Raw genomic sequence first — 144,179 nt, forward strand, 5'->3', positions numbered from 1 at the left:
ACAACTGACAGTGAGTGTGCGAGAATCAATTATCACTCTACATTCACCGTATGCTAGTTTTTATTTATTTATTTATTTTCGCTAAACCATGAAAGATCATGGGCTGCTACATGGGAAAAAAAAAAGCATGTTGTGTCATAATTGTCACAACTCACAATCGTATAATTGGGACAAATCTCTGCAGCTGCTTTGGACATCTGCTCTATTGAGACTTGTTAAAGCGCGTGGTTAATTTCTGGGTTTGGTATGATACAATGCGTGAAAAGACCATTAGGTGTCCGTGTGCACTTCGATATTCCATCTGCACTTTCCATCTCCCTCACCTGATTGCTGTGACACATCCAGCCTCCATCACGGCGTCAGCCACCAAATGTTTACTAGATTGTTTTGCTAAGTGGAAAACTCCATATGTGCCCCACCATGGGCTCCTACACGACATTATTTAGCTTACACGAAACATGCCCAACTACAGTATTTTGAAGGCCTAAGATGAAGATTTTAACGGGGCTCATAACTACAATGGTGGATTAAGGTACTGAACCTAAACTATATTGAAAATTAGTTTTCAGATATAAGTCTGACAGTGTTTTGGTTTCAAAACCTCCAGCCTGTCCATAACACTGGTATTTGATATGAAAGAAAATGCTACTTGCTTAAAGAGGGGGTATTATGCTTTTTTCAGTCACATAGCACCAGTCTATATCACACTACAATGATGACCAAACCTTCTGTTGGTTTGTAAATGCAGTAAATTAGAATAACTGCCTTGTATAAAACTGCTCTCTCAAAATGGCTGTAGTGAATGTCTTGAAATAGGCCTCTGTCTCTTTAAGAACCTCTGAGCCTTTCAGACACGCCCCCTCCACACGCTGTCTGTGGCATCAGTGGTTGGTTACTCGGCTGGTGAAGAAAGCTCGGAGGCGTCTCCAGGAGGTGGGGGCGTTCCTAGGAGGACTCAGGCAAACCTATCCCTAAAATGGCCGCCATCAGAGTTTTTACAGATTACGCAAAAATACATGAATGTGTCAAGGCAACACTTCAGGCATGTTTTTAATGAGGGAATGACAGAATAACATGATGTAAAGCTTGAAAAAGTCGATTTTGCATAATACCCCCCCCCCTCTTTAAAGAGACTAGATTTACACATCCATTTTATGCTCTCTACTGCCACCTCAGGTCTTACATGTAACTGCAATCTCTATATTAAGCTTGTGCCGAAGTGACACCTTCTACACATTAGGACATGGCTGGAACATGTAGGTGGAGTAAACTCAGTTTTAACATTTTTAAACTGTGTTTAGTCCTTTTAAGAAAGCTTTACTTTTATAGCTTTATGGTTTAAGTTTTCGATCAAACTTGTAATAAAAAAAACGTGTGTTTGTATGGTCAGGAGTTAGCCAAGCACATAGCTAGCTAGCCTGCTAATATAATAATAATAATAATGCATTTATATAGCGCTTTTCTGGACACTCAAAGACACTTTACATTGCATTATTCATTCACTCCATACCCGGTGGTGGTAAGCTCTATTGTAGCCACAGCTGCCCTGGGGTAGACTGACGAAAGCGAGGCGACCAGTCTGTATACATTTTCATCCCAATATCAAAAATGAATGCATGATTGGGGAAGAGGGCGAAACAATACACTGAACGAAACATAAATAAAATCTACATCTTCATTTTTTTCTTGTAAAACTGTACTACCCACTAATCTAATCTAATGTAGGGCTAGTTTAAACAAAAAACATGAAAACCTGCTGCCTGCTCCACCCCCATGTTTTATAGTGAATATACACTGATTCAATAGTGGTTCATTTACTTGAAATACATGGAGAAATGTGCTGTGAGTCGCACAAACAGATCTGTTGATCTGTAGGTAAGTCCGTGTATGTGAAACGGATTTTCAAAAAATGAAAACTGGCCAAAAGCTTGGGGTGTGGAGTGCAGCTTTATAGGCTCTACACAGTTCCTACACTCAATATTTTGTCGGTATGTGCAGTCTTAACTCCAGGGAGAGACGAGGGGTCTGACAGGTAACAGTGCTGTGAGGAGAGGGCGGAGCTCAGCTGCAGTATGTGCCATCATGGGCCGAGCCACACAATACAAAACACATTATTGCAGCAAACAATACACCAAATACAATACAGTCTAGATTTTATTTTGTATTTTTGTTGGCCTGACATTTTTAGGGTGCTTGAATATTTTTGTTGGGGGTGCACGAGTACCCATAAATATGGTCTAGCCTCGCCCCTGGTTAGCATGTAGCCTCTAGTCAGGTGCTAGCAGAAGTACAGTAACTTTTATATGAATATGCAAGAATGTATGATTTCTGTGTATCCAATACACCCTATCTCAAAGTTACCCTATTCTCCTGGAAGTGCCATAAACTATTTTAACCTAATCATTTAATGACACTCACATGACACCACCGTATTGCACAAATTATTACAAATGATTAAACAAAAGTCACAAATGTACAGTATGTCTTATATAATCCCCTTGCAATAAAAAAAAACACCTCTCTAAATCATTTGTAGGATTCCGAAGCGTTTTTGTCTGTTTTCCCGAAGACCTCGCCACGGGCCATTGTCTTAACAAGTCGTCGACATGATGTTTTGTTGAGCACAGTAAACAGAAGCAGCTTTGGCTTCTAAATATTTCATTTGCGAAGGGCTACAGAACGTGCGCTCGTGGAGTTGCCGCGTTCAATATTGTACGGTACATATTCCCCGGTTTGTGTGTGCGCCCGGATGACGGAGGGGGCGTTGATGGATAGCATCATGGGTGTTGCTCCTAGCACCCTCCGTACCGGCTGTTTTGTACAGACTCGTTTAAACCCAAAGGTACAAGCTGTTCCCATGTCTGACCCGGCTTTGATGCTCGACTTACCCCATGTGCTCCGTCCGTCCTTCTTATGTATTTGTGCTTATCTGAAATATGTGCCTTGGACAAAGCACGGTGTGGCTGCAACAGTGCCCGAATTCTCACTGTATTATGTGGTTTGTTATTTATTGCAATGCTACACCATTATTTTTGGAAATGCTGCTTATTCTTTGAAGATTACAACCCCAAGTCTAAAACGTAAAATGTGCAGGAGGATCATGGGGTACGCATGTTTGCAGTGATACGTTTATTTCTTTTAATAATGAAAAATGGGGAGCTGGGCATCACTGCGGTGACATAGAAATCAAAAGAAGAAATGGCATCAAACTACACAGTTACAATTCTGTAGCCTGTTCCAATGTACTTTTCCTATAGCCGCTAGCATTAGCCATCAGCTTTAGCTATTGTCAACCCATCCACCATGAACAGACCTTTTGACATTTAACTTTGGATACTAGAGTTGCCTCTGGGCCAGTTCAGTTCAGTTTTCTGCTTTTTGTGTGGTCGGATACATGTCTCTAAAGATGAAGAAACCGTATACATTTTGTAAAGGTCTCGATACGGCAATACCATGCCGTGCCATACTTTTAATTTCATACCATGTATTTGTATGAGGATAGAATCAGCAAAGAATGTTCAATGAAGCAGATAACAGACAGATCAGAGAAGACAAAAGCATTGCAGGCTTTGTGTAAGGTTATCAACGGTTTCCTGTCTTAGTTTTATTCCCATGGGGACTTAGCCGTGCCTCGCTGAAATAAATATATATCTGCTTTGTTTACTGCTATTACTTACATCTAAAAAAGTTTAGTCAGGATGTAAATACTTCAGGGGAGGACACTTCTATGTTCATAACTGAATGTTAGCCTTAAAGCTGCACTATGTAATGTTTTAGATGAAAAAAAAAAGACTTGATATTTGCGTGTATTTGACCTTTTAGTGACTCGGTGGGGTTATGGGTGCAGCATGGCTTTATGACGCTCCAGAATCTATTGTTTTGGGGTTCCTGGCCCGTTCCTGGTACAAACCCCTAAAAACAATTGATCCTGGAGCGTCATAGTGGCCACTGTGAGGGAAAGCAAAGGGGCCGTGCTGCACCCATGGCGGGACCGAGTCATTAAAAGGTCAAATGCGCGCAAATATAACGTTTTTTTTTTTTTTTCACCTGAAAAGTTGCGTAGTGCAGCTTTAAAGCTAAAGGCTAACACACTAACACAGGGGTCGGCAAGTTTGCTCGGTCGAGGGCCGATTTTCTTCATTGTAAAAAGACCAAGGGCCGAACCTGACAATTTTTTTGCCAAAAGTAAACCTTACAAATGCCAGTGCTGTGCTTAATATATGACCTCATTTGATGTTCTGTTTGGAAATGTTGAAGTAATTGACAGTATTTCTCACATTTTTTGCTGTACTTAACCCCTTAAGCGAACATATTTTCTCCAGTTCGACCTTTCCCAAACCTCAAAAGCTTCTTGGGGGAAAAAAAGCATTAAAGGATCGACAAAAAAGTGATGAAAAAGCAACAGCATGAAACAAACATGCATAAAAAAAAGTGACAAACGCAACAAAAAGTGAAGACAACGCGGTGACAACTTGAGGAAAAATCGTAGATCAGTTTTGACGGTCTTAGCTTTCAAATGAGGCTTTACTCCTATAGGCTGTAAACCCCAATCGAGAGGCTTTTTAGATTTGGGTAAAGCCAAACTGGAGAAAATGTGCTTGGTTAAGGCAGGGGTTAAACTCTACTGGTTAAAAAGTACCTGTGATTTGTGTACAGTTGTTTCTCAAAATCCTCTTATTTCATTTTTTATTTGCATTAAATTGTGAACAGGAAGTTGTCGCTGCCGTACACTGGCCAACAGGAAGTTAGAGGCAAAAAACATTCTCTGTGTAACTGATGCCATTTCTATGATCTCTATGTGACCCAAACACAAGCTTAGTACAAACAAACACTGTTGCACGCAGACTAAACTGGGGGGTATTGTTAAAATTGTAAATAATGTTAATACGTTGCATTTTCTGTAATTGAAATCATTTAACAGGTGTTTGAAATCATTGTGAAATCATCCAGGCATATATGAGAAAACAAATGCCTTCCCATGGTCTACCGTAGTCACTAAAACATGATTCATTTTCCAACATTGTTACGTCCCTCATGTGCAGCGCAGATATATTTTTGTGAGCGGTTTCTCCCCGGAGCTGAAACAACCAAAGGCATTGCACAAACTGCTCATGTGTATGTGCGCTACGACTGCGGCAGATGTTTCTTTTTCTTTCTTTTTTTTCAGCGAGACTATTGTTGTGTTAAATATAACTGATTGTACCAGACTTGTCCTTGTGTCCAATTAAACATGCATTTTCTGGCTTCACGTACGAGCGTTTATCTGTGTGTGACTGGAAATGTGTTACAGATTGTTTTTACAGAATGAGATACCGGGGGTAAAAAAAAAAGGGCTGTTGTGAATGGAAGAATTATGTTTCGTGGAATTTTGAAATTAGGAGCCGTGATGATGGATTTGTGAGTGTTCCAAGAAAACATTCCTTGGATTAACGCCGGGGTTTTATAACAGGCTGTAAATCTGAGTGGACACAACACTGCTCGATCAAAAGCGGAAAGTAACCGACGGGTCAAAAGGTCAAATGATTGAAACTGTCGGTGGAAGGGGTGAATATTTCTTGAGTGGTGTTATGAAAAAAATGACTTTTAAAGCTTTGAACCATGTTATACTGTTATTCCTATCATCAAAAACATACCTACAGTTGTGTTACCGATGCCCCCTGTATAAATACCAAATGAGTATCGAGTAAAGAGTAATAATTAAGTAGTAATCAAGCATATGCAATATAACATTTTAATTTCACATACACATACAACTAGTCACAATATTTGAACTCAAGGGGGGCAAAATGTGTCCTCTCGTTAAAAATGTACCTGGGATTGACCTTTTGCAAAACCACGCCCCAAAACGGTAATTGTCCAATCAGACATCCTAGCAACCGTTACTATGAAGCCAGGTCCGTCATGCCACAGGCCTCCAATGCAAAACAATGGGACACACCAGCAATGAGCACCAAAAACCCAACCACACAAAGAGGAAGAAGCAAAATGGTGAAGCATCTGCCTGTGGAGGATGTAAATCGGACACTAGGAACCACAAGAGCGAGTCTGGGGGAGTGGAGTTATTTTCCTTCTCAAAGCCGAAAACACAACCTGAACACTGCCTATAATGGATCAAACAATGTGGACGGCCGACGCCCAGATAAATGTCTCCAAATAAACGAGCATACGTCTGCTCTCAGGTAAGACTGGGGCCTCGCCACTGGGCTAACACCTTAGCATGCTAACATCTAGCTACTGGCGGTCACATAACGTTACACAAACTGGCACGGGAGTTGTAACTTTAACTGCGGCGGTGAACTTTTACCTTTAGCCTACAAATCTCACGTTTTTTGTCTCCCTTTATGATAAAAGTACTGTGCAATTGTCACGGTCCTGATAACTGGCTGATTGTCATCGTGGCACCTGTAGGTTTCGCTAGCGTTAGCTAACTTTAGCGCACCGGACAAATGTTCCTATTTTTAAAAATAGTATTTAAAAAAAGGTCTCTTTGATTTCGCTGGAGACCTGTCTGTTTGCTGTACTGTCCGCAGTCCTTTATCCTTCATGGGATGGTTTAATATCTTGAACATCTCCCTCCGCTGCAGACTGAAACAACCACAAAGTCACTGACACTCAGAGCCGTGGGAAGATATTTTAGTTAGAGGGTGCTGAGGGACAAAATTTACCCCCAAAATATTTTTTTCTGTGCATAAATCCTATTTATTAACCTCTTAACTCCCGCCTGAACCGAGAGCATTTTCTCCAGTTCAGCTTTACCCAAATCCTGTAGGCCAGTGTAACGCCTCATTTGAAAGACCTACAAAACTAAATGGATCTTTTTCCTCACATCAGATTTTTTTTCATCACTTTTTTTGTTGGGCAGTCGTCTCATTTTTGTCAAATTTTTCGTGACTTTTTTGTCACTTTTTCGTCCATTTTTTCTCAATTTTTCGTCAAATTTTTCTCACTTTTTTGTCCATTTTTTGTCAATTTTTGTACATTTTTTGTCACTTTTTCGTCAATGTTTTCTCACTTTTTTCACATTTCCATCATTGTTTTCGTCTCAGTTTTTTCCAGAAGCTTTTGGACTGGGGTAAAGCTGGAGAAAATGTGCTCGGTTCAGGAAGAAGTTATGGGGTTAATATTGCCTGCAGTTCACAAACTATCCACCAGGGGGTACTGCAGCGCCCTCAGCACCCTGGGTTCCCACAGCCTAGCTGACACTCATGGCAATCTGTGGCGCTGATCGTGTTTCACCATTTGTTCGTCGGGCGTACTAACAGTAACTAAAGAGGGGGGGCGGGGCTCGGCGAAAGGTCAATTGTGTTTCGAACCACTCACGCATCTTTGAGTAATCTTTGAGTAATCTTTGCCAGGAAAAAAGTTAGAGTCGGCATCAACTACATTTCCAGAGTGGAACATACGCGAGCAAACAAGAAGTGGAATAAACCGATCAGAGAGTTTTTTCCGCTGCGAGGGCTCGTTTGAGTTTGGCAGCAGCAGCAAAATGGAGCGCCCTGTCCAGACTGATATCCTTGTGTATACTATAAGGCAGGGGTAGGCAAGTTTGCTTGGTGAAGCCGATTTTCTTTATTGTAAAAGGACCAAGGGCCGAACCAGACAATTTTAGCCAAAAGTAAAGCACCATTTTTCTACAATTGCCAGTGCTGTGCATAATTTATGACCTAATTTGGTGTTTCCTGTTTGGAAAGTTTTAAGTCATTGACAGAGTTTCTCACATTTCTACAGAACTGAACCCCCTGCCTTAAACAAGCACATCTTCTCCAGTTCAGCTTTACCTAAATCTAAAAGCTTCTCAACTGGAGCTTACAGCCTATAGGTGTAACGCTTCATTTAACCTCTTAACTCCCACCTGAACGGATCCCATTTTCTCCAGTTTGGCTTTACCCTAATCAAAAAGCTTCTTGGGGAAAAAAGAAAACAAGGATGTAAACGCGACAAACGTGACAAAAATTCAACAAAAATGTGACAAAAAACTCAACCAAAAAGTGACAAAAATTCAACAAAAATGTGAAAAATTCAACAAAAAGTGACAAAAAACTCAAAAAAAGAAAGAAAAAAAAAACATACGAAAAGGTGACACAACACAGCAACAACGCGAGGAAAAAGATCCGTTTTGTGGGTCTTAGCTTTCAAATGAGGTGTTACACAGGCCTATATAATAGCCAAAGAGGACAGAATGCATTTGGTTTAGGCGGGTGGTAAGAGGTTAAGATTAAACTCTAAAACGATTAAAGTACTTCTGATTTGTATAATAATATTTCTCAAAATCATCTTGAGGGCCAAAGGTTCTATGCTGGAGGGCCGGATTTGGACCCCGGGGCCTGACGTTGCCTACCCCTGCTATAAGGTATACAGAGGGGCATCATACTGGTGCCAGGCTACTACTCAGCAGCAGCTCCCAAAAAGCTCCTCCCGAGGTCCTAGCTACTAAATGCTAATGCAAATGCTCGCTCTAAAATGACTAATTTTCTTTCCACAGTATGTAATGCAATGCTAATGTAATGCACTGGTCCGTTCATTTACTGAAGCTTACTGAAGCTTAAACAGGTACTCATTAAAGTGCCGGCGTACTCTCCACACACCTGCGCGCTTTGATCACCCTCCGAGGCTATTGTTTGGAATCGGAGAGAATTATACACGCGTAAACGGTTTGCAAGGGCACTCCCGACATTCAAAATTAGAACCTGTCTCCAAAACCGCAACAAACATGTGCTTTGATAAATCGCAAATCAAGAACGCCCTCATTCACATCACCTTCAGACTCATTAAAACTGACTGCGTACGGCAAATCAAATGCGCTTTGTTTTGCTTTTTAACAGCGGACGACAAATGACGAAGCAGGAGTGAAAAGTGACTAACCTTCCTGCTGCCGCGGGGGAACGGAGCACATTTGTGGAAAGGACCTTGGCTTAATTTAAACCCAAAGTCCCTCGGCCGCCGGACGACTGGCTGGCTCTGGGGCACAAGTGAATGACCGGGCGCAAATTCAAGTGCACCTTGATGCACAATCCAACGCGGTCAGCTGTTTTTTTCTTGTCCGTCTAGTCCCTTTAATGACTTCAAGGCCATTTTAAAGTGCTGAGAGACAGAGTGAAATTTCAAGAGGGGGTATTATGCAAAATCGACTTTTTCAAGCTTTACATCATGTTATTATGTCAATCCCTCCTTAAAAACATGCCAGTTATTTTAATTTACTGCATCTACAGACCAACAGAAGGTTTGGTCATCATTGTAGTGTGCTATAGACTGGTGCTATGTGATTGAAAAAAGCATAATACCCCCTCTTTAAAGGCAAACAATCAGATCCCTCCCCGCTTTAGCCAGAAAGCCCTTCTCAGTGCAAAATGAGTAGAGCAAGAACAGGATTTCCAAAGTAAACGATCAAGCTCCTCCCCCTCCCCACAGGCTGGTTCACAGGAAAAGCTCGTCTCATTGGTCGACACGGGAGGATACAAGACTCTGATTAGTTGCTGAGATCCGGTAAGGAGGGACTTTACAAAGAATAATGTATAAATGTATTATATTACTGCCTTATAATTCACGGTTTTGGCTCAATATACTTCAGTGTTCACTACTTGAGCTCCCTCACACATTTCAGTGGCATTGTGGTTTGTTTAGTAGCCGAAATTAGGAGCCCACGCATGCGCACCATGGGGAGATGAAAGCCCCCCCAATCATCACATTAACACTTGTATTAGAGGGAAAAGGATTTATTAAAGGGATATTTCAGGATTTTTGACATATTTCTTATCCAGAGTGTTGTTGATTTCTGGATATATACTATATATATATATATTTTTTTTTTTTATTCATGCAGTCCTTTTATTTTAAGAGATTAGTGGTGCTAAGCTAGTGCTAGGCTGGCGCATGTCTATGGTAACGAGTAGCCTGCATTAAACACAGTCTGACCCAAGCACAGTGCACCTGAGGCAAATCACTAATAACACCAGACTACCCATATAAATGTCTGTGTTGATATATAAATATAACCATTTTGTATTCAAAAGAACTCATATTTGAGCAGCATCAGCTTCCTGGTTGTAGCTACGCAGCGGCGGAGTGATCTGCAGGTTACCGGACCTACAGCAGTTTGTTTACCTGCGGCCGGCGTTACCAATAGTGGAATTCACAAAGGAGGTTTCTACAAATCAGACATGGCAACGTTTGGAGGACGAACCCATAATTTAGAAGAGGTTTTTAACGCAGGCTACTCGTTACCATAGACATGCACTAGCCTAGCACTAGCCTAGCACCACTAAACTCTTCACATATTATAAGGTCTGCATGAATTTAAAAAAAAAAAAGGGAATCTCCAGAAATCAGCAACACTCTGGATAACTAGGAAATGAGGCCCTATGTCAAAAATCCTGAAATATCCCTTTAAGGTAAACAAGATACTTAGTTCTTCTTTAATGCTTTTTATTGTCCCGCGGACATATATAAATCAAAATGTATTCTAAATCATGGTCTCATCAAAGTAACCATCTGGTATCTGGTAGATAACAGCACAAGACAACCCGTGGCAATCTTTCGTCAATGGAAATCAAATATTCTTCAGAAAGTTCTCCCCAATCCTGTAGCAGAAGTTCCTACAAATGTTCAGCTTCAACAGTGACAACACACTATTTGTAAGTGGACCTGGTGATCCAAGATGGCACTTTATTGATTTCAACGTGCTGTGCTCATTGGCCCATGTCACCAGCTCAAATCTGTGCTTCCGCATCAAAGACCGGATCACTCTTTTGTTGATTTTTTTTGTTTTTTAAGGAGGAAAGAAGTTGAAATAATGAGATATGTAATAAGAAAAGGGAAAAAAGCCAGCAATGATTCCCTACAGTCCTTAGATCCTTGTTTCAAGCTACGAACATTAAAACCCAGGAACAAAGACGTTTTGTTTCCAAGATGGAGTACTACTTAAAAAAACTGCCTTTATTCCAAGTGTATTTTCAGTACAATGTCAGTGTTAGACATAAACATGAAGGATTGTCCAGCATTTTAAAGAGATGCTGTATTACAACTCTCACTGTGACAGACACATGCTGTTTAAGTCCTATCGGTGTATAAAGGCCTTCCCGGTTTGATTGTTTAAAGGCCAGACTGGCGCCCGGAGCACATGGCTACTTAATATGCATAAAACTAAAGGATGTACTTTAGCTCCTGATTGCAGCTTTTGGGCTTAATTCAATCTGAGTTTTGACTCTGTTCTAGAGGCTACGTGGGAACCCTGCAAAGGTAAGTCTTTCCTTGCATTAATGATGTTTTAGCAGGAGCGGAGCATCAGTGAGAGCATTTATAAGCTGCTGTGGGCATTAGCAAACGTGTAGCGATTAGCCTATTTCCTTAAACAAGCACTTTTTCTCCACTTCGGCTTTACTTTACAGCACTGCAACGCCTCATTTGAAAGCAAAGACCTACTAAAGTGATCTGGTTTTTTTTTTTATCGCGTTGCTGCCTTGTTGTCTTTACTTTTTCTGTGTATTTTTGGTTCTATTTGTCACATTTTGGTTGCATTTTTGTAGCTTTTTTTGTCACCCGTTTTGTTGCTTTTTCATCACTTTTTTGTTGCTCTTTTTTATGTTTTTTTTTTTTTTTTGCCGCGCCTTCATCCTCAGTTCTGTTAGTTGTGTTACAAAATAAAGCAAATTAAAACTTTTTACTGCAATTTTTTATTAATAAGAAGCTTTCTTTTCAAATAAATACTCAAATACTGTTCAGTGTCACCTTTGTAGATCAGAACCGTTTCCAAGTACCCCCATGCTAGGTGCTCGCGTGCCCCTGGTTGGGAAACACTGCCTTACAGCATGACCCAATTTGATCAATTGTGGCTTAAAGGCATTTAAACTGAACAATAACTGTGGCACGAGCAATGCTCACGACTGTGTAATTTTGTAATTGAATTTCTGTCATTATAATTTCCACAGATTTTCTCCTTTACCTTTTGTTTTGTTTTTATGTTGTGTGCTCACAGATCTTTCAGGAAGTAAATTAACTGAAATTTTTCTCAATGAAAATAAAAACTACATTTGCAACATAGCTGTCAGAAAACTAGCATAGCATGATAGTACATGTCACTCACCGCTCAAACAAAACTGGGAACATATTTCTTCTCCAGTACCTCTGGCAATTTGCTTGGCTCTAAAAAACAAAATACACGGCTCATAAACACCATTTAATCATGATTTGATCACATTTTTCAGTGCCTTACGTGAGCTGGAGGTGTGTTTACAGCAAAACATACAACAGCACCCTCTACTGGGCACATGGGCATTACTCATGCACGCTCAGAATGGACTGTAATCACTCAATCGAGTTTGCTTTGTTGCATTTGTGCAAAATTGCATTGAAAAAAGACAGATAAAGATCATTTCAAAAAACAAGATCCTGCTCGAACTGTTCACTTCATAGAGCAGAGTTGGTCATCACTACCCTGCGCCACGGGATCCAATCTGACCAAGCAGCGCAGCAGAAAGTGACCGCACGGCTAAGCTAGGCCAAAAAAAGATCAGAGAAAAAGTCCATTATGTTTAAATAGATATATCATAATAATAATAATCACCACAAAACCTGACTGATTTGAAGTAATCACATGAAATCGACAATAGAGACCCTATCTGTGTTGTCAGGTTGGACGCTTTTCAGCCCAATAGGGTTAATTCTGGTTATATGTGAGCAAAAAACAAACAAACATGTGTCTTTACATATTTGGGCTACTTTCAGCGTTATTTTGTGAGATTTAACAATGAAAATTAAATGTGTTTGTAGCAGAAGTATTATTATTGTAAGGCACAGGTACGCGTGGGCGGTGACCCTTGAGCTGCCATCGTATAAATGTGCAGGTTTCTGCTTTCTCTCTCCAGACCTGTCCTGCAAACAGACCTCCACGTCATATCAGTCGGCTACATTATTAACATTTTTTTATGTATTTTCTTTGTTCCACGTTTTGTTTGTATATTGTCTCTCCACTCTCGCTGCCTCCGACAAGACAGCGCACAGAAAGGCTGGTCCAGGGGAATGTTGCGTTAACTTCAACCAACTCGTGGACTTGAAAACCAAAAGACCGGAGTATTTGGAGGACACGAAATGGAAGGGAGGACATCTGTGAAAAGGACAGACAATTGGAGAAAGTCTGACAGTCAGTGCATGCCCTCGCATCACTTCACATGCTGCCCGCGCTTCAGCAGCTGCCGCCGTGTGACTCATGAGCGGCAATCTGCCCGGTGCACTCTCCGCGGCGTGAGTAAACAACCAGTGTCTCCTCGGATAAATGTTGCGGAGACGGCAGGTGAGGGGAGGCGTGAGAGATGCTTTAACAAATGCACCAAACTGAAACTGCTCGCCAGTCTATAGATAATAGCCCTCATTTTAAACGCATAATCGTTCATCTGACCCATTCAGAGCCTCCTTTTGTTTATCTCTTGCAATAATGTGTCCTTTCACAATATAGATGACCTGGAAATCTCCCTCCCGGTTACACCAAACTCCCCAGACAGACTTACAGTCCATCTGCAGGTGTCATTCTCTTTGACACTCACTCAAAACTGCTCCGGGTCTTCACTCCGCGCTCCCCCACCAGAACAAAGTAATCAGAAACCTGGGTGTGAAAATGCAAATGTGAACTTTCTCAAACAAATGGATTCTGTGGTGAGGGCGAGCTTTTTTCAGCTTTCCTCAGAAAAAGCCAATCATGCGTTCATCGGCTCATGATTTGACTATTGTAATGCTCTGTACATTGGACTCAGTTAGGCCTCCATACACAGATTACTAATTGAACAGAACGCTGCAGCCCGGCTCCCCACCGACTCTCGCAAATATGACACCCATCCGCACCAGTCCAGCAGAGCTTTGCGTTCTGCTCAGCAACCCTGGGTGGAGGTGCCCAGGTCAAATCGAAAACAGTGCGGGGATCATGCTTTTGCTGAGGCAGGTCTAACGCTACGGAACACGTTACATATTCCAATCTAATCCACTTCATTTGTATAGGACATTTAAACAACAAAACGTTTCCAAAGTGAGTTAAGTACTGTCACAGACCTGCCTAAGACTCATCTGTTTAGAAAGGTCTTTGGCACATTGTTGTAAATGTGTAAATTGTTTTTTAAATCTTTCTTTCTTTCTTTTTTTTGTATTGTGTATGCACTTTCTTTCTTTCTTTGTTGGTTGGCTGGTTGGTTTTGTTAGCTGTTTGGTTGGTTTGTCAGTCGGTTGGTTGGTTGGATTTGTTGGTTGGCTGGTTGGTTTTGTTGGTTGGTTGGTTGGTTGGTTGGTTGGTTTTGTTAGCTGTTTGGTTGGTTTGTCAGTCGGTTGGTTGGTTGGATTTGTTGGTTGGCTGGTTGGTTGGATTTGTTGGTTGTTAGATTGGTGGTTGGTTGGCTGGTTGGTTGGTTGGTTGGTTGGTTGGTTGGTTGGTTGGTTGGTTGGTTGGTTGGTTGGTTGGTTGGTTGGTTGGATTGGTTGGTTGGTTGGATTTGTTGGTTGGCTGGTTGGTTGGATTTGTTGGTTGTTAGATTGGTGGTTGGTTGGCTGGTTGGTTGGTTGGTTGGTTGGTTGGTTGGTTGGTTGGTTGGTTGGATTGGTTGGTTGGTTGGATTTGTTGGTTGGTAGATTGGTGGTTAGTTGGTTGGCTGGTTGGCTGGTTGGTTGGTTGGTTGGTTGGTTGGTTGGTTGGATTGGTTGGTTGGTTGGATTTGTTGGTTGGCTGGTTGGTTGGATTTGTTGGTTGGCTGGTTGGTTGGTTGGTTGGTTGGTTGGTTGGATTTGTTGGTTGGTTGGTTGGTTTGTTGGTCGGTCAGTTGGTTGGTCGGTCAGTTGGTTGGTCGGTCAGTTGGTTGGTCAGTGCTAAATGGCTTTGCTAAAACCACATGCTTGGCAGCAAATGAACTGAAGCTGAAGCACAGGAAACGGCAGCCTCTTCATCGTCATTCTTTTGTTTTCCATTGGTGGAAATCTTCTGAGTCTGTTCATTTCAAAGAGCCATGTGAATGTCTAATAGTTTTCATTATCATGATTACTTTTTTTAATAAGTCGAAAAGTTCTGTGATCACAATGCTTTTTAGTGTTTAAAGAGCAAAAGCTTTCAAAAGATAAGAGAAACTGATGCAGTCTTTCTGTATCCAAATTCACTTTCAGTTTGACCATTATTCTGGTGTAAGATTAGATATTACCTGAATATTAATCACTCAGAAGAATTCAGCTTTTACTCGTTGCACAGTGAGTGGGCAAAGTGTGTAGGTTGAGTTCTAAACAATTACGACATACTTTTTCTCCTTCCTATCTTACTGAGAAGTTTTACATTTCTGCTTTTCTATTCCAAGAATCGTGTCGCACTCGTTCCACGGCCGCTCGCACACACTCTTTCTAAAGCAGTATTAATCATTCATCACTGTGGGCGAGCACTCAGAAAAGCAAACTCACACTTTTTCTTACAACTTGTTGGAACGGAGAAATGACGACGTAACCTCGAAGGGGACGTAGTTTTTAACCAGGCTGTATGGCTTTCTTTAATGCAATCATGAGTGGCAGAAGGTGCTCTGATCTCCTGGATTTTCTGCTTAAGCCGTAGAAGAACTCGAAAATATTCTCTGCATTTTCAAAGCCCATAAATCAGGGGTTGGTAAGTTGGCGGCGAGCCCCTCCACGGTGGCTCAAACTCAAACTAACGTCGTCTTCCATCGCCGTTCATTTCATCGTCTAAAATGAGGCTGTTTTGATCCTGGTCAATCATTGGGAAAGTGTTCTCCCTTCGCAGCTCGTCAAAGTTTCCAAGAGAGCTGTGTCCTACAGGCAAGTTCGCTTTCATATAAGTGGGCAAAGAACTTTAGAGTTTTAAAATGAAATTAGTTTATTATTTTAACCGCACGAGTCCAGTAAAAGCGCAACCTGAGGCAGCTCCTCCTGGGACTGTCCCTGAGGTAGAGCCTCTCTGTGGGGGTGAGCTGTTAGAATGTGGTCAAACTGAATGCGCCACAGGCTGCTCTGTGGTGAATAATTATTGGCCGTGTACTTAGCCTGCACTTCGCTATTTTAGCGGCGAGACATTGTGGAGGGCCTCCACCGCGCTGCATACATCGCAGAGTTTGGCAGAGAGAGATAGAGTTATTGTGCAGATAGAACTTGGATAGCCGTTCTTCACAAAGCCAAGGAGGATAGCTCTGCCATAAGTAGTGAGTGGTGACGGATTACCTTGTTGCACTTGTCTTTGTTGATTATTTTGCACAAAAGTGTTTTGTTAAACGTGCACAAAATCCTCTCATTTCAGATTCAGCCCTTAGTATTTAGTTATAAGATAAGATGAGATAGCCTTTATTAATCTCACAATGGAGAAATTAACTTGATACATTCAGCTCTTAGAAAAAAAAACGATTCAATAGTAAATAGAGGTATCTTATATACAATGACCACCAAGGACTTTGTGGGGACAAAAAGTATAAACAGTAAATAATAAGTAAACAGATTCTAACAAAAAATGTTATAGTCAGTGTTAGCAGTGCAGGTTTACGTCATAGTGCAAGTGGTTGATAAGTGACGCAGATAAGTGATGTAAATACAGGGATTATTGCATGTATTCTGCAAAGGGGTTGTTGCACATGTCACTTTACAGTCTTGTTGTACAGTCTGACAGCAGTGGGGACGCCCGGGGCCCAGCACACGGCAGCCTAGTGGAGCAGGGGCTACCACAGAGTCATAAAAAGTCCTCAGCAGACGCCTACTCACTCAGAAGGACCTCAGTCTCCTCAGAAGGTGGAGGCGACTTTAGCCCTTCTTGTACAGCTGGACAGACACCACCCTAACTAATAAATTTGAAACAACATATTTTACTTTACACTTGGCCATTCTCCTTGGTACGATTAGCTCACTGCTCCCCTTCACAACAAACCCGTTGGTAAGAAAAGTGTGGCCTAGGGTTGGAGCTCAGCATATAAGAACAGTCGTTGGGGAAGATTCAAAAACAAATTCAAAACACAACAGCAAATACAGTATGTTTTGGACGAGCCGAATATCATTCATCATGGCGCCATTGATTTGTCGGCACTCTGTTGGCTGAAAATAGGGTCTCGTTTCTCGTTTTGTCCTTGGTTAATTCCTTCTGCGGCTTGCCTAAAAGCCACGATCCTGCGTAGGGCTGGTTATCTTTGCCCGAACTCGACGGACCCGACGGGACCCTCACAGGGCTGCACCAAACATTAAAACAATGAAACAAAACAATAAACAAGACAAAGTAAAGTTCAGGCAAATGAAGTATCCAGACACACATAAAGTCCAAATAAGCGTCAGCAGCAGGTGCTGACGAGCCACATGGGCGTCCCCGTCCTTAGACTCTCCAACACGGCAAGGAAAAACTCAAAAACCGAGTAGGAGAAAAAAGAAGCCTCGGGGAGAACCACAGGATGAAAGATCCACTCCCATGGACGGACAGGCTGTAGAGGCCCATCAGCAGACGGACCAAGATCGCAGAACGTCCAGTCCTTGTTGGAACTTCAGTTCTTCTTGTCTGTTAGGGAAATACTAAAGGAGTCCGGAGGAGATGTGGATGGAGAGACGGGACACAGTCTGGATGTTTTACATGGAGGAAGTTTATTACCGTATAACAGGCCTGGAGACATTTGAACAGTCAATACAGTGTTCAGAGCATTGATCATTCAGAGTCTGGGGATACTTCCACATGAAGAGAGCTAAATAGCCTTGGTTACTCGAGGCACTAACAGTCTACCTCTCAGACGATGTGCCACGTTGACTAGGCCACAAGTCATGTAGAAGGTCGGCGCCTGAATGTTCCCCATTCGACAGTACAATATAAGAAAGTTCGAAAGGAATGTGCTATGGCTGAATGAACTCTATAATTCTCCATCATTGTCCAGTCCCTGTAGGTTCCGCTGTTCCTCCTTAGACAGGGCTGAAGACCACGACACCAACGTCCCACCATCTGAAGCAGGCACTCTAAAGGGGGAGTGGGAGATAGTGCCCATTTGCACTTGGTATCTATGGTTGAAAAGTAGCCATTTGGTATGAATGCACTGGTACTGTGGAATCAATCCACCCATCCCTTTACTCCAGAGAACTCTAAATGACGCAAACATTTTGGCAGAGCATCTGAACATGTTTGCGGATGAGCTGATTACATTTTGTATGGGATGAATGTTGCCTGGCCAGCTATTTCTGCTTTTTGTAGCTGTTCAAATCTCGAAAATCTTTATAGGCCTAATGATCCAATCACAGACCATGTCACGACAGGAAGACAGAAATAACCACAACTAAAACATTCTCTTAATGTAATATTATCAAGAATGCACTGTTTTGTGTGGTCCGCTTAGAGGCTGAGTCACGCTGAGCGCTCTCTTTTATTAAACTCAGAAGAAGTAGAAGTTAATCTTCTCTGTTGTTGCCATCTATCAAAAGAGTTTTTATCCTGTTCCAAATGTACATTGTAACCGTTGCACATTAGCCTTGACCCGTCGGAATTCTCCTACGATTAAAAATCCGAACCGAGGTTGTTCATGACTCCTGTACACTAGCTCTTTCACAAGCTTGTAAAGAGACAAATGAATCTGACATTAGGCCAAAAATCTATAACAGCCTGCATGTACTTCTGAGAGCGACCCCCCCTCCATACTTATCTCCCAGCATGCGGTAAATCCCTAACACACACCCCCCGGCTTCCCCGCTGGTGACTTTTCTCCTGCAATTTCTGATCCATCTACAGCCCAATCTTCCTGCGTGCCTGTGATGTTGAAGCCTAGCAGCGTGATATTAATCGCCTTTCTTGTGCTGACGTCCAAGAAAAAAAAAAAACATGCAAGCTGCCGTATAGGTAGTCCGTTTGATCCGCTGTGGTTGATTGGAAACTTTTGGGGGTTGTGGAGAGCGGTATTAGAGGAAGAACAGCAGGGGGGAGCTTTAAAGGCCCATTCCGACGCACGCTTATATTGTTATTTCTTTCATCCCCGTCGAGTGCGGTGGGTGGATGGAAAAGAAACAAGGACACTTATGTGTGAAACGGTTGTTTTTCTTATCGAACAACACGCATGAGTTGACTTCCAAGGTCCATTTTCTCAGCATGCAGCCTATATCCATATATATATTTCTCTTTTTCCTCCAGACCTAACTGAAGGGCATCGATTATCGTGAGTTGCTGACGAAGGTTCTCGAAGGTGAGGTCACTGCCGAGAACAGATGAGAATGTTTGTCTGCCAAGGAAAAACCTGTAGCAGTAGGTTGTTGGGTAGCGTTACGATTTTGGGCAATACAGTTGTAATCTCAAGCTTCCAACGGAGGATGTCGAGATGAACCGGTATTACAATAACCGCGGTTTAAAAAAAGCTCGCGGTCGGTCGATCCACGGTAAAACCGCCGTCACCTCTCATGAGCCATAGCAGTGCCACTCACCGGCAAAACGCCCAGGGCCAGATCTTGTGACTGGCGCAGTCCGTGCGCAACTCTAAACGCAACGTGGTACACGCGCGATCTTGCATGTGTAAAGGCTGCGCTGCTAGGTAGAGGGCGTTATTTAAGAAAAAGAGGCCGACTGAGGCGTGGTTCATTACAAGCAGCACTACTCTTCTATGGCAACCTTCACATTATGTTCCTCTTTACATCCCACTGCCTTGTCTTCTTCCTTAGAATCGATGTCAAATTGAAAACAAAAGCGAAATTGCCTTGAAAAGTATGTTCGAGCATAGGATACACACGGCTTACTTTCTACAGTAGATCAACAACACAACACTAACACAACAGTTTTCCATAAATAAACCACACATGCCTTCAAGTGCCACAACACCACGTCTGATCTGAGTTTTAAGGTGACATTTCCATCGTGTGTCAGTCTTTACCTCCTGATGATGCTCCTTGTGTAGCTACAGCTCAGGGCGCATAGCAACTTTTTTTTTCTTTTCCAATTCAGCCGCTCCAAGAATCCTGCAGCTGTAGCGCAAATGTTCCAATACGCTACAGTTTTCTTACAGCTGCTGCATAACTCTGCAACTCCTCCACAGCCGATATAACAGTTTCTGATCAGTTAAATCCTTTACATTTCGTAACTTTGCGCATTCGAACGGTGTCCAACGCGAGGCCTCTCTGTCCCGCCCGCTCACCTTGGATCTGCAGCGAGTGGCTGCAGCAGCGGAGGGACAGTTTTATTTCTTTAATCTTTACTAAACATCACGCATTTTACGCGTGTACAAGAGAACCCCCCCGCTACCCACCGCCTTCCGCAGGTCTGGGGAAAGCATGGGGAGGGGGCGGCACCACAACATCGCAATGCAAATCTGTCCCCCCCTCCTGTCCTGCCCACTTTTTGCGCCAGGTATGACACTGAAGATTGCAAGGAGCGCCACCCGTCTGCGTATTCGTCTTCTCTACAGCCTGCGCTATGAACCACAAGATCTGGCCCCCAGTGTGAAATCCAGCCCAGGTCAGCGGCAGGTTCAATAATCCAATGTGCAGAGAGCATTGTCTTTCATGATAAAATGAAGAGTCCCAAAAGAACCAGGGAAATCAGCTGACAGGTTCAATTGATTAAGAATGATTTGCTGATAGGTTTTCAATGCCCGTCTCGACTGCGCATGCGTGGGTCAATCAGGCTCCTAGTTTCAGCTAAACAAACCACTCCGCCGTTGAAATGTGTGAGCGAGTTCAGGTAGCGGAGCGTGAACACTGAAGTAGATTGAGCCATAACCGTGACCCATAAAGCTTACGGGCATTTGTTTAAAAACTATAAGTCTCAAGTGACATTTCTTGCAAATATTTGTGTTGTCAATGTCTTGAAAGCGAGGGAAAAGTCAGGACCATAGCGGACAGGACCTGGGACAGCCCGACACAGACTCCGCCCGTCTGTGCCGCCACTTTTTAAATCATTTAAATTTGTCTTGAAATCACAGGGGAAAGTTTCAAAACGGTGTTGATGTTAAATATAGTGAGTAAATTTCCGTCTGTCAAATTAGCGATCGATTAGCCATGTTGTTCACCATCAGATCACTCGTAAAATAATACACAAATAAAGTAAATTTGGCATAGCCCATATGTGTACGTGGATCTCTGTCACAATTAAAACAAAGATTTTGTTTACCGTCCACCTCGTTATTGTCAAAAAAAAAGGATTGAATGTTTTTACTTCTCATTCAGTTTAAATGTTCTGAATATCGGCGACCTGAGGCCACAGTTTCAGACCCTGCACTTTGTCCAACAGTCGCTTTCGAGGGTCAAAAATGTTTTTCTCACACAGTTTTTCCAACTATGTGAACAAGGACTGGTCGTCACTTTGACAGCAGCTCTACACATGAACGGCCGTTCAGTTCTTTACGTTTCTGTTTATCTCCGTACGTAGCCCTGATTGTAAAAATAGACTTTATGCTAATATTGTAACAAGCTCCACGGCGACGACAACAACGCTTTAAATCATCAACTTTCCAGCGGTTAAAAACATAGAAATAAAAAGTTAAACGGTCCAAATCAGAGCTTTCTTCGTTGCTTTACGCTATCAATACTGTTTGGTAGTCAAAATAAATTCCATTACCCATAATGCAACAGGCGACCCGAGATGGGCATTCGGCTTATTAAAACAGCCCTTAAATAAACATAAAAAATGTACATTTACTCTCTTGCTTCTTTATTGTGAACATATAGACAGTACTGTATGGGATTTGAGAAATTATCAGTATTTTCATTCATATTTTCGATAATTGTTGATAACCGTAAAATTGCAATACAGTATTTTTCCTCCGAATAATTGACTCTCAAACATTTAGAACCGTGACATCCTCACCTCCTCCATGAGTATGTGGTTCTCTGCCAGGGAGGCATATACTGCAGCCTTGTGTGTGTGCTGCTGAGAAGGATGATCATCTGCGGGCTCCCATCTCCCCAGGACCTGTGCGCCTCCATGACCCGGGGGCGTGCAGGTCGGATCACAGCTGACCCTCGCCCACCCATGACACGGACTGTTTGACCTTCTCTCCTCAGGCATGACGCCACAGCCCATCCTTGTTTGTGAATCTGCCTTCACCGACAATGGCAATGAAACCCATTCGGATTCTCAGTGACGGAGCTCTGGAGGTTCTTAGCTTTCAGATGAGGAATGGCATGTTCACATTTAGTGGAACTTGTGCATGTGCCCTCATGCACAGTTTAAGGCAACTCCAGTGCAGTTGAAATTGCAATGCCCTTTTTAAAGCAATAATAAACGATCTGTAAATGAGGCTAAAACAGTCGCTGCTATGTCGTGCAATAAAGGACTTTGAGGACTTTCTGAAAATAAAATGGCGTTAAAGGTTTTGTTAATCTATTTTAGGGGGAAGTTAAAACCATCACTAAAGCCAACATTTTACCCAATTCAACATAAGACAAAAGCAGCGATTAGAAAGATTTATTAACATAGGCTTTACATTTTTGGCGATCAGAACCCGGCAGTAGACATCGATACAGTGCCTCTCGAAAGTATTCATACACCTTGAACTTTTGCACATCTTGTCATGTTTACAACCCTAAACATAAAGATTTTATTTTGATTTTTTTTACTGAACGTTCACACACAAGTAACAGACAACTGTGAAGTGAAAGCGAAATTATACATGATTCTGTTATTTTTCAAAAAATAGAAAAGTCAAAAGTGGGTCGTGCATAAGTATTCATACAGCATGAATGAATACTTTGTGGAACCCCCATTTGCTGTAATAACAGCAGAAAGTCTTTTGGGGTCTGACTCTACAAGATTTGCACATGTAGAGACTGACATTTTAGCCCATTCATCTTTAAAAAAAACAACTCCAGCTCTGTCACATTAGAAGGAGAGCGTTTGTGAACAGCAGTTTTCAGATTATTCCACAGATTTTCAATAGGATTTTGGTCAGGACTTTGACTGGGCCATTCTAACACATTAATATGTTTTTATTGAACCATTCCATTGTAGATTTATCTTTGTGCTCAGGGTCATTGTCCTGCTGAAGGTGAATCTCCGCCCCAGCCTCAGTTCTCTTGCTGACTCCAGCAGGTTTTCCTCCAAAATGTCCCTGTATTTGGCTCCATCCATCTTCCCAACTATTCTTACAATCTCCCCAGTCCCCGCTGAGGAAAAGCAGCCCCACAGCATGATGCTCCCCCCCCGTATATTTGACACTGGGGATGGTGCACTCAGGACGATGAGCAGTGTCAGGTTTGCTCCATACATAACGTTTTGCATTTGGGTCAAAAAGTTCAATTTTTGTCTCATCTGACCAAAGCTCCTTCTTCCACATGGAGCTGTGTCCTCCATATGACTTCTAGCAAACTTCAAACGGGATTTCTTATGGCCTCCTTTCAATAATGGCTTTCTTCTTCCACTCGTCCATGAAGGCCAGATTGGTGTAGGGTACGACTTATAGTTGTCCCATGTACAGATTCCCCCAGCTCAGCGGCAGGACTTCACAGCTCCTCCAGAGTTATCTTGGGGCACTTGGTTGTATTTCTGACCAGTGTTCTCCTTGTTCAGTTTGTTAGTTTACGTGAACAGCCGTGTCTTGGTAAGTTGGCAGTGGTGCTTCACTCTTTCCATTTCTGAATGATGGATTGAACAGTTGCTCCGGGAGATGTTTAAATCTTGGGAAATCTTTGTATAACTTAACGCTTCTTTAAACTTCTCCACAGCTTTATCCCTGACCTCTCTGGTGTTCCTTGGCCTTCATGATGCTGTTTAGTGACCGATACACTCCGACCATAGCTCTGAGGGCCTAAAAGAACAGCTGAAATTATACTGAGAGTAGATTACACACAGGTGGCCTCTATTTAACCGTTAGCCCAAGGAGTGAACATTCTGGAGTCATTAGGAATGTTTTAAAGGCAATTTAATGCACTCAGAAAATGCTGTATGAATACTTATGCAAGCCCCACTTTTCACTTTTCTATTTTTTGAAAAATAACAGAATTATGTATCATTTTGCTTTCACTTCACAGCTGTCTGTTACTTGTGTGTGAACGTTCAGTAAAAAAATCAAAATAAAATCTTTATGTTTAGGGTTGTAAACATGACAAAATGTGCAAAAGCTCAAGGTGTATGAATACTTACGAGAGGCACTGTATATGGGTTACTGTTCGTATGGATGGGTAGGTTAGAGTTAGGAATGTCTTCCCCTGCCTGGACACTGGTGGTGGTTTGGGAGTCCAGAGAAGGATGTAGCAGGATGAAGCCATGGATAGATGAGGCGGTGATGGGGTGGAGGTTGGTCGCAGCCCAGCTAGGAAGCTGAGGACCCATGAACGCTGGAGGCTCTAACGCGGGACTGCGGGCAATGATTGGTGTGGCTCTGCGCTGACAGGCTGAGGTGGAGGTGTGGCCCCTGCAGACGGGATCATTAGCTAGAGGAAGGTGATGCTGAAATTAGTCTTCCAGGCTGAATTTGCGCCAAGGCTTCACAACATAAAATGAAATAGGATAAAGTTTGCTGGGAGTGGGAGATCCTGGAAATAAAAAGGAGAGGAGGCGTCCGGGAGACTTTTCAGAGTCCATTAGTGTTATCCTGCTCAGCATATTTTTTCCAATAGACGTTAGCATTAGCCTCAAACATCGCAAACTATGAACGATCCAGAGGTTTTCAGCTGTTGTCAACCCATCGACCACATGTAGGTCAAAGTCTAGTTAGAAATCATTAATGACTGTACAGACCTTTTGAGATTTTACTTTAGTTACAGATACGTGCTTAAAAGCACGGTAGCGCAGCGGTTAGTGCTCTCGCTTCACAGCTAGAAGGTCCGGGTTCGATTCCCACCAAGGACGGGGCCTTTCTGTGTGGAGTTTGCATGTTCTCCCCGTGTCTGCGTAGGATTCCTCCGGGCACTCCGGTTTCCCCTACCACTAAAAACATGTACAATAGGCCAGGATGAATGATGTGTGTGAGTGAATGTATGGTGGTGATCAGAGGGTCCGTTGGCGCAGACGTGTGTAGTCGCGAAAGCGCCTCTGACAGTCTCCCCCAGGGGAAACTGAAGCTACAAACGTAGCTTTCCACCACTGAGTATGGAGTGAATGTACAATTGTCTCATGTAAAGCGCTTTGTGACTATATGTCTGTGAAAGGCGCTATATAAATAAAGATCTTCTTCTTCTTCTTCTTCTTTAAAGCTAAATGCTAACTTAAATTCAATTAAGTTTCTGCTTTTTGCGGCGTCTTGAAGGATTTGAGAGGAACAAAGTGATCGCTTCAGTGGGTAGGATAGTCTGTAAGGAGGTCAGGTGCTCCTCAGGATCAAAACGTAAGTATAGGCAAAAAAGGGGGAAAAATCCGAGGCACTCCGATACCTGGTTAAAAGTCCTTCATTTTAAATGGACATGCCTACACGTTTCGGTCGCATTCGACCTTCTTCCTGACATCTTGAAGGATATCAATGATACTGAAACTACAGAAATTATATAAATGCCATGAAAAGGACAAAACATGCCTCGGCATTCTTTAGTATCACGCCCAGCTTTCTTATTCTTCGACGGCTAGCAAAATGTATGCATTTGCTGGACCAGGTTCAGATAACTAAAGACATTCCTATGATTTCTATGGCGGGACCTCATCACCTCGTTTCCATGGAGACACTGCTACAGGTGGCCAAAACATATGTACTTTAGGGTCACGTTTGAACGACGAGTTTCACCCCAGTTGGTTTTGCTCTCGTCACGTATAGCATGACCTGCAACCTGGAACTTTACACAGTCTGGCTTTGAAAGAAAAATCAAGTCACGCTCTCGCACAGCCGGCGTCAGATGTGCGCCCGCTGGAGCAGAACCCGCTCTGCTGTGGGGTTGCCCGGCACTTTCGTTCTGACGAGGTGATAACAGCTGACTCACTCTTTTCTCTGCTTCTCTGGTGCACACCCCGTGAAGTCGTATTTCCCATCATCGCCCGCTCTTCTACGCCAATTACAAGTCAGGGAGAGTTTGTATTACAAAGTGAGACTCTGCTTTTGAACCAGACAAGTAAAAAGGTAATGAGAAAAGGTTTGGTGTTCTGTAGATTGCTAGTTTATCCGTCAATTCTTTATTTCAATTCCGAGGATTTGGGCGCAGATTACACCCGGAGACAAAGACATAAATCAATCTTTATCAATAAGTAAAGTTTTTGTACAGAACCATCTCCGACAAAGCACTTACTGACAGACAACACTCTTCAGTCTCTGTTTAATAATGTTTTAAAGGTCTTTCCCCACAGATTTGTCAATATCTCATTCCCAGCCTGATTTATTGAACGTTAATAAACCCTCAAACCCTTTACAGCTGGCAGACGGTTTTCTATTGTAGGAGTTTCAATACGTCAAAGTGATACCACACATATAAAGGAAAAAGAGAAAACAACGGGTCAATTATGTATACTGTATGTTTTTAGGTAGATAAGCTGAAGGAGGAGAGTCAGTGTTGTTCAGAGAAGACAAATAACTCAACATAAATGACGGACTGAATTACATTTATGAAGACTTGCAAGAAGCAGCAGAGAAGTCTATTTAAAGCAACAGTCCAGGTCATATGTTGCTGTGTGACGCTGATATGGAATGGAGAAGGATCAACTTTTGTAAAACTACTTAAATTAAAGCTGTCATTGTGTTCTGTCTTTCTCTTTTTTCTTGTGTATCATTAGAAATACATTTCACTGTTGACGGTTGACTACTTGAGACACGGCAGGTGAAAACGTTGCTTTTTCACACTGTGGTCAATGTTGAGAGTTTTCTCCCTTAACCTCTCAGTTTTAATGTCAGAGTAAAAAACAGACTAAACTCATCCTTATTCTATCATTTTTGATTGAGTAGCGCTTCTACAACAGCGCACTGTAACAGTATGACGCTTCCTCGTCTTTCACACGTGTATTGATTCATTTTTACATTAGTTCACTGATAAATGGCTTGATCAAAAACTAGATCCAAAAACTAGATCCAAAATCCCCTTTGAAAACATCTTGATAACTAATACACTGCGTTCCAAATTATTATGCAAATTGTATGTCAGTGCCATAAAGGTAAAAAGTGTTTTTCAGTGAAACTCATGGATGGTATTGTGTCTCAGGGCTCTTCGAATCACTGACATTAATCTCAGACGCCTGGGATGATGAGTTGTCAGGTTAAGCAAAACTAAACTGTTAATTGAAGCTGATGAACAGAAACGGCTGCAGTGGCTCAGAAATACATGAGGACTCATTTTCAAACAGTCTTGTTCACTGATGAGCGCCGTGTAACCCTGGATGGTCAAATCAATGGAGTAGTGCATGGTTGGTGAATGACCACAATGTCCCAACAAGGCTGTGATGTCAGTAAGGAGGGGGCGGAGTCATGTTTTGGTCTGGAATCAGGAGGAGAGAGCTGGTCGGCCCATTTAGGCTCCCTGAAGGTGTGAAAATGACCTCTGAAAAATATGTGGAGTTTCTGACTGACCACTGTCCTCTATGCTACAAAAAGACAAAATCCTCTTCATGCATGACAACGCACCATGTCCTGCTGTAAAGAACACCTCTGCATCACCGGCTGCTATAGGTAGAAAAGGAGAGAAACTCATGATGTGGACCCCCTCCTCCCCTGACCTCAACCCTACTGAGAACCTTTGGAGCGTCAAGCAAAACATCTATGAGGGGGGGAGGCAGTTTTCATCCAAACAGCAGCTCTGGGAGGCTATTCTAACATCCTGCAAAGAAATTCAAGCAGAAACTCTCCAAAAACTCTCAAGTTTAATGGATTTAAGAATTTTGATTAATTAATTTAGACAATCTTAGAAAAAATAATTTGCATAATAATTTGGAATGCGGTGTATGTCAACAAAAAAAACTATTAATTTAAAACTGTTATGTAGATTCCATCGCTCAATATATAAGCTTTATTTTTTATGAAAACATAAATTTACAGAAATCACAAAAGTTTTCCAATTTATTCTTTTCCTTGTTCACTTGCTGTGTCTCGCCTGAAAATTATTTTAAAGCAACAATGCTCCAACTTGAGTACATATTTGGACAACTCTCCCCACCTCTTGTGATTACATTATAAAAGCTCAAAAAAGTAATCTTAGCGTATTATGAAGTCTAATTATTCTGTTCTTTATTCACTGCAATGTTCTGCAGTGTGGATTTGAGCCAACGACAAAAACTGTACTCACAACTGTACTTCTTTTTTCTTTTCTTTTTTTACTTAAAATGATATTTGCAAATAGTTACAAACCTTCTCCTCTGAATCTAATGGTTGTATTTCTGTGGAGGCTTTCTGTGTTTGGCCCTGCAGCGGGGGGGAAGTCCCGAAGCACACGGCGAGTTGCACTTAGACAAATGAGCCCCGTGTGGAAGCGCAGCACGTACAGTCTGCACTCAGAGCACGTCTGCACAGCACAGGTGAGTGACCTCTCTCCTCCGACCCCCGACCCCTATACGAACGAGGCTTCTGTTCCAATTATAATGAGCTGCAATCACAGGCCAAATGGATCAGATTTACAGCTAAAGCTCAGTCTGTTTTTTTTTTTTTTATATGTAAATCAGCACTTCCGCCTAACAACAAACATACATGTAAAAATAATAGTCTATACTTTAATATACAAGTATATGGTGGAGTTTTGTTTTTTCTCTCTATAGAGACTCCAGTCGTGAATACAAACAGATTCATGATTGAATAGGGAGGAAGAAAACAAGCTCATTTTCATAAAAGGAAGTGAACTTTCTGACCAAAGTTTCTACGAACTTTGGCTGTTCTCCAGCAGTGATTTATGGAGATTTATTTTTGCAATAAGTTGCGTTCACATGACATCACATCATTCTAAAGAGTGTAGGCAGTTTTCCTTGATGGTTGCTATGGCAATTGCCAAAGAGTTTTCTGCTTTCATTTTTGGCCAATATATCCATCATTACAGGGTCAATCCACATAAAACAAAACAGTGTCTTCTCTGTCAGCACGTATGGACTAAGGTTCAATTATTTTTCTCATAAAAGGTGTCCAAAAGTGGTGACAATATTGAAAAACATTTGCATGGTCAGTACAAAGGTTTGTGGATCCAGTCACTTCCAGATAATTACTAAAAAACTGTCTCTCTCCCATAGAGTTGTATTGGCACCTGCCCTAAATTTCACATGATCACATGATCACATTCTAGAACGTGAACGCAACCCAGTGTGTCACGCTAAGAAGACAACTGCCCCACTCGAATCAAGCAGTTTCTCAACTTTCAGAAAGTGACATTTTTCTTCTTGGTGCACCGCAAGGATCAGTTTTTGGCCTGGACTTGTTTATTCTGTAAACAAATCCATTTCTATTGTGCTGGAATAATGTTGCTCATTACTTTACTAAAATGGTGGTACGTCGGCGCAGCGGTTAGTGCTTGTGCTTCACTGCTAGAAGGTCCCGGGTTCGATTCCCACCTGGACGAGGCCTTTCTGTGTGGAGTTTGCATGTGCTCCCCGTGTCTGTGTAGGTTCCCCCAGGTCCTCCGGTTTAGGCAAGGCAATAGGCAATAAAGATGTTTTTTACATGCCTATAAGAAAAGAACATAGATGCATTGTGGCAAACCGCTCCTAGTTACAGTTAGGTTGCTTCTTACTTGAAATTGTAACTACTTTCGACTGACGATCACTGCAGAATTGTGTTTTCTTCTTTCAGGGCAGCTGTAGATAATGTTTGATCAAGGCATCCTTTTTGAAACCGTGATGGATGCCTTTGGGGACTACCACCTGTACTAGATCATTCTGACACAAACCAGACAACATTTTGATTTGAGTCATTGTGGTCTTAGTCGTCAGCGCAGCCCTGATTCAGACCCGTTTGCGTCCACATTTTGATCACAAATGGTAAGGGAAGAGCGAAATGCAGCCTGTAGGGTGAAACGTGCTTTGTCTGTAGCTCTGACTTAAGTGGATGTATACAGCAATCATAGTTTTGATATTGGCATTTCATAGCCTGAAGTGTATAAAGCAGTGGAGGGCGGAGGATTATGTCTATGTCCTCTGCCACGCTTCAGCGGCTCACTGGGCAACAGAGCGGAAAGCCCTACACTTGAGAACCAATACAAGGGAAACTATGCAATGTATCACAATGTGTTATGCATAATTCAATAGAGATTAATTTATTGTCTGTCTAGAGTGATTATTAATGCACAGGTTTGCATTATCCACAAACTATTACAAACTAGAGAACCAAACAACGCGTGTGGCCTCATAGCATCTAATACAATCTGGTTTACAAAAATGCAGTTTTATGGGTCTGAGACGGCAGTATTTGAAAGTAATGTATTTTTTACATGCAGTTTTTGCACCTAACATTCAAGCCATTTCTGAGATGGATTATTCAGAAATGTAACCCTATCCAGGGGCGGACTGGGACTTAAAAACAGCCCTGGACTCCAGCCTGGCCCAAATTAGCGTAATTGTGCACTTCCACAAATACATATTTTAACCTCTAACCGCCCGCCTTAACCGAGTGCATTTTCCCCAGGTCGACTTTTGTATTTATTTATTTTTTATTGGTGTCATCAGCAAAAAGAAATGGAAATGTGGTCGTAGAAACAGAAGCAAAATCATTCATATAAATAATAAATAATAATGGTCCCAAAATTGACCCTTGTGGTGCACCGTACTCCACGGAATTCCTTTTAGATTCACATTTTTTTATACTGGGCTTTACCCAAATCTAAAAGCTTCTTGACTGGAGATCAACAATGTAACGCCTCATTTGAAAGCTAAGACCTACAAAAGTGATGGTAACTTTTTGTCACGTCGCCACATTATTGTCATATTTTTGTTCTTTTTCATTATTTTTTCTGTTATTTTTTGTTGTGTTTTTCTCACGTTTTTGTTGTTTTTTTTGTCTGTGTTTTTCTCATGTTTTTCTTGCCTTTTCATCACATTTTTTGTTGCTTTTCCAGCACATTTATGTTTTGTTTTCATCCTCTTTTTCTCGCTATTTTGATGCTTTTCTTTTTAGCTTTTAGATTTGGGTAAAGCTCAATTGAGGCGGGACTGGTGGCCCTAGAGCCAGTGGCCCTTCTGTGCCCTTCCAGAATGGACATATGGCCAGTCCGCCCCTGATCCTATCTGAGTTATTTACACAGCCTAAACCTCCAACTACTGTGCGGGCTCTGTCATTGGCTGCAAGGTGATCTGGGACTAATAGAGCTCAACAGTCTCACCCACTTCCGGTCACGAACATTCGAAAGTAAAAAAAAATCTCACACATTTTACCATCGATTTAAAAAAAAATAAAAAAAAATTAAAGAGTTTAAAAGCACGACGGTGGCTAATCTGCTAACTCATGGACATAAAACAGACAAGTAAAGCTCCTCCCCCTCCTCTCCTGATTGGTCCTGACTAGCCGGTTCACGGGAAAGCTCTCGTCTCATTGGTCAAAGCGATGGCACCGGGGATTCTGATTAGTTATTGAAATTAGAAAAGAGATTATTATTGAATATGACTAACATGACATTTCAGACCCAGGCGATCAGTTATACTCAGTCTACTCAGTTGGTAAAACATTTAAACTTACAGACTATCACTTTAAATTGATAGTGAGTGTTTTCTCTCTTGTGGGGTCATGTTGATAGTGATGTTGTGTCTACTGTGAGTAAATGTGTAAAAGACAAAAAGGTTCATTTGACGTATAAAGTTTATGCTTCCTGAACTTTGTGTCTGTTACGCCCAGTTACCAAACACTCACATAGAATTTCCATTAGTTTTTTCTCATGAAGTCATTTCTCTGACTTCTTTTCACTTCTACAAATAGAACTATTTCAAGTAACGCCGCTTTCCCCACTCCTGAAACTGTGGACTGAGTGAAAAATACACCAAGCTAATCTATCAAGCCTCTTCATTCTTATTATGAAGCATTTCCGTGTGTCTGTCTGCAGATGGGAACAGGGCTGATGGCTGCCGGCTGTACGACAGCCCAGTATTGGGACTCTCTGCTGAAATCCTGCGTGCCCTGTGAGCACATCTGTAAAGCTCAGCCTGTTGTGGACCGCTGCCAGAAGTTCTGTGGTAAGTTTAAGACCTTAAAGTGGAAAATCACACAAAGTCAATAGAAAAGTGAGCGTGGATGGTCAGTGAACAAGCAGCGGATTTTGAATTGGACACAAGACGACGTCATGAGCTGTTTTTACTCATTGCGTCGAGATTATATTTTGACTTTGACAAAATAGGGAACGTTAAAGTCCCATTAGATGAACCATAGTGCCCCTCTCAGTTGTAACTAGAGATGTATCCAGCTTTTTTGCTACTGATACTGGGTTTTGAGTATCTGCCGATATCCGATATTTAGGATACCGATACCACTTTCTTAAAAGTGGCTTTCTCTGAGTGAAAAATTTAATTGACTCTTTTCCCCATTTTAAGATCAATAAAGTCAAATTTTATTGTCATGATGTTACAGATCAATTATCAATTATATATATAGGGTTAGACCCAGGCTATCAGTATGTATATTGATAAACTCTTGGATAAACAAGGATCACTGGACTTTTCTACACTAAATATCCATGGATATATGACATGCTTTAGGTCACATTAATATAAACAACTCACATGAAGTGATCTGATCATTACCAATATGTTAGATCAGTTATTTATTAAAGGGGGGGTGTTATGTAAAATCGACTTTTTCAAGCTTTACATCATGTTATTATGTCATTCCCTCATTAAAAACATGCCTGAAGTGTTGCCTTGGCACATTCACGTATTTTTGAGTAATCTGTAAAAACTCTGATGGCAGCCATTTTAGGGATAGGTTTGCCTGAGTCCTTCTAGGAACGCCCCCACCTCCTGGAGACGCCTCCGAGCTTTCGTCACCAGCCGAGTAACCAACCACTGCTCCTCAGCAGAACCCCCTCCCCACTGATGCCACAGACAGCGTGTGGAGGGGGCGTGTCGGAAAGGCTCAGAGGTTCTTAAAGAGACAGAGGCCAATTTCAAGACATTCACTACAGCCATTTTGAGAGAGCAATTTTATACAAGGCAGTTATTCTAATTTACTGCATTTACAGACCAACAGAAGGTTTGGTCATCATTGTAGTGTGATATAGACTGGTGCTGTGTGAGTGAAAAAAGAAGAATACCCCCTCTTTAAACTAAAATACACTTGGCATCAGCAGTGGCCAATTTTATTTTATTTGAGTACATTAGGTATCATAGTTTCTGACTGAGCCTCGATTAGTTTTTGTTAGCATTAGCATGCTATTAGCTTTAGCATACTGACCAAAAATGTGTTTCTGGTTCTTAGCTTTACAAAGATATACAGCATGCCCATATTCACGTAGATTTAGGTGGTAAAAGTTGTGTATTTAAGGCATTGAGCGTCAAAGCTAGTACCAGTTCAGAATCAGATATTTGCAACCGATACCCGATATTGTATTTCTCCAGTATCGGCTCCGATATCCAATACCAGTATCGGATTGGTGCATCCCTAGTTGTAACAATCCAATGTCTTCGTCATTATTAACATGACCTGAACTGAGGACGTTTTCTCCGGTTTGGCTTTACGCAAATCTAAAAGCGTCTGGAAAGAAGTGTCAAAATAAAAAGGGAAAAAAAAAATGTTACAGCAATTAAAAATTAAAATGACGCGGCAGAAAAGCCACAAAAGAGCGAAAACAACAAAAAAGTGATAAGAGTTGGGCAAGAGCAATAAAAACATGACAAAAACATGACACAAAAGTTTCAAAAACATGTTTAAAAATACTAAAGCATGACAAAAACGCTTCAAATGTGTGACAAAAACCCGGCGAGAAAAAAGTTAGGATCAATTTTGTAGGCCTTAGCTTTCAAATGAGGCGTTACACTGCTGCTCTCCAGACAGGAAATTTTTCGTCTTGGGTAAAGCGGAACGAAGAGGATAAATGAAAACATATCTGACCTACACCTGTCCACTGACTCAAGGTCACTTTTATGCTCAGTCTAGTCTAGAAATGATTTTTTTTCTGTTGTTTTTGAATGTAGGGAGCTGTGTGTCTGACTGAGTGCACTATATAGTCTGCTGTAGTGAGCGAGGGGTTAGGATGGACTTTCGGACACAGCACTCGTACATGAGTTTAAGTCTTTAAATGTAAATATTGATTGTGCATGTCAACTTTAAACCAATGAAATCCATCACAGAAGTAATAACCTCTCCCTGGTTTGTTTTTCTCCAGCGATTTCCCAATGCCAGGAAAAGCCCGGCCACTACTACGACGGGCTGCTGAAGGACTGTGTGCGCTGTGTGGAACTTTGTAAAGGTCAGGCGGCTCTGTGCCCCCAACAATGCCGGAGTGAGTGAAATCCTATGTACTGCTGAAATATTCATATACAGAAGGAAGCACACAAGCACACAAGCACACATTGCTTCTGGACGGGTATGTGAAAGGTCAGGGTCAAGTGGGTGTTGCCCCAGAGTGATTTCCACAATGAATAAAGAAGAAAATTATAATCATCCAAAGATAGGCCGACACAGAGGCAATGCTGCATATCGTGAAAGGATTATTGAGATTGAGTTTTTGCAATATGAGCTGATTCCACAACATCGCCCAAGCTTGAAGTGAGAACATCATTACAAACATGTTAGATCAGTTATTTCTTAAACTAAAACACAAACAGCCTGGCTCCACATCATGGAGATGGGTCCCCGAGCGCCGGCCACTGCTGGCAGCTCACTGCTCCTACAGGTCGCCCCATGCGAGACTGAGGATGGGTCAAATGCAGAGAACTCATTTCTCTACAGAGATTTCTCTACAGAGATTAATACAGTATCAGATTTAGATTTAGATAGTTTCTGAACCAGCCTTGCTTAGTTTCTGTTAGCAATAGGATGCTCACACTCTGACTGTGTTAGCCACTAATGCTAAACTCTGACTGTGTCAGCCGCTGATGCTAAACTCTGACTGTGTGAGCCGCTAATGCTAAACTCTGACTGTGTGAGCCGCTAATGCTAAACTCTGACTGTGTGAGCCACTAATGCTAAACTCTGACTGTGTGAGCCGCTAATGCTAAACTCTGACTGTGTGAGCCGCTAATGCTAAACTCTGACTGTGTGAGCCTCTAATGCTAAACTCTGACTGTGTGAGCCTCTAATGCTAAACTCTGACTGTGTGAGCCGCTAATGCTAAACTCTGCTTGTGTGAGCCGCTAATGCTAAACTCTGACTGTGTGAGCCTCTAATGCTAACCTCTGACTGTGTGAGCCACTAATGCTAAACTCTGACTGTGTGAGCCACTAATGCTAAACTCTGACTGTGTGAGCCGCTAATGCTAAACTCTGACTGTGTGAGCCACTAATGCTAAACTCTGACTGTGTGAGCCGCTAATGCTAAACTCTGACTGTGTGAGCCACTAATGCTAAACTCTGACTGTGTGAGCCTCTAATGCTAAACTCTGACTGTGTGAGCCGCTGATGCTAAACTCTGACTGTGTGAGCCGCTAATGCTAAACTCTGACTGTGTGAGCCGCTAATGCTAAACTCTGACTGTGTGAGCCGCTAATGCTAAACTCTGACTGTGTGAGCCACTAATGCTAAACTCTGACTGTGTGAGCCGCTAATGCTAAACTCTGACTGTGTGAGCCGCTAATGCTAAACTCTGACTGTGTTAGCCACTAGTGCTAAACTCTGACTGTGTTAGTCACTCGTGCTAAACTCTGACTGTGTTAGCCACTAGTGCTAAACTCTGACTGTGTTAGCCACTAGTGCTAAACTCTGACTGTGTTAGCCACTAGTGCTAAACTCTGACTGTGTTAGCCACTAGTGCTAAACTCTGACTGTGTTAGTCACTCATGCTAAACTCTGACTGTGTGAGCCGCTAATGCTAAACTCTGACTGTGTTAGCCACTAATGCTAAACTCTGACTGTGTGAGCCGCTAATGCTAAACTCTGACTGTGTTAGCCACTAATGCTAAACTCTGACTGTGTTAGCCACTAGTGCTAAACTCTGACTGTGTTAGCCGCTAATGCTAAACTCTGACTGTGTTAGCCACTAATGCTAAACTCTGACTGTGTTAGCCACTAATGCTAAACTTTGACTGTGTTAGCCACTAGTGCTAAACTCTGACTGTGTGAGCCGCTAATGTTAAACTCCTTTTTTAAATAAATATTTAAAGGTCAAATTGACTTCATATGCCCCATGTGCGGGATTTAACTTTTTTTGTTTTATAATACTCATCGATCAAAGCCTGTTATGTTCCTCTCACTAACTTGAACTAATTGTTGTTGCTGTTTTGCAAAATACTCTATGAAGCAAATAAATGCCAATGATGAAAAATTAACATGATCAATAAAAACATAGACACAACAAATGTTCTCCTCCCTTGACAACCAACCCCCGACAAATCATCTCCTCATTTCAGTGTTAAAATGACTTATCAGGAGAATCGGGATGTTAGACTTTTCTGACTTCCTTTACACTGGCTGACATGTGTATTCTTCTCATTGTACCTGTCTACAGAAACAACTCCATCTGCCAGATCACTGACCAAACCTATCCAGACACTGCCCCCTGCTGGCCCGTCAGCACACGGCCCTCTGGACTCCGGCCTGCTGCTCTACTCTCTCCTGGCTTTCTCTGCGGTGCTCGTGTTATCCAGCCTGGGTCTGGCCATAAGAGTGTTTCTGAGGGAGACCAAGGCCAGGTCAGCCAAGACCGGACCTAAAGGCTTTGGTCACGAGGACAATGTGAATAAGGATCTGCCACTAGAAGGTTAGAGGTTTCTCATCATCCTGTGGGAGCGCATATTTCAAAACTGACAAAAGTCCTGAGGTCCTGAGGTTCACTTTTAAAGCCCTACAGGAAGACAATTTCAAAATTAAAAAAAAAAGAAACCCAAACTGAATCCTCTTTGCACCATATTGTTGTATTTGTCTATTTGTCACAGTTTTTTTTTTTTTTTTTTTTGTTTAAGTTAGAGTTAATTTAGTGACATTTATTGCTTACCCACCTGTGGATCACTGATTTTGTGTGAACATGCAGTACTTTCCATTAAACGCTAAACACTGCCCTCTGCTGTTGTTGTGGTAGAACTGCAGCGTGACAGCACCTCGTCAGACACCTCCACCCCGACCGAGACCTGCGCGTGCGTGCACTGCTTCCCCGACGTGAGAGGCCCGGCTCAGGACTGTTCAATCAGAGCGACCCGTTTGAGCCGAGAGGCGGGGCTACAGAGGATCCTGAACGGAGGAGGAGGAGGAGGAGGAGGAGGAGGAGGAGGAGGAGGGGGAGGAGGAGGAGGAGGAGGAGGAGATGTGTGGGCCGAGAGGGACATCTATACCTCTGGAACGTACACGGCTGAGCCAATACCTCGGTGGACTTGAATCGAATGAGTGATCGGATAAAAGGCACTGAAATATTTGGCTAAATCAATAAATAAATCGGGTTTTCGTTGGTTCGGATAAAAGGCACAGAAAGTGACATACACAGAGTTATAATTTCCGTAAATGTGGTCTTGCAGCCATACTGTACATAAGGGCCATGAGTGAGTCCCAAGAGGAGCGCTGACCGCCCTGCCCCCCCTTCTGTCTCCCTCAATCTAAATTTACGGTATTGTTACTGCCTTTATGTTTGTTTGTTTTTTTTAAGTATTTTCCCTATAGGGTCTTAGTTTTAGGATTTTTGGAATGTGCCCTCTCGCTCGGTATCTGATAAAGTTTTTGTCAGAAAAAAGAAAAAGTTCAGTCACTGTAGGTGTGCATGTACGGGCAGAGTCCTGCAGGAAACAAACTTCCACAGAATTTGACTTCATTTACTAGACATGCAGACAAACCAGAGGCAAACCAGTGGCTTCCTTATATGGCTACGCTTCCTTCCGCACCCAAACGCCGATAAAAGAATGCAGATACTTCCAAATTATTATGCAAATGACATTTTTCTCTGATTTCCTAAACTGTCAACTCAAATGAGAGTCAGCCTCATTTTCAAGTCTTTAACTGGTCGAGGATCATTTAAATGTGGTGGAAAAAATCTCCCAGTGATAGACAGAATATAGTAAAAAAAACTCAAAATCTACTGTTCCAAATTATTGTGCAACTCCTTGTTTCAATACATTTTAAAGCTTGTAATTAACTGAAAATGGTCATTTGTTGAATTTGCAGCATTAGGAGGTCATAATTACTGAAATCAAAAGCTATTTCAATCAAAAACATCTCAGTAGGTCAAGTTATATTTTACCACAGGACCTTCTTTGAGCAGCTTCAAAATTCTTTAATCCATTAAACTTGTGAGTTTTTGGACAGTTTCTGCTTGGATTTCTTTGCAGGATGTCAGACTAACCCTTGTGTGGCCTTTCGCGGGTCATTTTCGTTCGGGGCATTTGGATGCAAGGTGACACAAGGGGGCGCCCTTCCAACCTTCTCAGTGTAAATGTGAGTTGACTTTCAGAGTGAGACTTTAGGTCAGACACCATGAGTGACAGTAACATGAGGCTAAACACAGTGAGCTCTTTGTTTGCTGTAAAAAGGCTGAGGCCTCATTGCTCTTCAGTCACAGACTGAGAAGTGAAGAAGGAAGTCATGGAGCTTCTGCTTTAGACAGAACTTCAGACTTCTGCTGCATGTAAGAGTCATATCATATTCTGAAACTCAAATATGTAGTAAAAACATAATATATGGAAAATTATTTTTACAATTACAAAAAGAAAAATATTTATCGTGGCAAATTTGAATTTTGCCTAATATTGATTCTATGTTGTGACCTAGAAACCACTGTGATGGAAAGTAAAGGTGTTATGCTGACCACTCATACAGCCGCAGGGTCACTACAAGGTCAAACATGCACAAATATAGATATTTTTTCATAAAAGCTGCATAATGCACCTTTAAACCCTCATTAAAGGCAAATAGGGAGTGTCGTCTTCCTCAATAAAAACTGATGTACGTCACCAGGAGACTTGGAGTCCAAACACCCTGCACTCTGAGCTCTTTGCTTGTCGCGCTCTGCAGGCCACAACTAACTATTTCAGGGTTCCTGCTCAGTTTGCAAAGAGAAATTTAAGGCCTTTATCCGTCAATTTTTAATTTCAATTTCGAGTGACATCCAAATGTTATCAATAAGCACATGAATAAACCCTCGAAAAGTCTATTCAGGGCGTGTCCAGTTATAATGTTGCTCTGTGACATTTATACAGCACAAGCACAAGCAAATATTCTCACAAATCCAAGCATATTATTGCATCGGTTTATACACTTAAGACACTTTATGAACAATGGCTTCGCAGGATATGATTTGATCCTGCGTCTGACCTGCCGGAAAGTGACTTTTGAGATGAACCTTTGAGAGTTCAGTGGCTCTGTGTCCACACCGAAGGAGCTCTTGCCTGAAAAATAACTGCTGTTTGGAGGCTCTAGTCCCTCTTTGCTACTGCCATGCCCTGCGGATCTTTACCTATACCCCCATGATCTACACCAGGATCTCCACAGGGACATTATCTGTGCAGGTGGACGAGGTTACCCCCGTTTGCATGTTATAATCGGCTACAGCTCATTGATTGTTGATGAAAATTCTGCAATAAACCACAAATGTGTAAAGCCAGGCTCAGTGTGTGATCATCGTAAAGTTGAATTAGTTGTTTGCTTTATTGACGTTATTAGTGCATAATATGCTGCTTGTTTTCTATGAATCGTTCTGAGCTAACTGTTAGCTCCTTGCGGCGAATTGTGCTTTAGCTCACGGCGAAAACCACTCGGCTACGACCCATTGTAGATGAAATGTGAGCAATAAACTTCATAATCAACAAGCCAGGCTCAGTGTGTGATCACCAGTAAAGGCTGCTTCATGTAGTTCTCTGCTTTATCAACGTTATTAGTGCGTGATACGCTGCTTGTTTTCTATGAATCGTTCCGAGCCCGCAGCTAGTAGCTTGTTAGGAAACCACTCGGCTTCGACCCATTGTAGGTGAAATGTGAGCAATAAACTTCAAAATCAACAAGCCTGGCTCAGTGTGTGATCATTGTTAAATGTATTGTATGTATTTCTTGTTTTCACGTGATGACCGGAGCTCTAGCTTGTAGCATTAGCTTTCTCTGGAGGGAATGCTATCAGAGCATCATCAAGGCCCAAACACATTCCCAGCGCAGATAAGTGTTCTTGTCACCGGTTTTAATCCTGGGTGTTTCGGTAACAGAAACACTGATGTGTGTCTTTGTAAAAGTCTCAGAGCTGCTGTAGCCCCGGTTCACAAGAATGAAGCTAATCCTCCATGATGACTCTGACTGTTTACACTTAGGGCTGGACATGCGGGGAGGGGGTTCTGCTGAGGAGCAGTGGTTGGTTACTCGGCTGGTGGTGAAAGGTCAGAGGCGTCTCCAGGAGGTGGGGGCGTTCCTAGGAGGAAAAAGCAAAGCTACACCAAAAATGGCTGCCACCAGAGTTTTTACAGATTACTCGAAAATACGTGATGTGCCAAGGCAACACTTCAGGCATGTTTTTAATGAGGGAATGACATAATAACATGATGTAGAGCTTGAAAAAGTCGATTTTACATAACACCCCCCTTTAAGGAGTTTGTTGTGTATTTCCTTGTTTTGCGAAAGGATCAACCAATCACAGCGCTTGCGTTCTACAGCACTTGACGTGGAGTCACCTTGTCATAAAAAGAGAGTCATCAAAAATACAGTGATCTGAAGCACAAGGTGTCCTGTGCAGGAGACGCTTCTGCTCTCACTTCCTCCTCTCTCTCTGCTGCTGTTCTTGCAGCTCCAAGTTTTGATGCTGGGACAGCATTAAAGGAATAGGCCACCGTTTTTACATACTAAAATATGTTCTTACCTCACTTTAGTCGTGTTAATATATCCCCGTCTGGTCTTTGTCCGTGCGCTCTGCCAGGCAAACGGAGCACATACGCAGCCTCTCCCATATGTCACATAGCTCCGAAAAAGCTCACGATAGAAGCTACCAAGCTCTTCCACGTGTTCCCTATTTAAATAAAGTTACGTGAAGTGTTTTCATGCGAAGTATATTTACACAGAAATGTAGCATGTCGATTTTATAAGCAAATAAAGAGGGGGACTATATTGTGAGGCGTAATGATACGAGGAGTAAAACGTCCGCGCAGTAACTCCTAAAGGTTATTGACGGAAGTGAGCGGGGGAAGTCTTTAGGAGTTACTGCGCGGACGCTGTGCTCCTCGTATCATTACGCCTCACAATATAGTCCCCCTTTTTATTTGCTTATAAAATCGACACGTTACATTTCTGTGTAAATATACTTCGCATGAAAACACTTCACGTAACTTTATTTAAATAGGGAACACGTGGAAGAGCTTGGTAGCTTCTATCGTGAGCTTTTTCGGAGCTATGTGACATGTGGGAGAGGCTGCGTATGTGCTCCGTTTGCCTGACAGAGCGCGCGGACAAAGACCAGACGGGGATATATTAACACGTCTAAAGTGAGGCAAGAACATATCTTAGTATGTAAAAACGGTGGCCTATTCCTTTAAAGGGACTTGGTTGTTTCAGCTGAAATCAATGATTTTCACAATGTTTCCCCCCCATTTCTCTTCACTCTTTACTTCTACGAATAGAATTATTTTAAGTAAGGAGAATGTAGTGAGCTGCGTGTCTGAATCGCCAACTGACAGAGCACATTATGTAGTTTGTATAGTTTGTATCAGGGGTCGGCAAGTTTTCTTGGCGGAGGGCCGATTTTCTTTATTGTAAACAGAGGGCCAAAGCTGCTGATTATTAGCCCAAAGTAAAGCACAACACTGGAAAAATGACCATCTTGAATGAGATAAATGACTTAAAATTGCTTGAATTAAAGTTATTTTATGTTGAATTTGAGTCGGTTTGAACTAATCCCAAGATACAAATGCTACAGCGCCAATGCAACAAGAATAAAACCCACTTAAAATCAGACAAATCATTGATTTTAATGTGAAATGACACAAAATGATCTGAATTAAGAGAATAAATACTACTAGAGGTTTTATCTCATCTCATCTCAGACCAAATCTACTCAAACCTTAGATTTAATCTCTTAATTCAAGTAGATTCATGTCATTTCTTCCTTAAAATGATTATTCTTTTTCCAGTGCACTTCCTTCAAATGTTAGTGTTGTACATAATACATGACCTCATTGGTGTATTGACAGTAAATCTACCTTTGTTTCTCCCATTTAACCCTAATAGTGTTAAAAGTACTCTCTAATTTGTGTAATAAGGTTTCTCAAAATCATCTTGAGGGACAGAGGTTCTGTGCTGGAGGGCCTGACGTTGCCCAACCCTGGTTTATATAGTTGTTGTTTTTGTTTTTTGTTTTTGGTCAAGCGGTGTAACATACAGAAGGAGCACAAGAGCCAGTACATGTCGACATTTGTTTTATTCGAGTGTTCTTCACACTATCCAGTTGCAGCAGTTACATGTGAGGAATGACTGACCGGGCCAGCCCTGTTGTGTCCCGGCTCCAGCAAAAAAAAAAAAGAAAAAAAAAAAAAAGAGCCATCCAAACTTTACCGTAGTCTCTAACATACAAATGTACATATTACATACACACATCGTCAACATGTGAAGAGTCCATCAAACTGTGATACCAGCTCAGACGGCATGCTTTAAAATGCAAGTACTGATTCAGTACAGCACATAGACATACGCACGTGCACGCTCACGCGCATACCCACGACACACACGCACGCACACACGCACACAGTAGATAGGAGCGACATGCGGCAGACAGCTCACACTCCACTGACCACAACACACTCTTTAGCCGTTTACCTGAAGAGAATTTGAGTCCACGTCTCGAAACATGAAGACCACCACCATGTTTACGTCCCGAAAGAACAGCCAATAACAAATGATCTGCACTGTTTTTTTTTTTCTTTGTTGTTTTTTTTCCTTTTTTTGCTTTCGTGTAGAAAAATAATGACAGCACTATGCGACACAAACTATAGCAACACTGAGTCGAAAAAAGAGAATGGAAAAACAAAACAAACAAAAAAACTACCGGTAGTACGTTCAGTATGTATAAAAATATATCGTTCCTCCTTCATGAACTGTATAGCACGAGTACACGGGGGTGGGGGTTCCTTGAAAGAAAAGTACCGACAAACACATCAGTAACAAAACTCTGGCACATTGTTCATGAACGAGAAGAATAATAACGCGTTGCATTCAGGTCAGAATACTTAATTACTTTTTTTTTTTCCTCCTTTTTTATTATTATTTACTTTAACCGACTAATATTTGGTCATAGTGAGTTGCGCAAACGTGTTGAGTTGACGTGTCGGTGGGTGGGGGTGTGCTTCTCAGTCCTCTTTTTGAAGTGGGCGGGTTCACAGTTGTATTGCAGGGAGGTCTGAGGGAGGATAGACCGGCTCCTGTTAAAGCGTCCAGTCCGCCTTCAAAATGTGTCCCCCCCCCGCCTTCGTCGAGTTACAGTCTGTCCCATGCAGGTGATGCTCGTGTAATGTCTCCCGGGCCGGTGTTATTCGTACTCCAAGAACTGTTTGTGGTAGAATAGGAGATACCTGCGACACAGAAAGCAAATTCATTGTGTGTTTGGGAATTTCAACAGAAATGTGCAACAGTGCTGTAATGAGGATAAAAATAATGACCATCCTTTAGTTGAGGAAACAAAACTAAAAACTGACCGATATCCTGATTAAAACAAGGAAAAGGAAAAGTTCACCGAAGCCTCAAAGCAGTCATTTAAAGGGACTAGGATATAAATGAAAGACAACTGATCGACAGTGGCATTTGTAATCATTGCTCATGAAGATAACAGTAAAAACACGGCTCCGGAGAGCGCACGTTTATGTGAAGAAACCAGTGAGTCAGTGTTTGAGCTGCTCAAGACATTAGCATGCTACCGGTTAGCATTTAGCTTCAACAGTTCAGCTCTGACCTCTCCAAGAGAAAGCTCACGCTCCAAACCTTGGCTACAACTTGTCACAGAGGTCAGGGCTGAGCTGTTACTGCAGTATTTCCTCAGTGTCCATAGATGTGAGACACATGTGTTTATTTTGTTGAAGCCATTGACAGTTGTTGACAGTTGCTAACCGGTAGCATGCTAACGTCTTGAGCAGCTTAAACACTGACTCTGTGATTTTTATAGTTAATCTGAGACTCTGTTGACATGACAGAGAAAGGTTTTCTGTTTCCTCTGTGATATGTTAATTTAGTCTTCAGAGTGAAGCAGATCTTTAATAAATCCTGCTGTAGCTCGACAGACAGAACTGCTAGGCCACATTTGCTGGTTATGTCACATAAATGTGCGTCTCTGGAGCCGTGTTTTTAACTGTTTTCTTCTTGAGCAAATGATTACGAGTAGATAAAAATGCCACTGTCTTTCATTTTCCTCCTGAGTAGAGATATTGTTACCTGTAGTAGTACTGCATAATTGTACTATGCGTGATGTCATAGGAAAAGCATGTATAGAGACAGCAGTTATGACCTGAGGTGGCAGTAGTGAGCATTAAAGGACCAACTTGCATCTAGTCCCTTTAAGTTATATGTTGCTTTGAGGGGACATGGACTAAAAAAAACAAGTTGAAAAATGTATCTACAACCAAATTAAAAATGCAACCTTTTACACTACAAAACTAGGCTTATATCTATGTAGAAGCCTTTAAAAATATATATATATATATTAGGTAAATAATATGATTTTATTTAAATTTGTATCTCTTTGTAGCTAAAAACTTGTAAGAATTGGAGTCGTCAGAATGTAAAAACAGCACAATAACAAAAAAATGTGTTGAAGCAAACACTGTGATGCCACTAACATGTTACTTAGTAATGCATTACTAGCTCTAAACAAGAAGTTACCATTACTTGTTTACTTTTTTTGGTCATTTTTCTTAGTAAAAAGATGTATTTGTCTCAGGGAGTGATGTAGCATCATGACACATTAAAAATGCACTTCTGATAAAGCGAGTAAAACAGGTTGTCTTTTGTCAGCTACTGAACGCAACTAATAAAGTAACTTGTAATCTAACTTAGTTACTTTTAAAATTAAGTAATGCATTCCAATTTCTGTTGTTTATTTTATTTTATTTTTTTAAATAAGACAAATCACACATTTTTATCAGTAAATTTTAAAATATTTGCATATTATATTGTTTCTTTACCTATTCTCTTGTACACCACTTTGCTTTATAGTAAGTAAGTTGGTAAAGTTTATTTGCAAAGCGTTTTTCAAAGATAAAATCAAACTCTAATCTAAAACACTGGTTCACATTTGTACTAATAACTGTTTCATAGATGTATGTGAGAATGCTTACCATACATTGTAATACAAGTGCTCTGTCTGAAATGTTAATGCTTCTGCACTCAAGGCTGATTTTAAAGCATAAATTGCAGTTAAATATTTATGTGAAAACCGTGTAGGCGCAGCACACGTTGTTCAGGACGGAGCCTTGATTAGAGTAGAGTATGGGCGCTCGGCTCACCCCTCGCTGTCCAGGACGTCCTTGATGCTGGCCTTCGTGATGATGGCGTCGTCGCATTTGAACCACTGGTCCTTGTGCTGTCGGATGAAGGTGGTGTAGTGGCCGCTCTCTAGTGTCCCCTGGTGGTTGACCACTGCAAACAGGCTGTATCTGATCCAACAGAAGACGGCATATTATTTATTCATATTGTTGAGCCCTAAAACAGAAACTACAGACATTCCCTGAAACTCCACCCCACTCATATAAGATACAATGGGACGCACTTGTTGTCATTGTTGAACGGGTCGACCGTCTGTTGATACTGGCCGTTCATCCTGCTCTCTTTACTGCAGAAAAAAACAAAAATCACATGAATGAAACACTCGAAAGGTGCAACACGATCAAAAGCGTATTTATGTAGTCGCACCTGGAGGCCATGAAGGGCGTCATGTCCAGCTCTAAGGGAAAGGACACGTATGTGGTAATCTTCCGCCTCAGTTTGGCCGAGTGCTCGAACCTCTGCACACACAAAAACATCACACATTAAAGAAAAAGAAAAAAAAAACACCGGAAAAGTGTGCGTTGATGAAAGATGTGGTTACTTTGAGATGAAAGCAGGCCACGATGGGCAGCTTCTTCATGGTCAGCTGCTTGGTGGACTCCTGGTAGCTATGGCAACCGCTGCACTTGATCTTGGCGCTGCTGCCGAGGTGCTCGGGCCGGGTGAACCTGCGTAAAATGGGGTATTTTGGGTAAAGTACAGGTCAGCTCCATCCGGCCACAATACAGCAGCGATTGGTCATAATGATAATGTGTCCCGCGGGTTTAAGTGATTGGCCGTTTGTGTTCACCATCTGCTGCGTCATTAAAGGGGAGGCAACATCACATTAGACACAATTTTGCTAAAACAGTTAACACAGCTATAGTTAAGATTTTGCTAAAGATTGTGCCCAGTTTTCTTTAGCTTGGCCATTTTTGTGATGTTTATAGTTTCGCTTCCTTATTGGACACTGACAGGAAGTGACATAGATGAAGGCTAACCATTTTAAACTGTTGTCATGCAGCCATGTTAAGTCAATGGGAAATGAGCCAAACTGCTCTGGAACTTCACCGTTATCTTTATTTTGTCAGAGGGGCTTATGAATATCTTGCTTCATCTTTGAATACGCTCATTATTAGTGACACCTTTTTGTTTGTGTTCTTTTAAATCAAATAAACTTTGCCTTATTTTTTGTGGTTCAAAGCTCAAAAAAATAATCAGGCTCAGAATTAGATTTTGAAAAATCCCTCTGATAAAGTACGAGACTGACAAATTAAGGGGGTTGGCCGACAGCCGATAACTATAGGCCACATTTGAACCTTTTATAGGTTGATATTGGCCAATAGCCATATTATAAAATACCCAAACATCGGCCTGATATATTGATTGGGCCCTTGTATCTTCCACAAAGGAAATGATCGCATTTGGATCGGCTGGAGTCTTTGAAGGTGAGTTTGGTCTATTTTATTTTTGCCTGGCCTACCAGACACTCCTCTCTTCTGTTCACAAGAAGAACCATCTGGGCGTCTGCTCGCAGCCGATCATTTCACGATTTGACCCACATCGGTCACATCACGCACCAAGAGATGGAAGCCATCACCCGTCACCACCACAAACTCTTCCAAAACATAAAAAATGGCGGCGTGGCTTTTCTTCCACTCTTTCGTCTGTTTTAAATAATTTGGAAAACATAAAATTCCTAAAACTGGAGCAAGAAACAACGTTCGAATCATTCCTCGTAAAAAAGGACGTTTTCGGAAAGGCTTCCTGCCGTTTGTTACTGCGACGTATCCAGTGTTGCTCTGATTGGTTGATGCCGTCGGTCAATCACGCCTACCGGGAAATCGTTGAGATCATGGTTACTCCCAGACAATACTGTATGTCTTCTATGAAAAAGCACGTAGTTTGGCAGGCCAGGTTAATTTGATTGTATTTGACATTAATGCTAAGATGTTATGGTTCCAGTGGGTTTAGAAAGACGTTTGGTTGAAAGGCGTTCCCAGGGAGGCGGTGTGATACCTGCGCAGACAGTCTGTGAGCGTCGTGGCTCCGCTGCCGTGACTCTCCCCGTTCAGAGAGGCCCCGTCTCCTCCGGGACTCAGGGGCCAGAAGGGAGTGGAGGAGCCGGGCAGGTCCAGGCTGATGTCCCAGAACGGGTCTATGGTGGTGGACACACCGCTGCGGCACACAGACGAGGACAACTTTAAGCCTTCTTTACATCAACCAATACGTTTCACTTCCAATAGGGCTCGACAACATGAGGAAAAATGAATCACAAAAACAATATCACAAGATTTGACCATTTCAACACTGTACGTCTCATTAAAAAACACAAAATCAGGACCAAAACAAGGGCAAAACTAAGGTAAATATGAAAACCACGACTAAAATTTTACATTTACAAGTTTCTGAGTTTCCATGCGTTTTTATCTCTTAGGTTGAGATTGCAGGAAAGCTTAAATCTCAGTCAAACCGCTGTGATTTTGGGTTGAGTTTTGACGAAATATCGCAACACTTCTTTGTTGTGATGCATGTATCGTATCGGAAAACCATGTGTATCATAAAACTTTTGATGCTCAACTCAGTTCTAGAAAAAAAATATACATATTTAGTAGCTACAAGATAGTATATTAATGTGTCTTTTTAACATAAAACTAGTGACTCTCGGTAATGCTAACAATGCAAGGCATGGTAACCATCTGAAAGAAATGGATCAATGATCACCTTTTTGATGTATGAACATTTCAAACAGTGTTTTGTAAGTTAATAGTACTTTGTAAATAGTTTGTAAGTATGTAGCTTGTTCATAGTTGTTTCGTGAAGCCATTAATGTAATGTAAATACCATCTTGTAAATGGTCATTTCTGCCATGGTCAGATGCTGCGGGTGTGTTTGGTCTATTTTGTTTTGCTGTTGTTTAGTTCCTTTGTTATTCCACCATGTTCTTGTGAAGTGATCATTTTAATTGTATTGATTTTGGGGGTGGGCGTTTATAAGCTCTTGCTTCAGCCCACTGCTTTTGAGCAGAGTCTTTGCAGCTCAAATAAATAAATATATATTTTTGAGTTAAAGATAGTTTTGTTGAATCTAGATTTGGTGCTAATTGGTTTAAACAAAAGAGCCAGACTTTGAAAATGCTTCTGCCATTTGTGCTTTTCAAAATGTTTGAATCAATCAGACTTAATTTATTCATTTTGGAACTCAACTTCCTTATTAAATTCTTTCCGGGTAAAACATCGCAGTTTGTTATCATGAAAAATCCTAAATTGAATACTTTGTGCGTATTGCAATAATGTTTAATACTGGGCCCTCAGTATGATACGCATTGGATTGTGATAAAAGTGTATTGAGCCTTACTGCTTTGGTTATAAAAACACAACTTTCACCAACGTATCGTCTAAGTGTATGAGCATGCCTCATTTGAAAGGATTGAATTAGCTGAACTAGTTTTACACTTTCACTAGAAAAAAAAAATACCACAGTTTGCAGGAGAGTTTACAATCCTAGCATCAACCAATGAAAGCTGGGACAGAATCTAGAAAGCTACAGCATGACAGGGTCACCTAAAGTCACTGATTCAGCCAAACTAAATAATCATGGCATCATGTCGTACATCTCCATCCTCATTCCGTTGAGTGTCCAGGAGGTGGAGCCAGAGTTCTGCTGCAGCAGCCCGGTCAAAGGCTCCTTCTCCTGTTGCTGCAGTGAGGCTAATCTCCCAGTGATGGATGGTGCAATCTGCGCGCTCTAAAGCGAGGCCTTCTACCGCAGTTCACCTCAGGCCACGGAATTACCAACTTTCGGATCGGGCCCGGAGCGTGAGAACGGAGGGGGTGGGTGTGTTTTAATACCCGCTCTGTGGCCGACAAAATAAATCAAAGAAAAATCCCAAGACTACACCGCATCGGAAGGCAGTTTCCTGTTGTATTTGTGAACTGTGCTGGATAAAAATTGGTTCTTAAGCCTGCAGTTGTTTAGACATCATAATGAGAACTTCATATATGCCTCTTAGATCTAGCTCTTCTTTTCTGCATGTTCTTACTGGCAGACTTGGCAGGTGACGTCGGACTGCAGGCCTCCGGTGAAGATCTGGTCGATGATGCAGTTACAGTGGTTGGGGTTGTTGGCCTTCTTACCATTGTCGTCTACACAGACAAAAAAAAAAGAGAAAATGAATAAAAAATAATATAATAAATAAATCACGGAATTCCATAAACACTGTCTGGATGAATTCTCGATGGAGTGTGAACCTTTGCAGTGGCGGTGCAGCACGTCCAGCGCGGCGATGAGGAACTCGTGCGCGTCCTGCTGCTCGTATCCGGCCAGGTGACGTGCATGGGTCCACACCAGGTGCAGCAGCCGGAACGGGATGTGAGGCGAGCGGTGGCCTGAGTAGAACTGAAACAAGAGCGGAAATGTTACACTAGTGTGGGTTCTTTGGCTTCACACTGTGCCAGGTAGGCCTCACCATATGGTGGACGTCTACTTCTACCTATGCTCCACTTTTACCTCCACCTATGCTCCACTTTTACCTCCACCTATGCTCCACTTTTACATCTACCTATGTTCCACTTTTACATCTACCTATGTTCCACTTTTACATCTACCTATGTTCCACTTTTACATCTAACTATGCTCCACTTTTACATCTACCTATGCTCCACTTTTACCTCCACCTATGCTCCACTTTTACATCTACCTATGTTCCACTTTTACATCTACCTATGTTCCACTTTTACATCTACCTATGTTCCACTTTTACATCTAACTATGCTCCACTTTTACATCTACCTATGCTCCACTTTTACATCTACCTATGCTCCACTTTTACCTCCACCTATGCTCCACTTTTACATCTAACTATGCTCCACTTTTACATCTAACTATGCTCCACTTTTACATCTACCTATGCTCCACTTTTACCTCCACCTATGCTCCACTTTTACCTCCACCTATGCTCCACTTTTACCTCCACCTATGCTCCACTTTTACCTCCACCTATGCTCCACTTCTACATCTACCTATGCTCCACTTTTACATCTACCGTGGGAGAAAAAAGTAAGTACACCGTGTGGAATTTCTTACATCTTTCCCCATTTCCTATTTAGCCGGGTTCATGTGGTCAAAGTGTCTGCACCAGGCTGTGGGCCTGTCAGAATAAAAGCTTTTCCTAAACAAAAAGAGCGCTATCTACAGCAAATAGTGTCTCAATTAGCTCTAACTGAATGAAATAAAAAGATTGACGCATTGACGTCCTGCCTCGTAGCAGCAGAGCCGTGAAGCACAGGCCGATAAATAAGAGTCATCTTCTTTGTAGCGTGGGTCTGTGATTGATTTTATCAGTCAAACATCAATATCAGGCAGCAAATAATAAAACCACCACACATCTGTTTGAAACTTCTCTTGCACACATGATTGTGTTGGTGCTTCAGTCGCAATAATTAAGTTTGTCCACAAGAGTGTTCGAACAGAATGAAACAGCTCTGAGATTTCAAACCTTACGAGACTTTTTTGCCAGCAAAGCCTTGAAGTGTTACAAGGCTTCACTCGCCCGTCACTCGTCATTTTACCTCTTGAAACAGCTGGGACATCTCGCACACCAGACACGAGTTGCTCTGCATCTCGCACTTGTGTCTGTCGGACAGGAAGAAGTCGCGGAGCAGCGGCGTGTGCGTCAGCGCCTGGACTATGCAGTTCATGAAGCACGTGTTGCCCAGGTTTATGAGCCCGCGGAGGCCTGCAGGACAACAACACACATGACACCAACATCACCCTCCAACTGCATTGTGTTTTTGTTTATTATCTCTCAAATGCCGCAGTGGCAGAGGCGAAGCTGCAATCCCTAAAAGCAATAAGCTCTTGCGCCCGGAGGCGACTCTGGCTGGCCGGGAACAATTGCCAGAATGCAGTGGAGCAAACAGAGAAATAAGAGAATTAGAGGTGGATGGAAGCAGGACAGCGCCAAGGCCTGTGATTCCCTGCTAATGGGACGGTGCCAGGGATGGCATTGGCGGGCAGATCACATCCCCGCAGGCGCTCGCAAGGTGCTAAACGGATGCTAAGTCTTCACACCCACACGCTGCTGCCGGGCCGAACCACCGCTGCTCCAGGCCCGGATAGTATTAACAAAAACAAATCTGCGCTGATGAATCTTATTAGCACCATTAACACAACAAACAGTGGGATCATTCTGTCCTAATTGGGTAAAAAAAATAAAAAATGCTTTGTTTGGACGTACACACTAAAATTCTAGTTTGACACTGGCTTGGAGTTTCTGACCTATTGTACAGTTGGATGTGATCCTCCTCCTCTTAGGGTTGTGTCGCAGCAGCTCCAGCTCTCGCTTTGTGGGCTCCCACGTGGAAAACTTCTCTCCGATACCTGGGGCAACGAACAAGCGGGTGGTCACGCAAATTTCTATCGCAAAATCTGTGACAAATGCAGCCATTCAGAAAGAGTGAGTTAGGATGGTTTGAGGTCAAGAAAAAATTGAGAAAAAATGATTACGTTTACATTTAATTCAGCAGCACTCAGCAGACATGAATATCAGGGGTGTCGAACTTGTTTGGGTCGTGGGCCGAAATTCAGCCCCCACGCTGGGCGGCGGGCCGCATATTATATTGTAAAGGACTGTGGCCTTATGAATAACAATGGCTTACACTTATCGCGCTTTATCAGCATGCTAAATTTAGTCATTATTCATTCACTCCATACTCGACGGTGGCGGTAAGTTACTATTGTAGCCACAGCCGCCCTGGAGCAGACTGACCATTTACCACATAGCTGTAATATGCCGTTTATATCCTGGTCTCTTATTATGGCTGTGCCCTCTGCTGGACAAGTGTGGAATTCTTTCCCTTTTTTTTTTATTTAAGCTGCCCCCTAGTGGCTGGAGTGAGCATTCTGTTTATTCTTTAAAGGGGGGGTATTATGCAAAATGGACTTTTTCAAGCCTTACATCATGTTATTATGTCATTCCCTCATTAAAAACATGCCTGAAGTGTTGCCTTGGCACATTCACATATTTTTGAGTGATCTGTAAAAACTCTGATGGCGGCCATTTTAGGGATAGCTTTGCCTGAGTCCTCCTAGGAACGCCTCCACCTCCTGGAGACGCCTCCGAGCTTTTGTCACCAGCCGAGTAACCAACCACTGCTCCTCAGCAGAACCCCCTCCCCACTGATGCCACAGACAGCGTGTGGAGGGGGCGTGTCTGAAAGGCTCAGAGGTTCTTAAAGAGACAGAGGCCTATTTCAAGACATTCACTACAGCCATTTTGAGAAAGCAATTTTATACAAGGCAGTTATTCTAATTTACTGCATTTACAGACCAACAGAAGGTTTGGTCATCATTGTAGTGTGATATAGACTGGTGCTATGTGATTGAAAATAGCATAACACCCCCTCTTTAAAAATTCATAACTCCGCAAAGGAATGGGCTAGAGGCTTTTATTTTTTTTTATTTTTTTTGACATGCTCAGAAATGTATTCAAGAGCCACATTAGATCATGTTTGACACATGCGGTGTATATATTAGTGACTGGGCATTGACAAAAAACTGGAAAAACATCCATTTGTTTGCACATAGCTAATTTGCAAGTTAAAGGCTTTCTGTATTTGCAAGCTACACAAACTGAGGAAGACAAACACTTCCAGACATGTACTGTGTAGAGCCACATCGGGTTTTTGAGCACCCTAGCAGGGCCGGTCCAGTTGCTGTTTACGGCGTTTCGAACAAGTATATTTATCTAATTCTCAAAAAGTTTTGAAAAGCAAAACAAACAGCAGGTGGTGCTCACTCTTTTCAGTCAAACCACATTGACTTAGATCCTGTTTTGCCAGTCATGTTGAAGGAAAGAAGTAAACTCATTCTTAAACTACACATGAAAAACATATTCCCTATATTAATAAGATTCTACATTCAATTTGTACTTTTAATTCATGAGTTTATTATCACTTTAACCCCAATCAAAAGCAAAAATGGCGGTGGAAACTTTTCTCATACCTTGCATTTTCCAAGCCTTCCTCTGTTCCTCTTTGGCAATCTGTTCCATGTCCTTATCGTAGATGTAGTCTTGGCACATAAAGCAGTAAATACCTCCGTACAGCAGGTCAATAGCTGTGGACAGAACAAACACAAGAAAAACACCATACATCAAAAACAACACTTTCAGCAGCAATTTTTTTTTTGCACTTGTCAAGCGGTTTGCGAGGGGGGCTTTTGAGCTTGTGTGAAGAAGATAACCCGTTCACTCTGAGGGTTGGCAGGTAGCGGAGCTTATCTGCTGACATATCCACTATCTGTTAACACCATCCGGGAGCGAGCGAGGCCGGGACATGGGAAATCAAACGGCAATGGAAAAGCAGGAGAGTGCCAGTGCCCTCCTATATACAGACTTTCACGCCCAAGCGATGGGGCGCAATAGCAGTGCACCGGCTTTTGGCTTTTAAGCACCGTACGCAGGCATTAGCGAGGAAGGGAAACCGAAACTATAACCACAAGGTTTTATTGTAACCAAAGGGCATGCTAGCAAATCAACGGCGCCATGATGAACACACTTAGCTGCAGCTTTAGTTCTGAATATTATCAATTATTGTAATATTTGTAAACTATGCTGAGGGCCTCTTAAGTTAAAGGGATATTTCAGAATTTTTGACATAGGGCCTCATTTCCTAGTTATCCAGAGTGTTGCTGATACCTGGAGATATTTTTTTTTGTAATTCATGCAGTTCTTATGTTTGTAGAGTTACGTAGCGCTAGGCTAATGCAAGGCTAGCGCATTTCTATGGTATCAGCTAGCCTGCATTAAAAACAGTGTGACCCGCTCCACAGAGCACCTGAGGCAAATCACTTATAACACCAGACTAACCATATAAATGTCTGTGCCGATAGAGTAATTTTTGGAATATAACTGACCTTGCATCACATGAATGATCGCATTTTGAGGGACTATTTTCTAGCAGATCACTCCCCCGCTGCGTGGCTTATACAAACACGAAGCAAATGCTGCTCAAATATAAGGTATTTTAAATGCAAAATGGTTAAAATCATTCTATCGACATTTATATGGTTAGTCTGGCGTTATAAGTGATTTGCCTCAGGTGCTCTGTGCAGTGCGTATGACTGTTTTTAATGCAGGCGAGCTGACATCGTAGAAATGCGCTAGCCTTGCATTAGCCTAGCGCCACGAAACTCTTCAAATATAAGAAGTGCATGAATTATAACAAAAATATCTCCAGGTACCAGCAACACTCTGGATAACTTCAAAATGCGGCCCTATGTCAAAAATCCTGAAACATCCCTTTAACCTCTTAACCCCGCCCTGAACCGACCACATTTTCATAGACAATAATGAGATGAAAATGAAACAAAAAAGCCATGAAAAAGTGACAAACAAGCAACAAAGGCCAACAAACAATGTGACAAAAATAGAGCAAAAGAGCAACAAAAAAAGTGGCGGCATCATGTCAACAACGGGAGGAAAAACATCTGTTTAGAACGATTTTAAAGCTTTCCAATGAGGCGCTACAACATTAACAGCTGATTATAGATACAGACGGCATCAGTGGGAACACCCACAAATGGTCTCATTCGAGGGGATAAACAAAGAGAAAAAAGAAATACTCCTTCACCTACTGCGCGACAAATACTTTAACAATTACATGTCTAGATATCAAATAAAGACACAGAGACATAGAGATGAACAAAGTGGTTCAACGGCCCAACTTTGAACATGTAACGGGGGAACTCTAACCGAAACACTAATGTTAGCTGTCCGCTAACGGCTAGCTTTGAGTGCTGTTTCTTTTGCTTCTAGTGGATGATCTGCTGTGTCAAAACATTCATAAGAATCTAGGCTCTAATTGTATGTGCTAAATATATCTAGTGCGCCAGAAAATTGTGGAAAATTTGGAGTACACTACTTGGCCTGGGAATCAAACCGATGACCTTCTTTGATGGGGTTGAGGAAAGCGCCGACCACTCAGCCTCCAGCAAGCTGCTACAAATGACACCATGTTAAACACAGTCTTTCTGGTTAGAAAACGGCAAGTAATGTAGAAAAATAACATATTAGTAACCGATAAGATGCTTTGCCAGTCTGCTTTTCACAAGGAGTCTGGCTTTTGACATGCTAACAAGATCCAGGAATTAATCTGGTGCCGAAACCCTGAAAAAATCAAGTCATAGACAAGAGCAGTGTAAGCCAGAGACAAATTGATGCTTAAAAAAAACACACAAATCAAAGCAATGTGGTTTTGTTTGTAACATGGCCTTTTTACAGATTTTACATTCTGTCCCCTTTTTTCCCTCCCCATTGGCTCTGAGCCCTGCAGCTACCTGTTTGCTGTTGCTATGACAACCTGCCTCCCGGCTTCTCTCCATCATATCCCGGAGCTGGGCTATAGAGAATTAAAACGCCATGAGAAATGTAGGAACACGGAAATCCAAAATGTCTGCACAGAACTTTACGTTTGCCCGTTGTTCGGGATCCTAAGATGGAGAACGCTGCTTTTGCCGGCGAAAAAAGAAAAAAGTCAATCAGGTAAAAGCTTTGATTTCCAAATGGCCGTCAGGTAGCCATGGGAACAAGATGAGGGGCCAGGGGAAAATGTTGTGAGGACTGTTTTCTGATATTGAAAAAGATTGCATTGAATAGGTATAAGGCAAGGTACACAACAGCACGTTATAGGTGTTTTAAAAGCAAGAACAGCTCTTTCAAGCATCTTGTTCTGCACTTGAAGCTCCCTCTGCTGGCTACAGGGAGCTTGTCCATATTATAAAGATAATAAAAGCTTTCATTTTGAGTGTACGGCAAGCTAATAAATCAATGGCAAAACTCAAAAAGACCTGCATAAGTGGTGGTGGTGGGAAAAGCTTGTACAGAATCACAGATGAGCACAGATGGCAGTAATGCTGTGATCCTGCAGCTAGCTTCTTGACAGAGCCGTAAGTGCTAACAACACCTGGCTAGCCTGATGCTGTTTGGACAAATTACTAAATGCTTGTTGCCTGACAAAAATCCACGGCTGCATCAACTAAATTTCTAGGCAGAAGCAAACGTAGCAGATGGTTGTGGTGCTGTTAGCAGGTTCACGTTATTTTATGTAAGGGATAATGTATAGAACGCTGGTCATTATCGGGAAAATAAGCACCGACAGGGCGAACCGGTCTTGTTTCGCCCTGAAGGTCCCGCTTATTATACGGCCATTTGCCAACTGAACACACAAAACATAAACTTCGTACACTTTTATGAAGGTCGAAAGGTTTATTTAATGACTTCCGCGACAAATAGTTCCCAAAAGTTTGCGCGTTGCTCGGAAACATTTTGCTAGGCTATAAGCAGCAAGGCTAGTAGCTAGCCAAGCAACTTAGTTGAAGGCGCAGTTTGAGAGGAGGAATGGTGGTGAATCTCTGGGTAAGTTGAAAGTCAGACTAACACTAACTTCACGAGCGATTCCCCCAACTTCTCTGGCAGTGATGGGGACAGAGATAGTGTCGCTACTACGTACGCGCGGAGTTATATGAAAGCTCGAACTCCGTTGCCATTGGCAGCGTCATTATTTTTTTCAGAGGTCATTTATCAGAAAATAATGACCGGTAGAACGTTGGGAAATCCCATTCAAATCAACGGAGCTTCTACTTACGTTGTGAAGAGCCGTATAATAAAGGGTTATAAATTACGAAACTCATCTACTCTCGATTTCTATGGACTATGGAAGTGATGCTTTTGAACAAGTGTCTGCAGATAAACAGATCTATTAGCATGGGGCCACTAAATAAAAAATAAATACAAATATATAGATAAAGGGGCATCTGGACGGCATGCACTCTAGACTCCTCTGGTGTGCGTGAAAAAGTCGTTTATCAGATCGTCTAAGAGTTATGTTGTCGGCTGGTGGCGTCCAAATTGCTGTTCATGGTTTAGCTGCAACGCGCACATACACTACCTGTTGTATGATAATCTTAGGTATGTGTTGTTTGATGAACTAGCTATGTGTGTTAGAACTGACTGTGCATAACTTCAAATCATAACAACGCAGCCCAAGAAGTGACTTCCTGTTTCGATTCAGCACACCAAAATAAATCAGGTTGGTGTGATATAAGCCCATGAAAAGACTGGGCATACAATGTGTACGCAAGACATAACAATAAAATTCAATTAGATTCAGTACACTAGTTTACACCGAAATGGCAAAAATTGGACAGAGAAAAGCAATTTTAAGTTTAATTTAAAGAAAATAAATACACACATTTTAAAACAAGGCAAAACAAGACAATACAAGAAAATCTGAACCAGACTTTTTTTTTTTTTTTTTATCAATCTAGGCACATTTCATTCTATTGTTCGCGTTATGGTGATTTGGATTAAACCTGTTTAATTAGATATTGCATTAAATAACATGAGAACAATGCCATCCCTATATAATGCACAGAAATACCGAAAAAGCTTGGGAAGAAGGAGGAGAAGGGGCCGTGCTGCTTATAATGGATTCTTATTCCACTGGGGTTGATAAAGACGACTTAATTACCTTCTCGCTGGTCTGTTGGGATCTGGCCCGATTTATTCTTTTTCTTTTTAGTGCGTTCTCTTTTCTTGGTTTCTCACCCTACTTATGGCAGTGTTTAATTCAGCCGCTAACCCAATTAAAGCCACAATTACACATGGCGCGATACGCACCAGCGGCGGAGGGGGGTCTTCCCTAAGCCAGTAGATAAGAAGTAGGATAAAAAAAAAACACCATGGATCTCTGCATCTGCCTTTGTCATCGTAGATGCCCCAGAGGCTTTGACGTTTGTGTACCTATTGTGCAGCTCTTCATGCAATGCTTAAATTCTATTATGTGGAGAATGGAGAAATGGAGCGCGGAAACGGTGGCATTGTCAGATAAACAGATTGTTGCCGGTGTGGGAGATAACGCATTTGCTAGCAGTAGCAACGGCACAAAAGTAGCCTCGCAGGAGTAAAGCTTGTGGCTTCTTTATGAGATGCTTGGTGTTAACGTTTAGGGTTTAGACTAGAATAGCGATGGACTAAGTGAGGGTGGATTCCCCCTTATTCCCCCACAGTGTTAGCACGGGCTAACTAAAGCTTGTTCATGCTAGCAATTCAGCGGCCAGTTCCTACAGTGGAATCATGTAATCATTTTTGACATATGTGCTTGTACATTTTTTCAGCACGAATACGATATGAAGCAAAGCAAGCATTTTGAGACTTATATTAAATAATAATATGTTACATTTTTAATAAATTATTACATTTAATTAATAATAAATTAAACACATTTTTTGCAGCTTTAACACAATACTACCATTTAGAAATATGTCTACAGTGCAGTTTTTTTCTTCGCAACCCTTGAACGCCTCACAGCCTCCCGGTGATGCCTCCCGGAGCAGCCTTTGTGATCATGAGGAGGAAAAAAGACATCTCTAGATATTGGATTATTTTACAGACAGACATTTGATGAGGATTTCAGCAGAATCAGAGCAGGTCGGTCAGATGTTTATCAGTTTACAATCTCTCTCATAATGCTAAACTCTGCGTTAGCCGCTAAAGCTAATCTCTGACCGCTAACTGTTGCTGCAGTGCTGCTTCGATGCCTACACGTGTTTACGTGGTGTGGCGTGTGTTGGGGTGAGGCGGGGGGAGGTGTGAGCTTGTCTTGAGAAAAGCTAGCTCGCTGTTTCTAGGGATACAATGTGAGAATGCAACTATTCCGGTCCGGCAATATGGAGTATTGGAGTGTAAATAGATTTTAAATAGATTTTCGATGAATCGTTACATCCTTATTAAGTAACCTGCAGATGGAGTCATGAGCAATGGATAGTTATATATCGGTTTCTACATGCTATTTTGACTAAGTGTGGCACCAAATGTGCCATGCAATTCCATGATTGCTTTTGCTCAAGTACAGTTTTTATTACTCCCTCTTAAAGCTTCCACCAACTTTTGCGGCATTCATTTGGTTTAGCTAACTCCAGGCTGCGAGGGTCCCTGTGGGAGTAGCACTGATGGGTTACGGCCAACTGTTCTTAGTGTTCAGCAAACACCCACGGCTTCAGCGTTACCAATCCGGCAGATTGTGTGTGTTTGATGCTAATCTTTATTCCCGAGCCCGACATACAACTTTTCCTCCTTCACCCACACGCCGTGTACGCATTATTGTGTAGCTCAACAGTTGTGCGATATAGCTTACTTTCGAGGGGTTATCAAAACAAAGCGGAAGATGTGATACAATCTTAAACAATGTACATTGTTCTTCTTTCACGTAAATCAAAAGGTGCAAGTGACATCGTAAAGTTAGTCAAGTCAAGCAGTTGTGTGCAAATTGCACACAACTAGTATAGACCTGTGTTTTTATTTATGTGATCTCATATTACCCTAATGCATGTTGCCAGACTTTTTTGACTTGAAATGCTTTGTTTGCAACTATTCAGCACTTTGTAAACACTAGGCCGGTCACGATAATCATTATATCAACTTTGTTCAAAAAATAACTAAAAACTGGTTGTGAAAGACGTGCAAGTGCAGAAAACACTGGAATTATTGTTTTTCTTGTTTTAAGTAAACGCTTACTGAAGAAAGGACAGAAACCACTGCTCTCAGCAATTATTTAGTAAATTGAATTCATGGCTTTTCAAGACACATTAAGATGCTGTAAAGTAATACGTGATTTATGATGCAATTAAACTTTTTTAAGAATAAAAATAATAGTGGTTTTAGTTATTATTCCAAACAGGTTTATTAGGTCTTCTCATAGTGATGATAATGCGTTCTTATAGCCAGACCTGTGTGTTTATAAGTCTTAATATCGATGATAAATGTGCAGATCAGCTGCTTCTGCGATGAGGAAGGCGCACAGGTCAGGGCACCATTAGTTATCATTAATTCATTAATCGAGCCCCCTGGTGATTTATGCACAGTTGCCTTAGGGCAGACTGTCTGACGCATGGCTGCCCTCAGGGAGGAAAGCGTTTTTCCTCAGGACACAAGAACATTATGCGAGCCATGGATCACTCTAATTACCAGCTACTTTTGTCCCAAAAATACAACAAATATGTATTCTTTCATATTTTCATATCTTTCATATAGCAGATAATGTGTGCTCTTGTCGGGGTTGTGCGAGGACAAGCATACAGCAGGTGATATTCATATCTCCCTTGGGGCTTGGAGCCTGTTGCAATTATCTTGCACACTCTTGCATAATAGCTCCCTCAGTCACTCCTCATTATTTTTACTTGATTAAATGGATTATGCAACAAGACCGGCATCACCGTCGCCGTTGTTTTTAACAGCCATGCCATTTGTACAACTCCATTAGCTTTTCAAATGCATATTTAACAACATCATTAGCGGCAGGGGAAGGGAACGTGTTATTTTCCGTACAGTAGGTGACTTTTTAATAGGTTGCGTTCATGGCATTTCCTGAAATGTATGTTATGCTTTTAGATAAGACCTAGAAAACTCTAAGGGCGACACGCTGGAAAAGCCAAACCTAATCAATGTTATCAATGTCAAAACCATACCTTTATTTGAGTAATTTCTTCTTCTACTGCCAACACGCTCCGATCTGTATTTCACTGACTCATAGCTTATGATTTTTATCACCTACAATCACTTATTGGACCCGTGTTGAGCTCAAAGTGTGTTCATCACAGCGCCCTCGATTTATTTAGGCTTCAGCAAAATGTGAAATCTCCTATTCACTGTTCGATCACGTGCACTTCGCATTGCAGCCAGCAGGGGCCGCTCCTGGCCATGTCGCAATCCCGACTAGCGCGCCATACGTACCTAGGTTATGCCTTTTGCTCTTGGCGTGTTCGTGCATGTGTTTTTTGGCGAAGCAGGCGAAGAAGACGCAGTGCAGGCAGGAGTGGAGTCTGTTGAGGTGGGCGCCGCACATGTGGCAGATGCACGACTTGGCCTGAAACACAAAGACACCAGTCAGTAAACAAAAGGAGTCAAACTGTGGTGCTCAGTTTTACATGGCGATGGCAAACGGCTATTACAGGGGGAGTCAAGTGATCTTTTCCTGCTTCTTTGCATGCTGTGGCTTTTTAAGGCAACTCTGGAGCTCTCTAAAGTAAAAGTAAATCACAAATGATTTACATGCCTTTATTTTACACAATAAAATGAGATTGTGAGTTTAGCCAATCAGGGATCAGCTCCTGTAGTCTCCTGTTCACATGAGGCCGCCTACTGAGACGTGAAACTGCCTCCTCCAGAGTCTTCAGTGAGGCCGGGTGTCAGGCAATGCACTGTGTGTTTGTGTAAAACATGCGAGCGTCCTAATGAGGGACCGCTGGTGCAGATGTCAGGGTTTCTGTCAGGGTGTCTCGTGTAAAGCGCTTTGTGACTGTGTCTGTGAAGAGGCATTATATAAATAAACTTCTTCTTCTTCTAATACAAACATACAGCTGTTTTGTTATTGTAATAACTGCGCATTAGCAAAAGGAATAGTAGTAAAAGAAATAGATAAATAAATACTTTCTGGGCGTGCTGCATGTGTGTTATTATTTAAAAACTCCACTTTTATTACTGGGACTGACTAGATACAGTATATACATGATACTACTAAAGAGTTATTTTATAGGGCTGGGACAAAATATCGGATCGGACTCGGATCACAATACTTTGTGCTGCAATACCAAACAACGATACTTTATCAAGTATCGCAATACTTGCACTTTTCAATCTGAACACTTCAGTAAATGTTAAATGGCATTTGGTTTATAAACGTTGGACACATGACTTTTTACACATTTTTAGGTAAACAACATATCACTTGTTATAATTACTTACTGTATCACAATATGTATCGGATCGGCCCATGGGTATCGTGGTATGTATCGGATCGTGACAAAAGAGGATCGTCCCAGCCCTATTATTTTAGTGATTTTAAGTCTAAATGAAGTAGTCCATATGTTCTAATAGGGCTAAGAGGAAACGATCCACCTTTGTCACGATCCGATACATATCACGATACTCGGGGTCGATACAATAAATAATTATTATAAGTAATATGTTTACCTTCAAATCTGTACAGTCATGTGTCCAAAGTTTATAAACCAAATGCCGTTTGACATTTACTGAAGTGTTGAGATTGAAAAGTGCATTAAGACATAAAGTGCGATAACTGTTACTGGAAAACAAAGGAGCGTGTGATAAAAAATGCCTCCAAACACAAGTATTGAAAGTATTGCGATACTTGATAAAGTATCGATACTTGGTTTTACAGCACAAAGTATTGCGATCCAAGTCCGATCCGATATTATGTCCCAGCTCCGCGATACAATACGTTATGTACGCAATGCTTAACAGAATGTGTCGCCATTCAGTCATAACACTTGATTAACACTAAAATATCAAAAACATTCTTCATGAAAATGTACAATTGAGTCTATAGCTACTACTTTTAATTGAGTATATAGATATAATTTTTGTATCCTTTACTGTCTGGGATGGGCATTGTTTTTTAACCCAACTCTACTGCGCTAATTGTGCACTTATTAGGCACAGAAAACAATCATTTTCATCCAAAGCTCAATCCAAGCGTCAAGCAGCTGGGCCAAGAGCCGAGGGATGTGTTGGAAAAACCCCGGCAAACACCAACCAGTGCGGCTGAATCTGGGACAGAGCACTTTTGATCATGAAGCCTCCTTGGAGCAGTTTGACGAAGGCATTGTTGCTTTGGAGATTTTGATTCGATTCCGATCATCTGAGCAGGCTCGATTTGATTTGATATCATCACACCCCGGACCCCTACAGCTGAGAATCTTTCAGCCGCCTGGTGTGCAATCTGCTGCAAATTCACCAGAAGACAATTTCACAAAAAACTGACTCCACGTTGATTTGGTTTGATGCATGTTACATCAAAACACAGCATAAGAAACCCCACTGCCCTGTGAGAAGCCAGTGGCGACCGTGTAACATATACGTAATCTAAATGGAAACCTAGATTGCAACATACGATTCTGAATTATTAATGCTGCTGGTGGGTACAGTATAAAATCTGTTTGATAAACATGATGTGCAAAGGGGGGGAGGCAGGGCTGTGGATGATGGAGAGAGCTCGTAACAGTTCAAAAGCGCGCAGATAAGAAGGCGCACATGTCAATGAGCGCTAATGAATATGAACAGGAGACGGGAGGCTTGAAATGCTCGAGATAAGAAGGGAGTGGAGGAGAGAAACATTTGCTATGGGTTTGATTTCAATGCAAAAAGCTCTTGGTGATCATGGTTTGGCTTGTTAAAAGATGCATTATGCAACTTTTTAGATGGGGAAAAAAAGTTGGTATTTGTGTGTATTTTATCTTGTAGTGGCACAGCGGCTGTTTGTGATGGAAAGTAAAGCCATGTTGGGTGGTTTCTAGGACGTTCCAGGATCAATTGTTCGGAAGGTTTTCACTCTCACTCGAAAACCCACAAAACAATTGATCCTGGAGCGTCCAAGAGACCACTGTGATGGAAAGGAAAGGCACCATGTTGACCACTCATACAACCACTGGGTCACTACAAAGTCAAATACCCACAATTATCAACTTTTTAATTCAGATAAAAAGGTACATACTGCACCTTTAAAGGGACTAGATGCAAGTTAGCCATTGTATACTCACTACTGCCACCTCAGGTCATACGCGTAACTGCAGCTTCTATATTAAGCTCGTGCATGACGGCGCTTCGGTCCCGAATTAACACCTTTTTGAGTGACAGTGCAGGATTTTAGAGGCAGTTGTGGTGAATCTGTCTGGGCTCATTCATTCGGACACTTTTGGAACATGTAGGGGGAGGAAAATACTTAGTTTTAACATTTATAAACTCTGTATAGTCCCTTTAAATAAGCAGAAGAATCTAAAATCAGGATTACAGTAATTTTAACAGACTCCGGTAGTTATACCCCTTCAGGAGCTAAACGCAACACATTTTTGGTTCCAGGCCACCAGTTGAGAACCTGTGTTTTAGGAGGGGTCACTGTTTACGTCCTCCTGGTATCAGATCAATATCAGTATTGTATTGTATCGAAATGGGGAAAAAATGGGAAAAGACCGATTTTTATTAAATTGCTGTGCGTCCCAAAACATAAATATGTCAGCTGGGTGGGACAGGAAATGGTCAGTATTCTCTTTCTTGTAGGAGAGTTAGGATTCCTCCTAAAAGCGGCCATGACAGCCAGCCCATTATGGATGTGAAAAATTAACTCGTGCGCGTTTGTTTATGGGCCGTCCTCAGCCCTGAGGCTGTGTGTTCAGTCCGAGCATAAATCCCAGCCTCCCAATTGCATTTAGTGTTTGGCCTTCTGAAAATACTGGATTTCCATTTAGACTCAACTGTCCCCGTGGAGTTGTGAATTCATTTCGGTGCCTTATCAACACTGCTTTATCACTGGGTCAATAATAAACACTGCTGCTGCTATCAATTTTAAAACAGGAAATGAGCAGGTGGCTTTTCAATAGCCCAATGATGTAAAAGCCTTTCATGATGTGCACGAGGCACTTGGCCATCACGACCGCCAACATATTATTTACTTCGATTTTTATGCTTGTGATGTCAACATTAATCAATGTGTTGTCTAGTAGTGAGGAATATTGTATCTCATTGTCTATTCAGAATGCAAACAACAGGAACGCCCTGATAATTATGTATGTTTAATTTCAATATAGAGCTTTTGTTTGTTCATTGTCAATTACCAATGACGAAATTTGTTGTTTATTTTAAATGTCAATTACGGCCATTTGTCACTGCGACTCAGCGGTGCATCCGAATAATTGTTGAAAAAAATCAGTCTATGCACAATTCCTGATTTAAAGCCACACTGCAGGAACATTGCAGGTCACACCAGCACTTGAACTATTGTACAAGCATTAATATGTTAGCGGTACTGAACATGCTCCTAATGATCAGCTGACACTGACACGGACAATGCTATTTTTAAAGTGGGTTATTATAAGCTTTCCGAGCAGCGTATTAATGTATTTTAACCTCATGTTTGGCCAGTCAATGGAATGCAGCAACATCTCCATGAAGACGAGCTGGTGATGTCCTACACTTACACCAGAGATGGGCTACTATGCTTTTACGGGTATCTGGCAATAATCTCAAGGTCATCTTTATCACTACCTTACACTTTGAGATGTTTTAGGGCAGGGGTAGGCAACGTCAGGCCCGGGGGCCAAATTCGCCCCTCCAGCATAAAACCTTTGGCCCCCAAGAGAATTTTGAAGAAACATTTATTCATAAGTCAGAGACCAAATATGTGAAAAGGATTCTAAAATGTGGAAAACACTGTCAATATTTTCACATTTTCCTGCAAAACACCCCACTAGGTCATATATTATGTGCAAAACTTATATTTGTAGAAAAAAGGTGCTTTACTTTGGGCTACAATAGTGAGTTTCGACCCTTTGTGTTTTGGCGTTGAAGAAAATCGGCCCTCCATGACACAAACTTGCCTACCCCTGTTTTAGGGTCAATATTGCATTTTCTAACTAGCAAACTAAATATTAAGTAGTTTTACTTCCTGGTTTTCGGCCAATCTAAACTCCCTTTGTGAGTGAAGGATTAAACTTAGCAAAAGATCAAGGGGTAAAGAAAGCATTCAGTGGGTACGTAGGACCTCAGACAGAGCTTATTGTCAGCTGCCACAGGGTTGCTAGGACTGGCCCCTTTACGAAGATTCTAAGAAAACACAAATATGCGCAAGTTGGTCAAAACACAGCTCCAGTATGTCCGGGAGGGGAAAAAATCGAATCGTCTCGTATATTGGTTGAACTTTGACGCAGCTATTGGTAAATCTACTCTTTTGTTTTAAATGATCAAGATTCAAAATGCATGAATAAGACTAAATAGAGAACATATCTTCATTTTTTATGTTTGGGGCCAATGATCAGTGGGTAGTCAAAGCTCTTCAGAGCAGAGTGCCAAAGTCCGTCGGGCATCACACCCATCCCTTAACGCCCACTCCAGTCGCACCGTATGACAATTTGCAAACATCCAAAGCAGTTTGAAAACCTTCCAGATCACCGTGATGTGTCTAGTTGTCAAAATCTGCATCTTTATAAAGTCTACACATTTACAACTATAACACTAATTTGAAAACGTGACATGCCAGCTGAGAGATGCTACCCGAAACACAAAAAAAGAACGACTCCTTGCTATTCCTGTCACACTCCTCCTTCCATGCATAAGTGCTTAGGCAGCACATGAATTATGAAAGGCCATCAATATGCAGCATCTTATCCCGCGCTCATTCTTCCGACTGTCAGTGCTGTAAGTGCGTAGGGATTCTCTTTGGTCCACAAGGGCTTGTATCCTTGTAGGAATCTCTTGTCGGCTCTCGTGTTGGGACATCTCCAATCGCCGAGTCCACTCGTGATGAATCCGAGCAGCCTGCGGGCACTTCAAGCAAAATCCAATCCGACCGGCAGAGGCTTTTCATCGTCAGCTGCGCTAAAGATTTGACATGACCAGCATCCTTTCGGTCATCTTGTTTTGCCAAATCAGGCAGATTAGTCGGCTCAGAAGCCAAGGACATGCTTATTAAAAATGTGCTCTGTTGTTGTTTGTGCAAGCAAATATGAAACTGGATAGGAATATGAAGAGGGTGCCGGCAGCATAGACATCCGCCATAACAGCCTCTCCACCTCAGACCTCAACCAAAAAACGCCAACATCAATACCTGCACAGAGCATAGTACATCCATTGCTCTTCACTTCCATTTATATATTCACCCTCACACTTTTCAGGTCTGTGAGGTTTTTCTGCTGCCGTGTAAAGTGACAGCCATCTGCCGACAGGATGTTATGAGAGAGGAGCAGGACGAGGTAATGGTCCGGAAAACCCCCGGTTAGGAGCGTAAGTGGGGACATTATCGCTTTGAGAACAGCAGCTGACATCATGCGCCTCCGCCACTCGGCTCCCAGTCTTCACTGTGAACTTGACAAGCGGCACTCCAAACCGAACAAAGCTACAGAGAGATCAGAACAGGCAGCACAGCAGAAAGACTGGAGCTGGAGAAGTAAAAAAAAAAAGGAACTAGGTGCTTAGGCTTTGTTTTGACGGGCTGACTTTTCATCGGTCGATAAGTCAATTGATTGGTTTTTGGAGTCAGCTTCGACGTCAAGAATAGGGCGAAAATTATAAAGGCAAAGAGGAAAAAAACAATAAGTTGACGTTGCGGTGTTGAGACAAACATGTGGAGGTAAGAATGACAAGACGGTGCTCAATAATGACCCGAAGAGGGGCAAAAAAAGTGTAAATGAAACGTCCACTAGAGTAAAGAACCTGCCCCCACTAGACTTTACGCACTGGTGAGTTAGTTTCTTTCGTTTTCTGGCACATACTATTTTTGCATATTATCATCTGCACTACCTTTTTTAGTATGAGCTGGGATTACGTTAGTTGATTTTTTTCAATAATCCAAAGTATTCAAAGTGTGTGCGCATTGGCAGAGGTTTGGACTTACAGGAGCTACGGGAGGTGCACTTTGCTTTAAACGACTTTTAGCAACACTAAGCCCTTATCAATGTCCCCTGTCGTTAGTCCTGTGACAGTGTTTCTGAATCCACTCGTTTGTATTCCACTGTGAGGCTCTGATCAGGCCGGTCGTCATCCTCCAGAGCCTCAGGTAAACTTTAGCTGGTCCACACGCTCGCACTGAACTGATTGCTGCTGTTGTTGTGCTGTGCCTGTCATCAGTGCGATCTAATGAATGATGCACGGTTTGCTTTGATGTACGAAGCGCCAAGCAAAGATCTGGTTTCATGCTCTGTTTTACAGTTTGAAAAGATACAGTTGATAGAATACAACGGCTACATCTGCAAAAACTCCTTGCTATTTAGTGTAGTCCTAAATAAGTCTTATTTTGAATACTTGACATGTTTTTAGTACCGAACCAAGCCACCTGATTGTGATTTTAGAGTACAGCTAAATTGTAATGTTCAAGATGGATTTTGTTTTTTTGGCCAGCTGTAGATTGGCGTGCAAACAAATGAACGCTCAAGGAAAGTTCAACTGTGATCAGGCTTCATGCTTTTTTGTTCGGGCGACAACAGCTGAAGTGTGAAAGAGTTTGCGATGAACGTGAAAGGTGTAATTGTCATGGTCGGGGATAGATAAGATAAAGCTAAAGTAAAGCTCATCAAAACACTTTTTCTTTGTGTTTTTGTTGGTCGTCGTTTTTGGAACCCCACCTTAAAAGGAACAGGTCATTGTTTTTCTGAGATTCATGTTCTTACCTTAGACGAGTTGATGCGTAGCTGTCTAGTCTTTGTACGTGCGCTCAGTCACGCAACTGTTGTTAGCATCTAGCCTCTCCCAGCATAGGTTTAGCTCCAAACTGGGATGAAGTTAGAAGCTACCAATAGGGCTGAAACGACTAATCGATTAATCGACGACTAATCGATATTGAAATAGTCGACAACTATTTTAGGAATCGATTAATCATTTTTCTGGTTCACACAGACAAACATGGAGCAAAAATGACATAAAAATGTAGCATTTTTGATGAAAACCTACTTTGATGAGAGATGAGTCTGTAGTGTTGTGTACATTATAAATTTCATTAATAGAGCCTTCAAAAAACATTTCCCTTTAGTTTACTCCATCAACACATCCTCAAACAGCGCCACTTAAGCTATTATGTGATAAAAAAAAATGAAAAATAAAATTTTCCAACACCATTCACAGCCAATTGATTAATCGATTAATCGTAAAAATAATTGATAGATTAATCAATTACAAAATAATCGTTAGTTGCAGCCCTAGCTACTAAGCTGTTCCACGTTTTCCCTATTTAAAGCAGTACTAAGTAACTTATTTACCTTAATAAATCCTTTTCGTAGTCCCTGTCGGGGTAATACAAGTGTTTATGGGATGATTGGAGGGTCTTTCATCTCCCCTGGTGTCTCTGGCCAGAAAACCATGTTTGCAACTTGACTGCCCCCGGTGCGGAGAAAGCAATACACACTAATGTAATCACGAAGAAGAAGCTAGCATGCTAACAGGCAAAGCTAACTGCGGGCTAACGTCACTTTAAACAGTATTTACAGCCAAGTTTGAATGAAAAAAAATATTTCCATTGTATAATTGGATGTACAATATCCCTCTCTCACTTCGCCTTTCCCGTCAGCGTAGTATTTACTCTCCAAGACAATTAATAAATCAAAAAATCGTAACTTGCTAATACACCTGCAGTTGCGCTTATGGCCTTTAGGGGGAAGAGTTACTTAGTACTGCTTTAAATACAGTTACGTGAAAAGTTACACGATCCAAGTCTAGTTACACAAAACGGGGCACTATATTGTGAGGCGTAAAAACACCTGGAGTACTTCAACGTCCGCGCAGTAATATCGTCAATTATGTTATTACGCCTCACAATATAGTGCCCCTTTTTATCCGCTTAGAAAATGTACGTGGTTAATTTAATTTTGTATAACTAGACATGGATCGTGTAGCGTTTCACGTAACTGTATTCAACTGGTCTAAGCTAAGGTAAGAACTTATCTCAGTATGAAAAAACAGTGGCCTGTTCCTTTAACTGTACATTGCACAAGCCCTTTTTTATGCAACTGATGTGATGCTACACATGCAACCACGATGCCCCAAACATCTTTTGGCAGGCGAGCTTTAGAAGGATTTCAAATAGAGAGTGGGGTGTCAACGCTCTGAAAAAGGCCTATTTTTAACCGCACTGTACAAAGGCTCCACAACTCACTGCATTGTGTGATAGTGTAAGCCCTGTGAGAGGCTTTCTTGTATCTGAATAGCAAACCGAGCCAGAATCAATAGAGGAATATAGTGTCATGGGGAGGCAACAAGCAGCGCCGCGGATGGGGAGCTCTCCTGCCAGGCTCCTTTGCGTGGGGAGGGGGGGGGCACTGGTTGGGTGCATCCAATAAGACAATAACACACACACACATACTGGTGCTCATCCATACTTACCTCGCACTGCCTCTATGCAAGACGACAGGACACACATAGCACAGAGGCCGAGCCCACACTGCGCATCGAGAAATGACTGAATGCCAAGTAAATGTATAGAATGGAAATGAGTCACTGTTTATTTTTCTCCCTCGCTCTCTGAATGAGGCCGACTGGAGCATGATGTTCAGCCTCCCACACACGCACATTTGCGATTGCTTTTTGCCATGTGTAGAATCTGCTCTGCATTGCCTCGGACAGAAACAAGCTGCTCTCACAAATACACAAAGGGAACAGGTGAAACGTGAACAAGGAAGATATTTCAAGCTATTTCACACACTGCGTAGTAAGACGGCCGCTACAAACTGTGCTTGAAGGCCATGCATGTAAAAGCACTAGTACTCTCGCTCAGGGATAATTGCTCTTTTTGAACTTAGAACAATGTTATAACATTGTCAAGATGTAACGTTTTGCATCATTCACAGATGGTTTGAATCATCCAACACATATATTTTATATGTATTTCCTGGATTTTATAACAAAATCAATACAATCCATCAAATGTCCTTCGCATTTCAAAGTTCAAACCGTCACGCTAGGCTGCACTGATCGCCATGACTTGCTAGCATAGCATAGCGCGCTTCCTATTGTTAATTCACCCCAGCTGCCAGCAGAGGGCACTCCAAGCAGCACACAAGAGCTATCCTAATTCATCAAGTGCCTTTTCCTCCCACCCAAATCAAATGAAATGATAAAACATGTAATATTAACATCAATAAGACAAAGTTCAAAATGGTGTGTCCAAATGGCTTGGTTGTTCTACAGCCGGCTATACATGCAAAGATCATAAACAACAGACAGTATTTAAACTTAAGTAGTATCAGTTTAATATTAAACTTAAGTGTGTGTATAATATAAAAGTTAAAGTGAATGCGCATATGATTTGGATTTCAAATTTTACAGTTTGTGTGATTGGTATTATCCTTTTTGCAGCCACATCAGTTAAGTCCACAATCCCGATGAAATAACATCGCAGCAAATCTTTTCGAATCAGCATTATTCAGCAGATTTCAAAATGTACCTTATTTTTCCTCATTTAAGTCCAGATGTTTGGGGTTAACCATTTGCCTCACCTATTGGTGTCAGGGAGTAGTTTGTTCTATTTTGCATGATGAATTTTTGGAATATTTTGATACGATTAGTAAAAGGGCGATCTTTAGTAATGCACTTTGCAACCTAATTAAAATTTTAAGCTACGGGGCTAAGAACGTCAATTACAAACTTTTACAAAATGCTGTGAAAATCTATTCAACGGAACGTGGAGCATTGCTCACCCTTGCACGATATCGACAAAACCTGCGAGATTTCTTTTCTTTCAAAAACGAGACTTCAAAGAACACGAAATCAGGACCAAAACCGAGGCTAAAATGGAACTAAACAAAGGTAATCAGAACTAAAACTGAACATTTATAAATTCCATGCTTTTTTTGTTTTGTTTTAGGCCGAGTTTGCAAAAAACGTTCCGATCTCAGACAGACGGTGGGCGATATTGCGATCACATTATTCTTGCGATACGGAACAAAATGCGATAAGATAGGCGATGTTTTGCGATACATATTATGCAGCCGCTTTGCGTATATTCCAAAAAAAAGGTGAGTATTCAGATAAGTGAATCCTCTTCCTGTGCATTATGGGAGAGAACTATCAATGACTTCATCTTTACTCTAACAATGAACACTCGGCTTCACTCCTGTACTGTATACTCCTCATTTAGCCGTACTCCTAAGCCATCTGCGTTTACATCACCCTCGCACTATCTACTACTCTATCCGCACCATCCAGTGCAAATGATGGCAGCGTCAGGAGGATGTGGTGACAGTATAGGCGCAGTGCCAGTGCGAAAACACATGAGCTGTCGAGGCTTTTTTCCCCTTGGTTTAATTCATATTCGAGCATGTATGGTGGGCCTTCGGTTTTATTTTTTTGCAAACGCACAAACGTGGGTAGTAGTACAGTAGGGATGCTGGCGTTGTTTTGGAAGGGCGGGGAGATGCCCACGACCACGCAGCTTCCCCACACACCACTACTGTCCTCTTGTCACTCGTGTTACCTTGCGTTTCCTGCTCTCGGCTGACCCGCTCCACACGAAACACTGATAAATGACCCTCAGGTTCTGCTTCCAGTTGTCCACTTTGAAGCCGCTGACATGGGGGCAGCCCGCGGGACTCATGGCAGCCACAGCATCCGGCTCAGGTCCCCCCTCAAGGCGGCGAAACCAGCTCCAATCCCTCGGCACGGGACACGCCAGCTTTTTTTTTTTTTTTGGAGGGGTGGGGGGGTGGACGAGTGGGGGGGTTATCCACCGCCAGCGACAGCTAACTGGACATGTCCCTGGCTGCTGCGCCGCTGCTGCTCATACGCAATGTCCACAAATAACGCGTTGTCCCATCGCTCCCGAGTCGGAAAAGGCGAATAAAGCGAGTCCCGGATGTGCGGTCCACGCGCAGTTCAGCCCCAATCGTGGGAATTACATGATGTTAGCAGGCTGGCTAAAGTTGGTTAGCATTGGAATTTCAACAGTAGCTTACACGGTGCACCGCTAAGGCCCGCCCCCCTGTACGAATCCGACCAATGGCGAGAATAAGCAGTGGCTGAGTGACAGCGGACACATCCCCCGCGAGGCCCGCCCTTTTTGGAGAGTGTGCTCTGCCGTGATTGGCCCGCTTTTGCTTCAAACTACATCCGCCTAGAAAACGATGGGCATTGAAATGACTGACTGAATGAATTCATTATTTCATGGCACCAATTATATAATTATGTGACAGTTGCCGTTTATAACTACAGATTTCTGGGATTCGACAACACTAAACCGATTTCAAACTGTAAAATACTAGTTAAAAAACGCTTACCAAGTGTGTTTTCTCGAGTTTGGCTTTACCCAAATCCAGGGGCGGACTGGCCATATGTCCATTCTGGAAGAGCACAGAAGGGCCACTGGCTCTAGGGCCACCAGTCCCGCCTCAACTGAGCTTTACCCAAATCTAAAAGCTAAAAAGAAAAGCATCAAAATAGCGAGAAAAAAGAGGATGAAAACAAAACAAAAATGTGCTGGAAAAGCAACAAAAAAGTGACAAAAATGTGATGAAAAGGCAAGAAAAACACGGGGGGGAAAACTACAAAAACGTGATAAAAACACGACATAAAATGATAATAATGGAAAAAAAAAGAAAATGACAAAAATGACGTGACAAAAAGTTACCATCACTTTTGTAGGTCTTAGCTTTCAAATGAGGCGTTACATTGTTGCTCTCCAGTCGAGAAGCTTTTAGATTTGGGTAAAGCCCAGTTTAAAAAAAATATGAATCTAAAAGGAATTCCGTGGAGTATGGTGTGCCACAAGGTTCAATTTTGGGACCATTATTATTTATTATTTATATTAATGATTTTGCCTCTGTTTCTATGACCACCTTTCCAGTTCTTTTTGCTGATGACACCAATAAAAAAATGAATAAAAATAAAAAGTCGACTTGGGGAAAATGCACTCGTTAATGTTAAGGCGGGGGGTTAGAGGTTAAAATATGTATTTGTGGAAGTGCACAATTACACTAATTTGGGACAGGCTGGTCAGAGTCCAGGGCTGTTTTTCAGTTCCAGTCCACCCCTGCCCAAATCTAAAAGCTTCAGTACTGGAAAGCTCATAGCCTATGGGCGTGGGTGATGCCTCATTTGAAAGCTAAGACCTACAAAACTAATCTAGTTTTGTCTAATTTTTGCCACTATTCTATTACACCTTTACCGCTTATTTGACACTTTTTTGTTGCTTTTGTTACTTTTTTCTTGCACTTTTGTTGCTTTTTTGTTTAGTGTTTAGCTTTTTTTGGTCACCTTTTGGATTTTTTTTTTTTTGCTGCGTTTTCATCCTCAGTTTCCCATTCGCGCCGCTATATTGACTGTTTTTTTCAAGAAGCTTTTAGATTTGGGTAAAGCCAAACTGGGGACAATGTGCTTGGTTCAGGTGGGGGGTTAAGACGTTAACACAAGTTAATGAGCTAGTACCAGATTTAGAGTAAACAAAGTAAATTGCTGTCTGGGAAAGCCCTTCCTCAAGACCAAGCACAAGAACCAAAGACTCAGTGGGGACCCCTAACAATATAAATTCACTGTTTTCAAGGAAGATGTAATGTTTTTGCTCAGTAATTCATCATATACATAACAGTTTACAAATGCAAGTGATTATAGGCCAAATATCACTTATAATTAAACAACTACATAAAGTAAACATAACAAAAAATTCTAATAAATTTCAAAATATGTGTGGTAGACCTTTTGGAGGCCTTTCCGCAATGCCATGGAGGGCCGCCAGGGGGTCCTGGACACCACTTTTGGAACCACTGGCCTAGAAGACCAAATGAACCACATTGGATGACTGAGAATTATTTGCATGATTTTAAACAAGAAGATTTTCAACAGAGTAGCAGTTTAGAAAAAAGAAGGGCAGTACTATCAAGTTAAACCCCTCCCACTGGATTGGTACTGTGTATATTCAGCCTGCTGCCAAAAGATTGCTACTCTTTGCCGATGAAGCATTGCGTCTGCCACACGATAACTTAACACAAGTACAGATGACGGCTCATGAACATTTGTCTATTATGGAAAACTCCTGTGCTACTTTTGTCACCATACTGTCACAATATTCATGGGCCGATCCAATACTTACTTTATCGTAATACGTAATTATGTTTATCCTAAAATGTGTAAAGAGAAAACAGCCATGTGTCTAAACCAAATGCCATTTGACATTTATTAAAGTGTTAAGATTGAAAAGGGCGTTGACACAAAATCTAACAAAGTGCATGATTAAAAAATGCCTCCAAACCCAAGTATTGCAATACTTTATAAAGTATCGATACTTGGTATGGCGATCCAATCCGATATTATGTCCCAGCCCTATTAGACACTGGAGTTTATTCTCTACTTTTTGTCATTTTCAGCTAAGGCAAATATATGGCTGTTTGCTAGTACCCCTAACATGTTGGATTTTCATAATGTTGAATTTATAACATTCCATCCAAAACTCTAACATAAATTCTGTAGATTTTTTTTTTTCCTTTTTTGACAAAGTGGAGGAAAAAAAAACAGTACATTATTCTTTAACAATTTATTATATAACAGATCCACAATGGCAAAGCTCAAGCTCCTCACAAGCTGTCAAAACGGTTCTCTGTACAGTGCTAAAGCGACCTCTAGTGGATCCGACCTAAAAAAACAAAACAAAACAAACAAAAAAACGGGAAAAGTGGGGGGACGACAAGATTGTTACAGATCCCTATAAGATTGCAAACACTCCTGTATTGTGCCGTTTTTTCCCCGCAAGGGCATGTTCGGGTGTATAGATCTGATATCTACAAAAATAATCAACTTTTTAAGAATGTCAAATCATTTCAGCTTCTCGTCCCTCGGCGGGAGGGGATAAGTATGCCCCCCCCGTGACGGTCATCATGCAGCTCTCCCCGAAACAAACAGTGAGCATATCCACACATATGTTTGGAACAAAGAAGTCCAGTTTTTATTTATGGTGTGTTTGTGTAAATGTAGCTGGACAAGATAAATAAAACACTGAAAAAACAGCTTTCTTTTTTGTTATTTTTCCTCGATTTTGTTATCCTTAAGACACTGTGAAGAAAGAATAACCAGATTCATCATTCCACACAATTAGATATTTCCTTGTCCAATGTCCTTTTTATGCAATAGAATGTTTTTTTTTTTTTTCCTCTTTAAAAAAAATTCCAACTCATCCCGGGAAGAACATGTTGGGGGTGGCTGTGGCGTTCTGTCCCAGTCTCAAGGCCACTCAGGAGTAACTCGATGTTTTGCTACCGACGTCGTCCTCCTGCGATCCCATACTCTGAAGAGCAAAGTAGAGATATCGTCAGGAAAAAACAAAACATTCCTAAGAAAGCGAGTCGAAATCCATTTTACTGACAAGTAGATAAAGGTAAGGGATGTAATGTCCAAACCTTATGGTACAATTTGATCACGGTATCAACCTCAGGGACTGGTAAAAAAAGTATTGCAAACGCATCATGATAATCAGCAAGAAATGCCCAGTGATATAACCCCATTCATAGTAATGAGCCCGTGTGGCCTGTGAAATGAACGCGGAGCACCTTGCTCCCCCTTCAGAGCGTGCTCCTTAAAATGGTAAAAAGGCGGGCAGACCGGCTACGAGCCTCCACAGAGCTCCAGGGCCTGTCAAAGACTTAGGCTTTTTAACTCTGCAGCACAAAAAAACAGCACGGTTAAAGATCTGATATCCAGCCCAGTGTTGGGTCACAGCATTTTTTAAAATGAAAGAAATAAAACTCTTTGGAGCCAGGCTTTAAAGGAATAGGCCACCGTTTTTACATACTGAGATATGTTCTTACCTCACTTTAGACATGTTAATATATCCCCGTCTGGTCTTTGTCCGTGCGCTCTGCCAGGCAAACGGAGCACATACGCAGCCTCTCCCACATGTCATGTAGCTCCGAAAAAGCTCACGATAGAAGCTACCAAGCTCTTCCACGTGTTCCCTATTTAAATAAAGTTACGTGAAGTGTTTTCATGCGAAGTATATTTACCCAGAAATGTAGCATGTCGATTTTATAAGCAAATAAAAAGGGGGACTATATTGTGAGGCGTAATGATACGAGGAGTAAAACGACCGCGCAGTAACTCCTAAAGGTTATTGACGGAAGTGAGCGGGGGAAGTCTTTAGGAGTTACTATGCGGACGCTGTGCTCCTCGTATCATTACGCCTCACAATATAGTCCCCCTTTTTATTTTCTTATAAAATCGACATGCTACATTTCTGGGTAAATATACTTCGCATGAAAACACTTCACGTAACTTTATTTAAATAGGGAACACGTGGAAGAGCTTGGTAGCTTCTATCGTGAGCTTTTTCGGAGCTATGTGACATGTGGGAGAGGTTGCGTATGTGCTCCGTTTGCGTGACAGAGCGCACGGACAAAGACCAGACGGGGATATATTAACTCGACTAAAGTGAGCTAAGAACATATCTTAATATGTAAAAACGGTGGCCTATTCCTTTAAAGCAATGCTGAGGAGGTGCAAAGACTTTACAAAATGTCCTTCGGAGTCGCCCCTGGTATTACAGCAATGTTAGCTCCCCGCCATGAGGACCAAAGAGAAGCGTTTTCCTCGGCCATGGACCACAAACAAAGCAGACCAGGAGATTACAAAGCATAGCTGTCAAGTGTCCCGTTTTGGCTGTATTTGCCCCTCTTTCCCGCCGTCTTCCCTTATTATTTTTATCCCGGAAATGTTCCGTATTGTTACAAAATATATTAAAATAACACTCCTCTGCCTCCGAACTGAACTCGGTCACTAGCCTCGCGAGAAATACCGCCTGCAGAAGCCTGAGTGGCAGATGTCGCTGTCAAGCCTCCCATTTTGGCCGGGAAACGACCGGATTTTCACTCATTTTGGTGAGACGGCAGCGGGCGCTAGAAAATGTCCTGTATTTTCAAATCCAAAACTTGACAGATATTATTAATATCATATAGTGCTTTTCCATTTATTCACACCATACTCAGTGGTGGCAAGCTACATGTAGCCACAGCTGCCCTGGAGTAGATTGAGGGAAGGCTGCCAGTCTGCACCACTGGCTCATCCGACCACCAACCTCTCACACACACTAAATGTACCAATATTTTTAACATTGTGACATCTTAATCTTCAATGCGCACCAACCACGAGTATGAGGGCCCTGGAAATACACAAGCACTTTGCAGGGGTGCTACTTGGAATTAATTTAACTTATTAAGTGAATGAATAGTTGTTGTTTTTTAAAGGAAATCTATTCAAATGCTATTTGAATGCTTTTTAAACAAAAAACACATTTTTTACTAATAATTCTGAGCTGTTGTACACTTTCTAAATAATAAACAACGCCCTTGAGGAAGGGTGTACTTACGAGCATAAAGCTACAACCACTTATTTGGATTTAATTACTTTCAAAATTTCAATGACAGTTCTTTGATGCTGTTTTTAAAGTGTATCTGTTCAACAACAAGACTGAGAGGATCAACAAGAACCAAAATTTCAATGTCGTGACTCATTTCAAATATAGATCTGGTCATAAATAGCCATAAACACAAACAGTCTCACCTTTTGCACAAATTGTGGATTTACTGTAATTTCTTGATCCATAGATTTTAACTTTTCGTCAAGTTCTATACATTTCAACATCTGAAAGAAAAAAAAACAGTCATTCATTTCACATTACTTAAAAACAGTATATATTAAAACTAAAAGAGACGGCAGTACCTCTTGATCAATTTTATGGAGCATTGCGGGGTTGTTGTATTTTTCGGGGTTGTCATGGAAGCACACCATGCCGTCCTTTTGGTTAATGCTAGCATAAATTTCACCATCTTCAATCTGCAAGACATTTAAACGCATTACATCCATCCATCCATCCATTTTCTTCCGCTTTATCCGGGGCCGGGTCGCGGGGGCAGCAGTCTCAACAGAGATGCCCAAACTTCCCGATCCACACACACCTCCTCCAGCTGTTCTGGGGGGACCCCGAGGCGACACCAGGTCAGCTCGGAGACATAGTCCCACCACCGTGTCCTGGGCCTTCCACGAGGCCTTGTCCCACTAGGACATGCCTGGAACACCTCCCGCGGGAGGCGACCATTAAACGCATTACAACTTTTCTTTTTTACTTCTTTCAAGTGATATAAAATGGTCACAGTAATAACGACACGCCAACCCACCATGTGTAAGACGTATTTCTCGGCCTCTTGAGGACCGGACAACTGCACCCGACTGGCCATATCTTGTAAAGACAATGTCAGGAAAGTCTGAAGAAAACAAATAAGCTGTTAATGCAGATGCCGGTCTTGTGGTCCAAGTTTCTCAAGTTCAAGTGACATAGAACCAGTTTGAGGTAAGCTCGAGTTAAGTCCAAGTCTCCACCATCTTACACTTTGTTGGTTAGAAAATGCTAAATATTGATCTCAAAAAATCAAATGCTAGAGACAGAAGAAAAACTTCTTCTGTCAGTTTTGAGCCAAAGTCATCAGTCAAAAGTCTAAATGAGTCCAAAACTATGACACCTCGAGCACCCAGAATTTTGTTTCCTAGTGATGGGAAACCAGAGCTTGTATCAGTCGTTGTCCCGAATCGAGGCACTGCGCCGGTGTCAAAGTCTCGGGAACGTGCATATCTGTGTGTGTCGTGGTTCGGTGTGTCAAAGCGCAATAGACCTTTCGCAAAATCCCGCCCCAAAATGATAATTGTCCAATCATACATCCTAGCAACCGTTACTATGAAGTTAGGTCTGTCAATCCGTAGACCTCCGCTGCAAATCAATTGGCTTGTTGCATAATGTGGCTATGCTAGTTCCTCTGAGCTGAAGTTGTGGGGGCTAGTACTTCCTGTTCATATTAATTTCCATGAAGATTAGCTTAGACCTGTTCGAATCATCGTATTTCCTAGAGATTCTGTGGTGGACAGTGAGTTCCTGGTAGATGATCACTTCCTGCAGGTTAACGAGCTGCTGTACAGTGTAAATATTTCAATGGAGGACACGTCTATGTTTATAAGGATCAGTGAGTTTGTCTTGAAGCAAAAAGCTCATATTTCATGCATTATACAATTTGAAATAATGCCTTTTATAGCATATTAGCTTTTAGCTTCAAGACAAACCATCAATCCTTTATGATCACAGGTGTCTCCGATCTGAACAGTAAATGATCATGTACCGGGAACTCACTGCCCACCACGTGATCTTTAGAAAATATGATTATTATTACAGGAAAGGAATACAGACAGGAAGTACTGGCGCTCACAACTTCAGGTCAGAGGAGCTAGCATAGCCATACCGTGCAACAAGCCAATAGTACATACCAGCACTGAGCCCTGAGTAGATGCACTATTTTCACTACTAACCACCACAAACGCTACCATTTTGCTTCTTCTACCAGACCAAGAAGAAGAAGCAAAATGGTGAAGCATCTGCCTATGGAGTCTGTAAATCGGACACTAGGTGCCACTGGAGTGTGTCCAGGGGAGTCGTGTTCTTTCCATTCCCAAAACCAAAAACCCAACTGGAGCACTGCCTACAATGGATCAAACGATGTGGACGGCCCTACGCCCAGCTAAATGTCTGAGAAAATAAACAAGCATATGTCTGCTTCTCTAAGGTAAGGCTAAGACCTTGGCTAGCCAACATCAAGCTACTGAAGGTCACATAACGCTAAACAAACTGGAGCTTTCACTGCGCTGGTGAACTTTTACAAGCCTCAGTCTACAGTCTCACAACTTGCATACTTACGTAGCTGTCCTATTATCAATGTGGCACCTGTAGGTTTAGCTAGCGTTAGCGAACCGAAGCAAGGCCCATATTTTGAACGACGCTACAAAAACATGAGTGTTTACCGGGCAGTGCAAGAGCCCGACTCGTCCACAAAGCTGTGCCTGTTGCATTTAGGGAAGAGATCATGAGGTTTCTCTGACTTCACTAGAGACGCATGCTTTAATCTCAATAGTTGTACTGTTCCCTTCGTTAGATAGTTGAATATATCCCTCTGCTGCATAATGAAACCCCTTGTGCTTCGATCTGGAGGATGTCACGAAGGTATTGCTCCAACAAGAGTCGCTAACACGAGTCGCTCTAGCGTCGGCATCAGAAAGTTTGACGGACCTAGCAACAGTAGCTAAGTGGGCGGGACTTTTGCGAAAGGTCAATTGGCTCAAACTCTTGAGCGTTTCAGGCGTAATAGCAAAGTTGGGCCACAAGATGTCAGCGTTCATAAAGACTCAAACAGTAATGAAGCTTCAACACATTTCTGAGACTTTGGTTTCGTGGCTTTGAGCAGTGAGGTGCAAAACAACGGACATATTCTAACAAAATTTATTTTCATCAAGCGACACACAGACGAGGCAACGGGGACACAACTGATAGGGTTCCTTTAGGACGAGCTAGAACTTTGTACATCCGTTGTCTACGATTTTGAACAAGTTATTTCCGCGCCGCTCACCTTGGTTAGCCTCTGTATATTCTTCTTGTACAGTGAGGAGAGGCACTGCTTGACCAGGCCCGTGTTGTTGTCTCTCGTGAACTGCTCGTTGTGTTTGTTGACCAGGTTGCGCAGCTCGGCCGGGTTGTTGGTGCTATAAACCTGAGCCAACTCGTGGTACGCGTTGCTCAAGGGCTGAGGAGACAAATGATTCAAACGGTCAGGATACTTTCTTGCAATGCGTTTGGAAAATAATCCTATGTTTTCGTGGTCAGCTTCCTAATGGATTTGTTGCACTATTTCTCAGAATTTTTTGTGTGTTAGTGATTAGATCTGCAATTTTTGCTTTCAAACCAACATTCGGGGCACACATGGCACATTTTAATTACATCCATGAGCATAAACATTTGAGAGAAGATCAGCAGGAATCAAATGCAGGTTTAAACTACAGTTCGCAGAATCTGAGCATAAAAAGACCATATAAACTTTGCTTGCTTGCTAGTTTTGACAGATTAGCATAGTCAGCACAATGATCAATGTTTGCATCAATAACATTCTGTGAAGAAAATGTATTGTAGCATTTACTACAGCAGGGTACAATATATGCCATGAACACAAAGAGGAAACGTTTGAAAGGATTTTGTACAGTTTCAGCCTCTAGAGAAGTCTGCTTTAAACCAAAGATTTAGTATTTCCCACAAACTTGTACAGTAGTAAAAAATAGTCCAGCAAACTGCAAAATACTTCTACCCTAAAATGCAATGAACATTTTATTGTTGATGAGTTGAAGGAAGTTTCTGAAGCTAAGGTGCCCACATTTGATGCTCGAAAACACAGTTCCCTTGTTCCTTCTTACCTTGACAAACCTCCCAACTATTTGTGAAGTGTATTTGGGCAGCGGCTGCACTTTGCCGTGTAGAATGAGTGACACCAGGATGTATTTCTTATAGGCTTCCAACATGATGTGACTCACTGCCATGGCCGGAGTGGTTATTGCCTGTGCACAGATAAAGAGACGTTAACAACGGGCCGGGCGGTTTTGCAAATGAGGACGATGCAAAACTACCTGCTCATAAAAATACAGTGCTCTTTCGAAGTTTTTGAGGCCCGTGTAGATCATGCCACCGTAGTAGTAGTAACATAAAAAGTGCTTTGCGTCGTAGGCTCCGTTCTCTTTGCAGATGTCCATCATGTCCAGCTCCAGGAAGGGCAGTGCGGGCTTAAAACACTTCGCTAACAAGCACAACTGCGGAAGGCAAACGACACATTCACACAATCACGTAAAGAAGAACATTTAGAAACTCATCAGTGGCCATCTTATCCAACTAGATCATACGTTCATGAATGGGGAGGGGAACTCAATACATGATTTGCCGATACTGCGATGATCGATGTATTACACATTAGTGGTGTGACACGATGTTGATTTTGCAAAATATACCTCAATATTCTGCTGGACGATACGACACAGATGGTTTTTATTCTGATTTTTGATGACATCATGCATATCAATGACCAATACCATGAATATTAATGAAGTAGCCATGCTCTATAGAGGCATGATGATCAATGATGATCAAGAACTGGTCTGAACAGTACAGTGCAGCACGTGGACCCCCCCCCCCACCTTCACCAGCCCGGCTTTAAACGCAGTTCGGCTTCACCCAAATCTTAACCTCTTAGCTCCCGCCTTAGCCGAGCACATTTTCTCCTGTTTGATTTTACCCAAATCTAAAAGCTTTGTGAAAAAAGTCTCAAAATAGCAACAAAATGAGATGAAAACTGGATGAAAATACAGCGACCAAACACAATGAAAAAGTGATGAATAAAGCAATAAAAAGAGCCACAAAAAAGTGACAACAAAGCAAACAATAACACAATAAAAAAGAGACAAAAACACAACTAAAAATGTGACGAAAACACAACAAAAGAGTCAAAAAGCACGGGGAAAAAAAGCAACAATAAAACAATAACAGGACAAGAAAAACTACGAAAACATGAGAAAAAGGGCGACAACGTAACAGAAAAGTTACAACCAGTTCTGTAGGTCTTAGCTTTCAAATGAGGCATTACTCTAGCCTATAGGCTGTGAGCTTCAGTCGAGAAGCTTTTAGATTTGGGTAAAGCCGAACTTTACTGATTGTAATGATTCTGTCGCGATGTGGCCTCAAAAAAGCAATGAAAAATCAGCCAAAAAAGTTGCTTTCTCATTACTTTTTTGTTCTGTTTCCATCATGTCTTTAATTGCTTATTTATTGTGTTATTGTTGCTTTTTTTTGGCGTTTAAATGGCATTTTTGTGGCTTTTTCATCACTTTTCAGTCGTGTCATTTCCCGGTGCGTTTTAATCCTTGTTTTTGGCGCTTTTTTACGAAGCTTTTAGATTTGGGTAGTGGAGAAAATGTGCTCAGTTCAAATTTCTTGTTAAATGAAGATCTATCGACCCATTTTCACTTATTTCTTTAAGAAAAAGGTACAATGCATGAAAACAAATGTAAATGTAAACAATATGCAGTATGTTAAAAAAAAAAAAACGCATGTTTCTTGAAAAATCGCACCGAAAAGGCCCTATACCTGATTCTGTCCTTCCTCTCTCGCCATTTCCCCATTAGGAATTAACAGTGTCTTGCAGAAATTAATGAGCAGCTCGAGTAAAACATCACCGGGCTGTGAGTTACTGATGGACAGAAACTGGCACGTGTTAAAAACATTGTTTGGATATAAATGCTTGACTTGAGGCAACATCTGCTAGTTCGTACCGTGACTTGTAACTGTCCATCAGTAACTCACTGCCTGCAATGGAATGTCATGAGCTATTTATTCATTTGGACAAGACGGTGTTAGAAATTCACAGGGAAATGCAGACAGGAAGACACTCTGGAGTCACCTTTTATGTGGCAGTGTTTGGTAGACCAAGTTCTTAAAATTGTCACGCTGCCCTTTACCGTCTTGACTTTCCCTTCTAGAATTTCTTTCCTAATTTTTTCTGTTTTATTTATGATCACGCCAATAAATAGTAAATGATAAATAAAAACAAAAAACATCGTTATCGGCATTTGCTGTATCGTATCGTGCTACAAATGATCTTGATATTTCGGAAAACCGATATTTTCCCCCCTATTGATGAATAAATCGGGACTTACCTGACACAGGTCTGCGTGAACTGAGGTAAGCTGGTTTGTGTTCATCTGCATTTTGTCTATTGCCTGTTTTAGGACCACGACACCCCTCAATGGCTGACAAGAGAGTGGAAAACAACACATTAGAGCTGCAGGAAATATTTCAACTGGAGAGAGACAAACCACAAGTAGTGAACACATTTTTTACAAGGTATGTGTTAAACTGAACCTCACCAGAATATATCCTACAAAAGTCCTGTATTATTCATTTTAAACTACTTCAGGGCATCTTAGAATTGATATTTGTGTAACTTAAAGCAGTACTAAGTAACTCTTCCCCCTAGAGGCCATAAGCGCAACTACAGGTGTCGCAGCAAGTTCCGATTTTTTAACTTATTAATTGTCTTGGAGAGTAAATACTACGCTGACAGAAAAGGCGAAGGGAGAGAGGGATATTGTACATCCAATTATACAATGGAATATTTTTTTTTCACTCAAACTTGGCTGTAAATACTGTTTAAAGTGACGTTAGCCTGCAGTTAGCTTTGCCCGTCAGCATGTTAGCTTCTTCTTCGTGATTCCATTAGTGTGTATTGGTGGCTCCGGACCGGTGGCAGTCAAGTTGCAAACATGGTTTTCTGGTCAGAGACACCAGGGGGAGATGAAAGAATCATCCCATAAACACTTGTACTCCCCCCACAGGGACTACGGAAAGGATTTATTAAGGTAAACACGTTACTTAGTACTGCTTTAACGTATGTGTCCAAAAAAAACAAAACCTACAACTTCCGATACTACAAATGTGTCTAAAATTATGCAGGAAACATGAAGGAATAAAACAAAACGCCAATCCGGGTATGTTTTTGCGGCGGCTTACCTGTTTCCGCTCTACTAGGGCATTCGTTAACTGATGGCAGAGACCAGCAACTGCGGCACAAGAGAACAACAAGATGAGACAAGTTAATTTAGCGCTACCATTAGTGTTTACATCAGCTGATATTGACAGTCTACAAACACGTCGGCCGCCTCGCCACTCAATTTCTCCTCCAGCTACGCCACAGATCATTTATGCTAATACTAATTTCTCTCACGTCGCGTGTGATTAAATGACAAGGTTGGGCGCTAACAGGCTAATTAGCGCGGGCCACGTTTGGGGTAATTAGCGAACTGTCAAGCGCACCGGCTCGGACCCCTTTGAACGGCGGAGCGCTTACAAGTGTCTGTTGCATATCTAATGTGTTCCCCGTTGCAGGTACTGATGAAGAGTTGGACTTGGGAGAAGAGCGTCTCGAAGTCAGGGATGTTTGGCATGGAGAACTTCACGAATCTGCAACAAAAAAGGGCAAAAACAAAGTCAAGCAAATGAACGTTTAAGCGATGGGGAAATATTTCACAGTGCATACTTCTGAGAGCGCAACAGGTCATTAGAATATTAAAGCATTTTTGCATTCCAGAACATGCTTGTAGATGTCGGAGCTTACAGGATTAGCTGGTTCACAGACCTGTGCTTTTCTTTCTTTGCAGAGAACATTAAAAAACCTAAATAACTGCAGCTTTTGCCAATTCAGATCATGATTTTGAATAACTTTGCTGCCTTTTTTTTTTAGCTAATGAGTTCATATGTGACATTTAAGGGGTGGTGTTTGGATGTGGCAGGAGCAAAATGTTAAGTACACTGAGCTCACTGGTACAGGTAGTGGAAAGCGTTGTTGTTTTAGCTGGGGTTTCATTTTAAAATGTCTGACTTATGAACCAATATAAGGGCGATTGCGATGTCACGTCCAGGGGCAGTGGTAGGCCGTCTAATCAGGGTTTATACAGGCAGAAGCAAGCAAAACTGAATGTCTTTTAATGCCATTTTTCATGCCCAAATACTATATTTTAATGCCACAAACGCAGAAAAAAAAATCAGCACATAATTCTTTTAAGAACGCTTCAAATAGAGGAAAGAAAATTGGACAAAACGAGCACCTTATGGCAAAAAAATAATAATGTTGTGGTCAAATCCGGCCAAAACTGCAGCTGAATATGTTTAAGACCCTCATTTGGGTATTTTTGATAAACAAATACATTGAAATTGTTACGTAATGTCAAAATTTCCCAATAAATTTCGCTTTAATGAATCCAATTTAATGCTTTTTCATTATATTTGAGGCCTTGATTTTGGCACAATTAATCTAATGGCTTTTCATGCCCTGAGATAATCGCGGATGTAAACAACAACAGCGATTGCTCGTATTAGTCAAAGCAACGTGAGGCAAGTTAGCTTTGTGAAGGGCTAATTTTCTTCTTCATCTTAAAGCTGCCCTATGTGATGTGTTTTTTTTTTTTCATCAGTAGATAGAGTAGTGAACCCTGTTCTGCTCCACCACCACCCCCTTCCCCTCCCCTCACTTTAACTCCAGGGATCGAAAAAGTAAAGCCCCGCTCTCTCAGAATCCCAATGTTGTACGTCAGGTTTAACCATATAGTGTATTGGGAGGGGGACTGGAACAGAATTGATGTTATTTTCTGCATTTTACAGTACTTTAACAGGTATTTAATCTCTGATGTTAAAATTCGATGCTCGCCCCTGCTCTAGTAACTGGGAATGTCTGTCTTGAATCCCATCAAAACTCCATTGCTTATTTATTTATCGATTTGTTTGACAGGGACAAATGAAATCAGACATAGTTCAAAACTGATATTTGTGATGCACATCTCATTCAGAAGCAGCGGGGGTCCCTGTCCAACCTGATTGGCAGGACTTTTCCTGACTTTAGGGGCCTAGTCACAAATTTGTTTTACATTTCTTTTAGTAGCGTGCCTGTAATGTAACCAAAACCGGATATCGTTTGAAACATTTTGGGGGAACGGCGTTAGGGAGGGAGGGGCCCACAGTTTTAACATCTTGCGAATACTCACAGCACTGCCAGTACGCCTAAGGAGTGCTCCTGGATGTCCAAGGCCCCCAGCACTGTGTCCAGGTGGGACAGGTTCTTGGCCAGCAGCTCCCCGCTCTTGTTGATCAGCTCGCACAGCTGCGTCATCTGGCCTGGAGGACACAAACAAACAGCCCGGAGATAAGATTAACCTCTAAATCCTTATCACAAGAGGCCATAATAAATCGCATTTTCTCAAAATCACTGAGACCTTGCTGCCGACTCGGAGTCCCACAGGTGAAAGCAAAAACCTATGGTAACTTAAAAATAGAAAATTAAAAATAAAACTTAAAAAGAGTTCAGTTGTAGTCATGAGTTTCCAAATTAACTTCCATTTGTTGCTCCATGAGGTATTTTAATCCTCTTATCATACTTTATCGACATTGTTTGAACTGAAACTATTTTTTTGAAATTTATTTATGAAGGTTCCCTATCATTTCTACAATAAAAAGTTGTTTCTATAGAATGTTCATACGATGTGATACTGCCAGTGGTTAACATTTAAGTTGTTGTGATTATTGTTTTAAGCCAATCAATTACTCGAATAAAGAAATCAAGCAGCATGTGCAGCCCCAATCGAAACAATTAGAAGTTATGTCAAATGACAATGGACATGCCATTCATAGCATTCAAGCAGTTTACAAAGTCTAACCGTGCGTGTTAGGGCAGCAACAGGCGGGCTGCTGCGTGCAAAGATGCAGAGTAAAACAGGGTAATGGATAAAAATAGCTGTAAGAGGTGAAGATTTGATATAAATCACTCGGTCAAGTGTCCTGTCAAGGCCTTGCAACAGTGGTACGGATAGTAAGATTGACAGAGGCGTTTGAACCAATCAAATTCTCGCATTCTGTCCGTAAGCCAATCAGACGAGGCTGAGGCGGGACTACCGGGAGCCAGTACCCAGAAATAATTTTCTAGAGCAAAAACAAAAAGTACAATTATGGAGCACTGTTACGTTAGGTTGCCACTAACGGGGATTTAACGGCTCTGTTTGTGCGTGATACGTATCGTGGAGACACTTTAAACAACTCTCGTAATGAAATAAAGGCATTTTCAGTGTGTGTTTACATGATGAAGCAAAAGAGGGCTCTGGCCAGTTTGGCTGCCCAAGCTATCGGCAAGGCATTGGATAGCATAGCTAGCTCACAGGCTAATACTTCCATCTCGGACAAGTTTGCAGCGCCTACCTTGAGCGGAGAGCTGCCGCACATTGTTCACAAACTGCTCCAATGCTGAAGCCATTATTTCGCGGGTCCAAAGTGGAGGTGATGAGCGCTGTTTTTCATTCAAACGTCAGAAACTGCTCCGTCCGGACTGAGACTGGGGGCCACACAGCCGCCACAGGGACAAAGGTAACGCGAGAGCTTACAGACCGAGAGGCTGCCGCGAGACTTCCACCGTAACGATTTGATTCTACAAAAATAAATAAATAAGCCAAATAAATCAATCAATATAAAACATAAAACATTTAAGCATGTTTCATGCTTATATGGATGGTGCCAAAAATAACTATTTTAAATGATAGTTTATATATTTATAAGGAGGAAGCCGGAAGTGACGAGTGAGGAGCGTGGATCTGACAAAGATCCGCTAAAACGACAGAACATTCTCTCCTCATGTAAAAGTTATTTTGCATAATTGTACAGTCTATACATGCAATTTTTATTCATTATGTTTGCGCTTTTTAAGCCTTTGAAAGAACATACATGTGAAATGATTAAACTTATATTCGTATATCTTTATTTTTTCTAAACGCCCATGTTCAGTGATAGATTTATTAAGACATACACCTGTTGCTGTATCAAAAATACACACAAAAAATAATAAATGCGTGGACTGGAGAATTATCTGTCACATTCACTGTCCGTGGAAGTAATGCCTCCACCGCTTAGCATGTAGTTATAGACAAACAAGCAACAAGACAATGGCATGACATTGTCTCAGCAGATGAAAATTAAAAAACAAATGGCTAAAATCTGTTTTGTACAATTTAGCAGCAACCCTTACACCGGAGCATCAAAGCCCACTTATTGAACCCTCCATCCCCCAATACTAATTATTCACTATCAAAACAATTTTTACAGCTTGAAATAGCATAAAATAAAATATGATTGTAGGATAAATGTGGGTTTGAAGTGATTCGTTGTTCTATATACAGAGACATTTTATTTCAAACCCTTGCACGTTGTAGTTGTTGTTATTGTTGTTGTTGTTGTTGTTGTTGTTGTTGTTGTTGTTGTTGTTGTTGTTGTTGTTGTTGTTGTGTCTTTGGGCAAGACACTACACCCATATTATTATCATCATTTCATTATTATCATCATATTACTTTGTAATGCATATGACAGCTTGGGTGTGAACCCTCCTTCCTCATAAACGATCTTTGTCGGAGTTGCGGTACAGTCTGTTCTCTTCTGCTGCCGCTGTTTCCCTTCGTGCAGCTGCTAGAAAGGCATTTCCCTGTTGTTATTGTTTTTGCAGTTCTTGACATTAACTTTCGCTGCCACATAACTGTGTGCCTCAGAAGTAACTTCAGGCTGTAACAGAATAAGTGCCTGGCATGTGGCTTGTGCAGCACATTGTCACCCCTGACATGTGTCACTTTTGACCTGTCCTAAACTAGCCTGTGCTAAAGTTAGCTCCTCTCTCAGTTAGCGCCCTGCCGCAGAACTATGACACCCACTAGCTAGCCCTAACTAAATCTTTTAGTATGCATGAGCGTTTTTAACCAGTGAAGTTAAAATTCATACTCCCATGCAATTTCCATCCCGCACGCCCAATCCGCTCCGCACTGGACGCAAACTATGCTGCCTTCTACTACAACACGCCTACTCGGAAGTTTTCTCCGTGATCCTTTTAAGAGGATTTGCGCAAACATGTCGTCGTCCTCCTCCACCGGCACTACCGCCTCGGGTAAGAAGAGGAAGCGGCTGCGGGTTCTGGTTGACATGGACGGGGTGCTCGCCGACTTCGAGGGCGGGTTCTTGAGGAAGTACCGAGCTCGGTACCCGGACGAGCCGTACATCCCCCTGGAGGCGCGGAGAGGCTTCTGGGTGTCCGCGCAGTACGGTCAGCTCCGGAGTGACCTATGCGTAAGTACGCGGTGGACGATGGTGTGTGTGCGTAAAGGCTAAAGATGAGGACCCCTTTACGCACGAGAGCCAACCTGTATTTAAATTGAGAAATAATTTCAACGATATTGATGGAACTTGCGATATGCGATACGACTGTGCAATATCGCGATAACGATATTATTGCGATATTACAAATTAGTTAGTTACAAATTGTAAGTAACTCATTTTTCAGAAAATTGTGTAAAGTTAAATGCAGTGTTTGTTTTAGGCTGAGTTTGCAAAAAAATGTGTTGATCTCAGTCAGATGAAGACTTTATGTTGCGATATATTGTGGCTTCATGTGATACAGATGTTGCGTCACCCAATATCTCGATATGACATTTTTTGCGATATAATGTGCAGCCCAAGTCGCTACGTCAATTAAAGGTCATGCACCTGCTAAATACGCTTTCATTCAAAAGGCCATGGTTCTCAAAGTGGGGACCCCAGAAAGTTGCGTACATACCAAGCATATACAAAGACATTTGAGTTTGAAAAGAAGTGGTATGTTTGTGTGTCTTTTTAGGCCTATACTATTTTGCATCAGTAATTAGCCTCTGTAATGATTTCAATGTAAATTTATGCAAAAACTTTATTTATTTTTTGAATCTATGGGGGACTGTTGGACTTTGGGAGTGGCTGCAGCCTGCACATATGATAACTTGACGATCAGCAAATATTGTGATAGGCTCGAAGGTCAGTTATAGACAAGAGACACTCCTGATCAAACCCTATCCTCACTGTTGTGAAACATACAGGCTGGTTCGGGTCATAGATTTTAGTGAATGCTGGGTTTGTTCCAATTTGTTATATACTTTTATTAAATAAGTTATGCTTTTTAAAAATGTCTTCATAAAACAGTAATCCATACATTTTGTTTTCAGCTTCACAAAAGCTGCTGGATCTTAACCCGTCTTAATCAAGTGCATTTTCCCAAGTTCAGATGTACCGAAATCTAAAAGTTTACAGCCTATAGAACAGTGTAACGCCTCATTTGAAAGCTAAGACCTACAAAACTGATCTAAACTGACCTTTTATGACATTTCATGGCTTTTTTGTTGCTCTTTTGTGATGTTTTTGTCATTTTTCATCACATTTTTGTCACTTTGAATCACCTTTCTGTTATTCCTTTTGTTGCTTTTTTGTGTCTCTATTGTTGCATATTTGTCCCTATTCCGTCACTCTTTTGTTTCTTTTCTGTTATTCTTTGATTGCTTTTTAGTCTCATTTTTGTCACTTTTTCATTGATTTTTTGTCACTTTTCTGTCGCTCTTTTGTTGTGTTTTCATCTTCGCTCTAGGCTCATTTTTTGTTGCCATTTTTCCCAAGAAGCTTTTAGATTTGGGTAAAGCCAAACTGGAGAAAATGTGCTCAGTTCAGGTGAGCTTTAGAAGCTAAGACCAATTTTGAGTTTTCTAACTGGCAAATTGTGTTTTTTTTTCTTTCATTTTTCATATTTCTAATCTTTCCAATGTTTCGCTGCACAGTAATCAAGTAACGCAATCGAGGAAATGGCCTCAACTTTTATTTCGTTTCTCTTTCCTGTTTGCCTTATTATTTTGCGATCACAGTAGGAGTGAAATAAAAAAATATATATATGGGCCTACAAATGGGGCTGCATTTACTAACAACAAACTTGATTCGGGGTGTTGCCACATCAGATGATCTGCCAGTCTTTGTTTTGAAATCACCTTTCTTGCTTGTCCAGTTTCTGAACGACTGTTTGTGTCTTGTCCTCAGGAGAAAGCCATAAGTATATGGGAGTCCAAGGACTTCTTCTTAGAGCTGGAGCCTTTGCCTGGTGGAGTGGAGGCGGTGAAGGAAATGGCCAAGATGGACAAGTACGTATAGGTCCATTACGTCTTGTTTGACATTCAAAAATTGTATAAGAGAAAGGTATCACTTAAGTCCTTTTCTGGTGAGTCAACCTGTAGAACAAGCCCTTTTCATTTCCTAAAGCCCGTGATTACATAAGAATGACTGTAATTTCACCGTCTTCCGCCTGAGAGGTTTTAAAAGTCGTTTCTTGCTATTTGCTTTTGCTTTGCTATTATCAAAGAAATCAAATATAATCGTGAATCCAGGATATTAATTTCTCCTGTTGTATAATGTCAATGTTAATATTATACAGATGGCCTGTGTCTTGTCTAGAAAATAAGTAGCCATTTGCTTTACGGCACAGCAGGAGCATGGAAATAGCCATACCAGGGTTTCTACAGGGCATCAGAGTCATTGTGTCAAAATGAAGGCCTTGAAACTCATTAAAAAGCATTAAATTTGATTCACACTGGTGTAAAATCTACATTTTGGGGGGAAAAAGGGTATTGCTCAATTTTTTTCAACACATAAGTAAATCTCTTTAACCCCCACCTGAACTGAGCATTTTTTGCCTCACGAACTCGAAGAGCTTCTTGAAAAAAGTGTGAAAATGGCAACAAAAAGGCGAAGAAAATGACTGAAAATGCAACAAAAACGTGACAAAAAAGCAATGAAAAGGGGACAAAAAGGTGTGACGAGAAAGCAATAAAAAAGGCAATGAAAGTGATGGAAAAGTGTCTCAAAGGAGCAACAAAAAAGTTACAAAAAGTGATGAAAACTTATGAATTGGACAAAAATCTAACAAAAAAAGCGATTAAAATTCAAAGAAATAATTAAAAAGTGATGACAACAACACGAGGAAAAAGATCCATTCAAATGAGGCGTTACACTGGCCTACAGGCTGTGACCTTTTAGATTTGGGTAAACCTGAACTGGGGAAAATGGGCTCGGTTTAAGGGGAGGAGGTAAGATGTTGGGTTTTTGACATAGGGCCTCATTTCCTAGTTATCCAGAGTGTTGCTGATTTCTGGAGATTTTTTTTTTTGTAATTCATGCAGTTTCTGTCCTTTTCTTCTTACTAAATCCACAGAAATATGTCCTCACCTGGCTGTGTTTACTAATCTGGGTTCAGAATAAAGAGAACCACTGGGCTGGTCTGACCATTCAAGTCTGCCCATACTTTTACATAAGAAGGGAAAGGTATGACTTTACAGGAGATTTTCTTCTCAAACTGACAGAAAGACATACAGTCAGGACCATCGACCCTATTTGTATGTTTTGGGCTCTATTAAACCACTACATCCATCCATCCATCCATCCATTTTCTTCCGCTTTATCCGGGGCCGGGTCGCGGGGGCAGCAGTCTCAGCAGAGATGCCCAAACTTCCCGATCCACACACACTTCCTCCAGCTGTTCTGGGGGGACCCCGAGGCGACACCAGGCCAGCTCGGAGACATAGTCCCACCACCGTGTCCTGGGTCTTCCACGAGGCCTTGTCCCACTAGGACATGCCTGGAACACCTCCCGCGGGAGGCGACCAGGAGGCATCCGAAACAGATGCCCGAGCCACCTCAGCTGGCTCCTTTCGACGTGGAGGAGCAGCGACTCTACTCCGAGCTCCTCCCGGGTAGCTGAGCTCCTCACCCGATCTCGGAGGGTGCGCCCAGCCACCCTGCGAAGGAAACTCATTTCGGCCGCTTGTATTCGCGATCTTGTCCTTTCGGTCATTACCCAAATCTCATGACCATAGGTGAGGGTGGGAACGTAGATCGATCGGTAAATCGAGAGCTTTGCCCTCCGACTCAGCTCCCTCTTCACCACGACAGACCGATACAGCGACCGCATCACTGCTGACGCCGCACCGATCCGTCTGTCGATCTCACGCTCCATCCGTCCCTCACTCGTGAACAAGACCCCGAGATACTTGAACTCCTCCACTTGAGGTAAGGACTCCCCACCGACCTGGAGAGGGGAAGCCACCTTTTTCCGGTGGAGAACCATGGCCTCGGATTTGGAGGTGCTGATTCTCATCCCGGCCGCTACAACAAACCACTACAATCGATTTCAAATGAAACACCACATTACACATTACATCCAAATTGGATGAACGGTGTAGGAATTACAAGCATGTGTATGTGAGCCTCCCACTTTTTAAGGGACCATAAGTAGCGGCTGCTCAGCTGTTCCATGTCTGCTCTTCCCTCATTATCAGATTCATAAGGAACAGGTGAGACGTCCAGAGTTCATTTTCAAATGTGTGATATTTGCATTTTGTTGTTGCGGTTAATTCTCAGTATAAATTGAAGAGTTACCACTATCAATGAAGCAAGCCATCATTAGGCTGAAAAATCAAAATAAACCCATTGGAGAGACAAATATATTGGGTGTGGCTAAATCAACAGTTTGGAACATTATAAAAAAGAAAGAACACACCAGTGAGCTGAAAAACACCAGAAGACCATGGATGACAAATGTGGTGGATGGAATTCTTTCCCTGGTGAAGAAAACCCCTTCACAACAATAGGTCGGATAAAAAACACTTCGCCACAGAGAATACAGACGACTAACCACAAGGTGTAAAGAATTTGCCAAAAAATATATTGAAAAAAATGCCTTTACACGTATATTTGAAGAGTTTCGTGGCGCTAGGCTAATGCAAGGCTAGCGCATGTCTATGGTATCAGCTAGCCTGCATTAAAAACAGCCTGACCCGCTCCACAGAGCACCTGAGGCAAATCACTTATAACACCAGACTAACCATATAAATGTCTGTGTCGATAGAATAATGTTTGGAATATAACTGACCTTGCATCACATGAAGGATCGCATTTTGAGGGACTATTTTCTAGCAGATCACTCCGCCGCTGCGTAGGTTATACAACCACGAAGCTGATGCTGCTCAAATATAAGTTATTTTAAATGCAAAATGGTTAAAATTACTCTATGGACACAGACATTTATATGGTTAGTCTGGTGTTATAAGTGATTTGCCTCAGGTGCTCTGTGGAGCGGGACTGTTTTTAATGCAGGCTAGCTGATACCATAGAAATGTGCTAGCCTTGCATTAGCCTAGCGCCACGAAACTCTTCAAATATAAGAACTGCATGAATTACAAAAAAAATATCTCCAGAAATCAGCAACACTCTGGATAACTAGGACACGAGGCCCTATGTCAAAAATCCTGAAATATCCCTTTAAGTTATGTCCATATTTGAATAAAGAAATATCTCGTCATTTTTCTGTTTGACATCTTTAACACTGTCATTTTGATAAGTCTTATGTTTTTTATTCAGACTGGGACAGTGCACAATCTAACATTAACCAAACAGTCTTTCCTGTCGTCCCTGGGCAGGTTGACATTACAAAACTGATTCTAAATGTAGATGAGGACGTGACCATGCATTCATACATTTTACATCATCATTGACACACACTTCATTTAAATAACATTTATTAACATTTATCATGTTCAAAATCAGACTATAACATTTTCCACAAATCCTTTTCCCAGAGGAACGGAGGCGCCTTCATGACGCCGTTACTGATCAATGCAATGCAATGCAATAATCTCTGTTAGCCGTGTGTTATGTATATATATATATATGTATATTCATTTTTTCAGAGACGCATCGTTATCCAAACCATTGCCCTAAAGACTGTCAATGACCAGGAAACATGGTTGGTGGTACAAGACAGGATAGTCACTTATCACAATCTGACTTTTTTGTTTTTGTTTTCTTGATTTCGACAGTTTTTCATCACATTTTTATCCCGTATTTGTTGTGTTTTCATCATGTTTTTTTTTGTCGCTCTTTTGTGGTTTTTATGTTGCTTTTTCATCATTCTTTTAATCACGTTTTTGTCCGGGTTTCTTTTTTTTTTCTCGACACATTTTTTGCTTGCTTTTCCAGCTTGTCTTTGTCGCTCTTTTGCTGTCTTTTTGGTCACTTTTTTGTTGCATTTTCCCAAGGCCGTGGGAACCCAGGGTGCTGAGGGCGCTGCAGTACCCCCTGGTGGATAGTTTGTGAACTGCAGGCAATATTAACTCCTTAACTCCCACCTGAACCGAGCACATTTTCTCCAGCTTTACCCCAGTCCAAAAGCTTCTGGAAAAAAAGGTGTGAAAATAGCAACAAAACTGAGACGAAAACAAGGACGAAAATGTGAAAAAAGTGAGAAAACATTGACGAAAAAGTGACAAAAAATGAACCAAAATTTGACAAAAAAGCGAGAAAAATTTGACGAAAAATGGAGGAAAAAGTGATAAGAATTTGACAAAAAAATGTGAATAATTTGACGAAAATGGGATGACTGCCCAACAAAAAAAGTGAGGAAAAAAAATCTGATGTGAGGAAAAAGATCAATTGAGTTTTGTGGGTCTTTCAAATGAGGGGCTACACTGGCCTACAGGATTTGGGTAAAGCTGAACTGGAGAAAATGCTCTCGGTTCAGGCGGGGGTTAACAGGTTAATAAATAGGATTTGTGCACAGAAAAAGTATTTTGGGGGTAAATTTTGTCCCTCAGCACCCCCTAACTAAAATAAACAGGTTATTGAGTGTTCCTGAGTCTGATGGCAGAGGGACAAAAGATGTGGATTACTGTGCCGTTCAGTTAAGTACGACCCAAACACCTCTCTCTTTTTGTGTTTCCCCAGCACAGACGTGTTCATCTGCACCAGCCCCATAAAGCACTACGACCACTGCCCTCGTGAGAAGGTAAGCCTCCCTGGAAAAGCGTTTCCCCGGCGTCATGTTTCTCCCGCCGTCCGTCTAACAGCAGGCCCGTGGTGTTTGTTTGTTCTCTTCAGTATGCGTGGGTGGAGAAACATTTTGGACATGACTTTCTGGAGCAGGTCATTCTGACCCGGGACAAGACTGTGGTCAGCGGAGACGTCCTCATCGACGACAAGCCAGACATTCTGGGTGAGGACACGGGTGTGCACACAGGCTGTTCTGAGAGAGAGGGGGGAGGAGAGGCACGACTGGACTGTCTGTACGGAGACGATCCGGCATCAGGGCCGTGAGCTCGGACGGAAATGCATCATCATAGAAACATTGCTTTAACGATATGCTTATTAACCTCTTAACTCCCACCGGAACGGATCCCATTTTCTCCAGTTTGGCTTTACCCTAATCCAAAAGATTCTTGGGGAAAAAGCACCCAAAATGTGACAAAAAATCAACAAAGATGTGACAAAAAATCAACAAAGATGTGACAAAAATGTGACAAAAATGTGACAAAAATTCAACAAAAATTCAACAAAAATGCGGAAAAAAATGCGGAAAAAAAATAACAAAAATGTGACAAAAATGCGACAAAATGTGACAAAAATTCAACAAAAATTATTACAAAAAATCGACAAAAAGGGACAAAACGCTTAACCAAAAAGTGACAAAAATTCAACAAAAATGTCACAAAAATGAAAAAAGGAAAAAAACAAAAGGTGACACAACACAGCAACAACGCGAGGGAAAAGGTCAGTTTTGTGGGTCTTAGCTTTCAAATGAGGTGTTACACAGCCAAAAGAGGACAGAATGCATTTGGTTTAGGCGGGTGGTAAGAGGTTAACACGTAGGACGCTGAAGAGAATACAACGAAACTTACATACCTGTATCACGACAAAAACATGATCAAGATATACCACAAAGCATTACCGGTATATTGTCCCAGTCCCATAGTGTGAAGGTTTGAGAAGAACCTTAAGGCTCATTCATACTTCACAAAAGTGACTTCATTTTGTTCTGCATCTCAGGGTGCAAGAACAAGAACTTCTTGCGTCTTGTGAAGTATGAATGAGCCTTAAGACAGGGGTGGGCAAGTTTGCTCTTTGGTTGGCCGGTTTTCTTCATCGTCAAAAGACCAAGGGCCGGACCCTCCAATTGAAGCAATTTTCTACATATGCTAGTGTTGTACATCATATACTGGAAAAAAGTCTGTCGTAAATTAGATAAATAACTTAAAATCACTTGAATAAAGGGTTTTTTATGTTAAATTTGAGTCGGTTTGAACTAATCTAAGATCTAAACACCAATGCCAATGGAACAAATAGAAATCCCACTGGAAATCAAACACATTAACTTTTGCTGTAAAAAATATTTATTTTTCACTTGAAATTATACAAAATAATCTGAATAAAACCTTGTGCTTGTTCCATTGGCAAGAATATGTTTTATCTGCTTTAAGGCCAGACCAAATCCACTCAATCTTTAGATTTAATCTCTTAATTCAAGTAGATTTAAGCAATTTCTTAGTATTCTTTTAGGATTATAGCCTAAAAGGGCTCTGCTAAGACATTTTAAGGAATTGACAGTGTTTTTCACATTTCTAGAGTACTTTAACAGGCATTTGATCTATGATTTGAGTCATAATATTTCTCAAAATCATCTCGAGGGCCAGAGTTTGATGATGGCCGGTTTTGGCCCCCGGGCCTGACGTTGCCTACCCCTGCCTTAAGCGAACATATTTTCTCCAGTTCGACCTTTCCCAAATCTAAAAAGCTTCTTGGGGGAAAAAAAGCATCAAAGGATCGACAAAAAAAGTGATGAAAAAGCAACAGAATGCAACAAACATGCATCAAAAAAAGTGACAAAAAGTGAAGACAACGCAGCAATCTACGAAAAATCGTAGATCAGTTTTGACGGTCTTAGCTTTCAAATGGGGCGTTACTCCTATAGGCTGCAAGCTCCAATCGAGAGGCTTTTTAGATTTGGGTAAAGCCAAACTGGAGAAAATGTGCTTGGTTAAGGCAGGGGTTAAGGGGTTAAACTCTACTGGTTAAAGTACCTCTGATTTGTGTAAAGTTATTTCTCAAAATCCTCTTGAGGGCCAAATGTTCTATGCTAGAGGGCCGGATTTGGCCCCCGGGCCTGCCGTTGCCTAGCCCTGCCTTAAGAGATGCAATACCTTTGACAACATCCTGATTGTCTCTCCCAGGTGTGGAGCCCGAGCCGTCCTGGGAGCACATCCTGTTCACCGCCTGCCACAACAAGCACCTGGGAGACGACTGCCCGCTGAGGCGCCTCCTGTCCTGGGACGACGACTGGAGGGCCCTTCTGGACAGCAAGCGGAAATAAAGTCTTCCTTTGTCGCCATGGTAACGGTCATCACAAACCGAGCTAGCGTTACCATATGGGACAGATTTAGTTTGCAAGAGAATTTCAAGTCAAAATGTTGGATTCGCTGTCGTACACGTTTTGACCACCAGAGGGGGGTGTAAGACTGTGGGTGAAGCTCCTGCAAAAACAATTCACCAGGCATGGATTTTAAAACACATGTTTCAGAAAAAATGTTTTTTTTACTTTTGCAAAGTAATGTTGTCCACGACATACTTCACTTTTCTACATATGTTCAACGTTTTTGTGAATGTGCAATACTAACACATGTACTGTCGTGAGTTCAGTTATGGAGTTTTGGAATTGAATCAATAGTGACTTTTTGTGGACTTGGAATGACAAAATGAGGATTGCACAATATGAGAAAAAAAATATTGTGATATTGTCAAAATAACGCTTGGAAAAATACTAAATCAGGACCAAAACAAGACTAACATGGAAGTAATAAATGTAAAGCATGACTAAAATGGAACTTTAGATATATATTAACTTACTTTCTATACAGTGAAATTATGTTAAAATATATATATTGAAAAGAAGTATTATAAAAAAGCAATATAGGAGTGTCTGTGTTTTAGAGAAGTGATGACCGAAATCAAGGGTTCCCAAACTTTGTCATTTCCACATTTGAAACCTGATTTAACAATATTTATTTAAAGCCACACCGCGTAAGATTTCACCCAATAAACAGAATTGAAATACAAGTATTCATTTTACGATAGATAGTTTCACCTCTGCTAAAACATGACTATAACTTTACCGGGAGTGGGTGCGTCTCCAGCTCGTTTCCATGGAGATGTCGACTAAAGTCAGTAGAATTGAGAGTTAAACAGGTTAGGTTCTCATCCAGAGTCTTTGATTATCCACTGCAAAAAGAGCATTTTCTGTGTTGAGCTGGTCAGAGAGCATGTTTTGTGTTGATGGTACCGTATAGGCCAAAATGTTACGCAGTGTGCCTTTAAAGGGGCTAGATGCAAGTTCGTCATTTTATACTCCCTACTGCCACCTCAGGTCTAATGCGTAACTGCAGCTTCTATATTAAGCTCGTGCATGACGGCACTTCGGATCCGAATTAACACCTTTTGGAGTGCAGGATTTTAGAGGCAGTTGTGGTGAACAGGACTGAGCTCATTCTACACATTAGGACATGGCTGGAACATGTCGGGGGAGGAAAATATATTATTTTAACATTTTTAAACTCTGTATAGTCCCTTTAAGTGAAAAAAACACACAAAAAATATAAATATAAGAGGTGAATTATGCTTTTTGAGGTATTTGGTATTAATCTCAAACACATCTTTAGTTCTACTTTACACTTTGATGGTTTGAAAATACAATATTGATGCCAGACAGCTTAAGCAAAGTATCCAGTTGTTTCACTTCCTGGATATTCACTCAAAATCCCCGTAGCCTGGATTACATAGGATCTCAGGAAGAGCCGCGCTGCTCAGAACAGCCACTGGGGAAGATCCAAAGATCACTCAAAGATGCGCTTGTGTTTCGAAACACGGCCCCAGGTCTGGTTTTGATGAGAGAACAACATCGTAACAGCTTAAAAAGTTTGAAAAAGTTGATTTTGCCAAATGCAACCCCTTTAAACCCCTCCATTAAGGACATGCACTCACCCATCTCACCCTCAAAGGGGACCCTATGCACCCATCACACAGTCTCTTCAGTGCAATGCCTTCAGAGAGGAGACTGCGGAATCCACGGGCCAGGGCCAGTCGACTGAAGAACAGTTTTATCCACCAGGCCATCAGGAAGCTGAACTTCCTCCCTTCCCTGCCCTCCCTGTGCTTCCACCCCTCACTCCACATCAAGGACTTGAGAGAACGAACGTTTCGATTCAATGATTTGACAATATAATCTTTGAATCTTAAATGCCACTCATTGTGTGTGACCTTGTGACTTTGGGAACCCCTGACCTAAAACCCAGTAGGAAAACAAAAAATCCTGTGTAGAAATCATTGCTCACCTACCTCACCTAACAATGTTATTACTCCACTTTTACAGATGCTACTCTAACCATCTCTTGTCATGACTCTTCCTCACAAATCTATGCATTCAGCGAATCCTGTCGGGCAAACAGGCGGAAGACGCACACGCCAACACTGTAAGCATGTTGCCAAAACCACAAGTGTTTCCGTAATATATTTAGCAAAATCAACAAAGCTGGAAAAAGTTTAAATTCGTCACGTTTTACAAGGTCAATCCGCTGTTAAATGAAGATCAATGTGTGCTGCCAAATTATTTCAAAACGGGAAGTAAGGAATAGATAAAGAATTGTAAGTATTATAGAATATATTAAGCCATAGTTTTAAGTGTGATTGTTTTATTTGATGAGATTTTAGTTTTGGGGGGATCGGAGAAGGCGCTTACTTGAAAGCGTGTCCGTTTTGGTCACGTGACTCGTATGTAGATGTGTTGTTTGAATGGGTTCATTGCCTTGTACTCGGCTGTCTGTACAATGTCGTAACCATTTCTATAAAACACGTACCAAAGAAGCAGCACAGTGTCACGTCTGTTATTCCGCTCATGGCTCTAGAAAACGAGCTTTATGCATCCATGTATTTGCGATAAAAATGGACTACGTTGCAAATAACACCGGCACCTTTCCCTCTACAGAGAGTTCCCGCTGTGTCTCGTCTGGCCTGTTACTGGTTGGGTGATTCGTTTCATAACACGGTGTATATTGGCTTTCACACACCAGCTGCAGTTGTGTTACGTATGTGGCAGTCAAGGGAGGGACCTGACCGTAACGTCTACTGAACTGATTCAACTCGATGAAATAAAACACACGAGTGACTGTTGCATAAAGGGTGTTTGTTTTGATGAAAAATACGACTAAAACCACGGCCTCGTCTCTCCTCAGGCCTGACCTGGGCCGTGTTTACGTGGTCCGAGAAATCAGATAACTGGAGAAATCAGATAACCAAATAATTCGATCTTATGTGCTCACATCCAAATCTATGGGTGTACAAGTGTGTGCTCCATTTAGATTTGGACTTTTCAAAGCAACTGGACTCTACTCTCACCTATTTTTGACACTACTGTGAGCGTCCACTAGAGGGAGTCAGATACCACCACATATAGAATATATAGATTTGCTGCAACATCAGTCAGGTCCACCTGTAGCACCAGCACCGGTTGGAACTACACACTCCATGTTTGGGATGTGTCCGAAGGTCCACCTCAGCCTCATTAAGATCTTTAATGAAACTCCAGTTAGGACAATGCCCTGGTAATACGTTGGAGCTATTGGCAATACTGGCCGCCATCTTGTGACTGGCCCTTCTCACCCGGTAATGTAATCAAACGAGAACAGCCACTTATTTCTTCGACATAAGTTTTTCTCAATTTTTTCATTTTTTCATAACTCTTTGATAACTGTGACTGACCTTATGTTATATCTGGCCATAGACTGTATATATAAATGGACGGCTTCTGCTCACTCCTCCCCGTTTACCATAATGACCTCAGTCGTGAGGGAAATCATGGCGGATTTACAGACTCCCCCTCCCCAGCTCTGACGAAGCATGTTCCCTTAAAGGGCATAAGGGCGGGATCTTCACCGTAGACTCGGCCCTTGCGTGACGTGTAGCTCGCGCTGCTCCAATGCTAACAGTCCGACCCTCATTAAGTACGGGATTTCTAAAATTCTTCTTACGAAAACCAGCCTGGTTTCATAAATTGTGACGAACCCTGCATTATCTCAGGAGGAATATATAGCCTAGTCTGGTGTTGAAAAAATTGAAACCAGGCGTTAAAGTTGTTTTTAAGGTGTCTAAGCTTCAATGCTTTTCAATGGGAGACTAGCGGCGATATGGAGGTACTACAGCAATGGCGGAGCAATGGCGGCCCACAGTGTCGTGGGCATAAAGCAGAGCAGCCAGCGGGCATTGTATCTGGCAAGAAAATATGTTTGCAGTTTTTCAAATGTTATTCTAGTTTTATAGGATGCCTAGCCTTTAACTACTTTCCTCTGTCAAATTCAAATCATTCAGTCCTATTCGTGTTAAATATAACCTTTGTTTCCCATTTAAAAACGGTATTTATGTACATTTTAACACAACATGACCAATATTTGAACATGGGACAGTGATACAATTAATGTTAACCACTGAACCCTGGGAATGAATGGGGAAAGCAATGCTAATACTATGGCGAAACCACACGACTAAAAAACAAGACGTTTCAAAGAAATGAGCAGATCCTGACTGAGATACCTCGACCTAGAAAAAATAAACCAAACAATGAGCGTGTCTCAGATTCTGCCGTTGAATCACTGCAAATGTTGCTCCTGGTTTTGAATGGGTTGCTATAGGGATTAGCCTTGATGAACAGTCACAAGATGGCCGCCACATTTGCCACGTCAACGGGCATCATGTCCGATGTAGAGTTTAATTAAATTTGGTGAACATAATCTATACCCCTCCTGGAACCACCACCTTAACGTAGTGGAGGGGTTTGAGTGTCCGAATGATCCTGGACGTGGTGGTGACGGGTCAGACAAAGAGCGGTTCAGAAGCCCCTTATGAGAGACCGACAGTCCCGGTTAATCGTGAGGCCGTCCTTCCGTGGACCCACCACCTGCAGGAGGAGCCATAAGGGGCTGGTGCAATGTGATTTGGGCAATGTCTGCCCCCCACGACCCGGCAACGGACAAGTGGAAGAAGATGGATGGATGGATAATCTATAATCAACCGAATCAGTGGACTATATAGTCTACTACAGCCACTCCCAAAGTCCGGATCATCATGGCCCCCTTACCGATCTGGAAATCTCTTGGGACGCTCCCAATAACAATATACTTACTCTATTCAGGGGAATTTGTTATTATTTTACAGCTAAGTTTACATCAAGAGCAACATCTAGCAATGACTGTAGGCTAAATACTGGTTTAAAGTTGTATAATGTAGCAAAGAAATGTATTTTTCCAATGTATATATATATTTTATTTTATTTATGTATGTAAATACTGTATATATTCTTTCCAATACTTTTTCCAATTGATGAGCTTTGAACCACTGGTCTATATAGTGCGACCCAAAGATATTTTATAAAGCTGTAGATCGGATAAATGTGAAAAATACCGTCAATTCCTTTGCCAGTATACACTTGCAGTATCCCTTTCTTAGCTTAACAGCCATTTAGGACATAAATGATGTAGGCTACAATACTCCAGCTTTTGGTTTGACAATGAAGTAACTTGGCCGTCCACCAAAGCAGGAGGTGCACATGATCAGAATCTACTGTAGCAGCAAATCCACTGAATCCTCATTAATAAAAAACAAAGTGCTTCACAGATTGAAATACTTCTTTACACTTTTACAAAGAAAGGTCATACGTGTTGCTTGAATAACTACGGCGACAAGTCTTTCTTTTCTTTACCCTGTTTCCAAAAATGTGGATTATGTAAGTGCTGCGAGTGTCACGGTTTGAGATTACCTGTGAAGCGGTTGCCTGGTAGCACTCGGCGCTAACATTAGCACCATTGTGTGTGCGCGGTCACGTGCAAGAGAGATGGGTCACCCGCCAGACACCCACAGAATGAGTCAGAAGTCAACACAACTTCATAGAGCTATAGTTACACCTCCTGTGACTTTACGCCATTGTGCTCTGGGCCAAAACACAAAACACAGCACCGTCGCGAGGGCCGAGTGTTTTGTTTTGTGTTTTGTTTTGGTGTGTGTGACTCTTTGGACCCCTTTAGGGCGTAAGTAATACAGGATGCACGGGAACATTTTAGTGTCCCTTATTCTGAAGCGGTGCACTGCCTCCTGGGTTTGTCCTCGTTTCAGAGCGTGGTGTCCTGCACCGGTCAGCTCGTCCTCCTTCCTCCTGCGCAGCTCCTTCCGCTCCACAACAGTCTTTCACCATCTTCTGGAGAGCATAGCAGACGAATATAATCCATCTTATTCTCCAGTGAAAGAATATCAGCCAGAACAATAGTAGGGATAGAAGACGTAGCTTTGAGTCTTGCCCGGATACCTCCTTGTTTCCTGTAAGCGCCTCCACTGTGCTGCAGGTGTGGGGGGGGGCTCTCGGTGCCTCTTCAGTGTTTCAGAAGAAGACATTTTTAGGTCTCAAATGATTTTAGCGCATAAGCTAGCTGTTTGTTTACTTAAAGAAAAAAAGGTGGGTCCTTCATAGCTAGTACAGACTGATTCTCTGCAGTTAAAAAGTATCCAGTATTAATAGCTTAATAAGTTAAAATCAATGCATATTTGACCTTTTCGTGATCCAGCGGCTGTATGGGTGGTTTTAGGGCTGTGAAATTAATCAAAATTCGATTACGATTTTGATTATTATAATAAACGATTACAAAATTAGCATAATCGGGGGGAAAAAAAGATTATTATTATTTTTTTTCTTACATTTTTTTTTCTGTTTTTTTTTGCATTATTTCATGGCACTGGGATTATTTTCCTTTCGCATTTCCCGTGCCATGGTTCATGCTTTTGCCTGACATAAAAAACAAACAGCGCTGTGTGATGACATCATCAGGCCGCGCTGCTCAGTTTGCTTGCGCAGGTGTGAGGGCTGGCCAGCAGGGGGCAGGTGTGAAACAGAGACCTCTCCTTAATCAAAGCAAACTTGAAATCATTTGTACTTATATGACTGTTCAGGTATCAGAAAATATTCAGTATAGTTTTTTAAATTAATAAATATATAAATAAAATAAAGACTTTTTTTTAAAGGCAACAAATAATTGTTTGAATAATCGTGATTTCAATTATGACAAAAAATAATCGTGATTGTTATATTTTCACTAATCGAGCAGCCCTATGTGGTTTACTGTCCATCCCAGTGGCGTTCCAGGACCAATTGTTTTTAAAGCCGTACTAAACAACTTGTTTACTTTAATAAATCCTTTCCGTAGTTCCTCTGGGGGTAACACAAGTGTTAATGGGATGATTCCCCTGGTGTCTCTGGCCAGAAAACCACACTTGCAGCTTTCCTGCACCGGGTCGGAGTCACCAACACACACTAACAGAATCACGAAGAAGAAGCTAACAGGCTAACGGGCAAAACCTGTCTTTTCTGTCAGTGTAGTGTTTACTCTCAGACAATTAATGAGTACAAAACACAACATCGAAAGATCCATTGCATTCATTTGTCACCGAGATCTTGTACTGATGATGGGAGAGTGTGACCACTGTGCAACGCCTCCTCCAGCACCTCACAATGATTCTCAAAGGGGTTAAGTCTAATGAATCCTTGCATTGTCAGCTCGGAACATGCCCGTGTCATCAGGGAAGAAGAAATCCACAGTGTTTTAGCGACATTGAACATCGGTGTGAGAGTTATTTTCCGTAGCACAGACGCATGACCGGGAAACACCCAGGAACAGAACATGTGCTGCTGTTGATTCTGTTTGTTTCTCTTTATAGGACAGCACAGGGACCGACTGTCAATCTGCATCACACACTTTGACCCTCATTCATTATCGCCGCCTAGAGTGATTGCTTTCCACTGCCAGCCTAATTGTTTTATGATTTTATAACCGGGGAAAGGAAAGTTTCTTGTTGTGTAATCTGTTCCAGACAAGAATAAATCGTAAACTGTGTGTCTCAGGTGATATGTTCTCTCTGCGTGTTTTCTTCCTCTCTGTGCACATGTGAGTGAACTTGGAGTACCCACTGAAGGACGATTGTACATTTCCATTGTGCTGTTGTTCTGAGCAGCACGATGTGATTTCTCAATTGTCCTTGCTTGTTGTCTCTCGCTGGAAAAGTCTTGTTCCAGGAGATATTGATTAGTTGCACATAAACTACTTGCTTTTTACTACTCTACTTGCTAATTACTTGCTTTTTAGTTCCAATTTGTATTTCTTGGATGTAGCGGGAGTATATTTTTAAAGCTGATAATCAGTTCTGAGCAGTTCTACATTTAAATCGCATTTATTACAACACTGTTGATTCTTTGACATTGATGATATTAGCTTCAGCTGTAAAAATCAAAGCTCAGAAGTACATTTATAAACCACAATAACTGGTGAAACTCGGAAAATTAGAATATCTTGAAAAAGTTCATTTATTTAACTTAAAATGTGAAACTAATATATGAAATAGACTCCTCTGAACACACCTCCCTCGTCACTCCCAAGTTCAAATACAAAACGTTTGGAGGCCGGAGGTTCATTTGCCGGTCAAGGCTCAAAGCTGTGGAACGCACTTCCGGTACAGCTTCGAAACATCACTGAGTTGAGTGTTTTTAAATCACAGTTGAAGACACATCTTTTCAGAAAAGCTTTCGATACATAGCCACCGACTCGATGCTGTTTTGATGTGTTTTTGTATTTATTGTTGTCTACTGTGATTCTTGTTTTTATCCTGGAAAGCGCTCTGGGCACCTTCTGGTTGTTGTTGGGCGCTATACAAATAACATTTGATTGATTGATTGATTGACATGCAAAGTCACATATGTCAAGCCTTTGTTATAATTTTGATGATTTTGGCTTACAGCTTGCAAAACCCCAAATTGAAAATCTCAGAGGATTAGAATTTTACATGAAATCAATGAAAAACTGATTTTAACCTAATACCTGCCCGATAAGGGGGCTAGGGTTAGGATTATTTAACCCTAATCAGGATATAATTAAGGTTAATAACGGCAAATGTAACATAAGTTGTGTTTCACTCACACAGATCTCACATGTATTTTTAGAAACTAGGGTCTTGGCTTTCAAATGAGGTATCACACTGGCAATCTCTCCGATCAATGCGCTAATCATGCTTAAGTATTTAGTACTTGGTTTGGGCCCTTTTACTTGAATGACTGCTTTAATGCAGTTGCGTGGCACTGCTGAGGTGGTCTGGAAGACTCTTGATGCACTGACTCCAGCCTCAGTCGCTCCTTGTGAAGGTCCCCCACACTTTTGAATGGCCTTTTCCTGACGATCCTCTCCAGACTGCGCTCATCCGTGCGGCTTGTGCACCTTTGTCTTTCACACTTTTCTCTTCCACTTAACTTTCTATCAGTGTGCTTTGATACAGCACTTTGAGAGCATCCAACTTCTTTTGCTGTTACCGTTTGAGGCTTTCCCTTATGGAGGGTGTTAATGATGGTTTTCTGCACAACTGTCAGGTCAGCAGTCTTCCTCATGATGGTGATTACTACTGAACCACTGAGACCATTTAAAGTCTCAGGTACCCTTAGCAGTCGTTTTGGATTCATCATCTGATGAAAGGGAGACACTTTGAGCCGACAATATCGTCCCTTTTCACAATATCCTCATTTTCTGATCTTTTGAATTTGTGTTTTTTACAAGCTGTGAGCCAAAATCATCAGGCACAGTGAGACATATCAATATTTATTTGTTATAATTTTGATAATTATGTCTCACAGCTTCTAGAAACCCCAAATAAAACATCTATTTATTATAACAAAGGCTAGACATGCGTTACTTTGGCACATTGAGTTGCCTTTTGAACGAAATGCGTGGTTTAAATAAAGTTACCTTGCCTTTTTCATGTCATGGCTATATCATTTTGAGTTGTATTACAGAAATATGCATTCACCTGTATGCATACGTTCCTTTAAAACCTGTCCCGCTCCAGTTCCGGAAGTTAAAAATTCCCACTACATTTCCCCCCGATGGGAGGGTGGGGCCCGTACCTGTACATGTGTGTAGAAGTCACATGACAGCACCTCTTCACATGCAGGCTGTCCACACGTTAGCGTGTATTTTTTCTGGCTCAGACATGTGCTGCCTGTTTTTGCCAGAGCCTTTTGCCCAATGATTCATTTGCACACCCGCTCGCTCCCTGTATCTCTGCAAACAGTACGCTCTGTTTTGGCTGCGCTGGTGTTATGGACAGTAGTCAAACACTGTTATTATGGAAAATGCCACACACACACACACACACACACACACACACACACACACACACACACACACACACACTACTATGCAGCACACTGACCCTGATAACGTTGTTTATATTGTCTGCCACGTTCTCAGCGTCCAGCTTCCCCTTTCATTTCCGTCCTGTTTACCATCAATAAAGAGGCCCGCAGCGTGAGTGTGTCGCTTTTTACGAAACCAATCAAACCCAACGGTAGTGGGGGGGGGGGTTAGCTATGTGAGCAGATGAGTCATGCAAGACAAGAAGAAGAAAAAATGTGCTCTTCCCTAATCCAAATTCTCGATTCAAGCCCAGAAATAAGTCAAGACTTTCATAATGTCAGCGGAGAAATTCACCGGTTGCCGCTGCTCTTTGGTAAGGTGCAAACATACATACTCTCTAACCAGATAATTGACTCAAAACACCCGCAGAGGCCTTTTAATGGTCTCTCAGCAGTTCTGTAGGCGACACAATCATGCGGAAGACTGTTGACATGTTGCACAGGGAGGGCATGACTCGAAAGGTCATTGCTAAAGAGGCTGTTCACAGAGTTCTGTGTCCGAGCACATCGATAGAGGCGAAGGGAAGGAAAAGATGTGGTAGATAAAAGTGTACAGGCAAAAGGGATAACCGCGCCCTGGAGAGGATTGTGAAACAAAAGAGAGTCACAAAGAGTGGACTGCAGCTGGAGTCAGTGCTTCAATAACCACCACGCACAGATGTTTGCAAGACATGGGTTTCAGCTGTCGCACTCCTTGTGTCGAGCCCGTCAGAAGCGTCTCGCCTGGGCTAAAGACAAACAGGACTGGACTCATTGAATGTTAAAAAAAACATGTCAGTTTGCTTCGCCAGTCCAAATCCGAAGAACTAGATTCACAGATAAATGGTCATGTGATCCAGCAGGTCTCAGAGGTAAAGTACCTGGGCCTTGTACTTGACTCTCAACTTAAATTTGACAGTCACATCAAAAAAAAAATCTGTCGTGTGGCCAAAGAAAATCTTTACACATTCAGACTGATCAGGGACGACCTCCCGTTTCATGCTGCTCACACTTTCATGCACACCATGATCTTCTCGCATATTAGTTACTGCATCTGCTCGGTCTCAGGCCACCACCACTACAGTCAAGCCACTACAAATGATTTATAACAGAGCGGTAAAAATCCTAGATAGGAGGCCCATTAGGGCAGATCATTGTATCAGTCTGAGGAATTTAAAGATTCTGGGCCAGATCTTGTGACTGGCGCAGTCCGTGCACAACTCTAAACGCAACGTGGTGCACGCGCGATCTTGCGTGTGGCGCAGGTTTTGCGTTTAAGGCTGCGGCACTAGGAAGAAGGGCGTTATTTAAGAAAAAGAGGCCGACTGAGGCGTGGTCCATTGCAAGCAGCACTCTGCTCTTCTGTGGCAACCTTCACATTATGTTCCTCTTTACATCGCGCTGACTTGTCTTCTTCCTTAGAATCGACGTCAAATTGAAAACAAAAGCGAAATTGCCTTGAAAAGTCTGTTTGAGCGTCGGTTACGCACCGGTTTACTTTGATACAGTAGATCAACGTGCTCACCCCTAACACCAAAACAGTTTTCCATAAATAAACCACACATGCCTCAAGTGCCACAACATCAGGTCTAATCTGAGTTTTAAGGTGACATCGTTACCATTGTGTGTCAGTCTTTACCTCCTGATGATGCTCCTTGTGTAGCGCATTTTACAGGGCGCATAGCAACTTTGTTTCCCCAATTCAGCCGCTCCAAGAATCCTGCAGCTGTAGTGCAAATGTTCCAATACTCTACAGTTTTCTTGCAACTGCTGCATAACTCTGCAACTCCTCCACAGCCACGTTTCTGATCAATTAAATCCTGTACATTTCGTGACTTTGCGCATTCGAACGGTTTCCAACGCGAGGCTGCTGCCTCTCTGTCCCGCCCGCTCGTCTTGGATCTGCAGAGTGGCTGCAGCAGCGGACACATACATTTATTTTCTTTATTAAACATTGCGCGCTGCATCAGCATGTTACGCGTTTACAGGAGAACCCTCCCTCGCAACCCCCCCCCTCTTCCGCAGGTCTGGGGAAAGCACAACATCGCAATGTGAGTCTGTCCCCCCCTCCTGTCCTGCCCACTTTTTGCGCCAGGTTTGACACTGAAGATTGCAAGTAGCGCCACCGTCTGCGCAGTCGTCTGCTCTACAGCCTGCGCTATGAACCACGAGATCTGGCCCGCAATCTTTTGAACATTTTATCACATTTTCCCTGCTGAAGCTGATGCATAAATGTTCGAACCAGCCCCACAGGTCTTGAGTGAGTGTATAGTTCCTCTCAGGGCTGTGGGTTCAAGGACGAGAGGAGCTCAGAACGGGTCAGATCCCGAAACGAAACACTTCATTTGGACAATCAGCTTTCTCTGTACAAGGCACTAAAGCCTGGAACTGTTTACCCACTGACCTGAAGGAGAGTCAAACTGGGTCCTTTTCAAACACAAACTCAAAGACTTTTTAATCAGAGGTCAGAAATGTGACCACTGACCGTCTGCTCTGCTGTGTTTGTAGTGCTGTGCTGTATTATTATGATATGTCTTTTAACTATGTATTGTTTAATTTATTTCTGTAAAGGCCCAACTGGGGACGGACACTGAGAATTAGCTTTGGCTAAAATGTTGTAGTATGTAGCATGAGTTTATGTGACATACTTGTCCCTGTTCAAATAAACTTAAATAAAATAAAAAGAATAAGACTGTTGCAGAGTGGTCCAAAGTTATGTTCTCAATTTTGCATTTCCTTTGGAAATCAAGGTCCCAGAGTCTGGAGGAAGAGGAGAGGCACAGAATCCACGTTGCTTGAAGTCCAGTGGGAAGTTTCCACAGTCAGTGATGGTTTGGGGGCCATGTCATCTACTGGTGTTGGTCCACTGTGTTTTCTGGGGTCCAGAGTCAACGCAGCCGTCGACCAGGAAGTTGAAGAGCGCTTCCTGCTTCCTGCTTCCTGTTTCCTGCTGCAGATTTCATCCTCCAGCAGGACTTGGCGCCTGCACACCGGGCCAAAGACACCAGTACCTGGTTTATGGATCATGGTATCCCTGTTCTTGATTGGTCAGCAAACTCGCCTGACCTTAACACCATAGAAATCTATAGGGTATTGTGAAGAGGAAGATGCGATACGCCAGACCCAACAATGCAGAAGCTCTGAAGGCCACAATCAGAGCAGCCTGGGCAGTGCCACAGACTGATCCACTCCATGACACGCTGCATTTCTACAATAATTCAGGCAAAAGAAGCCCAAACTATTTGCTTGTATTGGTCTTAAGTAATATTCAAATTTTCTGAGATACTGAATTTGGGATTTTCATTAGTTTTCAGCTATAAACATCAAAATAAAAGAAATAAACACTGAAATATATCAGTCTGTGTGTAATGAATGGATATGAAATACAGGTTTCACTTTTTGAATGGAATTACTGAAATAAATCAACTTGTTCATGATATTCTAATAATATGATGAGCAGCTAAAATGTGAATGTGCAACATGGTGGTGTGACCTCGGGTAACGCCACACTGAAGAACGGTGCGCTGGCCACTGCACTCCGGAGAAACACCCAGAAAACTGTGCTCGATTTCAAAGGCGGAAAATCAAAAGGCTTTTTCAGAGATTAACGGAAGAGTGACTTGGTTTTCTTTCCCTTTTCATACAAAAAACCTAAAATCATCTCCATTTTAGATCAACACAAGAATCTATTTTCTGTGAATCTGTTTTATTTACTTATTTTAGCAAAAAAACAACAACGCATTGTTCAATGTAATGTAACAAGCCACAGTTGTAGCAAACATTAGGTGGAGGTAAATATGTAAAAGAAGGCAGAGCATGTTTTTAAAAGGTGATGAAACAGATTTTTATATAATGGATTCCAGTGATATTGGTCATACTGTAGCCTCATTGAAGGTCCCACTGAAGCAGACGTAATCAGGATGGCCTTGAAACCATAACCATTGCAAGCTTGCTGATCTTTCTGTCTCTTCCTTCTTCAGAAACTTCAGAACATTGAGTGCATCTATTCTTTTCTAAAGGCCAGCACACGCCAGAAAGCAGCGGTGTTGACGATGCTTTCTCTTTTCCTGCTGCTCCTCTCGTCCCTCTCAAAAAGGTTTACAGTAGTCGATCATCTCCCGGTCATCTATGTGCTTTCTCAGATAGAGATTCATCGAGGCAGCTGTTTGCCTCACGTCGAACCGTCTTTGTGCGCTGGCCTTTTGTCACACCTGTTGAACTGACCGTGTACATAAAGACTCAGCTATTTCCCTTAATCTACTTTTGGCCGGCGTTGTGAAGAGTTTTAGATGGAGAACAGAGGGTGAAGAACGGCATCTGGCAACAACAAACTCGGTTTTAGGAGAGTTTGTTTGTCCATGTTCCGCATTAGCCCTGGTTGCCCCAACTAGCCTCTCTGCGCTCTCTTCACAGAATGAGGACAGTCAAGAACAAAGGAATTGAAGTAACATATTCATCATGTTAATTTTCACCCATTTTATTAACTGGTTCTGACCGCTCACACATATTTCTAATTCTTTTTACTGCCGGACAATGAAGCCAATAGCATGCTATGCCATGCTAGAGAGCACACTTGTATCACTTTGGTTGGTTTCTGAAGGGAGGAGGTCAGGGATAATTGACATAACCACTAATAAGAACAGATTGGCAAAGGATTCTAGGAAAGAGTTTTTTCTTTTTCAAATGCAATGGTTTCTGCAGAAATGATTTCATTTATAATGTTCCAACAGGAAGCTGAGGTCAGCAATGTTTTTCTCCGTCTGTACATTGTCTGTACATATACGTATACAGTATTTATATATATACTGTATATGTATATATATATAATAATTTATATATATAATAATTTATATATATAATAATTTATATATATAATAATTTATGGTCAGGATTTTTTGTTTGTGTAAGCTGTCATCTAACTGTGTTCCATCATTGCAACAGATTTTTAAAAAATGGCATTGTTATTGGGTTGGTGATGGGTTTTTGAAAGTAAAGCTTTCAAAAACATTGTTTCTATGTCTATGTCCTGACATGTTGGGGAAACAGCTTATTGTTCAGTAATGTGCTTTCTCTTAATGCTCCGAGGTGCAGCTGCTTCTGGTGGCACAGCAGTAAGAAGAGGAGCCCTCAATGCAGCTGATACTATTCAGTTAATAATAATTAATAATACAAGTCCGTTCATGGTCCAGCACAGGTGTGTCGAAGTCGTTTGGGTCGTGGGCCGCATATATTGTAAAGGACTGTGGCCTCATGAATAACGGCTTAAACTTATTGCACTTCATCAGCCTGTGTCACAAGTTCTAGTTCACTCCACACTCAATGGCGGTAAGTTACAATTGTAGCCACAGCCGCCCTGGGGCAGACCTACCATTTACCATGTGGCTTTAATATGTTGTTTGTATCCTGATCCCTTATTATGTCACGGACACGTGTGGAATTATTTCCTTTTTTTAATTTAAGCTGCTACCTAGTGGCCGGAGTGAGCAAACTGGATATTTCTTTAAAAAGTCATAACTGCACAGGAATGAGCTCGAGACGTACTTTTTTTTTTACATGCTCCTCAAAGAGCCACATTAAATCATCTTGCATGTGGCCCTCAGCCTTGGTCAAGGGCCTTGACCTTGTTAGTTTTGTCATTTTGTTTATGTATTTTATATATATATATGTGTTTATTTAGTATATTTTTATTTATAGTGAGCTTGCAGGGTGGAATGATAATAATGATAATAATAATAATAGTAAATAGGGAGGAGTGAGCGATGACGGTCTACTCATAGAAGTCTATGCTATGGAACGTTTTAGCTAACTTCTTGTCGGCCAGTGTCTGGTAAAGACTACTTCCTGTCCAAATGTTTAACGTTATGTGAATGAAAATTCAAAAAAGATTAGAAAACTTAAATTGGCATCAAGCCAAGTCTGTTTAATAAACACTTGTGCAGTTAGTAGTGCTATTTAACCATTTGCTAGTGTCAAAACATTAGCCTTTAGCTTCCAGGCTAACACACAATTTAACATGTAGTAAGTAGTTATCCAGCAGTTGCTTGATTTCTGCTATGTACGGCTTATATATACTATACAATAAACTATATACTATACTATGTACTATACTATATATCTTTCAGCATGACACGGCTAAGTCTCAATAGGAATAGGGAGTTAGCATCATGTTCCTGTGAAATATTCTGCACTCAGATATTCAGTATGCTCAGTCCATGTGCCAACGCAGCCTTCACACAAATTCAAATCACTTTATGAACTCTTTTGTTCAGAACAAAGGTAAGTACAGCAGGTCTTCCACCAAATTACTATAGGCGGCAGAAGTGCATGTGTTGTATGTCCATACGTAGAGAACAGTACATGCTTCTCCCTTATTTTGGTGCTTTTCTCCCCGGATGTGTATGTGTGTGTATGTGTGTGTGTGTGTGTGTGTGTGTGTGGCACGAGGACTGGCTTAAGCGGGTAAATTTCCACCGCCGACAGCAGCATTACTCTACCATCCATCTACCGGGACACAAATATTACTGTTGACGCACTGTTGCTTTGCACACGCTGCCTCCTAACAGCCCGTCCATTTCGAGACACAAGAGCGAGCCTGGAAAATTTTGTGTTGGGTCTTGCTAACGTCACCGGCCGCCCTTTTTTTCTCTCCCCTGTGAGATACTTCCACTTCTGTTTTGACTAAATGAAGACATACAGAGCTATTTCAATGCAAAGTATTCCTGTAATTCTCTTTATGAGGTTCGTATAAATAGAAGAAAGTGCTCGGGGCGTCAAACACCGTACGCCCACTCGTTGTTGGTGTTGATATGAAGCTATATTTAATCAGTGATAAATTAGCTCCGATAATTATGATGCCGAAGCTAATGACGGCCCGTGGGAACTGCCGTGTGTCATTAATTAAAGAGGCGGGTATTTGCAAAGTTGACTTTTTAGATCTTCCTACCATGTTGCAAGGTTGTTTCTTCATCAAAAACCTGTACTTTGAGCAATTCATGCATGTGTGAGCAATACTAGCCATACACCACTCCAATTTACCAGCAAGCTCCTCCAATGTAACCAGGGAGCACTGTCCTTACCTCTCACTCCGTAGCACAGTTTATCCCTCCTTCACGGAGCGCCAACAGGCAAAAACGTCCTCCGAAGCTTCCACGGATATCACGCTACAATCCCATAGGTAAGTTTGTTTTGAAGGGAACGGGGGTTTAGGGATAGAGGCGCATGTTGAACCTGGAAGAAAGGCCAGTCAGAAACTTTAAACAGGCCATTTAAGATAAAGTTAGCGCAGTTTTAAAGATGTGTTTGAAATCAATAACAAATACTTGCACAAAGCGTAATTTACTTGAAAGGAACAGGCCACCGTTTTTCCATGCTGTGATATGTTCTTACCTGAGCTTACCTTAGCTTTCTATAATTATTCAAAACAAATGCCGAATTATGAATATAGTTTTCTACTAAATAAAGATACAAAGACATGGAGAGGAGCAGAGTGGTTCAATAGCCCATAAATTAATTTAAAAAAACAGAGAATGCAAACATAATGCTACATGTTAACATCGTGCTAATGCTACGACTGCAGTTTTTTCGCTTCTACTGAACAATCTGCTGTGAATAAACATCAATATGGACCCAATTTAGGCTTGACTTTATTTGTATGTAATAAATAAGTTTATATTTCGCCAGAAAATGGCTAAACAGTGTGAAAAGTGTGTTTCCCAAAAGATTCTGTTTTCCCCCTTGGCGAGGCTACTCCCCCTTCTATGACGAGATGCCGTCTGTATCTATAGGAATACATTGGGAGAGGCCAAATGCTAACAACATCTTTGGTCGTTTTGCGTGACTGAGGGTACGCATAAAGACCAGACAGGTACGCATCAACTCGTCTAAGCTCAGGTAAGAACATATCTCAGTATGTTAAAACGATGGCCTGTTCCTTTAAAGTAAAGAAAGTCACATCAGGTTTGACTCTTTTATTGCTGTAAGAGGAACTGGCTCATTGAGGCCACAAATCGTTCATTACAGACATTGTTGAGCTGTCGGGCTTGCCACATTTCTCCATGTATTCTATCCAAGGGTCTTCAAGCTACAGTATAAAGGCTTTCAGGGAACACCGGTACCTCACAGCAATTGGCTGAACATGGAAGTGCCTTTGCTCCCATGTCCATAGAAATCGAAACTTTGATACCGACTGAAACCCATGAGAGAAATTCACTTTAGTGATGCAAATCCAGAGCACACTATTCTAACCCTAATCGTCATGTTGAAAAAGCGTGACAGGATTAATCAATTGACTACGTCTGAATGCTTTTTCCTTCTCTCAGTTTTAATAATTATTATTCATTATTCAAGGTCATCTTATTCAGAAAACTCACACAATAGTTTTTAAATGAAGGTAGCTGCTGTTTCCCTGGTATGATATAGTTTCCCAGAGACCTTTGCCATTCTGCAGTTTGTTGCTTTGCATATGAAATGAGAACCTAATTGGTTTTTACACAGTGACTCATGTCTCATCAGAGATACATCGAAAATCAAAGACTGAACGATAAGGGAAATATCAAGTGTATTAAGTGGATCAAATGTTCCGTATCGTTCGGAAATAGAAGCAGGACGACTATGAAACGTTTCGGAAAGTTAATGAAATGTACTGACAGACAGAAATATATTAAACAAAGATCAAAGCCCAGCTTAAGGTGAGCAGATAAATCATTCACAGCGCTCTGAGGCTGGAGGACCAGGATGCATCAGCTCGGAGCCAGGATGACGACAACAGACATTTTGTGCGTAAATCAAGTGATGTGAGAATTGCAGACCACGGCTGATTGACTCATTTTGCCCTCTCATGCAGTATGAGATGAATGAACAGCAGGACAAATGTAACATGTACGAGGTATGAATACATTGATGTCTTCGAATTACTAGATAGTACCTCCTTCAATGGCGATAGTGCTCTGGTATATCAGTAACACAAAGATCCTAAGTTTGATTCCTTGACCAAGATCCTTGCCCAAGGTCTGGAGATGGGCTACAGACCGGTTGCCTTGAGGCTCTGGTTTAACGATGACATTAACAGGTTTGTCTGGAACAAAAAGTGAGCGTTGTGGGTTTTGTGAGCGTATTCAAATGCATGGAAATCCTGGAGGATTCGCCTATTGTGCAGGTTTGAGGTTGAAAGAGAGAACAGGCAGATTCACACAGAAAGGCCCTGTACAGTCTCCAGGAATCGAACCTGTAAATATGTTTTCCCACTCAGAAAACAGAAAACATACATTTATTTTACTGATCCAAACGTCTTCCAGAGCATATAGCTTTTGTGATCCTTTGAAGACAGCCCCTGCTCACACCAGGTGCAATATTTGTGTCTGGTTTTGACAAAAAAGCATCCCGTCTGGTGTGTTTGCATCTGGAGTTGACCGATGTTGTTGAAGTCTCACATAACAGTAAACTGGCTTTGGGCGGACTCATAAACAGACCTCTGAAAGAATCACTTTAAAGGAACAGGCCAATGTTTTTCCATACTGAGATATGTTCTTACCTGAGCTTAGACGAGTTGATGCGTACCTGTCTGGCCTTTATACCCGTGGAAGAGCTTGGTCTCTTCTAGCTTCACCCCGTTTGGAGCTATAGGAATACATTGGGAGAGGCCAAATGCTAACAACATATTTGGTAGTTTTGCGTGACTGAGGGCACGCACAAAGACCAGACAGGTACGCATCAACTCGTCTAAGCTCAGGTAAGAACATATCTCAGTATGGAAAAACGGTGGCCTGGTCCTTTAAGGCGAGGCTTGTGAAAACAATGATTGCTAGCTTGTTTTTTCCATTATTATCTTAGTTGGGGTAAACCATCTCACCAAACTCACCCTCTACGATGCTTGTTTTATGACTTTTTCTCGACTCGCGCGCCAGTATTTTTCAGGAAATCAGACCGGCATCGCAGTGGCTCCTCGTCTCTCCCACGTGCATGTATTCACAAATATCGGTACATTTGGTGTCCACGTGTAGCACGTAAGGCAACTGAGATGGAGCCGTAACCCAACTATGGATGGACGTTAGTAGCTCCAAACTTTCCAAGCTTGCACCCAAGAAAATTTGGAAAGTGAGTTCCCGAAGGATTTTTAATATCCAATTCCTAGCCTCATTTATTGACATTTGAACTGCTAAACACAAGGCAAAGAAGTTTACAGATTCTCTTTCACTAATAATTTTATAGGCTTATTTATTTCTCTTCCTGAACAAAGCTTCAAAATAGCGCCCTCTTTGTAAAAAAAAATCTTTGTAACTAGTATATCAGTAAAATAAACCGAGTATGGAGTGAACGAATAGTGCAATGTAAAGCGTCTTTAAGTGTCCAGAAAAGCGCTATATAAAACCAATGCATTATTATTATTATTATTATTAAATATAAAATGTAGGTCATTTTGCCCGGTTTTGTCCTGTAAAGTGCCTTATTTTTAGATGAAAACCAAAAAAAGACAGAAAACTATAATAGAGGAGCATTCTGAGTAACCTTCAGGTATGTTGACTGCATCGTGATGTGCTAGTCGGCGCTAAAAAGATTATTTTTTTCGTAAGGCACCTTTTGTTGGCGTGACCTTAAACAGCTAAAGGCTAAAAGGTGACAAACTCCATTACACCAGCGCACATCCGAACGATTGTGTCAGTGAAGGCCAACTTTCCCACATCCTTCCAGAAAACTGCACGTTTATCTGTGAGTCATGGAAACGGCAGCAGTACCTGTGCTTCGAACGCAAACACACCGTCACCATCTCCCCTGAGCTTGACCTGAACGCTGTGGGAGTTGGCAGGAATCTTTTAGAGCCCACTCTGCCCATCTCCACCACAGCTAGCGGAACAGACAAACCTCAATGCTGAATGATGAGAGAAACATTCAATGGCAATTCACAAGAAACTGAAATGACTCTCATATCCTGGAGGAAATTTGGATTATGTGAAGTGAGCTGACCTGAAATCCAAGAACAGCATCCGAACATAGGGGTCTTTCAGTTTCAGCGTGAGTCAGGGCTGTATGGAGCGTAGTGCAGACAGCAGGTGCATGGGGAAAATATGAATTTAGAGAAATCAATTTGAAACTTTAGCTGTAGACTACTAACATAAATATGAGCCATCGTTGGTAAATCTGTGGTACTTACAGTGGTCATTTCTAGTAATTATGTGGTACATATTAAAGGGATATTTCAGGATTTTTGACATAGGGCCTCATTTCCTAGTTATCCAGAGTGTTGCTGATTTCTGGAGATTTTTTTTTGTTGTAATTCATGCAGTTCTTATGTTTGAAGAGTTTCGTGGCGCTAGGCTAATGCAAGGCTAGCGCATTTCTATGGTATCAGCTAGCCTGCATAAAAACAGTGTGACCCGCTCCACAGAGCACCTGAGGCAAATCACTTATAACACCAGACTAACCATATAAATGCCTGTGTCCATAGAATAATTTTTAGAATATAACTGACCTGCATCACATGAATGATCGCATTTTGAGGGACTATTTTCTAGCAGATCACTCCGCCGCTGCGTAGCTTATACAACCACGAAGCTGATGCTGCTCAAATATAAGGTATTTTAAATGCAAAATGGTTAAAATTACTCTATCGACACAGACATTTATATGGTTAGTCTGGCGTTATAAGTCATTTGCCTCAGGAGCTCTGTGGAGCGGGTCAGACTGTTTTTAATGCAGGCTAGCTGATATCGTAGAAATGCGCTAGCCTTGCATTAGCCTAGCGCCACGAAACTCTTCAAACATAAGAACTGCATGAATTACAAAAAAAAATATCTCCAGAAATCAGCAACACTCTGGATAACTAGGAAATGAGGCCCTATGTCAAAAATCCTGAAATATCCCTTTAAGTAATTACAGTGGTATTTCTAGGTTCATGCAGTGGTAATTAATAGATAAGACACATCTTAGACACTTATTGTGGTACTTACAGTAGTAAATACTAGTACTTTCTATGGACTTTACCGGCCCGTATTGCAAAGTGTTACCACTTCGAAAAATATTCTTAAAGGAACTGGCCACAGTTTTTACATACTGAGATATGTTCTTACCTCATCTTAGACGAGTTGATGCGTAACTGTCTGATCTTTGTGTGCAGCGCTGAGTCACGCAAATAGACCAAAGATGTTGTTAGTCTCTCCCAGCATGTTATAGCTCCAAACTGGGGTGAAGTTAGAAACGACCAAGCTCTTCCACATTTTAAATATGATTACGTGAGTAGTCACACCATCCAAGAATAGAAATTAAACATGTCGATTTTCTAAGCGGATAAAAAGGGGTACTATATTGTAAGGCGTAACAACACCGTGGGAGCACTTCGACATTCACACAGTAAAGTCGAAGTGCTCCTGGGAGAGGCTTATCCTAAATATTTTTAAATACAAGACTGGAAAGTTTGGAGTCTGTATAGGAGCTACTAAAGAGCTACTAAATGTTGCAATAGTTTTGCCATTCGCCTACGTCTGACACCTGGATATTCTTAAATACATGTTTATCGATACCAAACATTTAAATATTTGCGAATGAATACACATTTACGTCTTGCAGAGACAGTTTGAAGCACTTCAGCTTTGCTTTTACATTTACAGATTGAAAACAGCAGGAAGATTCTTGTGCTTTGATTTTACAGGAGTGGGACAGAGCGATGACAACAGCCGGCAGACTATACATTTGAACACAATAAACTAGTCTTACTGTTATGTAGTATGCCTTGCTGTATGTACGTAGTGTACCTCCGCTACAGTATTTCTCCGAACCTTATGTAAACCCAATGAGTCAAAAGCTGACGTTTTCTTTTCCTTTTTTAGTGCTTCGGTTGACTGCATTGGCTGACTGGCTGGTTACGTATGTCGCCCGCTATTCCGTGTGCTGTTATTTCTGTTCCATCGTTTCCCCAGTCCAACAACATGACAGCCAGGCGAGAGGGTGGGACCGCTGCCATTGTGCAACTTCTGTCATCATCCAGCTACAAAGTGTGAAGAGAGCGACAGAGAGAGAAAATTGTACCGTCAAAAATAGTGTAAGAAAATCATTGGTTAAAAATGTTGTTTTTGTGTTTTGGAGGAAGATGAGTCATTGAGCGTGTGAAGGCAGCGGAGCGTCTTCATGTGGAGGTGTGAGGGTAGCACAGGGGTGTCCTGCCCATTCACAAGCACACAATCCCGGGAGAGCTCAGAAAAGAACTGCATTCTGTTTCTGAACCAGGTCAGGTCTATTACTGGGTGGTAGTGTTATTAACTGGGAGGTGCTGGCTTCCCTCCCGTAGTGACTTCTGACTCTCTCACAATGTTGTCGCACTTTTTTCCTTTTTCCGAATGCCAAACTGCTAGCATGAATGAGCTTCGGTTAGTCCATGCGGAATGCTATGGGGGAGCCACCCTTACTCTATTGCTAATCTACAGTCATTGGTTGGAACGGAGCATGAATGGGTGACCGGCTGCTGCAGAAAGTGGCATTAACACCATTTTGAGCAATTGAGCATTAAAGACTATATCCACACTAAGACAAAACACTTCTATTTTCAGAAACCTTGTGTGTAAGCTCGAAGCCAGCTTAGTAAATGTGTGGGTCCACATGGGTCGACTCAGGTCTGTGAAAACGGCGCAATTTATCTTCCAGGCCTGTGTGAGGCGCTGTGGCGCTAACACAGATAATAGAACAAGATGTAGAAGAGTGTGAACAGTGTAAATGAAACTAATTCAAGGATTTAGGATCTACAGAAGAGACGAGGCGGAGAGTTTATTCTTCAGACGTAACGGGACTAAAGCAGAAAAACCTGTCAGTGACTTTTACTGTCAGTCCAAAAACACAGACTGACTCGGCCGTGTTTTTCTGCTTGTCACCTGTGGCTTGTGGACGGCAGTGGAGCAAAGAGGAGCGGAGTCAAACCATCATAGATCCATGAGGAAAACTCATACAAGGTCAGTAGATTATGGATAACAGACACCACTCTGGCGCTGTGATGTCATCGTTATAGTAAAAGTTGGGGAGACGTCATAACATAGGAACCACGTAAACGGCGTTTTGAGATCTTTCCACTCTGGGACCTAGTTTGGAAAATGTTCGTTTACAGACCCCCAAAACGCCGGGCTCGCATGGACGATACACTGGACTGATAAAATATCTTTGTGTTTGGTCCTCAGCTTGACTTCGTACGGACAGGGCCAAAGTAAACATCTTCATGGTGGTCCTGAAGGTTTATGTTCCGGGTGCTAACTTTTATGGGTGTTGCTTAACAGTTAGTCACTGCTGTTAAAGTCATACTCTCTTTTTGGTTGCTCATCATATGAAACTTTTTATGCATAACAAACTTGATATGTGTGCGTTACAGCGTGGCGCCTTTACCTTCGATCACGGTGGCCTTAATAATGCTCCACCACGAGAAATAGTTTTTCCGGGTTTCTGGAAGGTATTTTGGATAGAATGTATGTGTAACAATGGAGAGCCCTGAAAATCTACCAGAAACTCTCAAAACAATTGATCCTGAGGCATCATAGAGGCCACTGTGATGGAAAGTAAAAAAGGTCAAATCAGCTTTTGCAGTTGTATATTGTAGATTGTAGTTTGAGTAGAATGATTATGTTGTAGGCAAGCCCAATGCCAGCCAAAGCGAGTCTTAATCCACAGCTTTGTGAGTTTCTATAGTTTTGGACAATTAAGCCATTTATAATAACAACTGTATGCACTTTAGCATGGCACAATGAGCCACCTAATGCTATTTAATATGATGGATATTCAGCATGCCATGTCCTGTTCTTGTATCCATGAAGGAAGTGAAATAATGAACACACAAACAAACAAATGTTGTTTGTTTGTTGGTGAAAAATGTATCTAATCTGTTACCTTTATTGGAAAGATATAAAGTACTCTACTCTGTATTTGAACCAACGCCACTGGGGCAGTCAGGTCTGTATTTACGAAAAGGAGATGGACACGCTGAGGTGGCGGACGGTTTTGCAGCGGTGGTGATGGCTTCTGAAAATGTGTAGAGCAGGGGCTCACAAACCTGAAAAAGCAGCAACTCATATTTGACCCTTCAAGTACCACCAGACTCGAATCAGTCCTAAACAGGATCTACAATTGATCTATCATGAGCCTGAATTGACCTAAACTGGATGTAAATCATTTCCAAACCAGAAATCACTGAATTTCTAAGTCTAATTTGCAGAATATAAATACCAGACATCCAAGTGCCAGCAGCAGGACAGAGTTCGGAACAACTGTTACAGTATATTGAGATGTAACATGTGGAGGAAAAACCATATGCAGCTTGCCTTCCACAAAGATTGCAGCTTCATGACTCAACATCGCATCAAAATCAATTTCTTACGTCAGTCAAGATTGAAATAAGCAGTTACACAATGCATTCAAGAGTCATGGACACACACGACAAAGGGGAAGAAAATCAATCTAAAGTAATGCAAGTGTTGCCACGTGGTAATCCTCTCATTTTGAAATCCGTGTTTGTGCGTGGAAGCCTGTGACGAGCCGTCAGGAGTCCAGACACTGCCAGGAAAGTTGACAGGCTGACGCAGGACTGAACAGACTGAGGGAGGCTCTCCGTGTGCCGGGCCATATTGGTGCCTTGTTGTCACTCATGTAAAAAAATAAAAAAGAGTGTGCGTTCTCCCAGTATGGCAGCGGGAGCCGGTGTCCCTGCCTGCGGCCTTCCCTCTGGTGTGTTCACAATGACGCTCCGTGACGTGGGGCTGTGACCAAAAGCAACCTTCAAATCACAAATGCAGGGATTGTGGGGGCCGCCATTGCTTTCTTCATCTGGCATCCGAGCTCGGAGCTCTCTGGACCGCTCCGAGTTCGAGGAGTGCACCGAGGCATTTTTCCATGTGGAAGATCAGAAATGTACCAGTTGCCTGGAACGCGCCGTACAAGATCGGGCTTGTTGAGATTTCCATTGGCCTGGAGCGCCCTCTGCAGGCTGCACTGGGAACAACATTCGATAAAGCAGTGAAACCAAGTCCTGATGATGTAAATGAGGTCCGTTTTGTGTTCATTCGGAGACAAAATGGATTGGAACTCTTGAACTCAACATCAGCACATAAAAAGAGTCTATTTTCCCTGTTATGTTTCCTGTAAGTGTCTCCCTATTATGCCAGACTGCATAGTGTAGTGTGAAGTTAAAGCAGTACTAAGTAACTCTTACCCCTAGAGGCCATGAGCGCAACTGCAGGTGTTGTAGCAAGTTACGATTTTTTGACTTTTTAATTGTCTTGGAGAGTAAATACTACGCTGACCGGAAAGGCGAAGGGACAGAGGGATATTGTACATCCAATTATACAATGGAAATATTTTTTTTCACTCAAACTTGGCTGTAAATACTGTTTAAAGCGACGCTAGCTTTGCCCGTTAGCATGTTAGCTTCTTCTTCGCGATTCCATTTGTGTGTATGGCTTGCTCTGGTCCGGTGGCAGTCAAGTTGCAAACATGGTTTTCTGGCCAGAGACACCAGGGGGAGATGAAAGACCCTCCAATCATCCCATAAACACTTGTATTACCCCCACAGGGACTACGGAAAGGATTTATTAAGGTAAACACGTTACTTAGTACTGCTTTAATATTCATTGACATTTTGCCTCGTGTCCAAGAAGCTTCCCCATTACAACTGCTCTTTATGTTGTTTATATTTTTTGTACATTGGCTATTAATACTGTTGCATCTATAAACTGTAGCATTATTGTGATAATCATTACTTTCTTCTTTTTTGAAGGGTGGATTTTGGAGTCAGATCCATTCGCTCTGCGTCTCCAGGCTATATACAGACCAATCTAATTTAGCCCTCCTTTCTACCTCCTACACATCTTCTGTCTGCAGACCTACACAACACAGGAGGACATAACACATTTACGTCCACCGCTCTGCTTATGCTCACAGTATAATGCCATTAATCCCAGTCCGCTTTTAAGATAATGCCCTGCAGGAGCTTGTTCCAGTTGCTACAAGGCCACAGTTTTTTATGGCAAACGTTGACGATGAAGCGCTCATGTAGCTTTCTCTGAGGTGTTTTGAAAACCAGCCAGTTTACTCCCAAACATTCACTGTCATTTGAATGCAACACAGGCTTTGGAGCACAATGTAGTGTTCTAAACCTTTTTATACATTTTTATATTTAATTATTTGAAATAATGTACAGTACAGCTGGCAAGCACTTTGTAAGCACTCACAGGACAAACTACAAACTTCATTGATCCCACTGTGAGTTAAACACTGTTCCCGAGAAAGAAGAAGAAAGAAACGACACTCGTCCGCTCGTCAAGTCTCGCCAATGCATAGACACCTACATTAACTGCACGAAACCCTGCACTCCCGTACGTTCTTCAAGCCACTTCTTATTGTTGCCTAAGCTACTGAAGTATTCTTCCAAAAGAACTTCCAAAATCTCATCTCAAACACAAAACGTTATGATAGGAAGAGTGACCTGGTTCATGTTATCTCCGACCTTTCTGGAGATGTACAGATTCATTCTAAGAATTCTGCTCTTCTGACTGTGTTGAACCAAACACAATAGTGAACAGCTACGGATGTTGCGGCTTCTTCTTCTTCTTCACTTAGCGCCGCTGAAAGCAGAGGTCAAGGCAGGACTCTTTTCCCACGCTCAACAAGGCAAACGTTTTATCAGCAGCAGAGTGTACGGCTGAGTTGTGGGCGGTCGCCAGAAAAATATAACAAAACAGACAAAGTTGGGCTGTTCTGGGCCTGTAGGCTGCAGCACGTGGCCCAGACCACGTTGGCAAAAGTTGAGAGACATTGTTACGCAAACATATTTCAAGGAATTCAAATAATAACTGAGGGATCGACATCAGAAATAAGGCTGACAGACCGTACGTCTGCGCCAACGGATCATATGCACCCACAAACACCATTCTTCCTGGCCGGTTGTTCGTGTTTTTAGTGTATGTGTACATTCTCAGATAGACCGTCATTGCCTAAACCGGGCCAATTCAATTGTCTATTCAATGGCCTACTAGGTTTATCGTGATGCACCTGCTAATGCTACTGTGGCTACTGTTAGAGAATTAACAATGGTGTTCGAGAGGATAGATGAAGAATAGGCAGCAGTCTGGATGTCTTATACAGGAGAAGTTTATTTACCATCAGTACAAGACCCAGAGACCTGAAACTGAGACATTGCGCTAGTCCTACCATTCAAGTCTGTCTATGCTTCCACAGAAAAGGGATAAATACCCTCTCAGAGCGTCACACTGACACGCAAGCAAACATTCAATAGCAGAGAGTGGGCCCCTGAGCACCACAGTCAGGGCTATGACAGAGATAGTACTTGACCCAGTATGATAAATAGCGATTTAATGTTATCCTCTAACAGCTATTGTGGCTACCGCTAACGGCCACTGCAGCTTCCAGTCTGCTGAAAACTTTATTATTGCCGAGAATTCTTATTAACATTGCAGGGCTTCCATTAAGTGACTGAACTATGGTAGAATCAAGTTCAACAGCTAAGTAGCTAAAGTAGCCATGTGCTTCCGGTGTGTGCTTAGTGTCCGGCCTTTAAAATAAGACAATAGAGCTGGAAAGGCCTTTAGGCTGAAATAACAAGGTGTCAGTCACAGTGTGAGTCATAATACTGTATCTAGTGTGCGTTCCAAATTATTATGCAAATTGTATTACAGTGTCATAAAGTATTGTGTCTCAGGGCTCTTTCAATCACTATCATCAATCTCAGACACCTGTAATGATTAGCTGTTGTTATTTAAAGAGGGAGTATTATGCTTTTTTCAATCACATAGCACCAGTCTATATCACACTACAATGATGACCAAACCTTCTGTTGGTCTGTAAATGCAGTAAATTAGAATAACTGCCTTGTATAAAATTGCTCTCTCAAAATGGCTGTAGTGAATGTCTTGAAATAGGCCTCTGTCTCTCTTTAAGAACCTCTGACTCTTTCCGACACGCCCCCTCCACACGCTGTCTGTGGCATCAGTGGGGAGGGGGCTCTGCTGAGGAGCAGTGGTTGGTTACTCGGCTGGTGACGAAAGCTCGGAGGCGTCTCCAGGAGGTGGGGGCGTTCCTAGGAGGACTCAGGCAAACCTATCCCTAAAATGGCCGCCATCAGAGTTTTTACAGATTACTCAAAAATACGTGAATGTGCCAAGGCAACACTTCAGGCATGTTTTTAATGATGGAATGACATAATAACATGATGTAAAGCTTGAAAAAGTCGATTTTGCATAACACCCCCCATAAAAGTACTTTTTACCCCTGAAAGGTAAAAAGTACTGAAAAAGGACGTTCCACATTATTGAGCAGACCACCATTTCAAGCAATAAGCGAAAGAAAAAGGATCTCTCTGCTGATGAAAAGCTGATGATTTGTGACTGATTCAGAGCAGACACGGGTTTGTGCAGATAAGGGCACAATGAGGACGATTTCTGCCAGACAAACACATCAGATTAAGAGAACAGCTGCTACAAAGCACCAAACAGGTATTTGAAGCTGCTGGTGCCTCTGGAGTCTCCCGAACATCAGTGTGCTGCAGTTGTGCATAAACCATCTATCCGGCCTCTCTTAAACTGTTAATTGAAGCTGACGAGCAGAAACGGCTGCAGTGATGTTATGACGCCCTTTATCAGTAGATTTTCCCTTAACTGGGCTTATCTCACAACTAATCATCACAGGTGTCTGAGCTTGATGTCCCTGACTCAAAAGATGATTTGAATATTGTGAATAAATTCATTCATAATTCAATTCACTAAAATGTTAAGCATGATATAGACTCATTGCACACAAAGTGAGATATGTCGAGCTTTTATTTTTTATAATTTTGATGATTATGGCTCACAGCTTGTATAAACCCCAAATTCAAAACCTCAGAATAGAATATGAATGAATAAAAAAGTTTTGGGCTACAAAAACAGATAAAGAAGAACAAAGTCATTATGTGTAGCAACTAGAAAGTGGCCTCAAGACATTTTAAAGGGCTTAAAATTTCAAAATAAATGAGCTAAGATAGATCAAAATCAGATCAAAAGCAAGTACTTAGATAATGAAAGTAGATGCTGTCCGAATTTTTATTTTGAAACCTCAAAGGCTTTCTGGAACACCTGTCTTTGGTCTTCAGTTCAAAGGCGTACTTGTTCGATCTCTTCTATTTTGTTTATGATCTCAAATAAAAGGCCTGAAAGCGCCCTGGAGCGTCGGCACAGTGTAATATGCCCCTGCCACCTGTGCCACAGCTGCCCAGCTCTTTTCCAAATAACCAGGTCACAGGTGCGCAATGACGCCAACATTGGCTTCAGGCAAAGATTACCGAACTTGACCACTGGGACTGCTAAATATATTATCCAACACACCCCTTTTTTTTGGCGTGGGTTTTGTTTGTATTTTTACAAGCTGTCCCTGTTATTTTGAAATTGTGATATTCTCAGTTGGATGGAAAAAGAAGCTTGTGCTGCCAAAAAAAAATCTGACAAACTTAACGGGCGAGTGCAAACCACGACTTTGTCCAGACGCAATTACCGACTTGGACGTCAACTTTCCCTTGAAATTTTTTCGAAAATTCCTGGATTCGCGGATGGAACACAGGTGAGGCTGACGAAAGTAGGACATACATTTTTGCAGGACATGAGTGGGTTTTGGTTCATGTAACGTTTGCATAATGTGACATTTTGGATAGTGACTGAAAGATGAAATTTGACTGAAAGGATAACTTAGAAACCTCGAATAAAACCCAAGCCAGAATCATCCTGCTTTGTGCTTTCGACAATAAACCATCACATTTGCAGTTTTAAAACATAATAGTTGAACAAATTTGCCATTTCAATAGACTTTTGTCCGCGCTAAAGCAATTTTCGGTTGCATAACCAGCGGGTGTTGCATAAACATCAACAGGTCGCTCCAGAATGAAATTAATAAAACTGAATTGAATTAATAAAAGTTGTTTAGAATGAACCCTTCTTTTGCAGAATGGTCATGTCATTTAACATTATGGACCGGAATATGAGCTACACTGAAAAATGGAAAGACTACCTGGAATACATTAAAACAACCAGTAATGGAGTAACTGTATCATAATGTGCAAGTCAACGCTTCTCAATAAGGCTCAACAGACAAACTCTGGGAGGATATTTAGCCCTGTGAGGCCACACTATATCAGAACTCAATAGAATTAAAACAAGGCACTAAGGATAATTAATATGCTAACAGTTTAGCATTTCTGATATAAATAAAAAGATACATAAAAACAACAACAATACTCCCAGGTGATGTGACCTGTCCAGTGAGAAGCCTTGACTGAATAGTATTTATTTGGATTTATTTTTTTCCTCAAGAGGTGTAGCCCCACTGCCTGCCCTTTTTTTTTTTTTTTTTTTTTCATTTACATTTTTTACGTTTTTTGATCATTATTATTTTTTTCTTTATTTTATTTTATTTTTTCTTTCTTTCTTTTAATTTTTCTTTTCTTCTCTCTTTCTTTTTGTGTTCCTGGTGCTCTGTGTCATATGATTTCCTTATGCATCCTCATATTGTGTTACACATAATATACACTGCAGTGATTCATGTGTCATGTACAAAATCAATAAAAATACAAATTATAAATAAAAAAAATAAAAGTTGTTTAGGAATCAGTGAATATATTTCCAACCTTTAATGCTATTTTTATCTGCATGACATTCGGTTGTCTTTGAAGCACAATGGATGAGCTGTAATCGAGCACGCCTTTTATAGATACTGTATATTGGGAAATCATGTATTCTATGGCGAGCGATCCCAAGACAAATGAAATGGCAATCGAGGAAGAGTCGGTGTTTTCCCCCGTAGACGTCAAGAGCAGAATGAAGCAGAGCGAGTTTTGCACCTGAAGAGCCAAGACGACACAGCAGCAGCACCGTTTATAGAGACGGCACAAGGCGGACATGACACATCCTGCTTGGCATTATTGGGAAGCAACAACCAGTGTGTGGGGAATAACAATCCACGGGCATCGTCTTTTGTGCCACGTTCGGAATTGCATAACTTTTCACACAATCAGATATTTAGAAGTCAAACACAAAAAAACACAATCACGCCGCTCACTGCCTTTTCGTACACGTAGGTTTTAGTTGAAATTTTCAACTTGCTAAGGTCGCTACTACTACCACTACTATTACTGATTCACCTTATTATGAGTTTTCCACTTAGTCGTCCAAAAATAGTTTACAGTACTCTCAATAAGCCTACTGTTTAATAGAAATAATGCATGATATGACGAATGATCCTGAGGCAAATTATATAGCAATCGAGCGAGAGATTATTTTTCCTTCAGACGGCACACACTTTATCTGGCAACGACAAAATGTCAAGTCAGAAAGTCCCGGCTACACTTTCCGTCCCAGTCTTCTGACGTGGAAAATAAAAAGAAACATACTTGGCATTGGCAATGGGAATATTTCAGCAATCAGAAAGTCCCAACTATACAGTCCACTACAAAGAAAGAGGTCCTCCCACGCTGGACAATATCACGGATTTAAATAAAAGCAGGAATTGAGGATCCCTCCCGAGGATTGAGGGTCGCCTCCCGTGGGAGGTGTTCCAGGCATGTCCTAGTGGGACAAGGCCTCGTGGAAGACCCAGGACACGGTGGTGGGACTATGTCTCCGAGCTGGCCTGGTGTCGCCTCGGGGTCCCCCCAGAACAGCTGGAGGAGGTGTGTGTGGATCGGGAAGTTTGGGCATCTCTGCTGAGACTGCTGCCCCCGCGACCCGGCCCCGGATAAAGCGGAAGAAAGTGGATGGATGGATGGATGGATGGATGGAGGAATTGAGGATAAAAAGACTTAACCTGACCGGAAGATTGGCAGTCAGGGGGCAAAATCCGGCCCCCCTACATAGAATCTCTTGCCCTCGAGATTGTTTTTCCGAAATGTTTCTGCAAAAGAGAGATCAGAATGCTTGTTATAGTGCACCAAAAATACCCTCCAGAGACGACCCTCCCCAAAAACCCTTGCTAGGTCATGATGTACAACACTCACCTTTGTTCAACCTCTGTTGGGTTTTTCGACCCTAGGTCTTTTGTTGATGCAGAAAATCACAAAGCAAACTTGCCTACCCGCTGATGAGCTGAGATTGGCAGCCTCACGTACAACAGTTTAGTCTGAAGGTATCGTATGACTACAGTGTCCTGCCTATTGTTATCAACTGAGGTTCCGGAGCACGGCCACGCCTAAGCTATGTCTCCAGCGGCCAACCAGACTGTTCATTCACCTCGGTTGGCCATGTTCCTTTGATCCCACCCTCCACCCCTCTATGTTCAAGCTCTCTCTACAACATTAGAAGGAAGAGGGGGGTCTTCAGTTGATTGGGTGAGCTACAGATACTCACACCAAGAGTATCGACCAGCCCCTCGATCGCACGTCGGGATCTCGAATCCTGGACTCCGTTTCCTGCCTCCAGGAAACGCCAGTACTCAGATCTACTCTGTTGTCATGGTCCTTGCCAGTGAAACACTTGTAGAGGACCAATGGCAACATGGGACTATTGCTAGGATTCGGGCAAAGAATTAACGGAACCTTTTTCTTTGTAGGGAGTTTTCTTTGTATGTTTTCCAGAAGCAGAGGTGAATGGAGCTGGTGAGCGAGAGTGGAGCTGATGGCGTTCACCGATAGTAAGTGGAGGGAGTGTTGTGGTGGATCCCTCTATGCTGCCTTGGTCACCGACAGTCTCACATGTTTGTTTATTATTAACTGCGCATGCACAAGAAATGCAAAGTTGCTTAAAGCCTGAAAAACACATTTACATGCCAAAACCAGAATATTAAAAACTCCAGATAATAACCGGGAAACTCCAGCCCTTGTAAACACACTCTTTGTACTGGACTCAGCACGAGTGAATTCAAACAGCCAACAACTCTGTTTGTGTCGTTCATGAATGAAGTAGTTTGAGCTGTTAGATGATCAATAGCTTCTCCTCTCAGGTCGTTTTCTTACCTGACTAATATTTTTCCATAAATACTAAAGTGTCACTTGACTTTGATAGGTGGTTATTTCAGAAACCCAATATTACTGAAGTTTATGGACTTTATTGTAAACATAACTCACTAGTTCTGCAGCTTGCTACTTTTTCTGTCCTCTGAGTTTCTGTTGATGCCCTCTGGGTGGCGCTAACATGCAACAAAGAATCTGTTGTCTTTCATACATTCAGCTATTGCGCTGCTAAACAAGGATGAACCTTATTTGAATCATGAATGTGTCGTCTTCGATCCATTATGGCTCCAGGTTTTTGCTATCTTGCTGACATGTTTTATGTGTATGTGTAAGGCCTTTTCTTATTGTATTTATGAAATGGACGAATGTTTGGCTGGGAAGCTGCAAATGAATTAACCCTCGGGGAGAAATAAAGTCTTCTGAATCTGAATAAAGCATAATGTAAGTTCTAATGATATATTATAATATCTATAGATATAGATAAATTATAATATATAGTTTAAAATACTTCCACTTACACATGTAGCAACAATGCTCACTTTGATGATGATTCTCACTAAGTTTAACATTGTGCCTGAGTTGAACAGTTTTCCTCAGTTGGAGAGAATGGGGCTGTTTCAATGAACGTCTGTCGGTCTTTTCTGTTACATAACCAGCAGTTGCTGCATAACATTAACTGGGAGTGGTCACCACTGCTTTGCAACCGGTGAGAAATTACCAGCCTCCGATGCAACCACTTTGAAACATAATAGTTGTTTATTTTTCTGTGAATATATAAGGCAATTACAACTGTGTGTTAACATTGAATATGCCATTCACGTAATACAGATACAGGAGGCACATCTTTTAGTTTGTTATGTAATGGCTGTGTAATGGGGATATTTTTCTGCATTACCTGTTATTGTTTTGGAAGCACATTGGAGGATTAGTCTATTAGCTGTTGTTTACACAGAAAGTGTGCACCACGGTATTCTCAAGTAGCCCCGACAGTATTTTACAAATAATGTACGCTGAGTGGTCTCAAGACAAATTATCTGACAATCAAGTCGAGAGACATTATTTTTCCCATAGACGTCATGGGCAGAAGGATTTTTGCACTTGACAGCCAAGACAAAACAGCATGCTACTGTTTATAGAGACAACACAGGGCGGACATGACACATCCTATTTCAAATAATTGAGATGCAACAACCAGCCGCGGTGTGTGAGGAATAAGAAGCTATGGGCATCATCTTGTGTTTTGATTTGCTTAATCTTTTTGCAAAAACATGGCAGCCTGAATTTCAAGTAAGCAAATTCAATAAAGCACATATTTTTCAGTATTTAATGGAGTGTTGTGTTCAACACAATGAATAACTACTCCTATTAAGCTAAAATGAAGTGCTCAGGTAACCCCAGGGTACTGTACTGTACCTAGAACTGTGTTGGTTTGGGCTTCAAAGTTTCGTTGGAGAATAAACAACCAAAGTGTCACACAGGATCACTCAAAACTGAATCAGGGTATATATCATTCTCCAGGTATGTTTAAGGTGATTTTGTTTTTGATTGTGCGTGATTCCATGGGGTGACGTTGGCGCAGATGGTAGAGCGGGTCGTCTTGTGATCGGAAGGTTGGGGTTCGAATCCCACCTCCTGAAAGTGTCTGTGTACATTGGAGTATGAATGAGAGTATGAATGGGTGAGTGGATCCTTGCTATAAAGTGCTTTGAGTGCCTAATGTAGGTGGAAAAGCGCTGTATAAGTTGAGACCATTTATCATTCTGACGTTTCAAATACATTTACAATGACAAGTAATCCCAACACAAAGTACTCTTGTAATCCCAACACAAAGTACTCTTATGGAAGTGTTTTTCTATGGATGTTGCCACAAAAAGTTTTCTTTTGTACTCGAATAGCTTTAGCAGAAACTAAAGGCAGACATGACACATTAAGTTGCAAAAAAGTAAGAAGCAAGTCGTGTGTGGGGAATCACCTTTTGTCTCAGGTTTGGAATCGCATAATCTTCAGCAGTAATCACAACCATCCGTCCCGGCTGAATGAAAATGCAAATGAACGACAGACACTGATGGCTGTAGATTGTGTTTGTGTGCTCTACGTTATGTAGTGGGGTAGCCTATATTGCCCTTACATTGAGCCAATCAGATCGCGTGTGCGCACTATAAATACGGGGGGTCATGCACCTGGCATGACCTCTCCTCCCTCTGACGTCACACGCTGCTGCTGTAGCGGGGCACAGCGTGAAAGTTGGTGAAGTTGCGAGTTGTTTGTGGTCATTCAGGAGGCGTCAAGCCGGCGATTTTAGGCGTCAAGCCAGCAACTATATGTACACACAACTGTCTCGCTGGTAAGCGTGTTGACCAGTTTATATTCATGCAGACTATAGGCTCATTAGCCCTTATGCTACGATGCTATTGTGTTTTTAGCATGCTGGCGCTCTGGCCAAAGGCTACTGCATAGCTGGACAAGTAACATGTTCGGGGTCTCAGTACGAGTCGTTTGGGGAGTGCCATGCATCGTCGCCCTGGTAGGTCAATGGCCTCATAGCTCCATCTGCCCACGCATCTGTATGTGTCTAACGTAGATTTCCCATTCTTAGGGTCCTGTCAGCGTTACACACCTCCTCTTCTTCTACACCTGTGTCGCCAGGGTCGTCCGTTTTTTTATGTTGTAGACTGTGATGTGCTGTTTAATATGGACACTGAAGTGAACGTGCTCATCCACGTGAGAAACCGTCATGAACTGTAACCTTAACTTATTGGACAACCCTTGGACCAAAGAAAACGATGGACAATTTTAACAAAACATGCAACTAATAATAAAGATCCTACTTTTGTAAATGAATGCCTCTGTCCTGCCAATTTTACAAATCTGTGTTGCCTTTTTCTACATGTTAAATTTAAGTTTAACCTGCAGTCCACTCTACTACAGTTATATAAGATCTCTTTTTTGCATACAGGCCTGTCACGCCTCAGGATGTGAAATGCTCCATGGGGACCCCTGTTTTCAGAAATACAATGCCCAATCACGATACAATCTAACTGCCAACACCGCAATAAATGAGAATGTCATTTAAAAAGGAGAGGCAATAGCATCTGGTATCGGAGACAACAGTGCATAAACTAGCCTTTAGCGCAAACGGGATTAAGCAGTTACTATATGTCCGTCTACAGAACGTTTTTAAGGATTCGAATGCGATCAGTCAGAGGCTGGAAAGCTGTAGAGACAGCAGTAAAGGATCACTTCTCCTGGACAATCTGCGTGATTTTGTAATTGAAGAAAGTGTCAAAACATCCACAAGGACACAACTTTGGTTCGCCTTTGTTTGAATGTGCTAAATATGCAGTTTATAATCCAAAGGAAAACGTATACAAAGGGTGAAGAAAACGGTGAGTTCCAAGTTATGGCAAGGCCACACCCCTGACTATGTGGCAGGCTGTCTATTGTGAATCTCTATCAAATTGTTGGCTTTAAAGGAATATTTCAGGAGTTTTGACATAGGGCCTCATTTCCTAGTTATCCAGAGTGTTGCTGATACCTGGAGATATTTTTTTTTGTAATTAATGCAGTTCTTATGTTTGAAGAGTTTCGTGGCGCTAGGCTAATGCAAGGCTAGCGCATTTCTACGATATCAGCTAGCCTGCATTAAAAACAGTCTGACCCACAGTGCACTTGAGGCAAATCACTTATAACACCAGACTAACCATATAAATGTCTGTGTCCATAGAGTAATTTTAACCATTTTGCATTTAAAATACCTTATATTTGAGCAGCTTCGTGTTTGTATAAGCTGCGCAGCGGCGGAGTGATCTGCTAGAAAATAGTCCCTCAGAATGCGATCATTCATGTGATGCAAGGTCAGTTATATTCCAAAAATTATTCTATGGACACAGACATTTATATGGTTAGTGTGGTGTTATAAGTAATTTGCCTCAGGTGCTCTGTGGAGCGGGTCACACTGTTTTTAATGCAGGCTAGCTGATACCATAGAAATGCGCTAGCCTTGCATTAGCCTAGCCCCACGAAACTCTTCAAACATAAGAACTGCATGAATTACAAAAAAAATATCTCCAGAAATCAGCAACACTCTGGATAACTAGAAAATGAGGCCCCATGTCAGAAAATCCTGAAATATCCCTTTAACAAAATATCAGTCTCAGCTAGTGTTTCAAGACAAATAGCCAAACAACCAAGAAAGTGCAAATATCGGCTACAGTGAATATCGGTGGTCTGATAAAATGGTCTGTTTGAAATTTGAAGAACGGCAATTGTAATTTTTTTATTATTCTGCTTCAGAACTATTGTCGACATTGACCAACAACGACATCGCTTTACACTTCAGATTACATGTTTGCACGGGATCTGGCTACGAACCTAAAACATACTCAATAGGCTAATTCTCCAATGCGTTTAAAAGTACTTATATCTTAGTTCACCGTTTTTCCCATACTGACATATGTTCATACCTGAGCTTAGACGAGTTGATGTGTACCTGTCTGGTCTTTGTGCCCGTGGAAGAGCGTGGTTTGGACCTATAAGAAAACACTGGGAGAGGCCAAATGCTAACAACATCTTTGGTCTTTTTGCGTGACTGAGGGCACGCACAAAGACCAGACAGATGCGCATCAACTCGTCTAAACTCAGGCAAGAACATATCATATTATTGTTTTGTTTGAACACACTGCAGATTAAGTTCACAGGACACAAAGGTCTGCCCTAATTGCTATTTCTGAGTCTTTGTATTGCTTCCATAAATTGTTTGCGCACTGCTAATCTACCAAGGAATAACACGAACATCAATCACATGCTGAACAATCTAAAACAATGCATCAACAATGGAGCGCAGTGTTCTTCAGTGAGGCACGACAATGGCTTTTGTCACAGAGAAAGAACACATTCAAGGAAATCAAGTACTTGGAACTTCATCATTGTCAATTCCTTTCTTTTCTTTCTTTATTTGAATGACAATATGATAAATGTGGAGTCATATTTTGCATTGTACATTGAAAGTGTGACCTGAGGCACTTTAAAAAATAGTTAGCCCAAACATAAAACTAAGATAAAACCAACGCAGATACGGATTTGTAAAAATGGAGACAGAGACAGTGCTTTTAAGGGGAGACACAACAGGCAAAACAATTTTTTGCAGTTTTCAGGTTTTGGGCCAAATTGGTCTCTGAACATATAAGCTTTCACCCGGAAACAAAAAATATGCCTAATCTTCACAACAACATGTTTAAATGTTGCGCTGATTCAATGTTCCCCCATAGACTTATATGGGAGAATGCAATTTCAAGGGCCTTTTTCTCAAAACACATTTTTCTGTCATTGTGGCGACACTATGTCCACGTCAGTCGGACATAAAGACTTCACATTTTCCAGCCTTGGACTGAACAATATTTGGAAGATTTTTTCAGAGGGATTTTTTATTATCTAATCCCTTAAGCCCCATTTATTGAGTTTTGAATGTCAAAAAATAAGGCGAAAATTAATTTTTTACACATTTTTCCACTAAAAAACAGCTTACTTTAAAACTAAAAGGGAAATACAAAATCCCCTCTGAAAAAGTCTTGGCAACTCATTTATCAATAAAATGAATCATACATTTGAATGTAGTTCTATCCATTATTCAGATTTTGTCGCCGAAAAGATGGGAAATTTGGGGCATTTTTAGGCATAAAACACCTTGTTCTTATATGAAAAGAGAAAATGACAGAAAACTTGCCATGTATTTTTTTCTTACATATATGTCAGTGATCGACAGCAAAAGTTTGAAATTGATATCTGTAAATATAATTTTTTTCCCTATTCACCTGCAGTGTCTCGCCTTAAAATATGTAATTAAAAGTTTATTTTAAAGGACCAGGGATTCAATATTAAAAAGGTATTTATTTCTATGATTAAAATTTAGATTAAAATGGCCAATATTAAAAGTACAAGTCACAAATAAAACCTTGCAGCCCCTGGGCCAGAACCAAAGGGAATCTGGAACACAAACATGAATGGCTTGAGAGGGGGGGGTAGCCCCACCCCAAACAAAACGGAAAGTGCTCCCCACAAACACACACTCACTAAATAACAAGTGTAAAACTGAGAAAAACGGGACGAATCCCCCATCCACCCAAGCACATCCAAGGGAACTTAAAGACTAAAAGACCCAGGGACTGGTGCAGAGCTAAAAGGGTTGAAAAAGCTGCAAAAATAAACTCAAATGCAACCAAAATAAACCCTAAAACCAACTCCTAAACAAAACAGTTGCTAAAATCTGCAATTAAAATGGAAACAAACGTTAAAACCAAAATATAATGAATGTAAACAAAATATTAAAACGCTTGTCCCACCTTAAAGGAATAGGCCACCGTTTGTACATACTGAGATATGTTCATACCTTAGCTAATACCAGGAGTAGTTCGAAATCCGCGCAGTAATCTTCACTTTACTGTGCGGATGTCAAACTACTCCTGGTATTATTACGCCTTACAATATAGTTCCCCCTTTTATCCGCTTAGAAAATCCACATTGTTTAATTTTGTGTAATTATACTTTGTAGTGGAACACTTCACGTAACCATATTTAAATAGGGGAAACGTGGAAGAGCTTGGTAGCTTCTATCTTGACCTGTTTTGGAGCTATAGAGGAGAGGGGGAGAGGCTAAATGCTAACACCGTCTGCGCTGTGTTTACGTGACTGAAGGCACGGGTGAAGATCAGACAGGTCCTAAAGAACTCGTCAAAGCTAAGGTAAGAACATATCTCAGTATGTAAAAACGGTGGCCTATTCCTTTAAAGGAGGCCGCTTCCGCCATTAGGCAGAAGGCAGTCTCTCCTAATAATTTCGGGAGGGAGCCCCCTACTGTCCACTGCAAAAGTAAGCAAGTATTTTATTAAAGTAAGTTTCGCATGTAATACTCTACGAAATTCCATTTTTCATCATGTGCTTTTTTTGTTCTCGGTGGTGCACATTGACAGACGCTGGAGCTCGACACTCTCCAGACTGTGGACGTTGCGTAAAAGATGTTAACGTGGTGTGACCGCTCTCTTCGGCGGACACAGTGAAGTGGCGGCGTGAGGGCAGGCGACACACCGGCGCTCAGCAATTCTCAGCACCAGATTGGAAACATGTTCTGAGCCGAGAGCGTTTTATACACGGGGGTCAGGCGGGCCAGAAGTCACTCGGTGCTCGCAAAGTTCACGCACAACTATGTCTTGAACAATCTTTGGGATCACTCAGCATTAGTATTTGAAATGTTGAAATCATGTTTATGTGCTGTATATAGAAGAGACAATGACGAGTTAGAGACTGGACTGTGGGAATGACACAAGCTTTCACTTTTAGCTAACAGCATTTTACCTCCAGCCAGTGATCGCTTCCGAGAGGGTCACACCTCCACCTCAGCCATCAGCGTAAGAGCCTACCTTTTTGATTGACAGTGCAGGATTTTAGAGGCAGTTGTGGTGAATCTGTCTGGGCTCATTCTACACATTAGGACATTGTTGGAACATGTAGGGGGAGGAAAATACTTAATTTTAACATTTTTAAACTCTGTATAGTCCCTTTAAAGCACACTTTTTTTTCCAGTTATACTGGATGGCGTTGTCATGGCTTTTATCAAGTTAAATAATGCAAAATCGACTTTTTCAAGCTTTACATCATGTTATTATGTCACTCCCTCATTAAAAAGACGCCTGAAGTGTTGCCTTGGCACATTCACGTATTTTTGAGTAATCTGTAAAAACTCTGATGGCGGCCATTTTAGGGATAGGTTTGCCTGAGTCCTCCTAGGAACGCCCCCACCTCCTGGAGACGCCTCCGAGCTTTCGTCACCAGCCGAGTAACCAACCACTGCTCCTCAGCAGAACCCCCTCCCCACTGATGCCACAGACAGTGTGTGGAGGGGGCGTGTCTGAAAGGCTCAGAGGTTCTTAAAGAGACAGAGGCCTATTTCAAGACATTCGCTGGGGAACTGGGGAAAATGCACTTGTTAATATTAAGGCGGGGGGTAAGAGGTTAAAATATGTATTTGTGGACGTGCACAATTGCGTTAATTTGGACCAGGCTGGTCAATCAATCAAAGTTTATTTATATAGCACCTTGCAACAACACAAGGAAGACCAAAGTGCTTCACAGACAGATAAAACAATATTAAAAAATCAATCAATCAAATAAGTGCGATCTAAGTCTTAAAAGCTAGTTTGAAGAGATGTGTCTTCAATCTAGACTTAAAGAGGGACAGTTCTGTGAGAACACGCAGACAGGGTCCAGGGCTGTTTTTCAGTCCCAGTCCGCCCCTGACAAAAGGCGATGGTTCGTGGCACAGAAAGTGACGTGCGCCCCTTTTCCTTGTGTGGTTATGGTGTGCACTAGATTGGGGATGTTTGATGAAACTGTCAGGGTTTAAATCGCCATGACCGTAAAGGACTTTGATCATTTCTTCGATTAGCCGCACTACTAAAGCGCCATCCCCGTTTCAGACTGATGTCTCTGTTTCGCCTTTTGACTCATGTTGAGGAAACGTGATCGATAACGGGCCCTATCAGACTTGCCGATAGTGAAGAGTCAGGGTATATATGGGAATGGTGATTTTGAAGAATACTGTACTGCGCAATAACCTGGCACCTAAGCATCTTCCCCGACTTTGTTTTGGCCAATGTGCTGTTGTGCCCTGTCCCTGTCAAATAAAAGCAAACCATGCCACACGTTAAAATATCAATACATATCTTCTCTATTGTGAAACCCACAATGTTTTGAGTCACGAGAGCTCCTCCCTCTGCCAAAGCACTGCCACGGACACGGTCACGTTTCCCGGCATGTGCTGCTGCTCCACGCTTCCACAGATCTGCAATGATCGTTTCAAGTGTCAACAAAGCGTGGAAAGCATTGCGCGTTGTCTTTGAAATTAAAGCACTGGATCTTTTAGCACACTTCCTGTTTAATCAGAATGGAGAAAATGGAACTAAAACCTGAAGGTCATCAGTGCAAACAGCAACAGCACGTGGCTCACCCTAATTTCCGATCTGTCATCATGTCTATTATGTGTATTTGTATAGTCTGAGCTGATTCATCTGCACTGAAGCGTATTCTACGTTGCAATACTGCTGTTTTCAATGATTGTAACACCTTTAATGGTAAATTGACCGTGATTAAGGCCATGCGAGGCGGAAACATTTGGAAGTTCATAGAGTGTTTGGAGCATGTCAAGATTCCTCCTTTCACTTCAAGAGTTTTCGATTTCTTCCCACTTCAGCCCGTACCAAACCAGAGCGTTCCAGCCTGGCAGGTATTTCCTCATCCACAGCGTCTCCGTCGGCTTTGGCTGCGACTGTGAGGTCAGGTGTTTGGGTCATAACAGACACTTTCGAGTCACTGAGTAAACAGTGGCAGGTTGGCCGCGAGTAACCCGTCTGCACCACTTTACAACAAGGTCATGTGAGCGAACCATAACATGATGCAAGACACAACATCGTCTCAGCGAAGGCGACACATCGCAGGTGAATAGGAGGGAAAATATATTTGTCTTTAGCAAGGCAAGTTTTCTCTTAACTCCCGCCTAAACCGAGCACACTTTCTCCAGTTTGGCATCACCCAAATAAAAGCTTCTTGAAAAGATCGACAAAAACATGACAACCGAAGCGAGGGAAAAATGTGACAAAAACGAGGATGAGAACGTAAGAAAAAAGCCACAAAAGAGCAGCAAAAAAAGTAACGAAAACAAAATGAGTTGACTTTCTTGTGGAAAGAAGGCATGTTGTGGGAGGGGCGGGGAAAGTACCAACATTTGATATTTCTAGATGGGTCGATGGAAAGTTGATAGAGCCTGTTTTAAAGTAATTGCTTTTGAGGTCAATAATAGCTCAATAAATCACCAAATCCTTCAGAAACGCAACAAAAACAAAATGAAAACATAAAGGTGAGACTGGAAAATGTGAGGTGTGAGATGTTTATTTATTTAATGGTTTATTTGGTCGGGACAGTGCAAGTTAAAGGTACATTGCGCAACATTTTGGACTATACCGTCGCCGGCAAAACAAAACAAATCCTAATGACCAGAAAATGCTTTTACTGCAGTGGGTAATAAACAAATGATTTGGATGATAAACTTACCTGTTTAAATCTCAAATTCTGCTGCCTTTAGTCACATCTCCATGGAGACGAGCTGGAGACGTACCCACTCCTGTTAAGGTTTACAGTCATGTCTTAGGAGCCTCATCAATGTTTGTTTGTACATTTATGAGGTATTTTTCAATGATGAAAATATCTGTCATAAAATAGATGCTCGTATTTCAATTGTATTTATTGGGTAAAATTCTACGCAGTGTGGCTTTAATGAACAAGCCACACCGGATTGTAGCCTTGAGCTCATTTCCCTCCGTCGTCCTGCACACTCTCATTCATCCTGGCCTATTGTGCATGTTTTGTACATGGTAGTGGAAACCGACGCAGACACGGGGAGAACATGCAAACTCAACACAGCAAGGCCCCGTCCCTGGTGGGAATCGAACCCGTACCTCGTGCATAGACATAGTTGTCCATAGGGTGTGATCATAATTCCCCATATAAGTCCATGGAGTAAAGTAGAGAGAAATAACAGCCTTCTGCAACCTCCATGAACAAGGCTGCTTTATTTTTCTGCTTTATTTATAGGACCCTGTTCCCTAGACACCAAAGAGCACCCTCACAGCACAATCTTTCTAAAAGCTCTATCTGAACAGTGCGAGTATGGCCAATCTGAATGGATGCAATCAGACAGCAGTATTGTTACCATAATGCCATGTGTTGTTGTGCAATGTCAGAGTGATTGCATTACCATGAGTGTGCTTCCATTTTTTCTCTTTTTGCGATGGTTCCAATAAAATGTACAGAATGTTACATAACGAAAACGTGCTCAGCCTTCATTCGTGTAGATACAGACGGCATCTCGTCATAGAAGGGGGCATGGCCTCGCCGAGGGGGAAAATAGAATCTTTTGGGAAACACAATTTTTCACTCTTTTTAGACATTTTCTGGTGGAAT

At 41.7% G+C, this 144,179-nt stretch overlaps 3 protein-coding genes across 3 annotated transcripts; 1 reads left to right on the plus strand and 2 right to left on the minus strand.

The window, feature by feature from the left end:
- Positions 1–43,253: 43,253 nt before the first annotated feature.
- usp22 (ubiquitin specific peptidase 22) lies at positions 43,254–72,842 on the minus strand. The gene is made up of 13 exons (XM_079577347.1): positions 72,334–72,842; positions 61,098–61,230; positions 53,312–53,425; positions 51,587–51,688; positions 50,878–51,044; positions 49,558–49,705; positions 49,350–49,452; positions 47,327–47,485; positions 45,870–45,996; positions 45,695–45,786; positions 45,552–45,614; positions 45,289–45,438; positions 43,254–43,365 (listed from the first exon to the last, which is right to left on the minus strand). The coding sequence occupies exons 1-13, from the start codon at positions 72,451–72,453 to the stop codon at positions 43,323–43,325; spliced, it is 1,521 nt and encodes a 506-aa protein (XP_079433473.1). The 5' UTR covers positions 72,454–72,842; the 3' UTR covers positions 43,254–43,322.
- Positions 72,843–75,427: 2,585 nt separating this feature from the next.
- Positions 75,428–88,669, minus strand: cops3 (COP9 signalosome subunit 3). The gene is made up of 12 exons (XM_079577538.1): positions 88,483–88,669; positions 87,279–87,408; positions 85,589–85,701; positions 85,252–85,301; positions 84,399–84,491; positions 82,323–82,502; positions 82,113–82,253; positions 81,278–81,451; positions 79,010–79,096; positions 78,555–78,668; positions 78,396–78,476; positions 75,428–76,128 (listed from the first exon to the last, which is right to left on the minus strand). Exons 1-12 carry the CDS (start codon positions 88,535–88,537, stop codon positions 76,075–76,077), a joined length of 1,272 nt encoding a protein of 423 aa, XP_079433664.1. The 5' UTR covers positions 88,538–88,669; the 3' UTR covers positions 75,428–76,074.
- Positions 88,670–89,644: 975 nt separating this feature from the next.
- nt5m (5',3'-nucleotidase, mitochondrial) lies at positions 89,645–99,523 on the plus strand. The gene is made up of 5 exons (XM_079577702.1): positions 89,645–90,384; positions 92,146–92,246; positions 96,880–96,940; positions 97,033–97,147; positions 99,159–99,523. Exons 1-5 carry the CDS (start codon positions 90,097–90,099, stop codon positions 99,296–99,298), a joined length of 705 nt encoding a protein of 234 aa, XP_079433828.1. The 5' UTR covers positions 89,645–90,096; the 3' UTR covers positions 99,299–99,523.
- Positions 99,524–144,179: the final 44,656 nt, after the last annotated feature.

Source organism: Gobius niger, assembly GCF_951799975.1.
Source record: "Gobius niger genome assembly, chromosome: 19".
Classification (NCBI taxonomy): Eukaryota; Metazoa; Chordata; class Actinopteri; order Gobiiformes; family Gobiidae; genus Gobius; species Gobius niger.

Coding starts and splice junctions, on each gene's coding strand:
- usp22 (XM_079577347.1), bottom strand. CDS start 72,453: ATGAGTCCCGCGGGCTGCCCCCATGTCAGCGGCTTCAAAGTGGACAAC. Junction 51,689..53,311: donor GAAGGCTTGGAAAATGCAAG/GTATGAGAAAAG, acceptor TCGTTGCCCCAG/GTATCGGAGAGAAGTTTTCC. Junction 43,366..45,288: donor GACGTCCTGGACAGCGAGGG/GTGAGCCGAGCG, acceptor TCTGTGTCGCAG/GTATCTCCTATTCTACCACA.
- cops3 (XM_079577538.1), bottom strand. CDS start 88,537: ATGGCTTCAGCATTGGAGCAGTTTGTGAACAATGTGCGGCAGCTCTCC. Junction 85,302..85,588: donor TAGATATGCAACAGACACTT/GTAAGCGCTCCG, acceptor CTTGTGCCGCAG/TTGCTGGTCTCTGCCATCAG. Junction 84,492..85,251: donor CCCTAGTAGAGCGGAAACAG/GTAAGCCGCCGC, acceptor CTCTCTTGTCAG/CCATTGAGGGGTGTCGTGGT.
- nt5m (XM_079577702.1), top strand. CDS start 90,097: ATGCTGCCTTCTACTACAACACGCCTACTCGGAAGTTTTCTCCGTGAT. Junction 92,247..96,879: donor GAAATGGCCAAGATGGACAA/GTACGTATAGGT, acceptor GTGTTTCCCCAG/CACAGACGTGTTCATCTGCA. Junction 96,941..97,032: donor ACCACTGCCCTCGTGAGAAG/GTAAGCCTCCCT, acceptor TGTTCTCTTCAG/TATGCGTGGGTGGAGAAACA.